This window comes from Trichomycterus rosablanca, chromosome 2 (genome assembly GCF_030014385.1).
Source record: "Trichomycterus rosablanca isolate fTriRos1 chromosome 2, fTriRos1.hap1, whole genome shotgun sequence".
Taxonomy (NCBI): Eukaryota; Metazoa; Chordata; class Actinopteri; order Siluriformes; family Trichomycteridae; genus Trichomycterus; species Trichomycterus rosablanca.
Window position 1 is genome coordinate 127,298 of NC_085989.1, and position 144,179 is coordinate 271,476.

Sequence of the window (144,179 nt, forward strand, 5' to 3'; positions counted from 1 at the left end):
AGTCGCTCTGATTTTACTTTCTGCTTCTTTGTTTTATACAACAATAAAAAATCTCAATGATTCAGATTCTTTTTCTTTATTTAAAATCATAAATAATTCACATTTCTGGGGATTTTGGGAACCTGAAGCTTTTTTCTCACTGCAGTGTTTATTTTGTTTTCATGATCAATCTGTTGTAGTAAATAAATTCACTATTTTTTATATACAGTGTATCACAAAAGTGAGTACACCCCTCACATTTCTGCAGATATTTAAGTATATCTTTTCATGGGACAACACTGACAAAATGACACTTTGACACAATGAAAAGTAGTCTGTGTGCAGCTTATATAACAGTGTAAATTTATTCTTCCCTCAAAATAACTCAATATACAGCCATTAATGTCTAAACCACCGGCAACAAAAGTGAGTACACCCCTAAGAGACTACACCCCTAAATGTCCAAATTGAGCACTGCTTGTCATTTTCCCTCCAAAATGTCATGTGATTTGTAAGTGTTACTAGGTCTCAGGTGTGCATAGGGAGCAGGTGTGTTCAATTTAGTAGTGAGAGCTTCACACTCTCTCATACTGGTCACTGAAAGTTCCAACATGGCAAAGAACTCTCTGAGGATCTTAAAAGACGAATTGTTGCGCTACATGAAGATGGCCAAGGCTACAAGAAGATTGCCAACACCCTGAAACTGAGCTGCAGCACAGTGGCCAAGATCATCCAGCGTTTTAAAAGAGCAGGGTCCACTCAGAACAGACCTCGCGTTGGTCGTCCAAAGAAGCTGAGTGCACGTGCTCAGCGTCACATCCAACTGCTGTCTTTGAAAGATAGGCGCAGGAGTGCTGTCAGCATTGCTGCAGAGATTGAAATGGTGGGGGGTCAGCCTGTCAGTGCTCAGACCATACGCCGCACACTACATCAAATTGGTCTGCATGGCTGTCACCCCAGAAGGAAGCCTCTTCTGAAGTCTCTACACAAGAAAGCCCGCAAACAGTTTGCTGAAGACATGTCAACAAAGGACATGGATTACTGGAACCATGTCCTATGGTCTGATGAGACCAAGATTAATTTGTTTGGTTCAGATGGTCTCAAGCATGTGTGGCGGCAATCAGGTGAGGAGTACAAAGATAAGTGTGTCATGCCTACAGTCAAGCATGGTGGTGGGAATGCCATGGTCTGGGGCTGCATGAGTGCAGCAGGTGTTGGGGAGTTACATTTCATTGAGGGACACATGAACTCCAATATGTACTGTGAAATACTGAAGCAGAGCATGATCCCCTCCGTCCGGAAACTGGGTCGCAGGGCAGTGTTCCAGCATGATAATGACCCCAAACACACCTCTAAGACGACCACTGCTTTATTGAAGAGGCTGAGGGTAAAGGTGATGGACTGGCCAAGCATGTCTCCAGACCTAAACCCAATAGAACATCTTTAGGGCATCCTCAAGCGGAAGGTGGAGGAGCGCAAAGTCTCGAATATCCACCAGCTCCGTGATGTCGTCATGGAGGAGTGGAAAAGCATTCCAGTGGCAACCTGTGAAGCTCTGGTAAACTCCATGCCCAGGAGAGTTAAGGCAGTTCTGGGAAATAATGGTGGCCACACAAAATATTGACACTTCAGGAACTTTCACTAAGGGGTGTACTCACTTTTGTTGCCAGTGGTTTAGACATTAATGGCTGTATATTGAGTTATTTTGAGGGAAGAATAAATTTACACTGTTATATAAGCTGCACACAGACTACTTTTCATTGTGTCAAAGTGTCATTTTGTCAGTGTTGTCCCATGAAAAGATATACTTAAATATCTGCAGAAATGTGAGGGGTGTACTCACTTTTGTGATACACTGTATATATAAATAAAATAAGTTTTATGATTTATACAATCAAAATGTTTTTAAATATTTTAAATATTCTGATGTTTTTTGCTTCCATAAGTCACAATTTGTACAAATTCTACAAATTAAATAATAAGCAATTAAAGTTTTAATTTAATCTGAACATTGTTCACAAATAAATAAAGTTAATTTATTGTGTAAAATATTTATCTGGACAATTTTTAATATCATCTTTATTCTAAAATATTACACTTTAAATTTTTTCATATTTTTATATTTTCTTCTAAATGAACATTTATTTAATGAAGCCAAATTTTAAATGAGAGAGAGCGGTTCAGGGTGTGTGGGTGCTGCACAGCTCTGGCAGTCCTGGGCACCAGCTTTTGTGAGGATTTTGTATCGGATTCAGAACTGCTGGGATATTTTGATGATGTGAAAGATGAACTGGTCAGTCTGGGAACTCTGGTCAGAGTGGTTTTGTACTGAATTATTTTTAAACGACTGGTTTTTCCTCTCTGCGGTGTTTCTCGGTTCTTCCACCAGAGGGCGACACACGACATTTAATATAATTAATATTATTTATAGTTCATAATAATTTTCTTGTTTTTATTATTATACATTTGATTGTTGTTAATAATAGAAACAGTGTATAGGACAGGAATAGTTTCTGGACGGGGTGCCAATCACACAGTCACTCACATCCACAGTCTCAGGTTTAAAACAGAGCAGCCTGAATTAGGAAGGAACCAGAAAAACTAAAACCGGGGGAGAACATGCTAAACCACTGGTACTACCGAGGACCTGCTGCGCCACATTATGTTGGCATGAAAATGATTACTGACTCCTCACACCCTGGTCATAACTTAACACCTTCCCCCCCCCCCCCCCCCCCGGCAGGTGCTACAGGTCAATCCACACCAACACTTCCAGATTCAAGAGCAGTTTATTCCCACAGGCCTCAAACCCCTCCTGAATAAATAAATAAATAAATAACTGACAACACAGACCTGAGCGTGACAATATTCACCTGCTGCAATTTACTGAATATTGTAGTACTCATCCTACATGCTGAGCACTTTACTGTTAACTGCTAACTTACATTATCTGTATATTACTATTGGTATGTTACCATATATTGTCTACCTCTGCTTATATGTACATACATAATATTGGTCATTAAATACTGTAATACATACATGCACACGTCCACTCCATACATTTTCTATATATTGCCTGTATATAGTCCTATAGTTTGTATATTTTTTGTGTTTAATGTTTAATGTATACATTGCTTGTAGAGAAACCATCAGCGGAACCAAATTCCTTCTGTGTATCCACATACTTGTACCTATAAATCTGATTCTGATGAATGTTGTGCTTTAGTTGCTGAGTTCAGTCTCAGACCAGCAGGTGGCGCTGTGAGCTCAGAGACCGAGCGGAACAGATGAGGCTGTGTTCCAATCCTCATTAGAACACTAACCCTTATTCACTTCCCCTCAGATTCATGCGGCCATTTTAGAGGAGGTTCCATTTTCCTTCAGGAGTGAAAAAGATCTGATAATAAAATTATTTCTGATAAATCACACAGACTGTAAGTGTTAAAGTTTATTCCTCCCGATTTATTTAATCTTGTGTTGATTTTCTGAGTAAAATAAGTTAAAACCTCACTGAGCTACACACACGCTCAACTACACACAGCTACAGACGGGTGGACAAAATATCGGAAACAGCTGAAGGTTTCTTTATATAAAGGATTTCAGGGCTTGTTTAAGAATATTGTCCAGTTCTGTAAGAAATAATGAAGCTGGAGTTCAACATCACAGTCTGCACTCCAATGCATCCTACACAGCTTTAATAATGCATCAATAATCATTTCAGCTGATTGGACAGATGAACAGTAATTTATTTTATTGTTGTTATGGTTAAAATTTTGAGGCTCTAATGAAGACGATGTGAAATCAGTCCTGTAGTTTCTCTCTCCAGTTTCTCCAAATGCTCACCAACATTCCCACGTTTATTTACCACCGGGGCAAAATGATCTTTCTTCCTTAAAGAAGATACTGGATTGTCTCGTGGAAATCAAATCTTGGGTGTCTGAGGTTAACAAAAGTAAAACTGAAATGATCATTTTTGGACCCATCTGTGCTGATGAAACTGCTCGGGCGGACGAGGGTCCTATTGAAAGATTTCACACCTCGACTGTTAGGAATTTGGGGGTTATAATGGATAAGGACTTCACATTTGATTACCAGATTAACTCGGTAGTTAAGGCTAGCTTCTTTCATTTGCGGCTCTTATCCAAGGTGAAGCCGTGTTTATCTAATAAGGATTTTGAGAGGGTTATTCATGTTTTTATTCCATCCAGACTTGATTTCTGTGATGACCTGTATGCTGATGTTAGTCAGGCCGGTCTTTCACGTCTTCAGTCAGTTCAGAACGCTGCTGCCCGTCTCCTGACCAGGACACGTAAGCGAGAACACATCTCTCCGGTTCCTGCATCTCTTCACTGGATCCCTGTGCATCTTAGAATGGATTTTAAGATTCTTTTGTTTACTTTTAAAGCGCTGAATGGATCTGCCCCATCATGCATTTCAGATCTCTTGCAACCATACATCCCATCTAGGTCACATCGATCAGCGGACCAGCTTCTGCTGATCGTACCAAAATCTAAGTTAAAGAACAGGGGCGATCACACTTTTTCTATTATTGACCCCAAACTCTGGTCTGAGCTCCCTGTGCATGTTAGGGCGGCTCCTACACTGACTGTTTTTAAGTCTCAGTTAAAAACATATTTTTATTCTTTGGCTTTTAACACAGTATGAGAGTGTAGTTCCTCGTGTTATGTGGGTTTTATTGTACACTGTTTATTGTTTTAATGTTCATATCTTTTGTAATGTTTGTTTTTATAGGTTTTATTGTAGATTGTGCAGCACTTTGTTCAACAGCTGTTGTTTTAAATGTGCTCTATAAATAAACTGACAGTGACGTCACACAATATTTACACATTTATTCTTTAATGAAACTCTAAACTACAGACAGGAATTATTTACACTTTCACTTCTGTAGGTGTTTTTCTCAGACTGAAATAAAAGCTCTAATTTACGATACGCTTAATTATTATGTTAATGAATCCACACACAAATACACTCGTATAACAATACACACACATGTCACACTAATACACCTGTTCTACCTGTTCAGACGTGTTTGGTTTCAGCACTGATGGTGTCACATGGTGGCCCCTCCCTAAACTAATCAACAAAACTAAACAGTAAACTACATATAAGGGTGTTCGGGTGGCGCAGCAGTAAAACATGCTAACCCACCACGACGTTTTAAATTATATAGATTGGTGCGTAACTCTCCGTGTGTGATACGGATCTCCAAATACATTTCTACATTTAAACTTCCTACTGGTTTAAAATTTCACTAAATTCAGTTTATCTTAAGATTAAAATTTTAAAATGATTGTTTCATAAACTAGAAAACAGCAGTAAATCAGACAAAAACATTTATTCTGCCTAAACTAAAGAAATGATATTATTATTATTTTATTGACCTGCAGAAAACAGCATCATTCTCTATAATATGAATATATTGGGGTTTTTTTATCTTATTTTACTTTAATTATTACTGGTGTCACTGAGAGCTACTAAACAAAGTTTTGTTGTATAAGTACAATGACCTGAGTAACTGCATTTCGTTCTAATCATGTACATGGTTTTGAATGACAATAAAGCTGAGTCTGAGTCAATGACAATAAAGTCTATGTTATATTAATTCTGTTTATTCTCTAATCATCATCAACTCTAATAAAAGGAATAATTATTTATTTTATATTTAAAAACCAGGATCTTTTTACATTGGTAGTTTGTTTCAAAGTCATTATTACAGAAATTGTTCATCACAGCTCTGAGACTCCACAGGTCCAAATTTGGACCCGATTTCTCATAACAAAGATGAATGATTGAAGATCGAGGATTCATGAGGCTTTAATGTCATTTCAGCTCCATACAGGTACTTATAGAAACTAAACAAGGCTCCTCCACTACCCGGACCAGGACCAGGGTGCAACACAGAACACAAGAGCAAAACACACAGTATACAAAATCTTTACTTTATCTACTGTTTGCAGAGAAGCAGCTCCATATCGTGATGCTCCCACCACCGTACTTCACTGTGGGTTTGGTGTTCTCTGGATTAAATGCTTACGCAACCGTTCTCAGAACTACATCTCACTCATGATCCTGTTGTTATTACTGACGGGTTTAACTGCTGATCTGTGATCTGTTTGTAAATCCTGCAGCTGTTTCATTAAGTTTGACACTTTGGAATTTTCATCCATTCATTGTGTCTGTTTGAATAGAAATACCAGTCATACTGGAACCCGCCCGAAACCAGTATGTAGCTCAAAACCTGCACACAGAACCAACGTTTCCATGACAAACACGAGTGATTTACTGCAGGGTTCACTGCAATTCTCCCACAATGCAACAGCGTTCAAACTCATAATGATTCAACAATAAATGTTCATCTGATATTTTTAACATTGAAAATTTCATGTGTGAATGTAAAAATTAAGACGTTTCACTTTTTATTTGACTGATTTAGTGAACGAGGAGTTACTTTTTATTTTTTGTATTTGTGAAAATTGTGTGAATTAAATATTTGGTGCAAAAGAATGAAAATAAAATAAAAGTCAAGTCACATTTATTTATATTGTGCTTTTTACATTAGACATCGTCTCACAACAACTTTACAGAATCCAGTAGCACTGCTGAGATTTGAACCCCAGATTGCAGCAGTAGTTGGCTAGTGTACTTTACCGCTGTGCCACCCAAACCCCCAGTAAATAATACCATTATTATATATTAAACACATACACCGATACCAACGTTAACGATGAAATATTCTTATCATCTGAAATATTATTATCATTACATATCTCTTATATTAAATCCTTTTTATTTTTTTTATTTTTTTATTAAAGCAACTGAATCCACCTGCTGGTTTGTTTTCCTCTTAAACATCCTCCAGTTAAGATTAAATTCTATAGAAGTAAAGATGTGTGAACACATGATGGAATAATGAAGATTCTTTATTTATTCTTTAATTCTGGACTCAGTTTGGTGATTTGTGCAGAACAGCGAGTTTATCAGAACTGGTTTCGTAACGATGTTCTCAAAGTTTATCAGAAATATGTGGACGGTACTAAAAAAAACAACAAATCTGGTGACAGATCGTGGGGAGCTGCAGACTGATCAGAAATATCAGAAATATCAGCTGCTGTTTATATATTTCAACTTAACAATAAACTTTTATTAATAATTCATTTATTTTTAAATCTTTCAGTAACAGAAAAACAGAACATTCCTGAGACTGCTATAATAAATGCTCAGAAGTATGCGGACACACCCTGTAATTACTGAGTTCAGGTCTTTCGGCCACACCCGCTGATACCTGCCGACCGCTCCACCGAGAGGTGACCACGTCTGTCTGGGCGTAAACTTTTGACCCGAGGACTCGAGAGCAGAACATGAGATGATGGTGAGGATGAGGACGGACCTCACTGCTTCAGGGTGTCAGCAGGATCTACAGGAGGATCTACAGGAGCTTTATGGTGACATTTCTGATGTTGTTGGGCGACATTTTTACTGCACACTGAACTTCCTGCTCGACCTTTAATGAGCGTCTTTAATCCCACAGAAGAAAGAAGCTGCTGACAGGAGAAGATCTGAAGCTCTCAATGATGGAGTGTGGAGAACGTTCTAAACTCAGCTTTTGTTTTTGAGCTAAACATGTTTTCAGGCTGCAGAGAGAATCAGACTCACGATGTCTCGACCCGGAGCTCCTGAGGAACCAACTCAGATCAGATCAGAAATTTTAATGAAACTTCTAATGAACAAATCAGATAATCAGATGTGTGAGAGTAAATCAATATTCTGTTAGAAAAGGAACCAAAAATATTCAGACGTCAGATCAGATGTTTAGTAAATAAATGAACTCTATTTATTCTGCACTGTAAGGTTAATGTTATAAGCAGAAGTATGTGGACAGCTCTTCTAAACTCATTCTCTGTATTTATCAGACAATTTTATCTGAAACACCGAACAGTTGTGAGTAAGTTTGTGACCCAGTAGTTTAAAGGAACTTCAGTGACCTGCACAGATCACAAATCCCAACAGACACACTCCAAACTCTTGTGGACAGAGACTGTTAGCGTGTAAGAGACTGTTATGGGTGCAAATCTATATGAATGTCAGTTTGGGGCTGCAGGTTGGTACCGGATTTTACAGTTTATTATTGTTTAACTGGTGTAATTATTAAAGGAAACCGCTCACTGTTATAATCACACACACACACACACACACACACACAGTCACACACACACACACACACTTAATCACTCATCACGTTCACTGAGTCACCTGCAGTGCTGTTACGCAACATTCATTCATTCATTCATTCATTCAGCTCCATTAAACGACCAGCAGCAGGCGGGTCAGTCAGAGGAGTTCGTAACATGACTGCACTATTCTGAACCTGGAGGACCCAAAGGAACCCACATGGACACACGGAGAAGATCATCACACACACAGTGGGTGAAGGTGTGGATCAAACTGAAGGTTGGAGCTGAGAGAAGTTTGGAGAAGATCCAAAATGTTGATGGAATAATTATGGTGTGTGAGGTGAGTGATGGAGATCAGAGAGAAAATAACGTGAGAAATTCAGACTGACGAACCTCCGACGAGCACCAACACCCCTCCAACCCCCACTCCCTCCCCCAGGCACAAAACTAAGAGTCACAAACATCTAAAAATCAGTTTCTACCTGCAAGAAGCTGCTAAGACCCCAGTCTGATTGTTCATGAACCCCACAAACTCCTGCACCCTCCACCATGAACCCCACAAACTCCTGCACCCTCCACCATGAACCCCTCATGAACCTTTGAAGGTTCTGATAGTACAAACACGCCCAGTAAAACCAGTTCTGGCCGGTTTGTAAGGTGGAGCCCTGAGAGGACTTTTCATAGCTCGCAGTGTTAAAGCCAAATAACTGTCAGACATGATAGATGAGAGTGACACACACACACACACACACACATTCACACACACACACACATCTGAACATCTGTGTGCATTAATCTGAAGTTGGGATTTACACCGGTGAGGCATAACATTATCACCACCTTCTTAATATTGTGTTGGTCCTCCTTTTGTTGCCCCGTACACGACAATCTGTGCTGCTCTGTGTATTCTGACACTTTCTATCAGAACCAGCATGAACGTCTTCAGCAGTTTGAGCTACAGGAGCTCGTCTGTTGGATTGGACCGCACGGCCATCGATGAGCCTTGGCCGCCCATGACCCTGTCGCTGGTTTACCACCGTTCCTTCCTTGGAGCACTTTTGATAGATACTGACCACTGCAGACCTGGACACACCCCACAAGAGCTGCAGATTTGGAGATGCTCTGACCCAGTCGTCTAGCCATCACAGTTTCCTCACGCTCGCCCATTTTTTCTGCTTCTAACATCAACTCTGAGGATAAAATGTTCACCTGCTGCCTGATATCCCCACTAACAGGTGCCGTGATGAAGAGATGATCAGTATTATTCACTTCACCTCTCAGTGGTCGTAATGTTATGCCTGCTCGGTGTATTTCCATTTAGCCAGAGACCATTACAGGGATCTTGCTCTAATCTAGGACAGTGAGGTTTGGGTCACAGTCAGTGTTCCAGTGCACTCCAGAGTTGGTGTTTGGGGTCTGAGCTCTGTGCAGCACTGTCAGACACACACACTTTCTTTATGGAGGACCCTCTGTGGGCCGGGCACTGCCATGCTGGGTCTGATCTCTGCAGGTTTGTACACAGTTGGTGTCCAGAGTGGTTACAGCTCCTGCACGAACCTCTGCTTCATTATTAAACCAAGTTCAGTGGTGACAGTGATTAACACTGCTCAGTATCGATCATGGTGAAACAGTTCAAACAGTTCTGCTGCTGCTGCAGAGGCAGTTTGGAACCTGGTAGTGAGTTCTGTACACAATGCATCCTGTTGTGTGTGTTTGTGTGGCTTCATGGCTGTACTGTTGTTACTCCTGGATGCAGCAGCAAACCATCACTCTTAGAATGAAATGCCTTTATTTGTCATTGGCACCCCTGGAGCCAAGAGGGTTAAGGGCCTTGCTCAAGGGCCCAACAGTGGCTGCATGACAGAGCTGAGATTCAAACCCTCAACCTTTTGACTGATAGTCTAAAGCTTCAACCAAACGTGCTAAATCAGCCTTAACCTGGACCACCGATCACAGCACGATGTTCTTTATAGTGACAGCAGGGGGGTGACTCCTCACATTCCAACACAGGTTGAATAGATGGGTATGAAGGATTTATTTCCTTAGATTTGTTTTTGTTTAAATGTAAATTTTAAATTAGAACCGATCACTTCTCGAGTATCTCAGACCCTCTCTGAAGACATTCTGAGCCCTGACGGTTCCTCTCAGCTGATGTTTCCACAATAACAGTGATGAGCAGGTTTATCCAAACTCCTTTATCTCTTCATCATGACCCGTTCTGTGTTTGTACAGAGATGTGAAGCGTGATGGTGGTTGTACGCACCAGTGAGCCGTGTGTGTGTGTGTGTGTTTGAGTACAGGAGGATCTAAAACACTCATCCCTAACCCCTGAACTGAATCCATGTTGATCCACATGAGCGTGTGGAGTGTAAATCTGGATTGGCTGAGATTTTGTGAGATTAGATCAGAACACCATCACTCCACAACGGGCTCCGTCCCAAATCCACCTTCTGCAGAGTGAGTGGAGCGTCTGTACTGGTCCCGCCCGGTGTTTACTCTCACCCTGTTTACACTGCAGTGTTTCTGCTGGAGGTGGTGAGGACCAGGCTGGATCTTCTACTCAACATCATTATTATTCATGATCCACAGTTTCTGCTGCGGCTAAAAACGTTTTGCATAAAACAAATGAGCAGAACTGTTAATCTGATGATGTGATTTACATGGAACGTGTGGAACGACAGTCTGATTCAAATCTGAAACCCCGGGGTTACGTTCTGATCCTGTCTTGTGTTTCTGGCTGGGCCTGGACCCACTGTGGCCCTGACCAGGATGACGAGGGTAGTTTTAAGTTTGAGTCACAGTTCTATGTGAGCAGAATCATCTTCAGGATGTGAAGCACCATGAACAATTTACTCTGTACAGCCGAAAGTATCTGGACGTCTGTGTGTAGGAATTTGTGCTCGTTCAGTCCAAAGATAACAGCATGTGTACGGCTGGGCGCTGATTGATCAGTCGGTGTTCTGGTTCATCCCAGAGCTGTTGAGTGGGGGTGAGGTCAGGGCTCTGTGCAGGACACTGGAGCTTCATGGTTTTAAACCAAGCTTTGAACAGGAGAGGTCCTTCCCTAAACTGTTGCTGCAAATCAAAAGCATGTATTTTAATATCATTGATTTATTACACCTGTTAGTGACTGTTGTGGCTTAAACACAATTCAGTCATTAGGAGGGGCGTCCCAAAACTTTTGTCTGTATAGAGTGTGTGTGTGTGTGTGTGTGTGTGTGTGTATACAATGTGTATTGTTTATCATGCACTAAAGCTACACCTTCGCCCCGGGGTAAACACACACACACACACACACACACACTGCAGGTCCACACCCAGTAACAGAAAAGCTTTATAGTTTCTCTGCTGATTTATAGTTTGTAAATGATCTTTATAAACTATATTTAATGATATTATTGTTTATAAACAATTTTAAGATGATATAATATTATATATAATAACGTGTAAAAGTTTTCACACCCCGCTGAGTCTCACAGTATCAGTCTTGAGTTTCTGTTCCGTCACTCTTCCACACTCAGAGCTTCTGGATCTGAGATTTACTCTGCACGTCCTGCATGCACAACATGTTTAATATTATATTAATAATAATATTAACAATAATAATAAATATCAGGTCTCAGGGCGGGGCTGTGGGGGTTTTGGAGTGGTGCATGGTGGATTTGTGCTGGTGTAGAAGCTGCAGATTCATTTCAGCTTCAGTTTCTCGTCTTACTGAGCTGTTTTGCTCCAGAATGTTCTGATGTTCAGTGGAATTCGTTCTTCTGTCCGTCTGAGACGTTTCCTCGCTTCATACGCTTCAGTCAGCTTCAGTTTTGGATCAGTCGGGTGTTTAGAGGAGCCCGTGGTTCTGAGTGTTAGGACAGAGTTAAGAGTGATGAGCAGATTATTCCTGATGGGTCACTAAACAGAAATCAGATCAGACTCAGTTACACACGATCATGTGACTGAAGGACCTGCAGGAGCGTTTGAGCGCCTCTGCACCGCCGTGATCTGATCCCTCGTATCAAAACCACCCATCTGATGAGCCGCAGAGTGTGAGGAGTTTTGTATGTTCTCATGTCCACCCTTGTTTCCCACCATTTCTTTTTTCCTGTGTGAAACTATCTGAGGGTGTGAAAACTTTCTCAAAGTGTGTGTGTGTTAATTATTCTGTTACTCTGTGTGTGTGTGTGTGTGTGTGTGAGAAACAGGTCCATGTTTTATAAGATCTGAACTATGCAGTAAAGTTTCAACACGTCCAACATCAACATGAACCGACACGAAGAACCGAAAACACGAAGAAAATAAAGTTCTATAGAGTCGGAATTTACCTTCAGGACCTCAGGACACTCTCACACGTACACAATGTTCCTGTGTGTGTGTGTGTGTGTGTGTGTGTGTACGTGTACATACCCTGAGGTGTGGGTGTAAACCTGGTGTGTGTGTGTGTGTGTGTGTGTGTGTGTGTGTGTGTGTGTGTGTGTGTTCTGCATGCCTAATAAATAAAAGTAAACCTGAATAATCAGATCAGATTAAACACGTCCGACTCTGATTTTTATTTGATAGATGATGTTTTATAGCTCTGTGTGTGTGTGTGTTACACAAACTACACACCTCATTTCCAGTAATAGTTGGGACGTTTAGTATAAAGAAGAATGTGTGATGTGTTTCATTCTTTTCAATCTTTATTTCACTAATAAAAGTAGAATAAAGGATTTATAATGTTTCACTGATCAACTTCATTCTAGTTTGTAAATAAAACACGTTTAGAATTTGATGCTGTAACAGTCTCTATAAAGTTGGGATGGGGGCAGAATGAGAGTGAAAAGTTGATGGAATGTTGAAGTTCCAGGTGAGGAATCATGATCAGGACTGATTAAAACTCGACCTGGAACTCAGAGAAAGTCAATAAATAAATTCTATACAGAAGCACCTGAGAGTTCTCTGGGCCCGAGGGCGGCACGGTGGGTAGCACTGTCGCCTCACAGCAAGAAGGTCCTGGGTTCGATCCCCAGGTGGGGCGGTCCGGGTCCTTTCTGTGTGGAGTTTGCATGTTCTCCCCGTGTCCGTGTGGGTTTCCTTCGGGTGGTCTGGTTTCCTCCCACAGTCCAAAGATGTGTAAGTAAGGTGAACTGGAGATACTAAATTGTCCAGGACTGTGTTTGATATAATCTTGTGAACGGATGAATCTTGTGTAATGAGTAACTACTGTTCCTGTCATGAATGTAACCAAAGTGTAAAACATCACATTACAATCCTAATAAACAAACAAACAAACTCTGGGCCTGAACTCATCTCAGATGGACTGACAGACAGTGGACGCACGCGTGTGCTGTGGTCAGATGAGTCCACGCTGTTCTTTTTCCTGCTTGCAGTCCAGATCTGGCGCATCATGAAGAGGAGAATGAGAAGACGGTGAGAACGGACTGTTGAGCAGCTGAAGTCTCACAAACCTGCAACTATTAGTGTCCTCAGTTCCTCACACATTAAACAATTAATAGGAACGCTGATGGAACACAGGGGGAACACAGGGGGGAACACAGGGGGGAACACAGGGGGGATGTGAATCAGCCATACCATTAAAACCACCTCCTTGTTTCTACACTCACTGTCCATTTGATCAGCTTCACTTACCATATAGAAGCACTTTGTAGTTCTACAATTACTGACTGTAGTCCATCTGTTTCACTACATGCTTTGTTAGCTCCTTTCATGCTGGATGAGACACAGCAGCGCTGCTGGAGTTTTTAAACACCTCACTGTCACTGCTGGACTGAGAATCGTCCACCAACCAAAAACATCCAGCCGACAGCGCCCCGTGGGCAGCGTCCTGTGACCACTGATGAAGCTCTAGAAGATGAGCGACTCAAACAGCAGCAATAGATGAGCGATCGTCTCTGACTTTACATCTACAAGGTGGACCGACTAGGTAGGAGTGTCTAATAGAGTGGACGGTGAGTGGACACAGTGTTTAAAAACTCCAGCAGCGCTGCTGTGTCTGATCCACTCATACCAGCACAGCACACACTAACACACCAGCACCATGTCAGTGTCACTGCAGTGCTGAGAATCATCCACCACCTAAATAATACCTGCTCTGTGGTGGTCCTGACCATTGAAGAACAGCATGAAAGGGGGTAACAAAGCATGTAGAGAAACAGATGGACTACAGTCAGTAATTGTAGAACTACAAAGTGCTTCTATATGGTAAGTGGAGCTGATAAAATGGACAGTGAGTGTAGAAACAAGGAGGGGGTTTTAATGTTATGGCTGATCACAAAGATGATTTACTGAAATGACAGTGTGTGTAGGATTGAGCAGTAAGAGTTTGGACTGGTACCACTGGTATCACTGCCACTCACCAGAGAGCTTTAAAAATCCTTCTGTTGAATTATTATTATTATTATTATTATTATTTATTACCATTACTAAACCTAGAGTATTAAGTGACTGATGTGAGGATCTGATGTTTGGGTCAGTGGTGTTTGGACGTTAGTTTGTGTTGATGGTCGCGAGTGTTGGTTTGTTTTCCTGTGTTGAACCCAAGCATTTCCATGGTAACAGGAGGTTACAGAACCTGTCTGACATTGTAAGGAAACACACACACTCGTGCGTGGTGCAGGTAACACGACTATCGGTCAGGACGCTGGTACAGAACTCCTGATTACACGTCCAGATATTTTACACGTCCCAGAACACGGAGGGTCAGAAGATCAGAAGCTCGCTCGCCTGAGATCAAACCCAGTCAATAAGAGACGTGAAAAAGGTCTGTAATGAGGTTTAACTTGTGAACAGTGGTCGCTTCACCAAGGGTTAGTGAGAAAACCAAACTGTCACCTTATACCAGGAAAACAGTTGTCCAAACGTTGCTGGAACACAAGCAACAGTGTCCACAGTCAAGCGAGCTTCACATCAGCATGGACAGAAGCAAAAAAAAAAAGCTTCTGCAGATTTTCCTTCATCTGTGTGATCAGAGACACTTCAGTGAAGCAGGAGCTTCATTCATGCACAGGATCCTCCTCACACTCAGTGATGTTAAGCCTGCTCGGCTGTGGACAGCGGTGATTCTGTTCCAGCAGCTTTTCATTTCACTTTGTGTTAATAAAAGAAATAAAAATACATCTATGTATGCTTTTAATAATACGCAGTAAAAGTGAGTTACTGCATTGTTCTGTTTTATTCCTGCGTGCGTGTGTGTGTGTGTGTGTGTGTGTGTGGGCGTGACCCTGCTGTTTGTTTGAAAGTGTGCATTAAATCACCTTCCATCAGGCCACCTGAGTGTCAGCTTAATAAAATCATGTCCTTATAAGGACACACACACACTAAAATCCACCCTGTACTGTACCTGTGTGTGTGTGTGTGTGTGTGTGTGCTTTTGTGTGAATATGCCTTGAGGAGTGGGAGTATGCCAAATCCACTTCACAATGTTACCTAATCCTGCCGTTCCCTCCCTCGCTTGGCCTCCTCCACTCCCCTCTCCATCCTAAATAAAAAGCTCCGGCTCCTGCTCCTCTCACTCACCTCCTCACTCGTTCTCTCTCTCTCTCTCTCTCGAGTTTTGCTCCTCTCGATCTTTACCATGACCTCCATGTCTATGCGCAGCAGCTACGGCTCGGGCGGCTCCATGATGGGCGGCCGTATGGGCGGTGGAAGAGCCGCCAGCGTGTACGGTGGAGCCGGCAGCCACAGCGTGCGTATCTCCAGTGCCTCGTCTCTGGGCTCAGGATTCGGAGGTGGTGCCGGCGGCGGCTACGGTGGAGGATTTGGAGGAGGCGCTGGATTCGGAGGGGGCGCTGGATTCGGAGGGGGCGCTGGATTCGGAGGGGGCGCTGGAGGTGGCTTTGGCGATTCCATGGATGTCTCTGCCAACGACAAGCAGACCATGCAGAACCTGAACGAGCGTCTGGCCTCCTACCTGGAGAAGGTACGCTCACTGGAGAAGGCCAACGCTGACCTGGAGCTGAAGATCCGCCAGTTCCTGGAGAAGAAGACCTCACCTGCAGCCCGGGACTACGAGCACTACTACGTCACCATCGCTGAACTTCAGGGCAAGGTAAGAACCTCACTATCTTCTGTACTGTTACAACCATAAATACAGTCTTCAGCAGGGAACCAAACCTGCTCACCACCCTCTACCCAACCAGGTCAGGGGCGTCACCATCTCACCACCACGTGTCCTGACCAGGGTAGCGTCCTGTTCATTTCATTACTGTGTTAGGTCTCTCACCATCTCATCATTAAGTCAGAAACCCTGATCAAAACCCTCGTTCCCCCATTTGTTCACTCCACTCTTTGTAATTAAGGTGGCAGCCTTTGGTTTACTGTACCCTTCCTCACAGGGTCGTACCCACGTCATCATCTTCACTGAGACCCCCCACAACCTAACTTTACCAACCAGTGTTAAAAGTTAAATCTAGAGGGGATAGAAATCAGGAAGCAGAATTTGTTAAACATTTTGACCCTCCAGTGTTTACAGGTGCCACACCCGCCATCACACAACAGCCTCAGACTCGAGCTCCTGCAGCAGTGAGGCGTCTCTCCCCCGCTCACGAAACCAGGGCTCAGATTAACACGACATCAGACACGCCAGCGCTTCGTCTCAGCATCAACATCATCAAATTATTTATTCACTTCATTATTTATTCATCTCTGTGCTGCAGATCCAGGAAGCCACACGCGTCAACGGAGGGATTTACCTCTGCATCGACAACGCCAAGCTCGCCGCCGACGACTTCAGAGTCAAGTACGTTACCGTCAGTTATTTACATCACTTCTGATTAATCAGTGTGAATTGTGTTCATGATCCATCTGATCAGATACAATCAGTAATTCATCTGTTTATCTAATCAAATACTGAATCAAACTGCTCAGAACTTAAATCAACAGTTAAATTCATATTTATTTATAGTTTATTAATCTAACTTCAGATTAAATGAATGTTGTAGCACCACTATTATACATTTTATTACTGTTATTATAAATGAAAGCAGCACTATAGTACTGAACTGTTATAGTGATGTGATGCAGGACGAGCTAACGTCCCTACTGCAGCAGATATCCTGCACAACACTTTAAGATCCTCTCTGATCATCTCGTACGTCCAGCCTCATTAAGATCTACACACAGATCTGTAATCATGTTCTAATCATGTGACTGTGAGGTTCTTCCTTCTCTGCATGTTTCTGGTGCCGCTGGCTGCCACACAACCCCAGAGCACAGATCCACGCCCGTACATGCCCTCCCGTCCAAACCTCAGTGACTGAGGCTACAGAATTTCATCTTTACTTCATTAGTCTGAAGCTCTTCTATTCAAATCACCTCTGAATCAGATAATATCAGATAATATCAGAAAGAATCAGATCATTTTCATTTATTTCTCTGGCCTGAAGGTGTGGCGTACCTCCAGTAATACCAGTGATGCTGATGTGCAGGGTTAGAGAAGCTCAGCTTCACATCTCCATGTTGTTTGTGACCTGAGCAGGTATGAGAACGAGTTGGCCATGCGCCAGTCGGTGGAGGCGGACATCGCCGGGCTCAGACGAGTCCTGGACGAGCTGACGCTGGCCAGATCTGATCTGGAGATGCAGATCGAGAGCCTGAAAGAGGAGCTGGTCTTCCTCAAGAAGAACCACGAGGAGGTGAGTGTGAGATCTAGTGATGTCATAATTATGTCATAGTGATGTCATAATGTCACCATGGTAACTGTGATCACCGTGGTTCATCATCGTATCGTTGGTGTGTCTCCCTGCAGGACCTCATGGCTGCCCGGACCCAGATGAGCGGACAGGTCCACGTAGAAGTCGACGCCAAACCTCAGGAGGATCTGAACAAGATCATGGAGGAGATCCGTGAGCAGTATGAGGGCGTAGCAGCTAAAAACCGTAAGGAACTGGAGGCCTGGTTCCAGAACAAGGTAACTCCGCGCTGCCGCCACGCCTCAGAATAACGTTGATGATGCGTTAGTGCTGCTGGAGCTTCATCATAAACCTGCTGCTCATGTTTTTCAGTCTGAAGCTCTTAATAAAGAAGTCGCCGCCAGCTCAGAGACGCTGCATACCAGCAAATCAGAAATAACAGAGCTGAAGCGCACGCTGCAGGGGCTGGAGATCGAACTGCAGTCGCAACTCAGCATGGTAAAGATCTATACATAATCATTATAATCAATATCTATACATAATCATTATAATCAATAATAATCTATACATAATCATTATAATCAATATCTATACATAATCATTATAATCAATAATAATCTATACATAATCATTATAATCAATAATAATCTATACATAATCATTATAATCAATATCTATACATAATCATTATAATCAATAATAATCTATACATAATCATTATCAATATACATAATTATTATAATCATTATCATCAATAATAATCTATACATAATTATTATAATCATTATCAATAATCTATACATAATCATTATAATCAATATCTATACATAATCATTATAATCAATAATAATCTATACATAATCATTATAATCAATAATAATCTATACATAATCATTATAATCAATAATAATCTATACATAATCATTATAATCAATATCTATACATAATCATTATAATCAATAATAATCTATACATAATCATTATAATCAATAATAATCTATACATGATCATTATAATCAATAATAATCTATACATAATCATTATCAATATACATAATTATTATAATCATTATCAATAATCTATACATAATCATTATAATCAATAATAATCTATACATAATCATTATAATCAAAAATAATCTATACATAATCATTATAATCAATAATAATCTATACATAATCATTATCATCAATAATAATCTATACATGATCATTATCATCAATAATAATCTATACATGATCATTATAATCAATAATAATCTATACATGATCATTATAATCAATAATAATCTATACATGATCATTATAATCAATAATAATCTATACATAATCATTATAATCAATAATAATCTATACATAATCATTATAATCAATAATAATCTATACATTATCATTATAATCAATAATAATCTATACATAATCATTATCATCAATAATAATCTATACATGATCATTATAATCAATAATAATCTATACATGATCATTATAATCCAGTGATAGCTCAGTGGTTAAGGTACTGGACTAGTAAACAGAAGGTTGCCGGTTCAAGCCCCGCCACCACCAAGTTGCCACTGTTGGGTCCCTGAGCAAGGCCCTTAACTCTCAATTGCTCATTGTGTAAGTCGCTTTGGATAAAAGCGTCTGCTAAATGCTGAAAATGTAAATGTAAATAATCAATAATAATCTATAAATAATCATCATCATCATCAATAATCTATAAATTAATAATAATGAATAATTAATAATAAAGATGAATAATCATAATGATAATAAAGGGAAAAACCAATAATTAATAAATAATTATTGTTGCAGATTGAAACATTTAACAAAAATGGGTAACAGGACGCTAGCATTGTTTAATGAAACCTGCTAGTATAAGCTAGTATTGCTAATTAATCAGTATAAGACTTAAACAAAAGATAAACAAAGCTAGCACTACTGTAATGAGAAACAATTACAGTACTAAACTACACGCTACTGCTAGTCCTGCTAAATAAAGCAAGATATTGTTTATAATGCTAACATCGCTACTATAGCATTGTTAAAATGAACAGATTAGTAATGCTACTATCATTACGCCTGTAGCAATGCTAACCATGGACTGGAATGTTATGATTACAAAACAAGTAACGTTACTAGCTATACTAAATAAATTACTTATTACACTAACAAATTACTTTTATGACCAAATTAGCTTACATTAGCTTTAGCAATTACAGATAAGCTACATTATTACTGTAGCGTGAAGCTAGCATTACCTACACAGTAAAACAAACTTGCTACCTTTTAAAACAAAGCTAGTTAGCATGTCAGCGTTGTGCTGTGCATGGTTACCGACCGCGTTCTGCTTCTTTTTACACAGAAAGCGTCGCTTGAAAACCAGCTCGCCGACACACAGAACCGCTACGCCATGAAGCTACAGGGATTCCAGAGTCAGGTGGTGAGCATGGAGGAGCAGCTGGTGCAGCTCCGCGCCGACATGGAGCGCCAGTCTCAGGAGTATCAGATGCTGCTGGACATCAAGACCAGGCTGGAGATGGAGATCGCCGAGTACAGGAGGCTGCTGGACGGAGAGGCTGGCGGCAGGTTAGCCAAACAGCGCTAATGCATTTATTTAGTTATTATTTTTAATGTTTCAGCTACTGAATGAATTAGCAACTGCAGTAAACTAGCAGCTACATAAAGTTTATACACTTAAAAATATACAAAATATGGCCAAAAGTATTTGGACGCCTCGTGTTGAAGCTGAAGCTCATGATTGTTTGTGTTTGTTCTTGTTAGCGGCTCATCGAGCTCCAGCAGCAGCTCCACCACGCGTAAGGTCGTGATCGTGACCGAGGAGGTCGTGGATGGGAAGGTGGTGAGCTCCTCCTCCTCCTCCACCTCCAAAACCAGCACCAAGTAAACACGTCCTGAACCTTCACGCCGTGATGAGAACACGAGCAGAAGCTCCTGAGGTGAAGCAGCGCTGAGAAAAGAGAAATCAATCAATCAGTAATGAATAATCAATAAATAAAGCATCACGCATCAAATCTACTCACTCGTGTCTGTCTGGTATTTTAGTGGCTCAGTACTCTCAGTACTCTCAGTACAGTCAGCACAGTCAGTACTCTCGCTGCCAAACTTATCAACTAATATTACAAATAAAATAGAAATAATTCTACACAGAGTATTAAATTATTCATCTTCAGGTCTGAGGTGATTATCAGCAGTTCTGCACTCATGTGTTTGGGTTTGAATCTCTGAGGAACCAAAATGTGTCAAACATTCATGAATATTATAGATTAATATTAAAGATACGTGAGAGTTTTATCCTCTGATGAGGCTCTGTACTGAACACTGATGTTACTGAACGTGTTTCAGTTCTGAAGCTTTAAACAGAAAAGTGTTCAGAGTTTAAACTTTTCACGCTGGCTCGGTGGGTAGCACTGTCGCCTCACAGCAGGAAGGGCCTGGGTTTCATTCCTTTCAGTGTGGAGTTTGCATGTTCTCCCTGTGTCCAGTACAAAGACAAGCAGTCAGGCGTGTGTGTGAGGGACTGGTGACCTGTCTGGGGTGTTTCACCCACTGTGACCCTGACCAGGATGAAGCACTGGTGAAACAGATAGTGAATGAATGAGCTGAGATGAAACAGTTCTGACTGATTCTGACGTCACAGATTCAGCTCTTCCTAAAACTCTAAAATAATTATAAACTAAATAGATAATAAATGAATATAAATGTGCTAATAAAAGCCTCAGTGTGCTCAGTGTTTAAATAAAACTAAATATTAATATTTAATCAACTTTATTGATTTACATGTGCTTCTAACCTAAATCTGCACTTCACTCACTCACATTCGGCAGAATCTTCTCCTCTAGGTGGCGATACTGTTCTTCCATACCAGGACTGTGGGGATTCAACAGCGTAACGTTAGCATTAGAAGAATGCAGAACACACACACACACACACACTGTTCAGGGTTTGATTATGGTATAAATGAGGTGATGACTGATGGTGGAACTGAAGCTGAAAAACTGATTTTTATATTTTACTGAGAGAAAAAACTCAAGTGTAAAAAAATCATTTTATATTTTGTAGAGATTATAAATGTAATAAAACATTTAATATGAACTCTCAGCTCACACTGTAAACACTGATACACCGTGATTATAATAAATCATACTGATATTTATTAGGGTTTATAAAATAATGAAGTAAATAAAGTGACTTCATAAACGTGGGATGCAGAAATGTTTGTGATGGAACATCTTTGTCCTCATCTTCATCCTCATCTTATGGCTCTCATCATCCTGTTTTTATTCATTCATGTTAAGTTATTAAATATTAAACTAAATGACTGAAGCACCTCCAGCTCTCTGTGAATAGAAACAGAATATATTTGATGATGAAAGTTGAGCTGCAGGTTCAGACTACAATAAATACTGTTACTGATTTTACACTATGTGATCACGTGACTCAGTCAAACCTGTATAAATATTTACAGAAATAATTCAATATTAAATATATTAATGTGATGTAAGAATGAGCTGCTTTTGTATGAGTGTGAGTACAGAGCTGTGAAAGTAATTAATGTAGTAAAAAACCCTTAAGTACAAATATATACAGAGAAATAATAAAGGGGGAACAGGACACAGGTAATACAGCAAAACACTGATTCTGAATACATAGAACATAAGATATTAAAGAGAATCATCGCTCATCTATTGCTGCTGTTTGAGTCGGTCATCTTCTAGACCTTCATCAGTGGTCACAGGACGCTGCCCACGGGGCGCTGTTGGCTGGATGTTTTTGGTTGGTGGACGATTCTCAGTCCAGCAGTGACAGTGAGGTGTTTAAAAACTCCAGCAGCGCTGCTGTGTCTGATCCACTCATACCAGCACAACACACACTAAAACACCACCACCATGTCAGTGTCACTGCAGTGCTGAGAATCATCCACCACCTAAATAATACCTGCTCTGTGGGGGTCCTGTGGGGGTCCTGACCACAAGTCAGTACTACAGTCTACAGTACAGACTACAGTGCTGATAAAGTGCTTCTACTGTATATGGTAAGTGGAGCTGATAAAATGGACAGTGAGTGTAGAAACAAGGTGGTTTTAATGTTATGGCTGATCTGTGTATACATACAGGGGTTGGACAAAATAACTGAAACACCTGTCATTTTAGTGTGGGAGGTTTCATGGCTAAATTGGACCAGTCTGGTGGCCAATCTTCATTAATTGCACATTGCACCAGTAAGAGCAGCGTGTGAAGGTTCAATTAGCAGGGTAAGAGCACAGTTTTGCTCAAAATATTGCAATGCACACAACATTATGGGTGACATACCAGAGTTCAAAAGAGGACAAATTGTTGGTGCACGTCTTGCTGGCGCATCTGTGACCAAGACAGCAAGTCTTTGTGATGTATCAAGAGCCACGGTATCCAGGGTAATGTCAGCATACCACCAAGAAGGACAAACCACATCCAACAGGATTAACTGTGGACGCAAGAGGAAGCTGTCTGAAAGGGATGTTCGGGTGCTAACCCGGATTGTATCCAAAAAACATAAAACCACGGCTGCCCAAATCACGGCAGAATTAAATGTGCACCTCAACTCTCCTGTTTCCACCAGAACTGTCCGTCGGGAGCTCCACAGGGTCGATATACACGGCCGGGCTGCTATAGCCAAACCTTTGGTCACTCGTGCCGATGCCAAACGTCGGTTTCAATGGTGCAAGGAGCGCAAATCTTGGGCTGTGGACAATGTGAAACATGTATTGTTCTCTGATGAGTCCACCTTTACTGTTTTCCCCACATCCGGGAGAGTTACGGTGTGGAGAAGCCCCAAAGAAGCGTACCACCCAGACTGTTGCATGCCCAGAGTGAAGCATGGGGGTGGATCAGTGATGGTTTGGGCTGCCATATCATGGCATTCCCTTGGCCCAATACTTGTGCTAGATGGGCGCGTCACTGCCAAGTACTACCGAACCATTCTGGAGGACCATGTGCATCCAATGGCGGTGCCGTGTATCAGGATGACAATGCACCAATACACACAGCAAGACTGGTGAAAGATTGGTTTGATGAACATGAAAGTGAAGTTGAACATCTCCCATGGCCTGCACAGTCACCAGATCTAAATATTATTGAGCCACTTTGGGGTGTTTTGGAGAATCGAGTCAGGAAACGTTTTCCTCCACCAGCATCACGTAGTGACCTGGCCACTATCCTGCAAGAAGAATGGATTAAAATGTACAGGCCCGTCTGAAGTTTGCCAATGAACACCTGAATGATTCAGAGAAAGCTTGGGAGAATGTGATATGGTCAGATGAGACCAAAATTGAGCTCTTTGGCATCAACTCCACTCGCCGTGTTTGGAGGCAGAGAAATGCCCGGTGGGGATGGTGTTCTTGGGGTCATATCCAGCATTTCTCTGCTCCCAGCTCCCTTGAGATCATTGACAAGCTCCTCCCGTGTAATTCTGGACTGTCCTCACCTTTCTCAGAATCATTCTTACCCCACCAGGTGAGATCTTGCATGGAGCTCCAGAGCGAGGGCGATTGACTGTGATCTTGTATTTCTTCCATTTTCGAATTATCGCACCAAGAGTGGTCTCTTTCTCACCAAGCTTCTTGCTGATGGTCTTGTAGCCCATTCCAGCCTTGTGCAGGTCTACAATCTTGTCCCTGACGTCCTTTGATAGCTCTTTGGTCTTGCCCATGGTGGTCGAGAGATTTGAATGGAAGAAACTGATTCTGTGACAGGAGTCTTTTATACAGGGACAGGACTAATTTGTAGCCTCATGGGCACATAACCGGTCTGTGGGGGTCAGAATTCTTGCTGGTTGGTAGGGGATCAAATACTTATTTCCCTTAATGAAATACAAATTAATTTATAACTTTTATTTAATGTTTTTTTCTGGATTTTTTGTTGATATTCTGTCTTTCTCTGTTAAAATAAACCTTCCATAAAAATTATAGACTGTTCAAGTCTTTGTAAGGGGGTAAACTTACAAAATCAGCAGGGGATCAAATACTTATTTCCCCCACTGTGTATTAAATCTCAAAACAATACAACAAACATGCATATTGAAGTGTACAAAACTACAAAACTGAGCAATTAAAAACAGTACCCCAAAAAAGTAATAATAATAAATGGTGAATAAAAGGTGAAGTGGGCGGGGCAGCCACACCTAATGTAACACAGCATGAAGCCCAACGCAAACTTTATAGTCAATCCAGATAATTACACAGAGCAATTAATCAACTCAGCCCATCAAGGGTGATCTAGAGTAGATCATTTCCTAACATGTTCTAAGAAAGAGTCCCAAACTTTGTTAAATCTTCTTGCAGAGCCATTTCTAATCTGTCTCATCTTTTCCAATTTAATCACATTAATCTATAGAGTCTGGGTTAGGGTTAGGGTTAGGGTGAGGGGTTAGGGTGAGGGGTTAGGGTGAGGGTGAGGGTTAGGGTGAGGGTTAGGGTTAGGGTGAGGGGTTAGGGTTAGGGTGAGGGTTAGGGTGAGGGTTAGGGTTAGGTGATTTCCATTTAAAAAGTAAAAGTGGTCTGGCTGGAATGTTGAGCAGAATTTGGACCTCGTTGATGGAGGATCAGTTTCACCTGGACTGAGATGTGAGGTGACATTTAACTCTGCTCTTAGCATTAGCTTAAACATTTATAACAGTGTAAGAGCCACTTTATTACACTAACTAATGTACAGTACAAATGAAGTCTAGCGGTGTTGGCTGCTCACTCCGCCCTTTAACCTTTACACATGTTGGAACAGTAACTGAAGTTCCAGTCATTCCAGACTTTGAATGGTGGAGATTAGTGACCCACCCTCAGGTTTCTCTCTTTCTATTGGCTCAGGCGTTACGGTTAGCTGAAACTTTTTAGCATTTTCTTTTTCTCCCTCATTCGAGTAAAATGATTTTATTACATTAAATCTCATCAGCACTCGTCGTGTTGGTGTATGTTGTAATGTGGTAAACCGATAGTAAACCACACTGCTGCGTATAGTTTCAGTGTTCAGTAGAATTTGGATCTTGTTTATGGAAATTCAGTTTCAGCTGGACTGAAGTGTGAGGTGATTTTGGGAAGGGGCGGGCGGGGCGGGGCGGGGGTGAGTCTGTACCTGTCGCTCAGGTACACCAGGAATTTCTGTAGAAACTCAGAAAGTCACCCTGTGCTTTATTCATCTTATCTCTCCATCTCACACACACACACACACACTCTCTCACACACACACACACACACACTCACACCCCTTTCAACAGCACATTTACTCACCCATTCATTCATTCATTCATTCATTCAGTGGTTAAATCTTCAGTTTCACCTCTTTCTTTTATTTACTTTATTTTTTAATTCACAGATACATAAAACACACACACACACACACACACGCATGAACTTTATTTTTATTCTCACATGTGAAGTAAATGTTGAGATTTTTTACACTTCATGTTCACATAAAATTCAGATACTGATACTGGCTTTCTCTCAAAGTTTCATTTAAGTTCAGAACAAATAAATGTAATAAAATAATGACATTATTATAATGTCATTATTTTATTACAGGTCCCCCCCGAGGCGACCTGAAGAGTTTTAAATGTTTTGTAGCTGCATGAGCATCAGTGTCAGAGTAAAATATTTCAATAAATAATAGTTACTGACTCCTCTTCCTCATATCGTGCATTCTTTACATTCTTTAACATTTTGATGTAATAAAATAACTGCAGTTTGTTGGGTTGTGGCTGCAGTTCTCAGATCCTGCACCAAAATGTTTAATTTAAAATATAACATTTATTTATTAACTGTGTTTGCACAAGAATTCTGTTTAAAATGCATTTAAGTAAACAGCTTTAGATGATTTACTTTTTAGAGGAGTTTTGGTTGTATTTTCTTGTATTTTGTTTGCACAGGTAAGTTTAGTTACATTAGTTACATCTATTAACTGCAAACTTCACAAAAAAGTAAGTTCTGTATCTCGTGTTTGGATCAATTTAATTAAAGTTCTAATATTTATGTGCAGATTTATTATTAAAACAACTTTTTATGTATTTTGTGATAAATGCTGAACTACAGAGGAGAACATGTGAAACTCCTCACAATAAATTACATCACAATAAATTACAGTTTACATTTACAGCATTTAGCTTTTATTTAATTCAGCTCAAACTTCTGACTCAATACAATGCAGTCAGGGTTAAGGGCCTTGCTCAGGGGCCCAACAATGGCAACTTACTGGTAGTGGGGCTTAAACCAGCAACCTTTAGATTACCTGCCCAGTACTTTAATCTCTGAGCTACCGCTGCCTGTTAAATTATTACATTTTTGCCATTTAGCAGACGCCTTTATCCAAAGCGACTTACAGTACTGTGACAGTATACAGTCTGAGCAATTGAGGGTTAAGGGCCTTGCTCAAGGGCCCAACAGCAGCAACCTGGCAGTGGTGGTTAGATTCAAATAAAATGTAAATTACAATTAAGACGCCAATTCTGAACAAATAATTAGACAAATGAAGCAGGTCGTGTAGGTGCTGCACAACTCCAGTTCTGTGAACCTGATTTTAACCAGGAACAAGGGTGTGTTCATGAGACGCACTGACCCACTGCAACCCTGACCAGGAAAAAAGCATTTAGTGATAAGAAATTATCTTTAAATCCTCTATAAAAAAATATAAATATAAAATAAAGTAAAAGATTTAATCATTGTTCTGATGATTCATCTCTACAGTAAAAGTGATTTATTTTTAAATCTTATACTTTATTTGTATTTTATTAAAACCCTTTATTTTTGTTAGTCAGAATTTAGTTTAAGTTTGTTTATTTACTGTAAGTAAACCGGAGTCGTACCAGCATTTAAAGGGTCACGGTCACAAAGGTGATGTTTCTCTAACAAACAAACAGATTTAGATTAATGGAGCTTTTAAATGTCATGATTTTAATATAATTATTATTTTAATTATAAAGTATTTTAAGTATTTTACCCCACCGTGCCTCATGCACTGATTCTCTTGTCCACCTTTAGTGCATAAGGCATAGCTATCTCCCAGGTAAAATTCCACTGGTGGTTCCTTTTGTATTTACTAGACTACTTTCACTGTTACCGGTTTGTCAGGTTTGTCATTTTTGCCTCGAGGGAGGCATGTTCTGGAAAGTTTGCCCCCAAACCCCCACCCCCTTTCCCCCCGTGGGGCATAAAAGCTGCACTGGCTCAGCTCTCGAACCATTCTCCTCCAGCTTCAGAGATCATCATGTCCACCAGCTTCTCCAGCCACAGCTTCATCTCCTCCTCCAGCAGCCGTGCCTCGGTCGGTTCCATGAGGAGCGGGTCCGCCATGCTCCTGGGCAGCGCCCGGTCCACCGGCAGCGTCTACGGAGGAGCCGGAGGATCTGGGGTGCGCATATCCACCTCCAGGGCCTCCAATGTTGGAGCTGGCTTTGATCTCGCTGATGCCGTCGATGTCTCTGCCAACGACAAGCAGACCATGCAGAACCTGAACGAGCGTCTGGCCTCCTACCTGGAGAAGGTGCGCCAGCTGGAAAAGGCCAACGCTGACCTGGAGCTGAAGATCCGCCAGTTCCTTGAAAGCAAGGTCTCACCCTCAGCCCGTGACTACAGCCCCTACTACGTCACCATTAGTGACCTCCAGGCCAAGGTACGACCACCAATTATAATCCTTACTGCACCCACTCTTACCATCTTTTACCTTCACTACTCTCATCTTAAAAGTAGGGCCTTCACTCCCTCTCTTTATCTCGGCACAGTTTATTCTTTCTTTATACATGTCCCGAGCCCTGGCTAGCTCAGGATACTCTTAACCAACATAGAACCCTAATCCATCAAAGTAGAACCCTAACTTGCTTAGTATTTTTATTAAAGGTGACGCCATTACTTCCTCATTAAGGTAAGGCCCTACATGCTCAGTATCGTATTTCTCATAATGAGGTCTTTCTATTGCTCAATATTTTCTCATTTTAAAGGTATATACATTAATTCCTCTCTTGTACACCCTTCCTAACTAAAGCAGGCCCTCATTTCCTCATAGAGGCCTTCAAACGTTCCCTGCAGGTTCTAGAGTTGTACAAAGTCAGGCGGTTATTAAATTTGTAATTACTTTTAGTCTCACCTCCATTTAACTCTGCTCTTAGCATTAGCTTTAACATTTATAACTTTGCAAAAGCCACTTTATTCTTAAAACGAATGTAAAAATGAAGTCTAGCGGTGTTGGCTGCTCACTCCGCCCTTTAACCTTTACACATGTTGGAACAGTGACTGACGTTCCAGTCATTCCAGACTTTTACAATTCCATCTAACACTGACAGGGATTGTTGACCCACCCTCAGGTTTCTCTCTCTCTATTGGCTCAGGTGTTACGGTGAGCTGAACCTCTTTAGAATTTTCTTTTTCTCTTCCATTCGAGTAAAATGCTTTTTTGGACCAGGTTCATTGAAATTCGTCATGTTGGTGCATGTTGTAATATGATAAACCAACAATAAATGAGAGGAATAATTGGCGGGTGGTTCAGGTTTCACCGCTTCACTTTAGCCCTCATGTCTGTCACGGTTCTGCCCGGGGCGGTGGAGCTGCATTTTCTCTCCGCCACACCCTTCTGTGCTGACTTTGTTTTACCTGATACCCTTTCCTTTATAGGACAAAGATGACACCTGAACAGAGGAACACAGGGCAGGGCCACACCCTGGAATCAAAGGCTTAAACTTTAGCATGAACTTTTAGCATTTAAAGCGCTATAGATTATATTTCTACATTCCAGCTACTGTTTATAGAATGAGCTCTAGATTTACACCTTACACCAGTATAACGATGTAGTTACTGAATTATTTAGTTAATCCTATTTTTCCCATCTGTTTAACCTTAAGTGCAGATTTTATCTCTTTATAGAGATCAGAGTTCCTATCATGTAAAAACTTTATTACAGTTTTGACCAGAACCACTAAACTTCTGATTTTATTTAGCTTTTGGATCATACATAAGGATTATGTAGGGTAGAACAGTAGGGTATGGCGCTAGCATTATTTAAGCACATTAATACACACAAAATATAACTTATAAATGTCAGAAAATCTACGATTGAGAGCACACAGAACTCCAGTCTGCTGTGCTAACACTGATGTTCATGCTAATGCTGTTTATAACGCGGCTGTTTTAAGTTTGTAAGAGTTGAAATTCACCTTGAACACCAGATGGCGCCACACACATCAGTGCTAATTACAGCGTTTAAAACATGTTCAAAAAAACATTAAAATAAAAGTGATTTTATAAAAAAAAAAAAAATACAATTATTATTGTATTATTATTGTTTTATTATTATTATTAAGCCCTTTATGTGCACATGTAGTTTATACTTTGCTTTGCAGTTTTTAGTGTAGAAGATTATTTCACTGACTGAGGAACTTTTAGACTAAAAAGGACTGATTATTATTATTATTATCATCATTATTCATGTTAATTGTTATTATTTTGCAGATCCAGGGAGCCATCGCTGTGAATGGAGGACTTTACCTCAGCATCGATAACGCCAAACTCGCAGCTGACGACTTTAAAGTGAAGTAAGTGTCCATATATTTAAAGAAAACATCATTACGATAATCAGTTTAATTAATAATGAGTATAAATGGAGCTGAACATCAGAACCGTGTCAGTAATATAATTGTTTAAAATGACTGTCTGGCGCCCTCTAGTGTTACAGGTTCAAATTGTATTAAAAGAGTCACGTGGTTCAGACGAGCCATGAAATACGTGTATATAATACTAAATTAACATTATACATCAGAAATATTTATTCCAAGTAGTTACAGGTTAAGGGCCTTGCTCAAGGGTCCAACAGTGGCAACTGTTAGGATGAATCTTTTGGTTCAAAAAGGTCCTGAAGAAAGCAGTCGGGAAGTCCAGAAAGTACTCTTTAAAACACTTTATTAAGTGTAAAAATAATCTGTGAATATATATCAGAGCTAAGCCGACCGACGCTCCTTACTCCTGCAGTCTAGAAAAACCACGTAAGAAAGAGGCAGACCTGAGCCCGCCATCCTTTTTTAAACTAGTCTAGGCTCCTCCTCCGCCGCTGCTGTTGGAGCCAATGAAATGTGCTAAAAAGCCCCGGGCTCCGCCTCCCCCCTTCGGTATGAGTCAGGGGGGGGGGATCCGGGTCACGGCGTCATTTTGAACAATAGACCATGTGGCCTGGATGTAATTTATGTTTAATAATGATGTTATGTTAAAAACCTAACACAACTTTTCATGCAGTTACTCAGTGTAGTTCTTAATGAAATGAATGATGAATGAGAATCCCGACTGAACTGCACTAATATTTACATTTACATTTTCAGCATTTAGCAGATGCTTTTATCCAAAGCGACTTACACAATGAGCTGAACACGATGAGCAATTGAGGGTTAAGGGCCTTGCTCAGGGACCCAACAGTGGCAACTTGGTGGTGGCGGGGCTTGAACCGGCAACCTTCTGTTTACTAGTCTAGTACCTTAACCACTGAGCTATCACTGGCCCCTAATAATAATAAACTAATAAACTGAATCTTGTTGGTTGCAGGTACGAGAACGAGCTGACCATGAGACAGTCGGTGGAGGCCGACATCTCCGGCCTGAGGAAGGTCCTGGACGATCTGACGCTGGCCAGATCCGACCTGGAGATGCAGATCGAGGGTCTGAGGGACGAACTGATCTACCTGAAGAAGAACCACGAGGAGGTACGACGTGTCCTCCACCGACCAATCAGAGCTCGAGTTTAATTCTGAGTGTTGAGCTCATTCTGATACATGTTTCTACAGGAGCTCCTGTTAGTGCGCTCTCAGATGAGCGGAAACGTGAACGTCGAGGTGGACGCCGCACCCCAGCAGGACCTGAACGCCGTAATGGCCGGAATCCGCGAGCACTACGAAGCCGTGGCCGCTAAGAACCGCAAAGACATCGAGGCCTGGTTCACTAGCAAGGTCCGTCCAGAACGAGCTCATGTTTAACCGAGCTAGCACCCAGTTAGCACCCAGTTAGCACCCAGTTTGATTCTTATGTGTGTTTGTTTTGTCCCTACAGAGCGAGGAGCTGAACAAGGAGAAGGCGATCATGACAGAAACGCTGAACACCTCCAAATCAGAAATAACAGAAGTGAAGCGAACGCTGCAGAGTCTGGAGATCGAGCTGCAGTCACAGCTTAGCATGGTACGATATGCTAGATACGTTAGCGCTCCAGGCTAAAGCATATTGTGTTGTGTTATTGTTTTTCTTGATTCCTGCATTATCTTCATGCTAATCTTTATGTTTTCTGCTAATTCTTACCATAACTTCTGATTATCATGTCAGGCTAATGAATAATGTTTAGCTAACCCTTGCTTTATGATTATCTAATTCACAGGTAATCATTATGTTTCTTATTTATTGTTAATTGATTAATCATCCCTTGATTCTTGGAAAACGATTTCTTGCTAATCTTAAAGAACATCTCTGGCTAATCTAACATCCTAAAGATTTTCACCTCATCCTGACTGAAACTTTTTGCTAATGCTAATGCTAACAATGTCATCTGTTTTATTTCTAATCACTTTTTCATTTTGTTTCTGTAGAAATTGTCGCTGGAAAACACGCTAGCCGAGACACAGAACCGCTATGCTAGAATGTTAGCAGGCTTCCAGGGTCAGGTGGTGAGTCTGGAGGAACAGCTAGTGCAGCTCCGCGCTGATCTTGAGCGCCAGTCTCAGGAGTATCAGATGCTGCTGGACATCAAGACCAGGCTGGAGTTGGAGATCGCCGAGTACAGGAGGCTGCTGGACGGAGAAACCACCGTCAGGTTAGCATCACAGCGCTAATAAATCAGATTAAAGCTAACAGTAAAAGGCTAATCTAAACCGTGGTGGTTTTTTATGGCTCATGGTTGTTTTGGTTTCCTTCTGCAGCACGACGAGCTCCAGCAGCTCCACCACGCGTAAGGTCGTGATCGTGACGGAGGAGGTCGTGGACGGGAAGGTGGTGAGCTCCTCCTCCTCCTCCTCCAGTAAAACCAGAACGCTGTAAACACGCTAACCCTTCATGGCGTCATCAGAACACTGCAAACCCTGTGAAGTGAAGCTAATGCTAACGCTAACAGAGATAAATAAAAGAAACGTTCAGCATTAAATCCACGTGGTGTCTGTCCTTCATTTCAAATAACCATAAACGCTAACCAGTCAGCTACGTCATGCTAATAAAAGCTAAACGTTCTCTTTAAATACAAACGTGAATAAAATGTTAAAATCTTTCACATCTCACAAAAACTCAGAACTTATTTATTTACCTCATAAACACATGAAGTTACATTTATAGCATTTAGCGGACGCTTTTATCCAAAGTGACTTACAGTACTGTGACAGTCTATTATCTATGCATTTGAGGGTTGAGGGCCTCGCTCAAGGGCCCAACAGTGAAAACCTGGCAGTGGTGGGGCTTGAACCAGCAACTTTCTGATTACTAGTCCAGCACCTTAACCACTAGGTTACACCTGCCCAAGTTACCCTTGATTATTAGTTTTAACCGCTTACATTATGCTGTTGATTATGCTGTTGATCGGCTACAGGTTTCAGTTCCACGTGTATGTAGCTCTTTAGCCATCATGCTAGATAGCAAGGCTAGTTAGCTTAGCATTAGCTAGTGGTTTTAAATAAAGAATAAAACTGTATAATGGTAACATGGCTATAATGGTAAATGTTTTGGGGTCTTTTGTTTTTTCCACCCTTTTTGCATTGTGCTACTGTGGATATACTCAATTCCCTCGTGCACTCTGCTGCCCTCTACATGTCACGATTGGCATCAAAACAAATAAAATTATTTAAGAGATAAAAACGATCTTCAGATCTCAGTTCACTGCTTCATACTGGTGCTTCTCACCATGTGATGGTTTCTCACAACATTCAGGATCCTGCAGCAGCAAAACCAAACAACAACAAACGAGCAAACTGACGAGACTCTGGATGATAGAATTGTATAGAATTGTACAGATGTGCACTGTAGGGTCACGTGTATGTAGAAACCGAATCATGATCTAACGGGACGTTCCGGTCCAAAATCCTAACCGTTATTCCAGCATCTCCAGACATGATAGAAGAGAAGAGAAATTAAAACAGTTATTTTAAATGTTATTGATGTAAATGATGTAAAATAATCGAGTATAAACATTTCTTACATTTAATTAAAGTTTAAACCTGAACCCAGACTTCAGATGAACGGAGTTCTGGAGCTGTACGATGGTTTGTGTTTGTGTTAGCGCTGTTAGCGGCCGCGCCCAGAGCCTGGAGATGAGTTACACAAACACAGCATGCAAATCTCACAGAAACAAACCAGCCGAGCATCAACCGTCACCGTCACATCAAATATTCAAATCAAACTTAATAAAACTTAATCAAACTTAATAAAATATAATAAATATAATAAATATAATAAAATATAATAAATAATGTAAGAACAGAAGTACAAAACATAATAAACAGGTAAAGAGTGTAAATAATAATGTAAATAAAGATTTTAATATTTATATACAATAATAAAGGTGTTAAAACCATCACAGAGCAGCGCTCACTAGCTACTGGTCTAAACTGGTTTCTGCTCCCAAACACTGAACTACTGCTGCTCTAAACCAATAAAACCACCATCAACACCCTCCAGTCTGAATAGTTTAAACCAGTAACACAGCAGTACTGATCAGTTTAAACCGGTTATACACCAGTACTGCCCAGTTTAAACCGGTAATACACCAGTACTGCCCAGTTTAAACCTGTAATACACCAGTACTGCCCAGTTTAAACCGGTAATACACCAGTACTGCCCAGTTTAAACCTGTAACACACCAAAGCTGCCCAGTTTAAACCTGTAATACACCAGTACTGCCCAGTTTAAACCGGTAATACACCAGTACTGTCCAGTTTAAACCAGTAACACACCAGCACTGCCCCGTTTAAACCAGTAACACACCAAAGCTGCCCAGTTTAAACCTGTAATACACCAGTACTGCCCAGTTTAAACCAGTAACACACCAACGCTGCCCAGTTTAAATCAGTAACACACCAAAGCTGCCCAGTTTAAACCAGTAATACATCAGCACTGCCCCATTTAAACCAGTAACACACCAACGCTGCCCAGTTTAAACCAGTAACACACCAAAGCTGCCCAGTTTAAACCAGTAATACACCAGCACTGCTTAGTTTAAACCAGTAATACACCAGCACTGCTTAGTTTAAACCAGTAACACACCAACGCTGCCCAGTTTAAATCAGTAACACACCAAAGCTGCCCCGTTTAAACCAGTAACACACCAAAGCTGCCCCGTTTAAACCAGTAATACATCAGCACTGCCCCATTTAAACCAGTAACACACCAACGCTGCCCAGTTTAAACCAGTAACACACCAAAGCTGCCCAGTTTAAACCAGTAATACACCAGCACTGCTTAGTTTAAACCAGTAATACACCAGCACTGCTTAGTTTAAACCAGTAACACACCAACGCTGCCCAGTTTAAATCAGTAACACACCAAAGCTGCCCCGTTTAAACCAGTAACACACCAAAGCTGCCCCGTTTAAACCAGTAATACATCAGCACTGCCCCATTTAAACCAGTAACACACCAACGCTGCCCAGTTTAAACCAGTAACACACCAAAGCTGCCCAGTTTAAACCAGTAATACACCAGCACTGCTTAGTTTAAACCAGTAATACACCAGCACTGCTTAGTTTAAACCAGTAACACACCAACGCTGCCCAGTTTAAATCAGTAACACACCAAAGCTGCCCCGTTTAAACCAGTAACACACCAAAGCTGCCCCGTTTAAACCAGTAATACATCAGCACTGCCCCATTTAAACCAGTAACACACCAACGCTGCCCAGTTTAAACCAGTAACACACCAAAGCTGCCCAGTTTAAACCAGTAATACACCAGCACTGCTTAGTTTAAACCAGTAATACACCAGCACTGCTTAGTTTAAACCAGTAACACACCAACGCTGCCCAGTTTAAATCAGTAACACACCAAAGCTGCCCCGTTTAAACCAGTAACACACCAAAGCTGCCCAGTTTAAACCAGTAATACACCAAAGCTGCCCAGTTTAAACCAGTAATACACCAGCACTGCTTAGTTTAAACCTGTAATACACCAGTACTGTCCAGTTTAAACCAGTAACACACCAACGCTGCCCAGTTTAAACCGGTAATACACCAGTACTGTCCAATTTAAACCAGTAACACACCAACGCTGCCCAGTTTAAATCAGTAATACATCAGCACTGCCCCATTTAAACCAGTAACACACCAATGCTGCCCAGTTTAAACCAGTAACACACCAAAGCTGCCCAGTTTAAACCAGTAATACACCAGCACTGCTTAGTTTAAACCTGTAATACACCAGTACTGTCCAGTTTAAACCAGTAACACACCAACGCTGCCCAGTTTAAACCGGTAATACACCAGTACTGTCCAATTTAAACCAGTAACACACCAACGCTGCCCAGTTTAAATCAGTAACACACCAAAGCGGCCCAGTTTAAACCAGTAATACACCAAAGCTGCCCCGTTTAAACCAGTAACACACCAAAGCTGCCCAGTTTAAATCAGTAACACACCAAAGCTGCCCAGTTTAAACCAGTAACACACCAATGCGGCCCAGTTTAAATCAGTAACACACCAATGCTGCCCAGTTTAAACCAGTAACACACCAATGCGGCCCAGTTTAAACCAGTAACACACCAATGCTGCCCAGTTTAAACCAGTAACACACCAATGCTGCCCAGTTTAAACCAGTAACACACCAATGCTGCCCAGTTTAAACCAGTAACACACCAAAGCTGCCCAGTTTAAACCAGTAACACACCAATGCTGCCCAGTTTAAACCAGTAACACACCAAAGCTGCCCAGTTTTAACCAGTAACACACCAATGCTGCCCAGTTTAAACCAGTAACACACCAAAGCTGCCCAGTTTTAACCAGTAACACACCAGTGACAGGTGTATTTGAAGGTGAATTGCTGCCCCGTCCATCAGGACAGTGAGGGCGTGTCTCGCCCCGTTAAATAAAATGTTATTATTTTACGTCTGAGAACTTTTCTAAGCAGCTCGTTAAATCATGTGAAGCGTCTGAAGATAAAAGCGTCGCTGCTCAGTTCAAAAAGATGCAAAATGGAATCAAAATATTTGCATCCTGAACTTTAGAAATTCTGCCAGAGAAGTTTTTTCTCCAAAGAAGATGAAACGAGTCTGTAACCAAATCTGAAGCTAACGCTAACCTCTGAACGCTGAGAGCTGTCCGTGAGGGATCTGAAGGTGAAGCAGGGAACCCTGGGGCGTGGCAGCTCACATCTACTCCATCTAATAACCTCACAATCATTAAATCTACCTTTTAGGCACAAACAGATGAAAACTCATTACAGCAACTTCATTTTACAGCTAGCATAGCGTGAAACGGCAGCGCAGTCGTGGGAATATCAACCGTCCTGACGCCCTGAAGCCCTTCTGACGGTATAAAAGTCCCACAGTCGTCTCATCCTCACTCAGACGCAGAAGATCGACAGAAGAGCCTCCATCACCATGGCCACCGCCTACTCCATGCGCAGCTATTCTTCACATGGTTCCTCCATGGGGGCACCCATGAGGTCCTCACACATGTCCGCCTCCAGTGGATCAGCTGGGCGTGCCATGGCCGTCCGGTCCGGAAGCGCTTTTGGTGGAGCAAGCAGCTCTGGGATTCGCATCTCCAAAGCATCTCGGTCGATGGCTGTAGGCTCATCCGGAGCAAGCTTTGGCTCGAGTGTGGCCATGGGTGCAGGTTTTGGAGGAGGTTATGGAGCAGGTGTGGGTGGAGGTGTTGGTTCAGGTGTTGGTTCAGGTGTTGGTTCAGGTTTTGGCAGAGGTTTTGGCGGAAGTTTGGGCTCAGGTTTTGGCTCAGGTTTTGGCGCAGGTTTAGGTTTTGCTGCCGCTGTAGCTGAGGGTGGAATCCTCGGCAATGAAAAGTTCACCCTGCAGAACCTGAACGAACGTCTGGCCGCCTACCTGGTGAAGGTCAGCACGCTGCAGAAGGCTAACTCCGAGCTGGAGATGAGGATCCGCCAGTTTGTGGAGAGTAAGACCTCACCGATCACCAGAGACAACACCGCCTTCCTGGTGACCATCAATGACCTTCATACTAAGGTAAATCTTTCAAAGTGCAAATGTTCTTCTGTGATTAGCGGAAGTCTGGAGAAGGTTTGGAGACTAGTGTACGTTCCACACCTTCTCATTTTATTTATCTCTGAATGAACACTTTCAGATACTGGACGCAATCACTCTGAACGGGAGGATCCACCTGAACATCGACAACGCTACACTGGCAGCGGACGACTTCAGACTCAAGTGAGTAGGACAGCATGAAGGTTCAGGATCATGATGCAGGAGGTTTTGAGACAGTCTGAGTAGAGGGAGCATTAGAGAAGCAGGACATTCTGAATGAGACTGACTGAAATGTTTCTCTGCAGGTATGAGAACGAGCTGAACATGAGACTGTCGGTGGAGGCCGATATCGCCAATCTGAAGAGGGTTCGTGAAGATCTGATCCAGGCCCATAAAGAACTGACCACAGAGATCGCTTCTCTGAACGAGGATCTCGTCTTCCTCAAGAAGAACCATGATGAGGTACGATACGAGGAGAGCTTCAGACATTCTTAGGTCAGGTCTCTGTTATAGATCCACTAGAATCAATCAGATCTGCTGAGAAGAAAGAGGAGAAATAATCTAATCATCTCAAACGCAATCCCATTCCTCCTGTCTCCTCAGATTGAGGTTCATCTAACGTTACTTTATTGTTCTGCCAGGAAATGGTGTCCACACGTGCCCAGATGAGCGGACAGATCCACGTAACAGTCGACGCAGCACCTCAGCAGGAACTCACCACAGCCCTGGAAGAAATCCGTGAATACTACGAGACCGTCACCGCAAAGAGCCGGAGAGAGCTGGAAAGCTGGTTCAAATCCAAGGTGAGATTCTCCAGAATCACCAAAACATTAGTGCTGGTTAAAAACATCCACTGGCTTTTTTCAAACCAAAATCCATTCAGATGTTGGAAATCTGGTAAAAGTTGACTTATCATTACTCAGGGGTCCAGGTTTGGTGCCTTTTACACCAATTTTGGTGTCTTGTCATGCTTTGATTTAGTTTCTTCTGATCAAAGAAACTAAACTCCCGACCTAATCTAATCTCTGTACCACCTCCACCAGAACCAATCTGATCTAATCTCTGTACCACCTCCACCAGAACCGACCTAATCTAATCTCTGTCCCACCTCCACCAGAACCGACCTGATCTAATCTCTGTCCCACCTCCACCAGAACCAACCTAATCTAATCTCTGTCCCACCTCCACCAGAACCGACCTGATCTAATCTCTGTACCACCTCCACCAGAACCAATCTGATCTAATCTCTGTACCACCTCCACCAGAACCGACCTAATCTAATCTCTGTCCCACCTCCACCAGAACCGACCTGATCTAATCTCTGTACCACCTCCACCAGAACCAACCTAATCTAATCTCTGTCCCACCTCCACCAGAACCGACCTGATCTAATCTCTGTACCACCTCCACCAGAACCGACCTGATCTAATCTCTGTACCACGTCCACCAGAACCGACCTGATCTAATCTCTGTCCCACCTCCACCAGAACCGACCTGATCTAATCTCTGTACCACCTCCACCAGAACCGACCTGATCTAATCTCTGTCCCACCTCCACCAGAACCGACCTGATCTAATCTCTGTCCCACCTCCACCAGAACCGACCTGATCTAATCTCTGTACCACCTCCACCAGAACCGACCTAATCTAATCTCTGTACCACCTCCACCAGAACCGACCTGATCTAATCTCTGTCCCACCTCCACCAGAACCGACCTGATCTAATCTCTGTACCACCTCCACCAGAACCGACCTGATCTAATCTCTGTCCCACCTCCACCAGAACCGACCTGATCTAATCTCTGTCCCACCTCCACCAGAACCGACCTGATCTAATCTCTGTACCACCTCCACCAGAACCGACCTAATCTAATCTCTGTACCACGTCCACCAGAACCGACCTGATCTAATCTCTGTCCCACCTCCACCAGAACCGACCTGATCTAATCTCTGTACCACCTCCACCAGAACCGACCTGATCTAATCTCTGTCCCACCTCCACCAGAACCGACCTGATCTAATCTCTGTCCCACCTCCACCAGAACCGACCTGATCTAATCTCTGTACCACCTCCACCAGAACCAACCTAATCTAATCTCTGTACCTTCTCTCTGACAGACGGAGGCTCTGAAACTGGAGTTCGCTACCACCACACAGTCCCTGAGCACCTCCACAGCTGAAATCCACACAGAGAAGAGCTCCTTACAGTCGATGGAGATCGAGTTTCAGTCTGCAATGACCATGGTGAGATAAAACTAATATTTCATTTATTTCATGGGAACTGTGGAGAAGCCGCCTTTGATCTGTTGTAATGGTTCTTAACTGATGGTGTCTTAGACCCCACATTCATCCTTCATCATGAAGTCACACAAAAATCTAGTGTGTGGAACTGAGCATCTCCAAATTAGGGCAATTAAAAAAAAAAATGTACCCTAGATTTTAGAAATGTTACAAGAATAAGAAATTTTCAATTTTTTATTTTTAAATTTTTTATAAGTAATTCTCAGATCTCAGATCTTCATGAAGTGAAAAGACATTAAACAAAGTTTCTGATATATAATATAAATAAAGTTTTCATTTTTTTTATTAGGAAATAAGAACACCAGTAAGGGAATCTCTGTCCTGTGCTGCATTTGTTTGTTATGAATGTAAATGAATCAGTTTTCCTCTGGTTTTGTTGCAGAAATCGTCGCTGGAGTTGGTCCTGGCAGAGACGCAGAATCGTTACGCCTCCAGATTAACACGCTATCAAACAGAGGTGAGAGTTTATTTATGAATCAGTTTTTAGAAGAACAGATGAGCTGTTACAGCTGAGATGAAATTAGTAAAGTGTGACGGGGTGAGCGGCTGTGGGAATTAGAAATTAGAAGTTGTGAAAAACCACATTTCCCATGAAACACTGCGCTCATCTGTGAATATTAGCAACACCGCAGTGCTACAATAGCGCAAGCTCACAACAACGCAGTGTTAAATCTCTCAATCTCACCAAGTGATCCGGTGTGCTGTCGGGTTGTCTAGAAATATTTGACAAAAAGAGAGAAGAAAACGTTATAAAACTTTCTGTATTAAACTAAAAGTGTCTCAAATTTAATTTGAGACGTGAGCAGTGATCCTGGCGTGATTCAGTAGCTGCTCACGTTCACTTCAAGGAGTTCAGTATCAGAGAACTCAGTAGTAAATCTGAGCGTTTTTAATCGTACAGAACTACAGTGTGTTTGTACAGGAACTTGAGAAGGACATTTCAAGAGCTTTTAAGTTCATATGTTGGCTCAGTGGGTAGAACAAATTCCTAAAGGACTTCTCTGTCCTGGGTTTGAATCCTGCTCAGAACAGTTAACACACTGACTCAAGCATTCGCTCACTAGATGGAGCTCATTTAAATAAAATAAGAAGTTACTGAAACATTGGTGACACTGTCCACAGTCAAGTGAGCTTTACACCTGCGCAGGATTGAAGCTTCTGCTGCTGCTTTTTCTTTGTTTAAGTGATCAGCAATGAACTTCAATCAAGTTTGAAGGTGCTGGTTTTGGCACAAGAGCTTTTTTCTAGCTTATACTTGACCGTGGACAGGGATTATCGTGATTCAACAGCTTCTAAATCATTGCAAATCTACTTTTTGAAGGTTCTTGGGTTCCACCTGATAGTCTTGATGTATCAGTAGGCTGGTTTATATTGCTGAGTTGACTCTTGTATGTCACACAGTGATGTTACTGGTCTAGACTCTTATCTTACACATCAGTGATGCTTAAAAGAACCTTTTATCTCAAAATTAAACTTTTTTTATTTTGAATTTGTAGAAGTTAAAAGTTCTGACACACTGCTGCACATTAGTTCTCCTCTGTGGTAACAGAAAAGAAATACAAATAGATATATGTATTGATTTTATTTTTATAATGTATTATTTGTAAAAATGACTGAATCTTATTTTGGTGAATGTAGCCGACTTAGTTTCTTTAATATGGCAGAGTATGGCGGGCTTGGAATTAAGTTTGTGCCCCCTTGCTTTAGACCATGCCCAGTGGTCCTCGTTCTGTTTGTTAATTGGGCGGTTATGAGCTGCTCACATTCATTCATTCATTTATAGCGGCTTCATCCTGGTGGCACCAATTCATGCAGAGCATTACACACTCACACGTGCTTACACACAGAGGTCATTTACAGCAGCCAATCAGAGAAGAAAACATGTAATAAACATGACGGACTGATGAATCAAACCCACATCTTCAGGACCCATGTTTCTGTGCTGTGTCACCGTGCTGCTCTGTATAATAATACTAGGCCTGTAGTAGAAGAGAGTGGGTCATGGGCAGCAAACGACCTGCAGGACACGGGTTCCAGTAATAATGTAGTGTTGCTCTAGTCACTAATATAAATGAAATGAACTGTTAACAGGTAATGACTCTGGAGGAACAGTTGGTGCACCTACGTGCTGATCTGGAGCGCAAGAGTCACGATTATGAGCTTCTGCTGAACATCAAGACCAGACTGGAGAAGGAGATTGCTGAGTACAGGAGGCTGCTGGACATCAGCGCGAGCAGCAGGTACCATTCTCTCACTTACTGGTTTTGTTTAATCGCTGCTGTAATTATGACCTCTGCTGGCTGGTTGATGTGACCTGTACAAAGATGGTGAATAATGGAGATCAGTGCGTGATTCTCATATGTGCGTGACTCCATTTTAACCCACCTAGTGCAGGTGAAAAGAAGCGGTCAATACTGCACACGTGTCGGAGGGGTTAGTTACGACCCTTCACGGTCAGGAGTGGAGATCTGCAGCAGTAGAGAGGGAAAACAATCTGGAAATTCAATACAACTACATTGGGAGGAAAACTGGGAGAAAATCCATAAATAAATCTAACAGTAGCATCGTCTCTCTTTATCTCCACAGTTTGGCGATGGCAGCTGCTGGTTCCCTAGCCAGTGCATCAATGGCTGCCTCTGCCATGCAGGCTTCCAGTGCATCAATGGCTGCCTCTGCCATGCAGGCTTCCAGTGCATCAATGGCTGCCTCTGCCATGCAGGCTTCCGGTTCATCCATGGCTGCCCAATCTGCGTCCTCAGCCAGTCAATCGATGGCTGCCTCTGCCATGCAGGCTTCCGGTTCATCCATGGCTGCCCAATCTGCGTCCTCAGCCAGTCAATCGATGGCTGCCTCTGCCATGCAGGCTTCCGGTTCATCCATGGCTGCCCAATCTGCGTCCTCAGCCAGTCAATCGATGGCTGCCTCTGCCATGCAGGCTTCCGGTTCATCCATGGCTGCCCAATCTGCGTCCTCAGCCAGTCAATCGATGGCTGCCTCTGCCATGCAGGCTTCCGGTTCATCAATGGCTGCCCAATCTGCGTCCTCAGCCAGTCAATCGATGGCTGCCTCTGCCATGCAGGCTTCCAGTTCATCCATGGCTGCCCAATCTGCGTCCTCAGCCAGTCAATCGATGGCTGCCTCTGCCATGCAGGCTTCCAGTTCATCCATGGCTGCCCAATCTGCGTCCTCAGCCAGTCAATCGATGGCTGCCTCTTCCATGGCTTCTGGTGGTGGTATGCAAATGGGCTGTGCTGGTGGTATGCAAATGGCCTCTGGTGGAGAGAGCATGAGTGCTGGTGGTATGCAAATGGCCTCTGGTGGTGGGCTCATGGCCTCTGGTGGTGGTATGCAAATGGCCTCTGGTGGTGGGCTCATGGCCTCTGGTGGTGGTATGCAAATGGCCTCTGGTGGTGGGCAAATGGTCTCTGGTGGTGGGCAAATGGTCTCTGGTGGTGGGCTCATGGCCTCTGGTGGTGGGCAAATGGTCTCTGGTGGTGGTATGCAAATGGGCTCTGCTGGTGGTATGCAAATGGTCTCTGGTGGAGAGGGCATGACCTCTGGTGGTATGCAAATGGTCTCTGGTGGTGGTATGCAAATGGGCTCTGCTGGTGGTATGCAAATGCTCTGATCATCTGGAACTGTTATTCAGCAATAAATGCCAAAATCTGCATTTCCTTCAAACTTCTATAAAAAAAGAAATGAAATTTAATTCATGATTTCAGTCGAACAATAAAGAAAATATTTCAGCTGGATTCTGTGTCTGCTTTTTTTTTTTTAAAGAAGTCAGACTTTTGAAGATTCAATGGTGTCTGGATGAAAACACAAAAAAACAATTTGAATCTTTTATTTATTTATTAATTTCATACGTTGTAAAAGGTGAACGCTTGTATTTTAAAAACCTGAAGCTCATTTGGGATCATCTGCATGAATATCATAATTATATTGTGCCACAAGATCTTAACCAGGTCAGGTTCTACTTCTACTGTTCCATATCTACTGCACTTTCTAAAAATTCTACTGTCAAAATTTTACATACACGTTGAATTTCATTGTTTCTTAAACAGTTGTAAGCTGTCCAGGAGCTGATGTGTCCAGAAACCACAAAGCACCTTCCAACATGCTTTCTTCCAATCAACCCACATACTGGCCTACAAATGGGGCAAATTCAGTTAGTCCATTGCTGATACTCTATAGGAATGGCTAGATAGATAAAAAGAGATAAATAAGAGAACTAAGCTGCAGAACTTAGATCTCTATAACTTCTAAAGTCTCTGGTCATGTGTCAGACTGTAAAATGTTCATGGGAGAAAACCCATAAAGAAACCACTGCTCCTCAAAAACATCTCAACTGTGTAAAACACCGGGTAATGTTCCACACAAATCCACACTCCCATCCTTATCCCAGCTGTGTAGAGAACATCATAGTTTGGATCAATATTTAGGTCACAGTTAAAGATCAGAGATCAGGTCTGTAGGTAGGGTGTCCATACGTCCAGTTTCAGGATGCACGGATTAGATTTTAATCTGCCTGTCTTACAAACACAACAAAAGAAACCACTGGTATTTGATTGGTTTAAAGCTCCACTCTCTGTGATCATGTCCACCACGTTACTGAGGAACGTCCGGCCCTGAAATGCTGCTTAATTATTGAGTTTTAATAACCGTCACGCTGTCAACACACCAAAACCAAAACCAGAGTGTCACTCAGGATGAGTTTATGATCAGGACTTAGATCAGACAGGATGGGTTAATGATCAGGACTTAGATCAGACAGGATGAGTTTATGATCAGGACTAAGATCAGACAGGATGGGTTTATGATCAGGACTTAGATCAGACAAGATAAGTTTATGATCAGGACTAAGATCAGACAGGATGAGTTTATGATCAGGACTTAGATCAGACAGGATGTGTTTATGATCAGGACTTAGATCAGACAGGATGTGTTTATGATCAGGACTTAGATCAGACAGGATGAGTTTATGATCAGGACTTAGATCAGACAGGATGTGTTTATGATCAGGACTTAGATCAGACAGGATGTGTTTATTATCATATTAGATCAGACAGGATGTGTTTATGATCAGGACTTAGATCAGACAGGATGAGTTTATGATCAGATTAGATCAGACAGGATGGGTTTATTATCATATTAGATCAGACAGGATGAGTTTATGATCAGGACTTAGATCAGACAGGATGTGTTTATGATCAGGACTTAGATGAGACAGGATGTGTTTATTATCATATTAGATCAGACAGGATGTGTTTATGATCAGGACTTAGATCAGACAGGATGAGTTTATGATCAGATTAGATCAGACAGGATGTGTTTATGATCAGGACTTAGATCAGACGATCAGGACTTAGATCAGACAGGATGGGTTTATGATCAGGACTTAGATCAGACAGGATGAGTTTATGATCAGGACTAAGATCAGACAGGATGAGTTTATGATCAGATTAGATCAGACAGGATGTGTTTATGATCAGGACTAAGATCAGACAGGATGAGTTTATGATCAGGACTTAGATCAGACAGGATGAGTTTATGATCAGGACTAAGATCAGACAGGATGTGTTTATGATCAGGACTTAGATCAGACATGATGGGTTTATGATCCGGACTAAGATCAGACAGGATGAGTTTATGATCAGGACTTAGATCAGACAGGATGAGTTTATGATCAGGACTAAGATCAGACAGGATGAGTTTATGATCAGATTAGATCAGACAGGATGTGTTTATGATCAGGACTTAGATCAGACGATCAGGACTTAGATCAGACAGGATGGGTTTATGATCAGGACTTAGATCAGACAGGATGAGTTTATGATCAGGACTAAGATCAGACAGGATGAGTTTATGATCAGATTAGATCAGACAGGATGTGTTTATGATCAGGACTAAGATCAGACAGGATGAGTTTATGATCAGGACTTAGATCAGACAGGGTGAGTTTATGATCAGGACTTAGATCAGACAGGATGTGTTTATGATCAGGACTAAGATCAGACAGAATGAGTTTATGATCAGGACTTAGATCAGACAGGATGAGTTTATGATCAGGACTTAGATCAGACGGGATGGGTTTATGATCAGGACTTAGATCAGACAGGATGTGTTTATGATCAGGACTAAGATCAGACAGGATGTGTTTATGATCAGGACTTAGATCAGACATGATGGGTTTATGATCAGGACTAAGATCAGACAGGATGAGTTTATGATCAGGACTTAGATCAGACAGGATGAGTTTATGATCAGGACTAAGATCAGACAGGATGAGTTTATGATCAGATTAGATCAGACAGGATGTGTTTATGATCAGGACTTAGATCAGACGGGATGGGTTTATGATCAGATCTATTATGGGATGTAAAGCGGATTTTTCTGTTCTTTGTTTTTGCCGCTGTATTTACAGGTGAAGATCAGAGGTAAGGGAGAGGAGCGGTGGCTGAATGAGCACGTAAATCCGCCAATCAGACTCGCCGTTTCCTCAGGTGGGGCGGGTCTTAGCGAATAAAGCATGCCACGTCACCGCTGTACTAGAGAGTAGTGATGGGAATTTCGGCTCCTTTTAGAGAGCCGGCTCTTTCGGCTCCCAAGTGGCTCCATAGATTTTTTTGTTGCTTAAATTAATTTATTCCCAAATTACATGTAAAATGAATTACTAATGTAAAAAAAACATTGTATTAAATGTTTATTATTTAAATTGCTTTATTTATATACTCAACATGGAACAGAGTGCTCCAACAATAAATTATAAAATACAAAAACAAAGACCCATCTCAATTAGACAAAAAGATCTGATTGTGTATATTATTTGTAAATTTGCATCTAAAGTGGGACAGCATGGTGGCTAAGTGGTTGGCACTGTCGCCTCACGGCAAGAAGGTCCTGGGTTCGAGCCCCAGGTGAAGAGCCCGAGTCCTTTCTGTGTGGAGTTTGCATGTCTTTCCCGTGTCCGCGTGGGTTTCCTCCGGGTGCTCCGGTTTCCTCCCACAGTCCAAAGACATGCAAGTGAGGTGAATTTTCCTGTCATGAATGTAACCAAAGTGTAAAACGAGACGTTAAAATCCTAATAAACAAAACAAAATAAACAAGCATCTAGAGTGAAACAACACAACATCAACGAAGCATCACTCAACAAAATATAAATGAAAATGTGCAAAACAAAAAGAAGATAGTTTAGTGAAGATTAGCATTCAGAAAAACCAAGGAGCTCATCTTTGATGGGTTGATCCTGTTTCTCCTTTCTGTTATGATCTGCCCTGTTAAAATACAAAGCGGATTCCAAAAAAGTTGGGACACTAAACAAATTGTGAATAAAAACTGAATGCAATGATGAGGAGATGGCAAATGTCAATATTTTATTCGTAATAGAACATAGATGACAGATCAAAAGTTTAATCTGAGTAAATGTAACATTTGAAAGGAAAAATATGTTGATTCAAAATTTCACAGTGTCAACGAATCCCAAAACAGTTGGGACAAGTAGCAATAAGTGGCTGGAAAAAGGAAATTGAGCATATAACGAACAGCTGGAAGACCAATTAACACTAATTAGGTCAATTGACAACATGATTGGGTATAAAAAGAGCTTCTCAGAGTGTCAGTGTCTCTCAGAAGCCAAGATGGTAAGAGGATCACCAATTCCACCATTGTTGCGCAAAAAGATAGTGCAGCAATACCAGAATGGTGTTACCCAGCGTAAAATAGCAAAGACTTTTAAGTTATCATCATCAACCGTGCATAACATCATCAAAAGATTCAGAGAATCTGGAACAATCGCTGTGCGTAAGGGTCAAGGCCGTAAAACTCTACTGGATGCTCGTGATCTCCGGGCCCTTAAACGTCACTGCACCTCAAACAGGAATGCCACTGTCAAGAAAATAACAGAATGGGCTCAGGAATACTTCCAGAAAGCATTGTCAGTGAACACAATCCACCGTGCCATCCACCGTTGCCAGCTGAAACTCTACAGTGCAAAGAGGAAGCGATTTCTAAGCAAGCTCCACAAGCTCAGACGTTTGCACTGGGCCAGGGGTTATTTAAAATGGAGTGTGGCAAAATGGAAGACTGTTCTGTGGTCAGATGAGTCACGATTTGAAGTTCTTTATGGAACACTGGGACGCCATGTCATCCGGACCAGAGAGGACAAGGATAACCCAAGTTGTTATCAACGCTCCGTTCAGAAGCCTGCATCACTGATGGTATGGGGTTGCATGAGTGCTTGTGGCATGGGCAGCTTGCATGTCTGGAAAGGCACCATTAATGCAGAGAACTATGTTCAGGTTCTAGAACAACATATGCTCCCATCTAGACGTCATCTCTTTCAGGGAAGACCCTGCATTTTTCAACAAGATAATGCCAAACCACATTCTGCAGCAATCACAACATCATGGCTACGTAGGAGAAGGATCCGGGTACTGAAATGGCCAGCCTGCAGTCCAGATCTTTCACCTATAGAGAACATTTGGCGCATCATAAAGAGGAAGGTGCGACAAAGAAGGCCCAAGACGATTGAACAGTTAGAGGCCTGTATTAGACATGAATGGGAGAGCATTCCTATTTCTAAACTTGAGAAACTGGTCTCCTCTATCCCCAGACGTCTGTTGAGTGTTGTAAGAAGAAGGGGGGATGCCACACAGTGGTAAAAATGGCCTTGTCCCAACTTTTTTGGGATTTGTTGATGCCATGAAATTTTGAAACAACATATTTTTCCCTTAAAATGATACATTCTCTCAGTTTAAACTTTTGATCTGTGATTTGTGTTCTATTCTGAATAAATATTAGATGTTGGCACCTCAACATCATTGCATTCAGTTTTTATTCACAATTTGTTTAGTGTCCCAACTTTTTTGGAATCCGGTTTGTAGATTCTCTCTGAGGGGACAGATACACAGTCTATGTGCCATCACATGTATAAGATGTGGGTAGACTGAACACTTGGTCTCCCACCAGTGGATCTGTACTTCTCTGTAAAAGGGGCTTCTCGAGTCCAAACTTTACTATGTTTCCTCTCACTCATTTTCCTCACCTTTCCAGCGTGTAATGTCTGGCTGTGTAAGTTAATGTGTATATTTTTTGTAATTAATGTGTATTGGAACTGTGAGGGACTGAGCACCTAAGCATTTCACTCACCTTTCACACCTGTGTTAATGTGACGTGACAATAAAGTGATTTGATTTTACTTGTGTAAAGCGCTGAGTTCTCTCTCCCTCCTGTTCGTGTGCACGCTGTGTGTGTGTGTGTGTGTGTGTGTGTGTGTAACCACCACGTATCTTGACCAATCACGTGCGGCTTTGACAGAAAAAAAAAAACGGGGAAAAAACGAATCGGCTCCCAATCAGGAGCCGGATCCCGTCGTTCACTTTGAAGAGCCGACTCTTAGAGCCGGATCGTTCGCGAACGACCCATCACTACTAGAGAGTGTGTGAGTGATTTACCTCAGAAAAAGCGCGGGACGGTTTGTGTGTTCGTGTGTGTGTGTGTGTGTGAGGTGTGTGTGTGTGTGAGGTGTGTGTGTGTGTGTGTTAGCGCCACTCAGGATTTCTGTTACAGTATTTAACCCACATTAGGGATTAGTTCATTCGTACCTGAGCACTAACACAACTCTGCTCTGCCATTCCACCCCCCAACCACCACCATTACCACCACCCATTACCACCACCATTACCACCACCATTACCATTTCAGTGTGGATAGGAACATCTAATCACGTTATTATCCACCATTTTGATGAGTTGTGCTTCTCTGTGTGTGTTTGTGTATAAAAACCAGCTTTTAGTTTCAGCCCTGTATACTGATGTCTGATACACCTGCTGCTATAGAGTAAATACAGCGGCTACTTTCATTACCCCGAACAGGAGGGCATGATGGTGGTTAGGCAGGATCGGGTGGGTAGCACTGTCGCCTCACAGACGGGGTAGTCTGGGTCCTTTCTGCGTGGAGTTTGCATGTTCTCCCAGTGTCTGTGTGGTTTCCTCCGGGTGCTCCGGTTTCCTCCCACAGTATAAAGGCGTGTGAGGTGAACTGGAGATACTGTATCATCCATGACTGTGTTTGATATTAAACCTGAACTGATGAATCTTGTGTGAGCAGTAACGACCTGTTCTGTCATGATGGAACCAAAGTGTAAAACATCATTCCTGATAAATCAATAAATTAATTGATGTAATTGTGATGAAACTAAACTCAGTATAAATCAGCACAGTAATGAAGCTTCTCACCACATTTAGACTCGACTTGTGATACTTTAGTCCAAAAATCCTGAAATTCATCGAGTCGGTGCTGAGGGACACTCGGAGCTGGACGCTGGTTTTGGTTTTGGTGTGTCGACAGCGTGACGGTTATTAAAACTCAGTAATTAAGCAGCATTTCAGGGCCGGACGCTCCACAATAAAGCGGTGGACATGATCACAGAGAGTGGAGCTTTAAACCAATGAAATACCAGTGGTTTGTTTTGACGTGTTCGTTTTAAGTGTCTGGTTCACTTCCAAAAGAGGACAAATACGTGTTCCTCCAGGCATTGTACCAGACGGGCAGATGAAAACCGGACGTATAGACACACTGTGTAACATAACGGCATGATGTATAGTGAATTCCCTACCCTCACATCATCACATCTACACCTCATGTTACCTCCTGGGGGGTTCATAACAACATCTTAATCTTAGTAATGCTTCAGAAAACCAGCTCATTGTTCCTTAACTTTTCTAGCAACTGTATAAAAATCTGAAGACGCTTGGACGGAGTTTGTGTGCACTGAGGTTTAAACTCCAGATGATGACCCACCCTCCAAAACAATGCTGATGTGTGTGTTCTGACAGCAAGGCTGTTCCACATGAGCACTTCTCTAGAGCTAGGTGTGGAAATGCTTTCATCGTCTGTCATCTATTCAACATGTCATTAAATAGTGACTTTCAACCACCGTGCCAACAGTGCAAAAACTTTATTTTAAGTAAATATTGTTGATAAATAAGTGCAAAGTTGGACGTCACATTCCAAAAACCATGGCCATTAATATAGAGTCCACATTATAACAGATGCTTTTCACAAGATTTTGGAGAGTGGCTGTGTATATTTTGCCAGTTCAGTCAACCCTGACCCACAGTGGACGTTCCAGTTCATTTCAAAGGTGTTAGCAGGGTTGGGGTCAGGGCTCTGTGCAGGCCACTGGTGTTTTTTCACCACATGGTGGCCACAAGCTTTTAATTAATTATTGTATGAAGAAACATGAAGCATAGTTCTTATAAAACAGAGACAATGACTGGTTAGGTGTGGGTGCTGGTGTGGTGTGGGCCAGTGATAGCTCAGTGGTTAAGGTACTGGACTAGTAAACAGAAGGTTGCCGGTTCAAGCCCCGCCACCACCAAGTTGCCACTGTTGGGTCCCTGAGCAAGGCCCTTAACTCTCAATTGCTCATCGTGTTCCGCTCACTGTGTAAGTCGCTTTGGATAAAAGCGTCTGCTAAATGCTGAAAATGTAAATGTAAATGTGTGGGTGCTGGTGTGGGTGCTGGTGAAAGCTGATGGACCTGTATGTGGTGTTTGATGCCCTCAGGAGCTTCAGCAAAAGTGAGAGGTGTCACGCTGGCGTTCTCTCACCAGAATGTTTATTATTCTTTATTATGCAAGTACGGCCGTGCTGCCACACCACAGTTCTATTGAATTCATGCTGAAAATCTGGAGCAGCAGGTTTTGGTGTCACATGTATAAAACACTGTGGGAAAAAGTTTGTGCACCCTTTCAATAAAATACATTTCTGCATAAAGTGTTTCTCATAAAGTGTTTATAAAAGGTTTTCATAAAGTGCTCTGATTTCACTACTTACATTTACACACATCACTTTTCACTTTGAACCCGGGCTTCGGCCACGCCTCATTCCCATACACAGCCAATAATGTCTGTGTAGACGTTCGACCAGCCGATAGTACAACTGCGACCATCATCCACCAGTGGAACCTTCATGGTACCACAAATGCAAGCGCTGCTGGAGCGTTACACGGCATCAAATGAAGCATGAATGGAGCAAAAGTATCAGGACACATTTTGTAATCTTAATAAACAAGAAACTCGGCCATTGTGGTGGTGGTGGTGCAAGTAGCGGAGGAATGTCATCTATTTCATTACATTCTCATGTTTCACCACCGCTTTATCACCCCGTAACACCCCGGACAGGACTCCAATCCATCATGGGGCCTGAGCAAGCCCTTACCCACCACAGACATAGCCAATTGTGTCTGTACACAGACGTTCGACTGGCTGGTAGGACCACTGGGGATTCGAACCCTGGATCATGCGGTAGTGAGCGAGCACTTATGGGGCAAAAATTACATTTTAATAGTGATATTGAAATGTATTTATACTGATGCAGGAGAGCCTATTATGCCACATCTTGAGCATTAGCATTTAGCATTTTGTAGGGAGTGGAAGTTCATATCAACATTCCAGTAATAGTAAGTACAGCTTCGTGAAGCTTTGTTTCGTTTACTTTAGGTTCTTTTGTGAGGACGTGCTTTACATTGTTTTATTTGGGCAGTACGGGGTGTGGACCTAAAAAAGTTTTGCCATTTTATACTATTTAATGTTTGATGTTTGTTGAATATTTAGGTGTGAACGTCTGACTGGATTTACCGGTGTCTCTACAATAAAAGTTACGTGTGGAATTTCAGACGTTTGGGCAGAAATATAAAAAGGAAACACCAGCGTTTAGCTCCTCACTCTCCATTAGAGTCTGATCATCTTCAGGTGACCGATCTCCAGCGGACAAACTTCAACATGTCTTTCTCCTCACACAGCCTACTGTCGTCCAGCGGCTCCATGACTCGAAAATCTTCCTCGAGGTCGTATAGTGAGCGCTCGATAGTGAGCTCTCGTCGTGCCATGAGCGTCTACGGAGGAGCAGGTAGCTCCGGGGTTCGCATCTCCACTGCATCCTCCGGCTTCTCACACGCTGGTTATGGAGGCGCTGGCTCGGCTGAGTCAGCAATCTTTGGTAATGAGAAGATGACCATGCAGAATCTGAACGACCGTCTTGCTGCCTACCTGCAAAAGGTGCACTCGCTGGAGAAGGCCAACGCTGAGCTGGAGCTGAAAATCCGCCAGTTCTTTGACAGCAGGTCCTCATTCAAGTCCCAAGATTATTCGCGCCACTACGCCACCATCAGTGACCTGCAGAACAAGGTACCAACTCTATATTCTGTAGAGGGCACCACTTAGAGAAGTTCTGCACCAGATTGTTTTTTACAAACCTGATTGTTGGTAGAACACCACTGGTGTAACCTAGTTCTGATCATTCCTTACACATCCATGACATTAGAGTTAATCCAACCAGACATTATAAAGAAACATCTATTCCAGGGGAACACATCGACTTACTTACTTTCATTATTTTATTTTAACAAAAAATGTTTACCTACTGCAGCTTTAAATAACCAGGGCGAAGGTTCTCAAGGGTTCTAACAGGACTGAGGTTCTTAAAGGGTAAAACATCTTCACACTTCAAATCAGCTCTGAAACATAGAACATGCAACGATGCGAATCAATCACTAAGATGATAAAGACCAGCTCCTTGTTCGGTGTATTTCAGATCCTGGTCGCGATCCAGCAGAAGAGAGGAGTTCAACTAAGCATCGAGAACACTCACCTGGCCATGGAGGACTTCAGAGCCAAGTGAGTTCTTAAAACATCAGTGCTTCAGAAGCTGAAGATAAAATGTTCCTCACTTCCATCGTCGCTTTATACTAACGTTCTGATTGTACTAAGGTACGAGAGCGAGCTGTACATGCGTCAGTCTGTGGAGTCCGACATTGGCGGGTTGAGGAGGATTCTGGATGAGCTGCGCATTACCAAGCAAGACCTGGAGATGCAGCTGGAGGGTCTGATGGAAGAACTGGCCTTCCTGAAGAAGAACCATGAGGAGGTAAGATCTGTGACTGATAACCCAAAGAAATGATAAGCTACGAATGTTAAAGCTAATATAAGCTACTAAAATGTTAAACACGATGAACAGATGAGAGTGTTTGGGCTTTAGTGTGGGCTTAGTGATGAGAAAATGACGAAGGTGAAGCCTGATGGAGCCTCGTCTAAAGATGTTCAGTTCTGATTGTGTAATGTGCTGTAGGAGATGCTGATGGCACGGCAGCAGATGGGCGGGCAGGTAAACGTGGAGGTTGATGCCCCACCACAGGAAGATCTCAATCAAACTCTGGCTCAGATGCGTGAACATTACGAATATCTTGTCACTAAATACAGCAAAGAATGGGAGAGCTGGTTCACTTCCAAGGTACATTAACCCATCATATATTATTATATTATATTATTATATTTATCATTTTATTTATTTCATTTTTATTTCTATTATTATAATGTATTTATTCATTATAATGTTTTTGCAGTCAGAGGCTCTGAAACACGAGGTTTTGACGCAGACTGAAACTTTGGGAACGTCCAAAACAGAAATCAAATCCGTCAAATCAAATCTTCAGGCTCTGGAGATCGAACTGCAGTCACAGCTCTCACTGGTGCGGCACATCAACACAGTTTAAATATATAAAAAATAATTGTAACATTTAAAAATGTTTTAAATGTTTTAACAAAGTCCTGAAAAAATATTTGAATATTTTACTGATTTAATGCAGCAAAAAGAAACAGTGAATGTTTTAATTCAGTTTTATTTGTGATGAGGAACTAAATGTTTATTAAAGTTAGAATTAAAATGAGTTCGTTAACGTCACAGTTGAAGTTCTGAGTCGGATCTGTTTTGTTTCTTGGTGACAGAAAGCATCGTTGGAAGCCTCGGTAGAGGAGATTCAGACTCGTTACTCCACCCGGCTCTCCAGTTACCAGATGCGGGTTTGATTTTTGCTTTTTTACTTCCTGTTGGTTGTTCAGCGTTAGCATTTCTGTTCAACAGGATTTGATTTCAACTTTTCGTTTATTTCCAGGTGGTGAGTTTGGAGGAACATCTTATCCAGCTCCTAGCTGATCTCACTCGCCAGTCTCAGGAGTATCAGATGCTTCTGGACATCAAGACCAGGCTGGAGATGGAGATCGCCGAGTACAGGAGGCTGCTGGACGGAGAGGCCTCATCGTAAGAAAAGATTTTAAATCATTTTAATTTGATTTGTGACAAAACGTGTCAGTAAAAAAGGCTAAATGCTAAAGCTAATGTTGTAAATACATTTAGAGCTGCAGATCTGTTTAGTGAAACGTTATCTCACATGGAACTTAAAGTTTAGAAAGTTTTGACACAAATAAGCAGTAAAACCTCAGATTTCATCTGCAGCAGTTTGTTTGCTGAAGTTCTGAGTGTTGATTTGTTGTATTTTGTTGATGGATTTGTCATTTCTGACCCCCTGCAGAACACAGACGACGACAAGCAGTAAGAAGGCCAAGGTGATCACGGTGGTGGAGGAGGTGGTGGATGGAAAAATGACCTCCTTCGCCTCCTCCTCCTCCTCCTTCGCCTCCTCCTCCCTAGCATATAGAATGTAACCAGCACTGAATCCACACCTGCTTCACAGCGCCACCGTGTGGACAAACACACAAACACCACACAGTTTTACAAACACTAAGAAATAAATACTGTGTAGCATCTCAAACATCTGGAATCTGTTTTATTTACACCTCACTTATTTACTCAATCCTAGATTTCCTTTAGAGCACCCAATCCACCCTCTGCACGTTTTTGAGAGGTGGGAGGAAACCAAAGTGCCTCAAAAATGTACAATAACGTGAGAAAATTCAGCGAGCAGAGAGGTGAGGATGGAACCCACTTCCACACCCACACTACCAGCTGCACCACAGTGCCACCATGTTCGAGCATAAACTAGATGGTGGTTCAGTCATCTGTGGACACTGATATTGTATGCAGAAGGTGGATTAGCTGGTAAATGTGCTTATAGGAGTGAATTATAAACTATGAATACACTATTTATTACCACAAGATTATTTGCATATTTTACTATAAGATCATAATAACATAATTATTTATATTTAACAGTAGTTGCAGTTTAGGTGCACATGAGGATTTCTGGTGAGGGAAACTGATCACAGAACCTAAACTTGTGTAACAGAAATAATCATGAACAAAATGTAAACTAATGAGGCTTATTATAAATGTATGGACCATTTATTACTGAGTAAAACTGAAGCTCAGAGATTAAAACTAAAGTTTGCTAAAGTTAAAGATTTTTGTAATAAAATAATCAAAAAATACAAAACATCATTATAATTTATAATATAATATAATCAGAGGTGGAGCATATATAATATAAAAGTATTATAGGATGTGGCATAAATACTGTGTAACTGCAGTGCTAGGTGGCGCTATAACATACAAGACACACAAAGAACAATTGTCTGATTGACATGGGATTCAGCCCAGTGCTTTTTGAGTTTTCCTTCAGAACTGGTTCCACACTAACGAACTGGGATAATTTGTACTTGGAACCTGGAAATCACAACCTGCTGATTTACTGTTTTATTATTGTTGTTCCGTGATGAAGATTAATAACTGCAATAGTAATAAACTGCCACTAGATGGCGACAGAACCTGTAGATTAAAATGTACGCGCCACCTAGTGGCTGTTTGGTACCATTACAGAAATGGAAATAACGAAGATCCTACAGAAACAATAAAACACTTTATAACTTTACATTATTATAAACTGTTAAGATAATTAGCTTATTAAAAAACAAAACTTCAATTAAAATTTATCTTTAATGCAGATTTACATGAAAAGTGGTAAAACATGTAAGTTTACTTTTATATTTTTTAATTTAAAAACCAGGAACACCTGAATTTTAGCTGTTTTATATCCAAGCAACTTTAAATCAATAAATACAATAACATTTAATACAATTAATTAAACTATTATTATTAATATTATATTTTAAAATCTAAGCAAATAAAGATTAATAAAAAAGAAGAATTTTTAAAATCTTCTAACCTAAAAAATCAGTTAGAAATATAAAAAAATAACTAAGTGATAAAGAAAACAAACTATACAGACACTTTAATTAAATGTATAAATGTAATAAAACAAATACATGACAAATAAAAGGTTCTAGAGTTTAATGTTGCGAATAATAATAAAGTTTGGTGTAAAACTGAGACATGAACGGAACTGAATCTTCGCGTTTAAAGTTTAAATCTGTGTTTGTGATCCGTGAGGTCATGTTACAGAATCCCAATTCCAACCAGAAACAGACGTGATGTTTTTAAATTTGTTTCTTTAATAACTCCAGTACAGGATTTTAAGAATTACATGATTTTCTTGATAAAACGTGTACACGGTGAGTATGAAAAGAAAACTTCACTAAAACGCAGATATAAACAGATACGACGGATACGAAACGCTTCTACAAGACCCCCCACCCACCCAAAACCCCCCCGACAAAACAGAACAAAAGTAATACACATAATTTGCATAAAAGCAAACTGGTCACAAACAGGTATGAAACGTATAATATTTATATAGAAGGATTTTATTTTATTTAAAAAAGAAAGAAAAAGATAAAGAGTAATAATACTTTGCGAGGTGAGTGCTACTTTTCCACTGACTCGGTACCGGTGAGGGTTCTGAGAACCCGGAGAACTTTAGTAAGGAACCGCTCGAGCTGCTTAACGTTTACTTTTATTTTCAAAATCACTGGAATGTTTTTCAGCTCCGGGAATCAAAACGTAAATCAGACGTCGTGAACGGAATCTCAGCTTTCATCTCACTAACGACGTGTTTCTGTTAGAACGTTTTCATTTCATGATGGTTGAAGATCTTTTATCGAGCTCTACTCAGAAAAACTCTGGAAACCTCGGAGGCACGAAACGTGCATCACTCACTACCAGAATCTAAATGAAGCAGGAGTTTGTTTACGCTCCTCAGTTTAGCACAAACCGTTTAATCTGAGACGCTGAGACGTTTCTGCACCACACCTCCGTACATTTATTGCTTTCACACGTTTATGTAAAATGTTTTTGTTCTGTGTAGCTTCTATATTTAGTTACATTTGTTGGAATATTTACGCTCTTCCATTGCTTACGTCGTACTTTAGCGTTGTTTACAGTAGACGGCGTGTTTAGGTTTTTATCTTGTGTATTCGTGTCGTGCTGGTTTTGGTGTGTCAGAAACTACAATTTGTTAAAATTCGTACAAAACTAAATGAAATTTTAAAGCTGTGCAGGAAGTTTAAGTCGAGGATAAACGTTACTGTCGTTTCATTAACACTGATGTTTGGTGTTTATGTTTTGTACGAGTGAGCTGACGATCTCACCGCCGCTGATGTTTCTAAACTTTGTTTGATAATAAAAGTGCGTTTTATCGACGCCCTCGAGCTCCGCGGTTTAAACACAAACCTGCAGCATTTCAGTGCTGGATGTTTTGCTGGTGAAGAACTGGCACTACTGCAGTGGAAATGTGGACGGTTCCCAGTTTGGGAACCAGTTCCAGACGCAGAACCGGCCCCGCGTCAGTGGAAACAGAGAGTAGGGTGTGGTTCTTCGTTATTGCGCTTTCTCTCGTTTGTGTATCTGCTCGTGTGCTTTGAGGTGACCTGACTGGCTGAAGCTCTTGCTGCACTGGGAGCACTGGTACGGCTTCTCGCCCGTGTGGATCTGCTGGTGCGCCTTTAAGTGTCCCAGCCGGCCGAAGCTCTTGCCGCACTGCGTGCACTGGAACGGTTTCTCTCCGCTGTGGATCTTCTCGTGGGTCTTCAGCACGCCCAGGTTACCGAAGCTCTTGCCGCAGTTGTTGCAGTGGTGCATCTTGTCACTGGTGTGGCTCTGCTGGTGGTTGCGGAAGCTGGTCTCCTTGGTGAAGGCCTTGCCGCACTGCGGGCAGGAGAACGGTCTCTCGCCCGTGTGTGCCAGCCGGTGCGCCTTGAGTTCCTTGGCGTGAGAGAAGGCCTTGCCGCACTCGTCGCAGGAGAAGGGCTTCTCGCCCGTGTGAATGCGCTGGTGCGAGCGCAGGTCGTCGGCCTTGGTGAAGCCTTTGGGGCAGAAGCTGCAGTTGTAGGGTTTCTGCCCGGTGTGGATCAGCTGGTGCCGCTTCAGGTTGCCGGCCTGTCCGAAGCTCTTGCCGCACTGCGAGCAGGAGTACGGACGCTCGCCTGTGTGAATGCGCTGGTGTGTCTTCAGGTTTCCCAGAGTGCTGAAGTTTTTGCCGCACTGCGTGCAGGAAAACGGTTTGTCGCCCGACCCGCTGCGCGGTTTGCGGTGCATGCTTTTTGTCTTGCCGTCGCCCGGGCTGGTCGTGTTGGCGTTCTCGTTGGCGTTCCCCGAATGCATGTCGTACATGTGAGCCGAGGAAAACTCGATGGCGTCCGGCCGGAGTTTATTCAGCTCGGTTCTGAGTTCGGCCATGCGTATGGACTCCAGGATGTTCGACTCAATCGTTTCCGAACCCTCGGACGCCAGCGTGGAGTCGTATTCGTAGCGGCTGGCCTCCAGCTCCATGGCGTAGTAGCGCTGCAGGTCGGAGTTATGATCGGACTTGATGTAGTCCAGACTGTCGGACACGTGCGAGACGTAGGCGTCGAACACGTCGTGGTAGCCGGACTTGTACGCCTCCAGCTCGGCGTGGAACGAGTGCAGGTCGGACTTGATGTAATCCAGACCGCTGATCTCCATGCGCACGTGTTCCGAGCCCAGGTCGGCCGTGCTCAGGGACTGGATCTGGGTCACGTCCACCGTCTGGATGGGCACCAGGTCCAGGTCCGATTCGCTCTTGATGCAGGGCAGCATGGCCGTGGGCTCCACGATCTCGGTGTTCAGCGTGTTGAGCATGGCCAGCGTGGGCGTCACGCACTCGGCCCGTAGCGGCTCCAGAGCCGGCGACACACACTCCGAGGCTAGAGCGTTCAATCCTAACGAGATACACTCCGTCTCCAACTCCGCCATCATGGCCCAGATTCGTCCGATTACGCTCCGATTAGTGCCGGGTCCGTCCTGATTCTGGATCCTGCACACACACACAACACACACACACAGAGTCACTCAACTACACAAGACTGATCAAACACACCGGGGGGGCGTGCAAAGACTCTATAGTTCAATGTAAAGGGGGCCACGTCTGTCAGGGGCCACAGTCTCAGAGTATAACGGGTACAAGCTTCAACCGGCCATCAGACTCCTGATCATATATTACACATATATAGAAGAACCAGATTCTGATCATTATGTATAATCATTATGTGCAACTTTTTCAGCATGTGAATATTAATGTATGTAATTACTGATGTACCTACTTCAGTCCTACACATTTATATATGTGTTATTACTATTTTATATTCGCTCTCTATTTTAAATCTGCCGTGTTTTAGGATGAACCCAGCGCACGAAACTGATCAATCAAATGACAATGAAGTTAATCTTTAAACCGAGTGCTTTATAGTATATACAGCGTCCTGTTTATATTTGCAATAGGTGCAGTCGTACTAGTCTTACTTATATGGGCACAGAGACGTGTAGTGGATTATTATAAGTAATCGGGATTTAAGAATGAATCATTGTAGTTGCTGTCTGTATATTTTTGTACATTTCTGACACAATAAACCTACAAAAGAACTGGAGGAAAGAATCGTGTCCTTAATATTCAGTCACAGAGACAGAAAAGCTGCAGAAATCTGAATGTTTTAACACCAGGCATAAAAACCTGCTTATTAAATGTGAGATTTAAACTGTACAGATGAGTTATACTGCTTTATGATCAATTTTTATTTAATAAATCGGTGTGAAATCTGCTGTTTATTTGTACAAGTGCAGCTGTAGCCTAATGGTTAAGGTTCTGGACTAATAATCAAAAGGTTGCTGGTTCAAGCCCCACCACTGCCAGGTTGCTGCTGTTGAGGCCCTTAACCCTCAATTGCTCAGATTGTATACTGTAACTGTACTGTAAGTCACTTTGGATAAAGGCGTCTGCTAAATGCTGAAAATGTAAATGTAATGGACTAGTAATCGAAAGGTTGATGGTTCAAGTACTGCCACTGTTGGGCCCCTGAGCAAGGCCCTTAGCCTTCAATTGCTTATTAGATAATATACTGTCTCAGTACTGTAGGTCAGTTTGGATAAAATGCTGCTGAATGCTGTGAAAGTAAATGTTGAATCCAGATGCTCCATATGTTCCAAGTCTCATTTGCATATTAATTGATGTACACATTAATGAACAGGGGTGTGGGGGGGGGGGGGGGGTCTGAATGCAGGGGTGTCAGACTTTAAAGCTCCTAAAATCTCTCAGATTGAACCAGAACCAGAACCTGAGAATCTGAACCATGCTAACGCGTTAGCATCCAATGCTAAAGTCCCGAATTCGGGAGATGAAAGGTTTGCATGGTGGAATCTCATGCATTTCGGTTCCTTTGATGTTTTGGGGGGGTGGGTGTGTGTGTAGTGCATTGGGGTGCACTGGTGTACCGGTGTGATTCTGGAGTATTACTGTGTTTGTGTGTGTTTATGTGTGTGTGTTTCTCAGACAATAAGTCTTTTTCTCATCCAGCGGCGCTATAAACTCGGATCTTTCTGCACTTTCCTGAGTGGTGGGTGTAAATCAGGAGGTGCAGGGGGTTAAACATGTGCTCTAGGTGTGATTTTTGCAGGAAAGAGGAGCAGAAGAGAAGCGGAGCTGCAGAAAACCAAGCAAGGCCCGAACCGCTCCAGGAGAGGCCATCTTGTTTATGGCTAAAGCTAACAGCTAACAGCACTTTAGCTCCTCCGGTACCAGAACTTCTGCTCCCCGGTACCGGAGCCCAACTCTGAGTGTTCGCCCCCGCGCGCGGACTCCTCACCCCCCCCCGGTAACGGCTCATCCCGCGGTACAGAGGGAGCAGAGACCCTGACCAGCCCGGGAGCCGCGCTGTGTTACACATTCTTCTGCAGCTTTTATACCGTGCAGCGATCAGAGCAAAGATCAAACAGAACCGCCGAAAAACCCGGAGAAGATCAAAGGAAAAGATCAAGCGCGCGCGGCGTCTCGTGCAACGTTTTGGGTTTTTATTTTACCTGCAGTTTATCCGGTAACATCTCCTCTCCTCTCGCGCTCAGCCCCGGAGCCGCCACGTCCTCTCACACACACACACACACACACACACACACACACACACACACACACTTTCTCTCGGTGCGCGCGCAGCAACAACATCAGCCGCAGCTGGATCACCGAACTCGCTCCTCACAGCTCCAGAACCTTCAGAGCTCTGAGTTGGGTCCCTGAGTAAGGCCCCTGGAGCAGGTGGGCAGGAGATGCATGGGGACTCTGACTGGTACAGGAGGGTTTGATGCTCTGATCATCTGCGGTAGATCTTACATTCTCAGCATTTTATCCAAAGTGACTTACAGTACTGAGACAGTATACAGTCTGAGCAATTGAGGGTTAAGGGCCTCGCTCAAGGGCCCAACAGTGGCAACCTGGCAGTGGTGGGGCTTGAACCAGCAACCTTCTGATTACTAGTCCAGTACCTTAACCACTAACCTCTGTTGGTACCAGACACCACAGACTTCACATCCTCTGTGGGTGAGGACTCACTACGCCCTCCTGTGACCCCCTCACTAACAACCTGGTCCTGATCAAAGTTCCTCAGGTCTTTATGCTGATCAGAAGAACCTCCATCAGATCAACATCTAATAGATCCGTCGATCAGAGCAGCTCCATTAGAACCCCCCGGGTCTGTGTGCTGGTGCCACTGTGGAACCTGAATGCTTTCTGAATCACCCCCTCTACCCAATCCCACTCACACACACACACACACACACACACACACACACACACACACACACACACACAAAAGCACCCAGAGGACCAGTTTGTGGTTTTAAATTTGAGATTTATTCTGCTGCCTGTCCGGCGCGTCTCCGAATATTACAACAATAAAATAAACCACGATATAAAAACATGATGAGCAAACACGTCGCTTCATTCCACGTTATAACAGCTTCAGAATTATTCATCAGAAACACACCAGGTTTAATACAAGGATCAAATAATAATAAAATAATAATGTAATAATAATAATAATAATAATAAAGTTCATCCTGCAGCCCTGAACACTCTGTTAATGTTTTCATATTTATTTTATTTTCCCTTTTAATTCGTTTGAGCCACGTACGACTGGGAGCCGGTACAATGTGAGTAATTCAGGGTTAAGGGCCTCGCTCAGGGGTCCAACAGTGGCAGGGTGGTGGTGCGACTCAAACCAGAGTAAAACTCTCCAGGACCTCTGCCCTGGACGTTTCTCATCTAATCAACTCGAATGATTTAATGATCAGATTATTATTATTTATCAGGGTTAAAATATTGTGGATGATTTTATTATACTGGTTACACTGGAACTCTGTTCCTCAAATCTTCTTATAAAACTTAAAAAAAGATTAATCAATAATAAAAATAATAAGTGTACACAAAAAAGCACAGGTTTGATTTTATTCTGATTTGTGACTTTTGCTGGTCTGTGCTGCAGATCCGTCGTTTCAGCACAAAGATTTTATTTATTTATTTATTTACGTTTTTTTAACATGAAATTTCATGGTAATAATTTTTTTTCTAAACAATTTGTGCAGCTTTAATCAAAACCTTAATAATTAAATAATTACAATAAATCCAATCCATAATTTCTGTTTTATTTGTTGAATTTAATTTATTTTAAATAAATGACATTAAATTATCTGTTAATTTGTGCAGTAAAATGAGCAGAAATTTTTACTGTAAAGAATTTTTACTTTTTTGCTTAAATAAAAAAACAATCTAAAATAAAAACGACTTTATAATAAATGTAAAACATTCATAATAAATTTGGCAGCAGTACTGAAGGCTGAAGCTTCTGATCTAATAAATCAGTTTTGTGGATCAGAAACTCCTGGAGCTGAAACGACGGATCGTAACTGTGGGATTTGTGACCTGCTGAATCGTTTCCTGAAACTTCAAACGGATCACACGGATAACGAGGTGCAGGTGATTAAATGTAATAACGCTGTGCCTGAGGTAATGAGTATCACAATAACGAGGTAACGGCTGTGTGGGGAACAAACCAACTGGGACAGTGCGAATGGTTCTGACACACACCAGTAACCCAGAGCTGGAATCATACCATATATGGTAAAGAGACTTGCTGACACTTCCGCCGCTGTACTGGTACAGAACGATATATCGCTCCAGCCCTTCTGCTCACGGTTTACTAGAAAACTCGAACATGAGCGTCGTTATGATATTTAACATGAACTCTGAGTGGAAGCTTCGTTTCATTATAATTAACACAACAGTTAACAGTCAGTTAATGATTCACATCTGAGAGCTGCTTCATTTACAGGTGAACAGACACAAATCCCCACGGTTCGTTCCAGATTCCTCATCAGCCCGGCCAATCAGTTCTCAGGATATAAACACACACACACACACACACAGAGCTAACATGTAAAACCTGTGGTCAGGTGTCCACATGGTGCAGGTCACATGACTATTCGATCCCAACGGCAGGGCCAATGGACCAGGAGGGACAGTGAAACAGGGACCTGGACCTGGTTGGACATGTACCTGGTGGAACCTGGACCTGATTGGAGGGTAATGGACCCAGTGGGAGAGACCTGGACCCAGTGGGACCTGGACCTGGTTGGCGTGTCCTGTAGTAATAACTAAAGTGGAGTAATAAATGCTGAATAAACTTTTTAGTTGCAAAAGTCGTTTTTTTTCCAGTGTGGTGAATACTCAGTGATTAAACAGTTTAGGGAAGCACCTGATGTAATGAAGCAGCTCTGAGTATTAGATTAGCTTCTGTTATCCAATCAGAACAGACGTACCGATGATCAGATCTCCGATACATCGATCGATATTGCTCTCATACAGGTATCACCGTCTCTCAGGAAGAGGAAGCCTGTGCTCGCCACACCGGGACTCCAGAGACCGAACCTTCACCCGCCAAACGAACCTGCACCGCCGACCAATAGCACGACAGATTTGAGGGGTGGAGGGGCGGAGCTACGCGCTGGAGATGTGATGATCAGACGGCGTATCGATGATCCTGATCACGTTCTTCAGGTTCTAGAAGCTCAGACTACAGGAACGTGGTGGACATGCTACGGCGAGAACATGCAAAACTACGAGCGGTGCAGCAGGAGGACGAGGGAACCGACCGGGGGGGGGGGAGGTTACAGAAGCTCCATCAGAAACGTCTCGTCATATCAATAATAAACATGGTCACATGACAGGAAGACGCTACGCTAGTGCAAAACGTTTCCAAAAGAACGTGGAGATCCACACCGATACCAGGAGACGGTTCCTCATGAAGCTCCAAGGAGACTCCTCCTAAAAAAAGCTGCATCAGAATCCTGACAGTGCAGAAGAAGTTCCAGTTTCAGTCTGAACTGCGCGGGTTTGATCTCTGATCCATCTCAGCAGAACCGAATCAGCTCGTACTGATCCGACAGAACCTTCAGGTGGAACCGGCCCGGTTCTGATGGCGCGGTTCTGATGGCGCGGTTCCGATGGTGCGGTTCTGATGGCGCGGTTCCGATGGTGCGGTTCCGATGGTGCGGTTCTGATGACGCGGTTCCGATGGTGCGGTTCCGATGGTGCAGTTCCGATGGTGCGGTTCCGATGGTGCGGTTCTGATGACGCGGTTCTGTACCAGCTGCTTTATTTACAAGTAAAGAGTTAAGAGGTTCCATCAGAACAGATCAGAACTCATCAGAACTCATCAGATCAGAACTAATCAGATCAGAACAGAACAGTCGTGGTTCGATGTCGCCCCACAGTCGATCTGCACCCCCCCTTCCCCCCCCCCAGGCCCCGTACCGAGGGTTCCAGCCCCTGTCATGTACCCGCACTGTGTGGTGACTGAACAGAACATCCGAGTTCTCGAACCGTGGGGTACAAAAGCTGTTTTTTAAAGAAGGGGCTGTGTCCCAATTCACCCTCCACACACACACACACACACACACACACAGACTAGTTAGAAGTGCACTGATGGTATTTATTAGTGCAAAATGTGATTTAGGATACAGCACCTGGAAATATAAGTGCTACTGATGTTAATGCTCACAATCACGTGGTTCTAAAGTTCTGAGAACAGAAATCACGTGTCCTGATTTTACTGTGCAACTATAAACTACTACTAATAATAATAGTTATAATAATAAATAATAATAATATTAGAGAGGGCTTATGTCTGCCCTTTTTTAAATCTGAATGATTAAAGCTTTAAAGCAAATATTTCCATGATAAAGCGTCTGTACTTGTCTTGGGGTCGAGGATGTGAGACGAGTGATCAGGGAGAATGAGAATTTGTCTCTATGTTATACAGGGTAGCAGATACAAACCCTGCTTCGCTATAGCGCCACCATGAGGCCAGTTGGACCGAGTGCCCGAGTGGTGAGGAAAACTTCTACCTGCTGAGTGAGTCTGGTGTTTGTATGAGCTACGGTTTGTTCTGTGCTTCGTTTTATTAAAGTCCTAACTGTCTGTGTTTGGACCCTAAATATTGTTTGAATGGAATCAAAGCTTTAATCCACCGACGTCGTCTTCAGATTAAACCTGATTATTTTTGTTTTAATGAAACTGTTGACAGGATTTTAGAAGATTTAATAAGATCTGGTTTCGGTCCCCGGCGCCGCACGGTTCTGATCCGTTCTGATGCTGATCTGATTATTTCTGTTAAACGTTTATTTGAAAGCTGACGTGGTTTTATGATCCTAAACCAGGAGATTCAGGAGAGTTTATTGTTTTGGGGTGAGTTTGGGGTCAGTGGTGAGTGAGGGGTGCGTGACGAGCGCCTCTTGGTCCCGTAAGTCATTCAATCTTAAAATGTCGTTTTTGCAGTTTTGGTTTCTGTTCAGTACAAAAGATGGACGATGAAATGATGAACTCCCGCACGGGCGCCGAGCACTTCACTGACCATCCGCCGGACGTGTGAATCCGTGTACGTGATGGGCGTGGCACAGAGAAGCGAACGCAGAAGCTCCGGCGCTCATCGGGATCCGTGTGATGTTACGGAACAGACGACAAATCGTGATGTTCGATGTTCTAGTACCTTTGGGCTCGTCCACTTCAGACCCGCCGAAAACCTCGACATCAAAGAGCTTCAGTCACCGTCACCGTCCTCGCGGTCCTGAGGGAGGGACGGCCAAATAACATCACCACGTCATCGTCTCTCCTCAGCCTCACCGTCCCTCCGTCCCTCCAGCTCACGTGGCGCTCCCCGAGCCGGTCCGGACGCGGGCGTGGACCTTCTCGTACGAGCGCCCCGCCTCTTTGTGCGTCTGCCGGTGAGTTTTGAGCTGATGGGCGCGGCCGAATTTCTCGCCGCAGGTTTTACAGGCGTGAACTTTCTTCCCGCTTTTGTGCGACTTCGGTTTGACCGTCTCCTCCGCGTCCGGCTCCTCCGCGTCTCGGCCCTCGCCGTCCTCCGCCCCCTCGCGCCGCGCGGTCTGAGCCACGTGGCTGGAGATCACGGCGTTGATCAGACTGTCCTCAGACTCCATGGAGTCGTCGTCACCGTCCAGCAGCCGAGTCGGGAGCGTGAGGAGGCGGTGGAGCATGGACGGAGATTTCAGCTGCCCGTCCTCACCTGCACCCAAAAACATCAAAACATCAAACCATCACACTCACACGCCTGTCCGGGCACACCACCGAGCGGCAGCACAGCCCTGCACTCAGGTGACCTCTTATCATATACGTTACTGTTCCGCTCACCTGTCGTGCTGCTGACGGGCGTCGGCGGGGGGTCGAAGTTCCCGGCCATTTCGGTGTCGCCGAGCCACTGCGGCTGATCCGATTGGTCGTCGTGGTTCCTCTGTGGAGTTGTTTCCTCCAGGATGGAACCCTCAGAGGAGAGTCGCACGCGCTCAGTTTTAATCTCCACTGCTTCTCTAAGGGGCCAAACGTCTCCGCACCAGGACTGTCCAAATACTTTATTCAACACCGGGACCCAGTCCTGAGATACACTCATCACTGCTGAGGGGGCCGAGTCTGCACACACACACACACACACACACATGTTTATATGTACATACACACACACAAACAAATTTATATACACCGATCAGCCATAACATTAAAACCCCCTCCTTGTTTCTACACTCACTGTCCATTTTATCAGCTCCACTTACCATATAGAAGCACTTTGTAGTTCTACAATTACTGACTGTAGTCCATCTGTTTCTCTACATGCTTTGTTACCACATGGTGGTGGTGTGTTAGTGTGTGTTGTGCTGGTATGAGTGGATCAGACACAGCAGCGCTGCTGGAGTGTTTAAACACCGTGTCCACTCACTGTCCACTCTATTAGACGCTCCTACCTAGTCGGTCCACCTTGTAGATGTAAAGTCAGAGACGATCGCTTCATCGGTGGTCACAGGACGCTGCCCACGGGCCGCTGTCGGCTGGATATTTTTGGTTGGTGGACGATTCTCGGTCCAGCAGTGACAGTGAGGTGTTTAAAAACTCCAGCAGCGCTGCTGTGTCTGATCCACTCATACCAGCACAACACACACTAACACACCACCACCATGTCAGTGTCACTGCAGTGCTGAGAATCATCCACCACCTAAATAATACCTGCTCTGTGGTGGTCCTGACCATTGAAGAACAGGGTGAAAGGGGGTAACAAAGCATGTAGAAAAACAGATGGACTACAGTCAGTAATTGTAGAACTACAAAGTGCTTCTATATGGTAAGTGGAGCTGATAAAATGGACAGTGAGTGTAGAAACAAGGAGGTGGTTTTAATGGTATGGCTGATCGGTGTATATAAACAGTATATACACACACACACACACACACACATGTACACACAAGCACACACAGGTGAGCAGGTGAGTGTGAGTGAGTGAGTGAGTGAGTGAGTGAGTGAGTGTGTGTGTGTGTGTGTGTGTGTGTGTGTGTGTGTGTGTGTGTGTACAAAAGAACATTCTGGAGTTGTGCTGAATAAAGTTCAAGTCCTTACAGATGCAACTGATTCACAGTTTTACAAACACACACAAACACACACACACACACACACTTATGCACACACACACACACACACACACACATTAGAACATTGTTATTCCACAGCACTAAGTGTGGTTTACAGACTGAAACCATCTGATGATCAGAGTCGTACCCTCAGTGTTCTGCTCCGCTCCTCGGTCCTCCTCCCTCACACCATCAGTGCTGCTCCTGGGAGAACCCACCCCGTTCCCCTTCGCCCGGCTCTTCCTCGTCTTCACCTCGGCGTCGCTCGCGCCGTTCTCCTCGCCGGCGCTGTGGAGCTTCAGCTTCAGCTCCTCGTGCTCACGCTCGGTCTTCCTGAGCTCCAGCAGAACGTCGTCGAGGCTGTACTCCACGATCTTACTGAGCTCACACACGGCGAACTCCAGCACTCGCTCCATCACCAGCTTCAGCTGACCTGCACCGCAACACACAACACCGATATACAGCATTACACACCGACACACAGCACCATAATACACACCAATACAGCAATACACACAAGAACACACAGCACCGATACACAACATTACACACCAGTGAACTACAGCTGGGCGGTAGGACCTAGGGCTGGGCGATTTTGCAAAAAAAAAATCTCGATTAATTTAATATTATTACCGACTGTCGATTACAATTTCACATTTTTTGTTCTTGTAAAATGCAATTGAAACGCAATTTTTTTTTTTTTTTGCATTTTAATTTAAAAGACTGCAGAAGTGAAAAATAGTAACAGCACCACCTATAATTATCATTTCAAGAGACTCAAACTTTATAACGATAACAATATAACAATAATTAAAACAAAATAGAAATCTTAATTAGCTCTATCCTTTATAAGAATAGCTCATAAACAACTCACTTTAAATATTGTGCAGCAGAACCTCCTCACATTAGGAAAAGTGCAAAACTACAAAAAGTTCTTTACAGGTTTCTCAAAAGGAACACGAGCGTGTGAAGTGAAGTGAGTCTGTATCAGTATCTACACGGGGGGGGGGGGGCATCAAGTAATCACTCTGCTCAGCTTTGATTTTGTCCTCTTGTGATTGGGGGGTGGATGGAGGTCTTAAGATCTGCTTCTAACAATATAGACTACAATTCCCATGCTCCCACGGACCGTCACGTGATTATCACATGATCGTGTTTGCGCTCCTTATTACTGAATCTAACCGTTAGCGTGTATGATCCTTGTTTTCTTCCGTTTACTGTTTTAGTTTATCCTCTGGTTTTGGACTTTACCTGATTTTATAAACTGTTTTTGCCCTTTTGATATGAAACTTTCCCTGATTTATATTCCGCGAGCGTCTGCTCAGTTTCTGCCTCGTGACATGTTGGTATTTTAATTAAAAGATAAATTATGTAAACAATCGCGATTGTCACATTTCTAACATCGGGTGAAAACGTTCATGCGAATTAACCGAATTAATCGTGAAAATCGCCCAGCACTATTATGACCAAATATTTGTATCAGGGTATAATTTCTCTGACGGTGATTCTGACGGTGTATCACGGTGTGTTTTATTCTGTATGACTGGGACGTTTTATATCTGTGGCTGATTTTACTGTTATAAGTACACACAATATAAAGGTTATAATGTCAGCGTGTATATAATAAAGGTTTTGATGCTATAAGCTGCTCGGCCCCACAAAATAACTCAATCTATGATGGAATCAGTAACGCGTGAATCAGGTGCAATAAATATAATTTGTATTGTTTATTTAATATTATATAAGTATTATGCAGTTACCCTTAACTCTCACCTTAATAAATAAAACCACGTTTATCTTGATCACTGGTCTGTTGTAGAAAAGTGTAACGGTTCAAATAAACTGTGATGGTACAGTACTCCATACCGCAGGAGGAATCATAGACGGTATACCCAATGTACCATCATACCACCCAGCACTAACCATAACACACCATAACACACCATTACACACCATTACACACCAACACACAGTAATACACACCATAACACACCAACACACACCAACACACACCATTACACACCAACACACACCATTACACACCATTACACACCAACACACACCATTACACACCAACACACACCAACACACAGTAATACACACCATTACACACCAACACACACCAACACACACCATTACACACCAACACACACCATTACACACCAACACACACCAACACACAGTAATACACACCATTACACACCAACACACACCAACACACACCATTACACACCAACACACACCATTACACACCAACACACACCAACACACAGTAATACACACCATTACACACCAACACACACCAACACACACCAACACACACCATTACACACCAACACACACCAACACACACCAACACACACCATTACACACCATTACACACCAACACACACCATTACACACCAACACACACCATAACACACCACACAACACACCATTACACACCAACACACAGTAATACACACCATTACACACCAGTACAGAAGTTTCTACAGCAGCACATTAAGCATCTGAGGGGGTGTCTACATATTTTTTGATCCAGCAGATTCTCAGAAAATTTACAATAAACTTAAAATTCAACTCAAACTCATGAAAGTGGACAAACGAATTCTGAGCAGAAAAATCATGATGTATAAAGTTAGTTAGAGATGTGTGTGTTAGTCTGAGCTGGTGATGATGTTTACATTAATAAACAATAAATGACAGTAAATAAGGAACCAGAGTGTTTATGCATGAATGATCGAGCTGTTGGTGCAGGGGTGTGTGGGGTATTTAGGAGTAAATTCTGGACCCCCCCCCTGCAGGGGTGTGTGGGGTATTTAGGAGTAAATTCTGGACCCCCCCTGCAGGGGTGTGTGGGGTATTTAGGAGTAAATTCTGGACCCCCCCCCTGCAGGGGTGTGTGGGGTATTTAGGAGTAAATTCTGGACCCCCCCCCCCCCCCCTCCCCCCCTCCCCCCCCTGCAGTGTGCTGGATTGCGGTGCATCTTTTTGGGCGCTCCCCTCCTCCTTCCCCCTCCTTCCCCCTCCTTCCGTCTCCTTCCGTTTCCAAAATGCTCTTATTTATTGTTCCTCCCTGAATCAGAACCTGTCACTCAGACGCGCTCCGCCACCCCCGCGGTCTGGATCCTCACATCCACACGGGGAACGGCGGCTGCGACCCCGGGTTCTTACCCACGGCTCTGCGCTTGTGTTCCAGGCGGAGCGAGTCCGCGAGGGACCCGGGCTGAGAGGCGCTGTGTCCGGCGCGCTGCTCCCCGCGCTCCCGCTGCCCGTCCTCCGCCTCCACTCCTCCGTTCTCTCCCCGCTGCGCGTCGGCGCCTCTGCGGGACTGGATGGAGGCTCTGAGCCGCTGGTTCTCCTGCTCTATCCGCGCGGTCTCCAGCAGCATGGAGCTCAGACTGGCGCCCACCGTCCCCGTGATCTCCCGCACGGCCAGCTGCACCACCTGCTCCAGCGCCGACTCCAGCTGGCCCTGGAAGAAGGAGATGTAGAGGGAAGCGTTCATGGTTCAGTAGCCGCGCCGCTCCGCTCATTCTAACAGGAAACCGCGGTGAAGAGGCAGCAGAGCTCCGGGAGAGAGAACAACAACAACCGCGCAGCTTCCTCCATTCAGTAGCACCACCACCACCACCACCACCACTACACACCCCTCTGTAGGGTGATACCGTAATACACCTGCACACCGCGCAGCACTAAACACACACCACACCATCACGTCATACTACATACTGTTATAGTCTTATATATATTATACATTATATATTATATATTATATTATAGTTATAGTCTGTCCCAAATCACATCCACTACACTACACTCAACACTCTGTAGTGGACATGTCCCAATCCAAGTGTTCCATTTTAATCCCCTAGCCTTCTGAAAATCAGACAATAACGATCAGATAACATCAGATATACACAGATCAGTACACAGTAGACAGAATGTTCTAGATAAACACCAGAAATATTGTTGGTTTTTTTTACTGTTGGAATTCACTAGACTGCAATTAATGATATTTATTTATTTATTTATTTTTACACTTTGGTTCCATTCATGACAGAATCAGTAGTTACTCATTACACAAGTTTAATATCAAACACAGTCATGAACTATTCCGTGTCTCCAGTTCACCTCACTTACACGCCTCTGTACTGTGGGAGGAAACCGGAGCACCCGGAGGAAACCCACACAGAAAGGACCCGGACCGCCCCACCTAGGAATCGAACCCAGGACCCTCTTGCTAAGAGGCGACAGTGCTACCCACCGACCCACCGTGCCGCCCCATTTAATGATAGCATTAAAACAGTAAAATTATGATTAATCTGTAATAATTAATTTACTGATTCCATGTTGATCTTATTCTGATCTGCCATTAATCCTTGTGATTTAGTGATAATATATTAAAGCTTTTTCCACATTTCCTCCAATGCCCTATTTGTTACCCATTTCATTACCAATTTTAGAGTATTCTATAAACATTGTATTGAATATTCTATTTAATCTATAAAGTATTCTATAGTATTCTATATTCTATAGTAACTAAGAGAAATAATTCTGAAAATGTTACTGTTTGATTGCACAAGGCACAATTGTTCACCACACTGTTTTAAACTGCACCTTGTAGTCTTACTCCATTAGTTTTATTATATTTTGTATGTAATTATAAGTATATATTAGATCTTATTTTTACATTACATTGCATTTTTTATGTCCTTTTGCACTACATGGAAGTGTTACAAGGAGAGCAAATACTATCACACGTCCTCTCTGACATTAGTGCAGTCTCACGGAGAGCCGTACCGCGCACAGAGAGCCATGCTAAGCACTCCACAGGATCAGCGCATGACCAGACAGGGAGCAAATTGTCCAGTACAAATGAAACCATTTCACTTTCCTCACTGTTGGACACCCAGCATGGTCGATAACATCCTGAGTTCTCGAGTTCGACTAGCACATCTGACTTGTTGCACTTTACCATAACCAATATATTAGAACACAGATCCTGAGTCAATCTGATAATAATCTCTACAGGCTTTATTTATAAAATATAATCAAGTTTTCAAGTTTTGGTTGTTTATTTAAATGCATCATTTGTTAAGGGGAATCCTTTTAGTGTAAATAACTACAGAATATTTGTGCAATTTTGCTTAGCAGCTTCTTTTTTTCAAAGTTTTTCTGTTTTTACCACCTTTCTTTGATACTGCTGTAACAAGTTAATTTCCCCAAGGGGATCAATAAAGTCTTTTCTTATCTTAGAACGATTTATTTACTTTAATCAGGATCACAGGTTGAATAAACCGTGTTTAGGATTGTTAGCATAGTTGATGAACTACAAATCCCTTCAGCCAAAGCGGCTGTCAGAACCAATCAGGATTCTTAATGATATCCGGGTATTTTGTCTGTAAACCGTAGGTAGCTTGTTAGCAGTGTTTTGTATGAAACATCTTTATATTTCTACATACTTTCTTTAATAAAACAACAAGGAATGATATAAAACGTTGAATAAACTTATTTAATGAAGTGATGTGCGGTTTAAGACGCAGGCTAAGTGAAGATCAGGCCGATGCTGGAGCTACGCTTATTGTACTGATAACGCAAAAAAAGTGACTGCGCATTTCTACTGTAATTACGATAAATGAACCGGAAGTGCTTTGTTGAAAAAACATGGCAGATGTTAGCCGCTGTACAGGAGAAACAGAGCTGCTGTTGTTCGATCAGCTTAAACATCAATAAATCAAAACATACAAATAAAACGCTGCGTTTACCTTTATTTATTAAAAACTCTCATGTAGATTCATTATAGCTTTAATTCTGTGTAAAATTGTGATGCAGTTTTTTGTAATATCATGTTTATCACCACAAGGTGACTTTCCTCAGTGCCAAACAATAATAATAATATATTTTACACTTTTATTACAAAATATAAACTTTAACTATGTACAGTCTTCACTAAAGCATTCTGTAATTAGATTATAGTGAAATATTTCATAATTTCAGAAATAAATAACATGATTAGTGATTAATGATTAATTACAAACATTATAGATGGATTAATTGTCCGTCTGTGTAAAAATAAATAAATAAAATTATGCTGCTGCTTTAAATATCTTTCTAATTTTATTTTTAATTGGTTTATAAATGAATAATATCACCCCCAAACACCAACAACTGAAATTAATCTTCATTAATAATTAAAATTGCGTCACAAACTCTGTTCCAAATCACATCAATTCTACTAACTAGTATTTAATTAATTACAGCACTGAGTAATAACTGTTACTATTAAGTTCAGTATGATTTAGGTGGGGAAGCAGAATCTTTACACCCATTCACACATCTGTACTAATGAATGAATTAATTGCTCCTTCTCTCTTCAATTCAATCAAATCCAGAACGATCTGTACTGCATGTGATGTTCTTTTGTCCGTTTTTTAATTGCACAAGAGAACCTCTGACAGGAACCTTTATTTTACACAAGAAAGAACATGATTGTAGCTTAAACTCATGTAAGATTATAATGTAAATGTTAAAAAGTACAGAGGATGAACTCTTAATGGTACCACCCCAACAATAAACTGTATATATAATCAAACTTACAATCAAGTGTTTTGAATTAAACAAACAGCCTTTTACAAACTAAACAAAAATGAAATGAATTAATGCAGATTAGAAAATCAAATGAAGCTTCTAAAGCATTCTTGATTTTTCAGAATCACTTCTGTATTACAGCTGACTGGATTGTTTTATTTGAATATCCTGCACATCCACTGTAATTCCACTGTACATAATCTATACATTATTTAAAGCATAAAAAGCTGAGGTGTGAGGGATCCTGCTGAAGACAAGATATGAGGATTATAAATATAAAGCAGGTAAGAGGAGTCCACATTATTATATTCCCAAAAAATTTGATTACTGATTTAAACACATGTGTTAGGTTTTTAACATATCATTATTAAACATAAATTACATCCAGACCACATGGTCTATTGTTCAAAATGGCGGCTGCCATAATCTCTTGGCAGAGGGCGGAGCCTGGGCCTCTTTAGCACATTTCATTGGCTCCACCAGCAGTAAAGGAGGAGGAGCCTAGCTGAGTTTAAAAACTGGCGCAGAGAAAGATTCGGCCTCTTTCTTACGTGGTGTGTCTAGACTGCAGGAGAAAAGGAGCGCCGGCCGGCTTAGCTCTGATATATATTCACAGATTATTTTTACACTTAATAAAGTGTTTTAAAGAGTACTTTCTGGACTTCCTTCGACTGCTTTCTTCAGGACCTTTTGAACAAAAGATCTATCCTAACAAATGGTAGCCGAGGATGGTTCAAGAGGTCTGAGGATTGCATCAGAATTAATTCAGCTGACTGAGGTAAGACCAGGAATTCTGAAAATATCTTTTGTACTCAGTACAGGCGCGCGCCTGCTTAAAGTAAACAGACGTTCTCTGTATATATATTAGATGCATTTATTATTTAGTGTACTGAGTGTGAAAGTGAATCACAGATTCCGTAAGTGTCTGATTAAATTACTAAAGTATCATTAGATAGTTTAAAACTGTGAATATATGTTGGAGCTAAAAAATGTGTGTTTCCTGATATCTGAATTTGAACCAAACCGGTTAAAATAAATGTTAAGGGCGCCATTGTGTATGGAACACTATTGGAGGGAAAGGGGAGTCTGTCGGCTATGGGAGCGAGACTCGTCTAATTCGAATTGTTCTACATTTTAATTAGCCTGACTGTTATGGGAGCGGGGTTTAATTAATTTGATAGTTCTAAATTATAACGAATTTGTCGGTTATGGGAGCGGAATTCGTAAATTCGTGTGGGAAATCTTGAAAGAATCTGCCGGTGCTGGAAACGGGATTCGATCTATAAGATTGTCCTATATACGGGCTTGTCTGTTACGGTAACGGAGCGCCGTTTAATCTTGAAAGAATCTTTTGGTGCTGGAAACTAGATTTGATCATTAAGATTATTCTAAATTCGGACTTGACTGTTTCGGGAACGGAGTTCGGTTAATTAGACTACTTTAAATTCTAAATCAGGTTCGAAAAACAGTACATCAGGAGTTTTGTTCGTCAGTAAGTCTCTGTGTATGTTTGTCTGTGAAACCGTGTGCTGGATGTGCAACGTGGTTTCTTTTGTTGTCGGCGCCATTTTGTCTTGGGAATGCAACGTGGTCTCCCGTCTGTCCGCCATTTTGTTTCTTGAGAACGCAGCGTGGCTTTCTGTCTATCCGCCATTTTGTTTCTTGGAGAACGCAGCGTGGCTTTGTCTGTCCGCCATTTTGGCTCTGGGTTGCGCAGCGTGGTTTCTTTTGTTCGGCGGCCATTTTGGACCAGAGAGCTGAGCGTGGTTTTCTGTCTGTCCACCATTTTGGCGAGTAACACAGCGCTTGTTAGTCGTGATAGGAGATTTGCTGGGTGTATTGGTGCATGTATTATTGAGAGATTGTTATATAGTTTTTTTTTTGTTTTAATGTGTGGGGTAATGCTGGGCAATAATTCGACATCAATATGTCGCAAGTGGGGAATGTTTCATTAGCGGTGATATGATTTTTGGGCAAATTCGATCGGTGCGCATGCGTCGGTGAATGATGACGTACGCCGCATGCACGAAACCAGTGCTCAGTGTTAAGGCTTTGTTTACACTGGTTACTGTAACTAAGTAGTTTTTAAAGCACATTTCACGGACTGTAATTTTGCTTTTGCTTAAGTATGTTTTGTAATAGTTTGAATAGCATCTGTTACCGAGCAAAATAAATAAAAAATTGTGAGTCGAGTCTTTTGTCTCGGTTCCTTTTGAAGAGCCGCGTGTTTACATGGCGACTGCCGGAAGAGTCGGTTCCTTTGTTTCGGTTAGAAGAGCCGATTCATAGATTCGAATCATCTTGCGACACATCGCTAGTGTTTATACAGTTTGAATGTCTTTTGAAATGACACATTACACATCCCTAACTGTTTTAAATGTTGCATCAACATGTTTCTTCTATTGCATTTGAATTAAAGACTACGGCTGTGAGTAAGTAGTGATTTGGAGGAATCCCACCAGGAAGCCCTGGACGACCCTCAAGAGGCAGAGCTAAAGTGACGTCACCAGTGACTAACATCATCGGCGACTCCCCACCTCTGAGTAAGACCAATTCCTCCTCAGGTGAATAACTTGGTGTGTATTGCCTTTTATCTTGACACTTTATTCAGTCCATCACACTTGTGTTTTACTTTAACTGTTCTGATAGCAAAATATAACAGTAGTGTAACCTAAAATGGGAGATCTAACAGCAGGACAATTGCAGCAGGTAGTTATTAATAGGATTAAAGACACCACTCCAGTAAAAGGTAGAGACAAGGAAGGGGAGAAATATAAAAAATTATTTCGTAGTTGGGTAACTAGGGGATTGTATCCAATTTCAAGTGAGTCTGTTCCTCCAGCTGCACAAAGATTAAAAATTTTGGAATACCAGCAGGGAGAAGTTGGGGTAAAACAGGAGAAATTGGATCAAGGAGGGCTACTGAAGTCATTAGCATACAGGCGACAGTTGATAAAACTGCAAGACCAATTAGCTAGAACTAAGGTATGTTTGCAACATATGAAAATTGTAATAAGCAAAGCAGATAGAGAAATGAACAAAGGACTTGAGACTTCAGACGTTGACGCACCTCAACCTAAGTTACCAGTCCCTGATCCATCAGTTTTGAATTCTGGTGCAGTGCCCCTACCTAAGGCCCCTCCTCCATATGAATATGCAAATAATATGTTGAAAGCTCTCCAGCAGATGTCGCTAAGGAATGGGGAGCATTCGGACCCTACCAAGCAGGATGTTGCTTCACCCTCACATTACCGTCCGGAAGCCCAAGAGACTACGATGGTAGTGACCGGAGGGCAGTTAAGTGTACACTTGGCCATGTTGGACGACTTAAACGCCGAGATGGCTAACCTAAGACAGGAACACAAACAAGCCATAGATAAACAGACTGATCTACAACAGTCACCAACTGGCACAAAACGACAGAGACCTGAAAAGAACACGGTAAGATTCCCCGAACAGGTACCTACACACTCACCTCAAGGCAATCGTAGTGATTGTGGTGAGTCGGAACAAGATAGTGTAGGCTCTGACCAGACCAGATCCTCTTTTCAAGCTCTCCCAACCATATCTCCCACATCCAAGCCACCTGGTCCCCCTGAACAGATAACAGTGACTGGTTATCATTTGACATCAACTGACCCCCACCCAATGACATACCCCCAGGTAAACCAGCAGGACTGTCACCCCACCACATTGACCGTCACACGGACTCACCCTGTAGCCATACCCACTGCAACACGTAAATCCCCTAGTACAGACTATAGGGCGCTTCCCATGACCGTTACTCCACCACCTGTGAACCCCATTGATTCGGCAATCTCGGAACACCTAGAGGACGATTATATGTTAGACAAAATGCACCGACAGCCCATCAATCACCCTGACGACGGACTCAGACTAAGAAATGGGAAACACCTGCAACTCCCACTGATCGAAACTGCCTCCGGAGCTCAGATTTTTGTCCCATGGTCTCACCGCGATATGCAATCGTTAGTGAATAGCTTACCTCCCCTAATTAAAGGAGCCCAACCTTGGATAGAGGAGTTTGAACAGGTAACCGCAGCTGACAATTTATGTATGGGCGACCTTAGAGCCATAATGCTGAGGATGGATTACAAAGAACCCTTTGGGCGAATAGAAACACAGCTAGGAACTACCGCACTATCCTCTCGTACCCCTTTTTCACGCCATAGAGGAGATGTCTGGGACGCATTACGCAGCATGTACCCCACACAAAAGAACCTCCAGGCGTTAGAAGGCATGATCATGAATAAGGGTGAAGAGGGAGGAGAATTCTTGAGGCGAGCTCAGAAAACCTGGAGACAGTGCACGGGAGAGCGACATGACCACAATTCAGTAAACACATTGTTATTTAAGACGCAAGTTGTCAAAGCACTCCCAACTGCTATACAGGACAAACTAGACGATGTAATAGGACTGTTAAACAAACCAGAGGACGAGTGGACAGCCATTGTGGTGCATTGCATCACCAAACATAATAAAAAGGAGTCAGAGCAGGTGGACGGGCTACAACATATGCAACAACGCCTGATTAAGTTAGAACTGGCAGAAATGGATAACAAGAGTAAAAAAAAACAATTGGTGATAAGTGAGACGTTTACTAACAATAATGTACAGCAGGCCCAAACCGCAACTCCCGCCCAACCGTTAAAATCACAGAGGCCACAGCAGTACATACAGCAATCTGCCCCTGTCCAATACCAGCACCAGTACCAGCCACAATATTGTCCCAACCCTCCGGTACAGCAATGGGCAGCCCCACATAAAAGGCGAAATGAAGGTCCACGTAGGCCACACTCTCAGTTTAGACGAGCAGATAGGACTGGATGTTTTAACTGTGGCGAACCAAACCACCAGGCAAGATATTGTCCCTACCCCAGCCAGCCTGCGGGGACACCGCAGTCACGGTTTACACAGGGACATACACCACAAACATATCCCGAAATTCCAAATCAACCCTTAGTACCTGCCTACCAGCCCCAGGGCCCTAGACACTCTGGAGACCCTTACTGATGCTGCCCAGTGTCCACCACAGGTCGTGACATATTCCCAGAACCAATTGTCACCTGTGGTGTAGGTGGTGAGCATTTTGACTTTTTGATTGACACTGGAGCTACAGCTTCGGTCATCACTGGTAAGCCCAATTGGATTCCTCCACTTACGTCAAACACAATCACCACCGTTGGATACTCGGGAACAACGCAGACCCAATACTTCACCACCCCAATGGTTCTGGAAATTGGACAGCTAAAATTAACCCATTCTTTCTTATACTCACCAAATTGTCCTATTTGTCTGTTGGGCAGAGATGTATTGTGCAAATTATCGGCCACTGTATATTGTACCCCACAAGGTACAAAGTTAGTTTTACCAGGCCAGGAGCTTCCTCCAGAGGCCAGAATTTGTATAATGCAGCCTGTTTCTGAGCCAAAGCCTCAGTCCTGCGACATCTACTGGGCCAGATTGACCGCACCCGACAAACAAGGTACCACATCCAATTTAATGTATGTATTTAACTTGTGGAAACTCTGGTTGATGGCACAAGCCTGCTTGGTTCCCCCACAAGACCCGTACCATTGTACCTTGTACTACACCAGAGACCCTGACGACCTTTATGATGACTTATGGAAACAAAACATGGAAGGATTAAATAACCAATTGTGTAGTGTAGCCATTTTCTTAGGACCAGAGGGAGTAGCAGCAGCGGTGCAGCTAAACCAGGAACAGAAAGAATACTTCCGAATGGATCCGGACATCTCGCAGGCACCACATGTCTCCTTGATGTTGGCTAAAGGTTCTGAAGCTAGATCGCTTGGTCCTATGGTATGTCTTGCACAGACCCTGACATATGCACCGACGGACGTTCCATATCTGTCACGAACTCAGGACAGTAAGTATTGGAAAATTGACTGTAAGTGTGTGGACAATGTACATTATGAACAGGTTTCCCTCCCACGCCACCATGGACGAGAACACACAGATCACCACCTGACTGATCAGATGCTAAAGACTGTCCCTACTTCTTTATGGACCACCTCCAAAATAGACGTAGGGCATGTAAAACATCATGTCGCCCCTATTTCTATGAAACCTGAGGCGGAGGTCGTGTATAAAAGGCAATACCCACTCTCTGCTGAGGCAGAGACTGGCATTGCCCCCACTATACAGGGCCTATTGGATACTGGGGTCTTAGTCCCAACCCGATCAAAATGGAACACACCCATACTTCCAGTTAAAAAACCGGACAAGGACGAATACAGGATGGTACATGACTTGAGACTGATCAATCAGGTGACTGTCACTGAAAGCATACCTGTCCCAGACCCTTACAGATCACTACAGAACTTGACCCCTGAACACAAGTTCTTCACAGTCATTGACTTAGCCAACGCTTTCTTCTGCATACCAGTACCATCACATTTAGCAAACATTTTTGCTTTCACATATCGGGGACAACAATACACTTACACTAGATTACCACAAGGTTACAAGGACAGTCCCGGTATTTTTAACAAGTGTCTGAAACAAGATCTTTCCCAGCTGCTGACTGACCAATTGCTGGACACGAACACAGCACTAATTCAGTATGTAGACGACCTACTTATTGCCTGCACTGACTCACGCACCTGCCTGACAGACACCCAGACGGTCCTTTGTAGGCTAGCACAAGCAGGATATAAAGTCAACAAATCCAAATTACAAGTTTGTCGACCCGTTGTCACCTTCTTAGGTCGTTGCATTTCTCCAAAGGGACACACATTGACTATGAAAGCTGTACAAACGATCCGAGCCTTCCCTAAACCTAAAACAGTCAGCCAGATGCTATCTTTTTTAGGTCTGACAGGCTATAGTAGAAATTACATCCCAAATTACACAGGCTTAACCTCACCACTGAGGGCTGAAGTGACCAGATTGGGTCAACGTAACCTCACTGCTCTAATTGAGTGGAGTACCAGCCTGGAAGCCAGTTTTGTAGAAGTAAAACAAGCACTCGCACTTGCAGAGCATCTGCAGTCCCCTGACTACACTAAACCTTTTTATCTGGATGTCTCTGAAAAAGAGGGCATTGTAAATGCTGTTCTTTTTCAGAGAGGGGGGAGCAATGGGGAAAGACAAATTCTCCAATACCATAGCTCAAAATTGGATCCCGTAGTACAGGGACAACCACAATGTACTAAACATTTGGCAGCATTAACCACAGCAGTGGATAAAACAGCCCACATTGTAATGTGTCATCCTTTGGTAATCAACACATCGCATGGGGTGGTAGCATTCTTGACCTCAGCTGCGTTTACACTATCTAATGCTAGGCGTTCAAAGATTAGTGACACCCTTCTTCAGCCAAGTATCACCTTTGCACCTGCAAAAACTGTTAATATGACTAGCACACTTCCTGGTAGAGTAGACGAAGATGAGTTACACATCTGTGAATTAGTAGCTAGTAAAGCGCTAAGGGTTAGAGAGGAATTGAGCACCGAACCCCTAGGAGAAAGGGACATGGACCTGTACTGCGACGGATGCTGCTACAAGAGCAACGAGGGGTTGGTAGCCTCATATGCGGTGGTAAGTGAAAAACAGGGACAGTTTGAGACCTTAGAGGATGGAATCATACCACAACCTGCTTCCGCCCAACTGGCAGAAATCACTGCTGTAACTAAGGCACTGAAGCTGTCAGCTGGTAAAAGAGTTAACATCTACACTGATTCAGCATATGCACACTCAGCCATACATGTAGATGGACCTCAGTGGCTCCGACGTGGCCTAGTCACCTCACAGGGCACCCCTATTAAACACATGACTGAGTTACAGGAACTGTTAACAGCAGTACACCTACCAAAGCATGTAGCCATAATAAAGTGTAAGGGACATTCCAATTTGAAAACCAAGGTAGCCCAGGGAAACAATGCAGCCGACTTAGCGGCTAAAGCAGCTGGGGGTTATGTAAGACAGCTGGTAGCACTGACGACACTGAGTCTGCCGGAACTTACAGACACTCATCTTAGACAGATGCAAGAGAGGGCAGGAGCGTATGAAAAGAATAGTTGGTTACAGAAAGGGGCGAAAGAGGTGGACGGAATCTGGAGAAATCACGAAGGTAAGATAGTGGCACCAGGAGCGGTACTAAAGCTACTCTTAATCGAAGCCCATGGTCCCACCCATGTAGGGACAAAAACCATGCTGCACCACCTTAGGGCCAATTGGTGGCATCCAAAGCTAGCAGACATGGTTCAGTTGCATGTGAGGGAATGCGGGGCGTGTCAGGAAAATAATCCGAAACCGACCTACAGAATACCTATCGGAACCTTTCCAGTACCAGACGCACCTTTTAAGGAAATTTGTATTGATTACACTGACATGGGTCCAGACAGAGTGGTGAAGGGTTATCGTTACCTACTGGTAATGATCGACAGATACACAAGGTGGGTGGAAGCCATACCTGCCAGGCGTGAAGATGCCAAAACTGTAGTGAAATGGCTTAAGACCGAATTGATTCCGAGGTATGGTGTACCTACCACAATCAGGTCGGATAATGGGACCCACTTCAGCAACAGGCAACTACAAGAAGTGGAAAAAGCCCTGGGAATAACCCATAAATTTGGCTCAGTGTATCATCCGAGTTCGCAGGGTATTGTAGAAAGAGCCAATCAAACAATCAAGACCAAATTGGCCAAAGCCTGCTATAAATCCAAGATGACTTGGGTTGAAGCATTGCCATTAGTGCTCATGTCCATGAGGAGCTCCCCTAGGGGGGACTCTCATTACTCACCTCACCAGCTGCTGACTGGTCGACCCATGTCAGGTCCGCCACGAGATAGAACAGTAGGCAAAATGTTAGATCTGTGGGACGAAGAGTTGGACAATTACATGGAAGCCTTAACTAAGTTTGTTGTCAGTATCTCTCCCCAGAAACCGAAAGAAGGAGAGGAACGAGTACCATTGCTATCTGAGGTGGAACCAGGACAGTGGGTCAGGATCAAGGTGCACAAAAGGAAGTGGGATCAGCCGAGGTGGACCGGACCTTGGGAAGTGACTGAAGCCACTTCACATGCAGTCAGAGTGAGAGGGAAGAAAGGTAACACCTGGTATCATCTGAGCCACTGCGTCCGTGCTGAACCTCCGACCAGAACCCTTGCCGGGACTGGACAGGATCTGCAGGCACCCATCCTTGAGAGTGATTCCTGATTCTGCTTAAGGTGGGACAGACTGGTAAGGAGAAGGGGAAAAGAGGTAGGCAAACCAAGGTGGGGAGTATAACACAAATTAAGATTTGACCTTAGATACGGGAGTAGCCCAATAATAACCATGAGGTGTTTAATTTTCAGAGGACTGTGTCACCTGCTGGGACTTTTTGAATTGTGCGACTTTGCGAGTATAACTGCTCCGGGGTCGAGACCAAAAAGATCCCTTGAGCAAAACCATAGAATCCCCACCAAGTGCTTCGAGATTGAGATAGATTACAACCGACCCACCAATGTGGTGTTTGATGTGTGCAGAGTAGTGGATTGTGGTGAAGAAAATAGGTGGAGGGGTCATCATATTTATGGCTGCGCCTCCTATCCCTCACTAGAACCCTACTGTCCCACTTGGGGATCAGTGTTCACTCATTCGAACCAAAATTATAAAATTCATTATGACCCAACGGTCCGTTTATCAAGGGGGCATGCATTAGATTTGGACAACAAGCCCCGAGCCTATCTCGGCACAAAACTTCAGTTGCGAGGAAAGACAGTTCTCCTAACCCTACCCAAGCTATCTAGCTTTGGGTGGGGTCCCCAACTTAATTACTATTTTACCTTAGGAGTAGATGCACAAGGCGAGGACCCATTGGGCATAGTGTGTGTAAAACCGAAGACAACCATAGTTTCGAACAATATAACTGACAAGATAGAGGAACTAAGGGAAGGTAGTCAGGGGCCACAACCGGTTGCCATAGCGCCAACAGGAACAATGACCTGGCGCGATCAGTTGGCGGTGGAAACTGGAGATGAGGAGCCTAACATGTGGTTAGAATGGGTCAGATTTACAGTAAAGAGCATAGATGTTAAAGATTGTTTTGTATGTGCAGCTGCAAAACCTAATTTAGCCACTCATCCAGTAATTTCAGGTAATTGGACATGCCTAATCTCATTGTTCAATGAAATTGCGCCAGTAGGGTGTGGGGACTTATCCATGACCCACCCAGTAACTCAGGAACCAACCCCAACTAACATCAAAGCCTATAAAGGCAATTACACCTGTTTCAGGAGCAACAAACCAGGACCGATAAACAGGGGACATTTTTCAGAAGGTTGGTGTAAGGAAACCATTATCCTGGATATTGATGGGAATTATACAGGCAGCCAGCTGAATGCACAAAGATTCAGTAGGGCGGATTTAGTATGGTTGTGTGGAGATTTGAGAATCAGGCGAAGATTGCATGGGAATTGGTCTGGGGAGTGTGCGTTGGTCTTTCTGATTATGCCTTTCAGAATTTACAAGCAGCACGGAGTGGAGGATGCCGGGGACGTCCTGACCAATCACCACAGCCATCGAAGAGACACCCGAGAGGTCAAACCTGGCGGATCCTTTGACAAGACCGTGTGGATTGATGGTATAGGGGTCCCAAGGGGGGTCCCAGATGAATTTAAGGCTAGGAACCAGATTGTTGCAGGGTTTGAAAGTGCACTCTTTTGGTGGGTGACTATCAATAAGAATGTAGACTGGATAAACTATCTCTATTACAATCAGCAGAGATTTGTTAATTTCAGTGTTCAGGCCATTGAGGGACTGAGAGACCAGCTAGACCAGACTTCACTTATGACCTTACAGAATAGAATGGCATTAGACATGTTGTTAGCAGAAAAAGGTGGAGTTTGCCAGATTGTGGGGTCATCGTGTTGCACCTTCATCCCTAATAATACTGCACCCGATGGTAGTGTGACACGAGCTTTGGAAGGATTGAAGGCTTTGTCACGAGAATGGAAGGAAAATTCAGGGATAAACAATGAATGGATTAAGTGGCTAGAAGGGATATTTGGACCATGGGAGGGAGTTATTGCAAATTTGGTGATGTCAGCATGCGTGGGAACGGCAATTTTAGTGGTATGTGGTTGTTGTGTCCCATGTATCAGGGTGTTAATGGGAAGATTTGTAATAGATATAGTGAGTAGAGGAAGCAGAGGGGGGCAGGATCCACCAGTTATCCAGATGGTGTTGGCTGATTTGTCGAGATATCAGGTAGATGATGATGAGGAGGATACCCTTGAAGGTGGGCTGGAAGACCCACTTCGAGCGGCATAAGTGCTACTAACTCTGCTTAATTAAAGGTAAAACCGACCAGACAAGACGAGGAGAGAGGACCAGCACTACTAATCACACACCGTGATGAAGGAAGGAGACTCGGAAGGACTGGCAGAGGCAGACACTGAGGGGACTGGAAGACCCACTCCAAGGGACAGAAGTGGCACTAACTGGACCTGCCTACAGGGAACAACCCACAGCAGAAAAGCCCGACAAAACCGACTATGTGGAAGAAGAGTCCAGCGGAATCAACGGAGCGGAACAAGACGAGGGGGGAGAATTTAGTTAGACTAGGAGAAAAAAAAAAAACATAAACATATAGTTCGCAGACACATAGACCATCTTTGAAAACACTAGTTAAGTGCAACACACATAGTTTAGCTACAAAACGCAAGGGGTTAGTTCAGGATTGTTTACAATGTATATATGTTTGGTACTCTGCTATTTTTAGGAAATGTTTGTGCTGCTGTGGAAACAGGTAAGACCGACAGGGGAGAATCCATAAGACATTAGGAGTCATGCAGAGACACAGGAGCTATGGGCCCCTTCTGAATATCTGCAGCTCCGTCTGGTGGAGGACAACCTGAACGGACTTCCTGTGGAAGCTACGCACCCATTGTGTTTATTTTATTTTTCTTCTCTTTTTGATTTCCTATTTTTTAAATTACTTTATTTTTGATTTCCTGTTTTTATTATTTTTTGTTTGTTTGTTTCAGGGTTAGGAGCTGTTGCGATAGGTACGGTTCCTTTAGTTTAATTGGTAGCCTTTTTATTTTTAGAAACGTTTTATTGTATAAAATTCAGCCCAGTGGCCATGTAGTCAGAAGGGGTTAAATTGGGGGGTTGCTGACAGCTATCCTTGTCTCCTGGGATCTAGAAACACCTAACCTATAGTTAAAAGTTATTGTGAAAGCATTAAGATGCTTCCAAGGGGGGATTGTTAGGTTTTTAACATATCATTATTAAACATAAATTACATCCAGACCACATGGTCTATTGTTCAAAATGGCGGCTGCCATAATCTCTTGGCAGAGGGCGGAGCCTGGGCCTCTTTAGCACATTTCATTGGCTCCACCAGCAGTAAAGGAGGAGGAGCCTAGCTGAGTTTAAAAACTGGCGCAGAGAAAGATTCGGCCTCTTTCTTACGTGGTGTGTCTAGACTGCAGGAGAAAAGGAGCGCCGGCCGGCTTAGCTCTGATATATATTCACAGATTATTTTTACACTTAATAAAGTGTTTTAAAGAGTACTTTCTGGACTTCCTTCGACTGCTTTCTTCAGGACCTTTTGAACAAAAGATCTATCCTAACAACATGCTCACCAGATTGTCACTGTATTACATTTTTAAATGACTTTTTAATGAAATTTGCTAAAATTACTGCATCAGTAAATAAACGTAAAGCTCTCTGTACAGCTTGAAATGTCCGGTGTAAACAAGACGAATCATACTGCGGACACAATGGATTCATTATACACGACATCGTCCTCGTGACCTCAATTTCCAAACCCTGATTATCTCTGCCAACTTCAGATCAGATCGTTAGAAACAGATCTAATAACCAGGCGTGAACAGGGCTCAACATGCTGACTAAACCAAGTGAAGATTCAAGGTCATAAAAAGGTCATTTAAAATGAGACATAAACATAAACAGACAAGTTGCTCCAGTAGTTAAAGGCACTGAGTTAACGTGACGTGTTTAATGAGCGTACATTGGAGAAATCTGGAGAGTAAACACATGATATGATGTTCAGATCAGACAGATCAGATCAGATCTGCTTTTGTAAAGCTGTTTTCTGTTGGGTGAAAAGTGTTAGTGTGAATTTTACATTCAAATGTTCAGATGGTTTAGAGAATTTAGTGGTTTAGTTTCACATTCTGCTGTGTAAAATCAGAGCTCTCTCTGGTAGCAGAAGTTTCAGGTGAGTCGTGTTGCCACTCCTGAAAATCAGCAATTTTATGGTTTACAGTCATAAATAAGGAATGATAAAGCGTACTACAACTAAATAATAACCTTTGGTTGTCGCTGGCCATTTCTACACCTACCGTCTATTTACTTCTTTATTACCTACATTTTCTTGGACGCGAGAACATGGCGTCACGTCTGTTATCATCCAAGCATTTTACTTCTGTTTTTTTGGTAATTGTTGTGATAGATTGCAAGATGCCATTCACAATACACTGAACAACAGAAACAGCAGCAGTCAGAAACAATAAACGCTGTCGCCAGACCGTCGGAGTCCGATAGTGATAGTGAATCAGATTAGACAGGACACTCTCTGGGTTTTAAAGACATTTATCATTTTTATCAGTTTATTAATACTGATTATGATCACGTTTTTTCTTTGTCAGTTAACTCAGGATGTTTGTTTTTGTGAGTAACTGTGAAAATATGTTACATATACGTATACATCTTCACAATTTTGTTGTTTTCAGTTACTTGGGATTTTTAGTACAATCTTGGATAGAATGGAGAGTGGCCTCACTGCTCGGTGTGAATGTGACAGAGCAAATAGAAACTGTAAATGACTTCAGACGTTCCTCAATATTTCTCTTGTAATTTTATGAGTTTTGAGTGAGATTTCATTATGAGTTCCTGTGTTATTTATAGATTCAGGATTGTATTGTTGTAATCCAGCTCAGGTTACAGTAGATGAAGTGAAATAAACACAGTAATGATCAGAATCAGCTCTGGATGTTTTTCTGAGCTCCATGATGGAGGATGATGAAGCTTCTCGGCCCTGCAGCATCAGCGCGATCAGTGATAAAAGAAGATCATTATTTCTATACAGAATGTTTATAATGTTGAGATAATAAAGAACACGCGGTGTTATTGAGGCTGATGGTGTATAAATGTTGTATAAACGTTCTATTAATGTTCGGTGTGTTTGCACAGTGACTCGGTCAGACCACAGCTGCAGACCGTCCTGTTTTAAACACCCGTATTCGGGCAAATCCCGCCTTCTGAAAGCGGATTGGCTGCTAGATACAGAATCTAGAATTCTGATTGACGGATAGTTTGCGAGACTGAAGGATCAACCAATCAGAGCGCAGCTGAGAAACCGCTGTATTCTCTACTGTATTCACGCTCATGAAAAACTTCACACTCGGTTATTAAAATTAAATTATTTAAAATGTGTCGTTTGTTGTGGTCATTATTTCATTATCTATGAATATTATTATAATAATCTGAGAGGAAAAATATTTAGACACGATCATAAAGTTTAAATGTGAAGATTCTATAAAATAAAGTTGTAGATATTAAAGCTGCAAATCTAAAAGAATCTTCAGTTATTCTGGTTTTTAATTTAAAAGCTGCTGTGATCGGGTGGACGGTCTCACACAGAGAGTCTCTGCACGCTGAAGCTGAAATCCTCATGGAACCACAGATCGTCCCCGGACAGGAGCAGCACACAAGATCTCACAACCTGCTCTCACACTCGTGATCAGAAAGCTCAGAGAGAAACCAGCAGGATGATCAGAAAGCAGCAGGAACAGACAGAGCCGATACATGTCAGCTGATAGCACCGCTGAGATTTAAACCTGGATCTTAGAGTTGGTGGGCCAGTGTAAAAAACTGCTGTAGCACCTCCTAGTAAATTATATATAAACTCAAATATTATAGAAAATACATAACAAAAGCAGTTTTTGTTCAATGTTTCACTTTGTTGTTTGAAGAATTGTGAAGAGAAATTTAATAGTAAAAATGATCTTTAATGATTTAATGCAAGAACAATAATAATAATAAAAACAACAACAATGATAATATAATAATAATAATAATAATCTTCTTCTTGTTCCTCAGCCTTTGTCCCGTTTTTTTCGGTTATGGGGTCGGCATTTCCGGCTTCTTCCTGTTAGGGGTCGCCGGCGGGATTTGGCACAGTTTTACGCCGGATGCCCTTCCTGACACGACCCTCCCTATTCATCCGGGCTTGGGACCGGCACTACTACTGGTCTGTGCACCCCAGCGGCTAGGTAACTATGTCTCCAATTAGCCTAGCGGCATGTCTTTGGACTGTGGGAGAAAACCGGAGCACCCAGAGGAAACCCACACGGACACGGGGAGAACATGCAAACTCCACACAGAAAGGACCCAGACCGCCCCACCCGGGGATCGAACCCAGGACCTTCTTGCTGTGAGGCGACAGTGCTACCCGAGCCACCGTGCCGCCCAATTATAATATAATAACAATAATATTAATAATAAGCAAAATAGTAATAATAATATTATAATAATAATAATAATAACAATAATAATAATATTACCAGTAATAATAATAACAGTAATTATAATATAATATTAATAATATAATAACATAAATATAAACACCAACAATAATAATGATAATATATTAATAATGATAATAATATAATAATAATATAATAACAATAATAATATAATAACATAAATATAAACACAGACAATAATAATGATAATATATTAATAATGATAATAATATAATAATATTATAATAACAATAATAATAATAATAATAATAATAATATAATAATAATATAATAACAATAATAATATAATAACATAAATATAAACACCGACAATAATAATGATAATATATTAATAATGATAATAATATAATAACAATAATAATATAATAACATAAATATAAACACCGACAATAATAATGATAATAATATAATAATAATATAATAACAATAATAATATAATAACATAAATATAAACACCGACAATAATAATGATAATATATTAATAATGATAATAATATAATAATAATAATATAATAACAATAATAATAATAATAATAATAATATAATAATATAATAATAAAATAACGCATTGAACCAATCAGAGTGGGGGGCGGGACATGGCGGAATGCGGGTGTGTTTTGTAGGCGCTTCGGGGGAGAAACGGCGGCGCTTCTGCAGGAAACCTGATGATGTTGATGATGGAGAGAAAATAAAGAGAAATAAAGTCAGTGAGAATCTGATAGCAGTGAGTCTTGATCTGTTTCACTGCAGTCGGTGAGTAAACGCTTTTATTACTCAGTAAAAGACCGTGATGATGATCGGGAATGTGATCGCTTATTCCGCCGCGCCGCCACACAAGCTTTGTGTGACTAATGCTAATGCTAACAGCGGCTAGTGCAATAGCACTGACACTGCACAGTCAATTTAGCGTCTCATTCTCTACAGGAATGTTCCGTAGATTCTTTTAATTTTATTTTAATTCGTTTTAGGTTCGTATTAGAAATGAAATGCGTTTTTAGGTGTAATTATTTGTTTACCTCAGTGCGGGGGTGTGTGCTAGCGATGCTATCGGTTAGCATTCGCGCTACACCCACAAAGCCAACAGGGTGCGGTATAAAAAAATCACATTCAGGACGTGTTATAGGAGTTCATAAGTTTTTAATAATAAACACTGACTGTATTTATAATAAGTGATTTAATTTATACGTATATATATAGCTGTGTTCTGTATAAATGGATCCAGGCTAAACTGAGTTAGCATCTAATGTGTTTTTTTCCCCTGAGAAAACAATCCGGCGGCGGGAAAATGAATTTGCTCTTTTATAATATTTATAATGAATGTTAATAAGCTATTGAGAAATAAAAACTGATGAATTATGAATGAATTGAGGGTAGTTTGAGCTGAACGGTTCCGTTCGGTTCGACGCATTTCGGCCTGCAGACGGAGAAAAATAACCCGGACTCGGTCCCAAACCCAGACTAGCTCACTACATAGGCGCCCTAGGTAGTGCACATCCTGTAGTCTGGTCACCATGGCTACCACAGGTAGTGCACTATTCCTAGTACAGGTGAGTGAGATTTGGGATGAAACTCCTGACCGCAGCTCTGGTAACCATTCGTACATATCAAATGTGTTCGGTCTGAAATATTATAATATATTATTTATTATCTTCTTATCTTTAGATTTAAACTCTTTAAAACTCAGAAGTTTGTTTTGCTTTATGAATGAGTGATTACACACACACAGATAGTCATGAGAAAAAGTAAGTGCACCCTCCCTCAGATCTGTGAATAAATCAGTAATTTCAGGCAATAATTAAACACCCCAGATTTAATATATTAAAACATTTAGGAATGATGTGAGGGGAAATAAGTGCACCTGTCCTACCACTACAGTTAGGAGAGTATTTATCAGTCAGGTTGTTACTAATGAAATAGACACGATTGGTTTATCAGGTGTTCTGGAGCACTCAGGTGTGTGTCTACATCATGTCAGGAAGAAAGGACGTCAGCCACGACCTCAGAGAAGCGATCGTTAATCTACGAAGGTTTGAAGTAATCAGACAGTCAGAAATTCTAGATCCTACCATTAGAGTATGTTTACAAAAAAAAAAACCTTGAAGATGTTGCTGATCTCCCCAGGAGTGACGGTCCCGGCAAATTCAGTTCAAGTTCAGACTGAACGAATGAAATGAATCTTATTTAGCTGGTTGGATGTATTTATGTACCTGAGATAAGACTGTTCCTAGCCGAACAGTCATTTCATCAGCATTTAACGTTTATACATTTTGTAAATAATCTAAATATAACTCTATATATATATAATAAATTATTATGCATTTAAATTAATTGACAATCAATGTAAACAATACATTTTGTAAGCATCTTATCAAAACCCAGAAGTCCTCATTTAAAACTACAACCCAGATGATTAGAACAGGGCTGAATTCTGGTTCTGGAGTTTTGACGAGGTTGCCAGATTTCAGCTGTGATCAGGGTTGTTGGGCTGCAGAAATTAATTCCTTTTTTACTGATTAATTGTATGTATAGTATTGTAATGCCCTCTTAAAAACACACTTCATATAATAAGGTGTAACTACAATACAAAAAACAACATAAAAAAAAAATGATGAAGCACAGGTGGTAGATATTAAGGACGCAGTTCAGCACAGAAACCAGGAGATAATTCATTATTTATACTTATAGTCTGAAATGTATATAAATGTATATTAACCTCGGTGCCTCCTGAATAAAATCTACAGAACTGGAGTAAAATCAGGAGTGGAACAGGTTCAGTGTGATGAGGTGAGTTCAGTTCAGTTCAGCAGGTAGAGTCGTGGTTCCTCTGAGCTCCTGATCTGATCATTTAGTTTGTTCGTGTGTGAACAGGTTTCATAAACCACGACTGTGTGGAGTCACAATTAAATCATCAGAATGTTTATTAAGAGCAGAAAGTCTCTCCTCATTCTCTCGCTGATATCCACTTAAATTTGAATATTTTTCTGAGAGCAGCAGAGTGTTCGGGGGAGAATAACGAATCGGACGAGTAACAGTAAAACACATGAATTCCATGTGACGTGTTTATTTATTTACTTGTGTTCAGCTGAAGACGGTTCAGCTCACATGTGATTTAAATCGGAACCATCTCAGGTTCTGCTGCTCAGAGATGATCAGGACCGGGTTCTGTAAGTTCTGTAAAGTTCATCCACAGCAGGAAGGAGACAGAAATCCGCGTTTCAAAAAACAGCGTTTCTACTCGATCAGAATGGTGGATGGAGAAGCTCGGTCAGACCTGAACCTGATCTGAATGTGTGGATGCTGACCTAAAAATCAGCACTGATCAGTGTTTGATTCCTAATGCGCCGCTCATCCGTGTGATGATGAGAAGGTTCAGTTCATTTCTCTGGATTAGTGAGCACCAGCGCATCAGAGCAGCGAGTCCGGTGTAGAAACAGCGTCCCAAAACTTTCACATTAGATTTTATTTCTATAAAGGTTTATTAAAGTCGTTCTGTAGATTGTAGGTGGACGTTCAGAATGTAAACGAGCTCCTCTAACCCCTCACCCACCTTTATTTACTCTCTGATCCTCCAGGGGAATGAACCAGTGTGTGTTAGATCCAATCCCACTGCTTTAATCATGACATCTTTATATCATCATTTCTTGATAAACTTTTTTTCCCAAGTCCCAGAACAACAGGAAGCATAAATACACCTAATGGTAGGTCAGTCTCTTCAAAACACCACAGAATTTTAGGTCTGCTCTGGGTTTCCCCCCTTTATCTCCTTAATCATGTCCAGTTCCCGATTGTGAATCCACTGCGACTTGCAAGGAGAGCTGGATCATCAAATCTGTGGCCACTTCTTCTCACCTGTTAGTGTTGGGTTCCAACATGGAGCCGGATCACCATGCTAAGCTCCATGTGACTTGTGCAGGGACCTGGACCAGTCCCAGAGATCTCATATCACAGTGGAAGAGACGACCAGTTCACAACACTCCACAGTTATGGTGTAGCGTGTTACACCGCTGTGCTACCCGAGCATCCTGATTAAGACCCCGTTAGTGTTTTTGATTTTGATGTATCACAATATATTTGTGTATATTAAAAGTATTTAATGAAGTCTGGTGTAGCAGAATGAACTCACACACTGCTGATTATCTACAGTAAAGCGTTCAGTGACCTTCCACCCAGTGCACCAATAATCATCTCATTTATTACAGCAACTCTGAACCCATCTGGAGTTTCACTACAACCGTTAACAAACTCACTGAAGCAGAAGATCTGAACGTTCATGCAGAACTCACCAAGTGTGACGTGATACTGTACCTACTGAACCATCTACAGTCCGTTACTGCAGCTCCTCTTCTGTCTGATATTGAACTCTAATGATGGGATGGAACTTCTGCTGTGGGGTTTTCTTCAGTAAATCAGTGGTTGGATGTCGGGACGGTGATGTGGACGGGAAATGACGTGCACTTTCTGAAGGAAATACTCTGCTGGGAATAAGGAGCTGAAGGTTGAGGGTCTGAAATCAATTTCATTTAGGATTGAATGAACACCAGATTCTGCCTCTTGGATTCTGGTGGTGTTCCTCAGGATTTTTTTTGTATTGTATATTTGTATTGGGGAGTTCTTTGCCCCCTCTTTCAATCTGGTTCTATTTAATTTGCTAATTGCCGCTGAAGACTCCAACCCTAAACTAGGAGAGCTGTGGACCATCAGGCTCCCACGTTGAAACAAGAGCTCCAGATCTTAGTGGTGGAAGGATTCCATTATCCAACCAGTATTGTGTGGACTGATCAAGACCAGACTGAAAAACATCCATCTCCATTAAAAGAATATAAATTGCTGATTGATCTACCTTCAGGTCGTTTTACCATGCCAGAGGTCATCTGAAGAGTCATGAACAATGCTGAAGTAAAAAACAGCCACGTCTGCAGGACGACCATCATTTAATCCTTAATGTTCCTGCTACCAATGTCAAGTGTTTATCAAGCTCAGTTTGACATGAAACACCAGTTCTAAATGTTTCTGGTGAGATTGATTTGGAATGTGTCCTCCTAAACTCCTAATCTCTTAATTTCTGAAGTGGATGATATCTGAATACTGAGGTTCAGGTGTGAGTGTACAGAAGTATTAAGTTGGTACAGGTTCTCAGAGCCTCCTAGACTGAACCTGGAAACCCTGTCCTGTATTCCACCCACCTTACTGCTCAGATTCCACCGTTCCAGTTCCACCGTGAGTGAAGCTCAGATGTTTTAATTCCTCTTCCATTGTGCCTAACGATGTGAGATTGGATTGTGGAATCTGATCTGGTCTGATGTTCACCACAGTCACTTGTGGTTGATGAACTCTAGTGAGTATCAGGTTTCTCATTCTACCTCCTACACGCCTGCAGATCTTCACATGGGCAGAAGAACCAGACAAAAGACTTCTGTTCAATACGTCCACGTCTGCTCTACACCAATCACGTGCCTCAAAGAGTCTCCACAGATCATCACACACCAATCAACACTGCCACAAGGAACCGGACGTTATCGGTTTCAGTTTGGATTCTACAGCTAAAGACGTTTTGATTGTAGTGAAGCTAATGAGCGAGTATGTTTTAGGTTTCATCTCTAATAAAGCAGCAGATCAGATCATCAGTGTTTGAATTTTACCTGGAGTGTGTGTTTGTGTCTTTGTTTTATAAAGCAGCACGATGTAAACAATAATGCAAAACGTCTGTAAATAAGAGTTTAACATGTTCCTTCATGTGGACTCCTGGCGACCACATGAACAGTCTTTCTCCAGAGTATCTTGTTTCCTGTTTGCTTTTCAGGCTTCTCAATGGCTCGTTCATCGTTCCTTCAGCAGCTCTGCTGCAGTTTAGCGATTAGGTAACACCAGAGAAAATGGGTACACAGTCAAGACAAGTCAGACTTACTAGTATAGTGCTTTACAGAATCCAGGACCGACAGACCAAAAACCAGTGGCAGGAAAAAAAAACTTAAAATTACAGGAAGGAACCTCGACAGGATCCAGACTCAGCAGGGACCTCCATCCGCCTAGGGTGGCCTGGAGGATCATTTGAATAGATATACATAGATGTGTACAGGAGCTGATTTGGACTGAAACTTAATAAACCAGAATCGTTTGCCAAATCACAGATGTACAGTTGTAGTGGAACCACAAGAGCAGATCATTCTCAGTCTCAGTCCGGTAACTAACCGTTCGTACAGCGACTCGATGTCCTGGTCATTGAAACTTCAAGATTAAGATTAATTTGGTGTAATTTTTCATAACAGAAGTAGTATTTGATGTAAAAAGCGCTTAACGGGGCAAATCCCTTAAAAAATGTAATCATGCTCAGAGTTTTACACCCAAAAACCGCTGACCGCTGCTGTAGGTCAGGTATTTAGCACTTGAAATGGAATTGTCTGTGAATCAGTTTGATTATACCGAGTCCTCTTTGAGATTCCTACGTCTCTGGCAAGTTTGATGTCTCTTTTTACCCTCTGTGTCTCCTCAGTCCCACCCTGGCGCCCCGAATCCGCCCAGACGCTCTCTGAACCGCCGGGATCCGCGTGGATTTGAAAGGCTGATTGGAGCGAAAAATCCGCCTCCCAGGTAAAATGGCTGATACCACAGAAGCAGAGGGCTGAGCCTCACACATTGCCCCCCCCCTTTCTTCTATGTTCGAGGACCATTTTATGTGGACATTCCCCCCTTCCATTTCAATTTTATCACCATGGCTATGCATGATATGAATCGTGCCAAGGGTTTTCCTTGCAAAGAATGCGACACGATATGCCCGAGTACACCTAGCCTTCTGGAGCATATGAAAGCCCACTATCACCAAGAAGCGATTGGCAGATTTGAATGTGAACAGTGTGGACGTTTTTTCAAGCATGCCAGTAGTTTGGCGTCGCACAAAAAGTCCCACGAGCTTGGCTCTTACCAGTGCCCAGTGTGTACCAGAACACTACCAAATGCTTTAGCTTTGAAGAACCACCTCCGAATTCATACTCTGTCTCCTAGTGCGCACGCTGAAGAGGAGAATGAGGATGGTGTTGAAGATAGGGATTATGGCTTAGCACAAGATCTTTCTGACGCAGGTTACCGAGGCCACCTGAGCAGCGGCAGCGGCATGATGACGGGCCATGACCACGACAAGCAGAAATCGCCAGGGTCCGACGATGCTTGGGACAGACCGTTCAAGTGTGACCAGTGTGACAGGACCTACCGGCACCACGGCAGCTTGGTCAACCACAAGAAGTCGCATCAAGAAGGCACTTACAAGTGTACCCTCTGTTACAAGCAGTTCAACAACCTGGCAGCGCTAGGTGCCCACGAGCGCACCCATTCCAAGTTCAAACCTCCCGGCATGTCCATGGGAAGCCTCGTTCCAGAGGCGTCCTCCCAACCTCGCCCCCCTGCCCTTCAGACGGACGACATGGCGGCTTGTTATTGCCACCTGTGCCAAGTTTCCTTGCCCAGTAAGACTGACTTTCAGGAGCACATTCTGTTACATAACGCTGCGTCGTCGTCGTTGGGGTTGACCCGTAGTTTCCCGGGGATAGTGCCACACAATCTCGGCACTGTCCGTACGCCCACGATCAATCCCTACACCCCTACTCTAGGCGACCCCCTTCCCCTTCCTTTACCTGACAAACGTTACGACCAGATGCTAGGTCCTCCCCTAAACACTCCCATTTATACCTGCGCGTACTGCGGGTCTGGACACACTGACGTGGAGAGTCTCAAACTTCACTATTTGACCCATGAAACTCAGCCCTCGACACACTCTCAAGAAGGCCCGTCTATTCTAAACTCAGAGGGTTTAGGTTCCAATCCCCAGCCGTCTGTATCCTCGCCCGGTGGGGAGTCCCGTGGCCAGCAGCAGTCTTCATCCATCGATGATGCTGATGCTGACCGCAGGTTCAAGTGTCAAGAATGCGGTAAAAGTTATCGGCATGCCGGTAGTCTGGTCAATCACAAGCGCTGCCACCAGACAGGCCAGTACCAGTGCACTATTTGTTGTAAAGAGTACCCGCACCTTGCAGCACTCCAGAGTCACCTACGCAGTCACAAAACCCGCCCAAATTCTCAAGGTATGAACTCGGAAGGTGATTGGCTCTCATCCGAGCCCATGACAGGTCTAGAATCCCAACAAAGCTTTGTGCATTCCCAAGATCAAGAGAACGGCACGTCGACGCCCATCTCCCTCACTGGTAACCTCGGCGACGCCGGCCACTTCGTTTCGGACGGCGGTCACAGCGGCGGTCTCGATTCGCTAGAGTTCCACGACCGGTTTGACACCTCGCTGGCGCAGGGGAACTCCGGCCATTCCCCTCTTCCGCAGAACAGTCGGCAGACGGACAGACACATGTGCGCTCAACAGGGCAGCATGTCCAACGGCTACATGGCTAACATGGGATTTCAGAGCTCGAGCGGTGCGTCTTTACCAGCCAGCAGCGCCAGCCACAAAGAGAGCAACAGGCAGCGGCGAGGGCAAGACCAGTACGGAGGGAACCAGGGAGGCCAGGCTAAGAGAATGGACAACAAAGATGAAGACGAAGTCTACCAGTGCACGGTCTGCGGGAACCATTACGCGAGTCTCCGAGCTCTTCGTAGCCACTTGCGCAGCCACGAGTCCAACCAAAGCGCCGGGCCCTCCGGATCTTCCCTCACGCCCTTAGGTGAGCAAGAGTGGAGGAGGAGGCAAGAAGGTAGTCAAGCCAACCTGCTGGTTTGTAGTGTGTGTGGCCAGACTTTCAGTAGAAAGCAGGACCTTCTTAACCACCAGCTGGTCCACGGACCTCCTCGACCGGGTGGCTCTGGTCAGGGCTTGGGGGGCGGCAGCTCTAGTGCTAATGGCAAAGTGGATGGAAGGAACCACATTTGCGTTGACTGTGGCATGTTCTTTGCAGATCGCCATCACCTGATCACTCACCTGTGCCCAGGCAAGGCGAGAGGCAGCAAAGACTTGAACGGAGCTAAAGGGATGAGCGGCGGCGCCGGGACCAGTGGCGGCGCCGCGGGTCATCGGCAAATGGCCGGCTCCGAAGAACGGCCGCACAAGTGCGACCAGTGCGGGAGAGGTTACAGGCACCCGTGCTCCCTCCTGAACCACAAGAAATCACACAAGACCGGGGTCTTCCGCTGCCTGGTGTGCCAAAAACGCTACTACAACCTGCTGGCCCTCAAGAACCACCAGAGGACTCATTTTGACTTAAAGAGGTTAGCCAGCATTGCATGTGCCCTATTATACTATTAACTGTGTAATTCTCTTTGCATACTTTGGTGTGTATGTACTGAGCTCCCCCGCTGTGCTTTCCCAGGGCGTCACTAAAACCAGAACTAAGATTCAGATACAGTTTTGTTAGGAGATGTGTTCAGTTTATCGCCAGTAAAACCAAACTGAGGGCAACACACACTTTCGTGCACACACACACACACACACACACACAACCTCACAGTGTGAAGTCGTGTAGTCAGCTCGGTGTGTAAGCTATCCACCCTGCGTACGGCGGTGTTCGTAATCTCAGACGCTGTTCTGACCAGTTGTGGCTCTGTGTGTGTCCGTGTTTTACAGGCACAAGTGCGAGGAGTGCGGCAAAGCCTTCAAGATCCAGAAGCAGCTGATCAATCACCTCCGTCTGCACGAAGAGCACCGGGCCAAGACCGGGATCCGCGGCCCAGACCAGCACCAGCGAATCCAAAACATGAACCAGCACAACGGCGCCCGTTATGAAGGAGGACCCTCCCAGATGCAGCAGATGCGCATGGGAGACCCGAAAATGCAAAACCCTCCCCAGATGATGGCCAACTACGGCCAGCCTCAAGGGTACAAGAAGCCGTACGCGGACGCCAGGTCCCAGCAGGTGGACGACGGGAGCGGGCGCCGGCCTTTCGCCTGCGACCAGTGCGGGCGCACCTACCGCCACGCCGGCAGTCTGGCCAATCACAAGAATCTGCACAAGATCGGCGAGTACCACTGCAACGTCTGCAACTCCACCTACCCCAACCGCCTGGCCATGAAGAACCACCTGCGGATGCATTTCGCCCTCAAGAAGTACTCCTGCCAGGAATGCGGCCGAGGCTTCAGGAACCCGAGGCAGCTCGAGACTCACACCGCCAACCAGCTCTGCAAGGACATGCCGGGTCCCAGCGTGCCGCCTCAGATGCAGCCTCCTCCTCCTCTGGGGTACGAGTGCAACGGATGCTCGGAAGGTTTCCGAACCGCGTCCGAACTGGCCTCCCACAGCTGCGGCGCCCAGATCCCGTCCTCCTCCGGCTCCCTGAGCAGCTCCGGTCTGAACCTGGACTCCAGCGATCTGGGCTCCCCCGAGCGTGAGGAGCGACCCTTCGCCTGCGACCTGTGCGGCTGCTCGTACAAGCACGCCAGCAGCCTGCTGAACCACAAGAACACGCACAAGACCGGCAACTTCAGCTGCTCCTACTGCGACAAGCCCTACACCAACTACATGGCCCTGCGCAACCACATGCGCATCCACACGCAGAAGAAGCGGCACATCTGCACCACCTGCGGGAAGGCCTTCCGACTGGCCCGCTTCCTGCGCAATCACCAGAGGGTCCACGAGGAGGGGCACGCCCGCTTCGCCTGCCCCACCTGCGGGAAGAGCTTCCAGGGCCGCTCCGGACTGGCCAGGCACCGCTGCGGGGACAACCAGGTAGGCAACGAGTACGGGAGGAAGGCCGTTTCCAGCACCTCGGCGGAGGGGGCGGAGGAGTGCCGGTTCACGTGAGTTTTTACGTCTAGTTGTTCCATGATTTTTGAAGTGAACTTAGTAAAGATCACACGGGTTTTTACGTGTCTATTACAGGTATATGATCTCCAATCCGGCTTCCTCGGGACCATTCGTGTGCCGGAATTCGGATTTTTCTGAAGTTTGGACAGTTTGATTAGTGGAGACCAGATAAGTTACCCTCCCACCCCTTTACTTTCAGTTAGCACTAAGCTCCAGAGTTTTGAACTTCAAAGTGTTTTTGTGTTTATTTGATTAATAATAAATTTATTTGATTGATTTCTGATCTTGATACAATTGTAGAAATGTTTACAGCTGTTAGCTTTATTATTGTTGTTATTTACCTGGGTTTTAAGGGTTCACAAACTTATGATGAACTAAAAGCTAGATTTAAAATGCACATAAACTAACGTACACTATACGGCCAAAAGTATTCGGACACCCGACTGAGCTTGTTCTACGTCACATTTCAAAACTCTTTTCAGCTAGAACGACAGTCGCTCTTTTGAGCAGGATGTGGGAATTTGTGCCCACTCAGTGGTACGAAGCAGCGTTTTGTATTTGTATGGCCGGGCACTGATCGATCAGTCAGTGTTCCGGTTCATCCCAGAGCTGTTTACATTTTCATTCACATTCTCAGCATTTAGCCGATGCTTTTATCCAAAGTGACTTTCAGTACTGTGACAGTATTTTGTCTAAGCAACTGAGGGTTAAGGGCCTTACTTAAGGGCCCAACAGTTTACAACCTGGCAGTGGTGGGCCTTGAACCAGCGACCCTTTGATTACTAGTCCAGTACCTTAACCTGTTGGTAACTTCTGTTGCTGGAACACATGAATTCAGTCATTAGAAGGGGGCGTCCACATACTTTTGACCATGTGGTGTATACACCCAGATCCTGGCACATTCTGCTCTAAAGGCTGCTATTAGGGTTTAAAATCCTGGCACTGAGCTAAATGAATGACTATTTAGATGTAGCCAGTGCCCGCTTTGGCTCATTCTGGTGTCCAGATTGGTACGTTTGGCTACTTTACATTATTTGGCGGCTGGATGAAAGATCATATACCTGTACGTACCTCCATATTACCCCCCCTGTACTGTACAGCTGTGCACTGATAGGTCCACATTCACTCTAGTGTAGCTCACTAATAGATCCAACAGCCAATCGGAGCGCAGGATTTACGTTCCTCTCGTCCTCCTTTACAGATGTGAGCAGTGTGGGCGCTCCTACCGCCACGCCAGCTCCCTCCTGAACCACAAGAACACCCACACCGTCGGCATCTACCACTGCGCCGTGTGCCTCAAGACCTACTCCAACCTGCTCGCTCTGAAAAACCACCGTCGCATTCACTCGGAGACGCGCCGCCACCGCTGCCCCGAGTGCGGCAAGGCCTTCCGCGTCTCCTCCCAGCTCCAGAACCATCGCCGGATCCACCAGGACGGCCGGGAGTTCTCCTGCACCCAGTGCCAGCGCAGCTTCCCCAGCCAGACCAGCTTCCGCCTGCACCTTCAGATGCAACACGGCCGCTCGCACAAACCGGCGCATTACCAGCATCGGAACCCCGACGGCTCGTCCGGGGCGTCCGACCTGGGCTGGAACTCCGGCCTGGACCTCACCCTCATGCAGGCGTGCCACCAGAACCCCCCGCCGAGGGAGCGCGGCCCTTCGTCCAAATCTCACGTCTGCGATCAGTGCGGCCGAGGGTACCGGCACGCCAGCTCGCTGCTGAACCACAAGAACAGCCACAAATCCGGCGCCTACTACTGCGCCCCCTGCCAGAAGGAGTTCACCAACCTGATGGCCTACAAGAATCACCGGCGCATTCACACCGAGCCCAAGCGCTACCAGTGCCCCGACTGCGGCAAATCCTTCCGCGTGTCCACGCAGCTGGTGTGCCACCGGCGCATTCACACCAAGGAGAAACCCTTCTCCTGCCAGCAGTGCGACAAACGCTTCTCCAGCAAATCCAACCTCAGACATCACCAAAAAGTCCACTGGTCCCAGAACAGCAGCAGCAGCGCCCCCATGGGTACCTCCAGTTTCCTATCCATGCCCTCTGGATCTTTTATATAGAACTACTGACTCGGGGGGGCAGAAGGACTCTGAGGGTTCTGGAGGTGCCAAAAGTGGGGATGATTTTTACTGGTATTTATTTTGACAGCAGAGCAGGTTGTAGTTTAGGTTTTAGGACGGAACCGTTACTCGTTACCCCCCTCAAACACCCCAAAAATGTTCCACCAAACTGATGCATCACACAAACACTCACGGGGGCGTTCGTACCTCTAATGAAGTGTTGATCCAGGAACCGTGCGTGTCGGTTCAGGAACTGTATTTACGCCCACCCCGACCACACACACACACACACACACACACACACACACACACACACACCTCCAGCGTTCAGCACCAGTGTTTCTCTGTACCAGGATTCACTCAGTAAGGAATCGGACCCCCCGTGTATAAAGCCGTTGTAGGATGGATGTTTGTGTAGGATTTAGATCGGACTGTATTATAGATCAGACTCGTTCTTCTTTTACTCCTCCGTCTGATCTTCACGTCTTTCTAACGTGTGTGTGTGACCAGATTCAAACCGTATTATTAATAATCTTAATTATTACGATGATGATGATGATGATGGACTCGCGGTTTCTGTTCTGTTTCATTGTAATAAAAAAAAAAAGTTTGTTTTTTATGGAAAAAAAAAAGAGGGAACAGCGAGAGAGAACAGCGGCACGCACGTCTGATGAGCTGCTGATCAGAACCCCAGAGGAAGAAGGAAAAGGGAACTGTGCATGACTGAGCGTGTTCTGGAGCGTGTTCTGGAGCGTGTTCTGGAGCGTGTTCTGGAGCGTGTTCTGGATGGTTTTGGTTGAACCGTGTTTTGGTCTCGTAGTTCTGACTGTATTATTTACAGAAACAGCTTTTTTATACCAACCTCACTGTAGTACGCTTTTTTTATTTATATTAACCCGCTAGTTTTAGGGACCCCCCCGCTCCACACGCCTCCTTTTATCCTTCTGTTATTTCTTTGTATTTTATCCCCGTGCGGACGGAGCGGAGGAGGTCGGGACTCCTAAAGAGCCGAGTCCGGCTCGCTGTAGTGACTGTACCTGCAGTTCTGTTTGGGTTTTATGTCTTTAATAATGCGTGTCTCGAATCGATTCCCCCTCGTTCCCTTGTACCATAGATGGGGGGGGGGGGGGTGTATAGACCTCACTGTATTGTTACTCCGTCCTCGTGACAGTCGTCTCCCAAAAAAAAAAAAAAAAAGATCTCTGTGCCTATTTCACTTTTAAGGGACAATTTTTGTAAACAATCACTTCAACAATCTTTTATTTCTTTATTTTTTGATTCCCTTGTATTTATTAGTGGGATTATTTTTATTTAAAGACATTTCATCCTTTATGAGCAGTACGTGCTGAGTTACTCAGTCCTGATATCAAATAACAGAGCACAGTTACTGTGTGTGTATAGAAATATATGTTCTATAACCTGAAATATAACACATCTAGGTGCAGTTGATTCCTTCATTGACTGACTGATTGGTTCACTGATTGGTTGGGATGAGATTCGCCCTGAGCGAGCGTTAGATTTACGTTTCTGTGTTTAACCGTGAGCGTTTTCATTTCTGTTGGTGCGTTTCTCTCTGTACTGCTGAATATAAACCTTTTTTTAATCTACATTTTTGATAATTCATTTCCTAACAGAAACTGGTTTGGATTATAACCGTAACGCTCTGAAGTAATAAAGATAACTAGCTGACACGAACCCCCCCGAGCGCAGGATCTGCTGCGTATCTGTGTGTGTGTGATCAGAACCACCTCTAATATAGATCACAGATTAAAGGTGCTCAATTTTAGCTGCATGTTTGTCTTCTTTTACTGTGTTTTTAATTCTCAGTGCTCTGGACCAGTGTGACCAATAATTCTGCACCAGTAACAGTAGGCGTCCAGGACTCGGCGGGTCAGGAGTCTGGCGTATGATGTTATGATATGATGAGGAGGAGGAGCGTCAGGTGTAGATACACCAGCACTACCTGGATCAGCCTGATGGTGGTGCTATAGAGCAGCATTTTCAGATTCTGATCTTATATCATGTTAATAATTGAGGTAAATAATTACTGACAGATCAGTGTTGGGTGCTCAGGCTCACAAGTGTTGGTTAGATTGTCAGATCTTTTGTGTTTCTAGATCTCTAGTTCTCTGTTTATAGATCTGTAGTCTCGGCGGGTTTGAGGAACAGTGGTGTACCTCAGTTGTCCAGGTCAGTCAGGTAGGTGGCGCTCTTTCATTTTTCTTCTTAGGCAGGTAGCAAGACTTTATAAGGATGTCAACAAGAGTGAGAGTCATGATGGACTGGCCTTCAGCAGTAGTCCTGACTAACAGGGGTAGCTCAGCAGTTTAGAGGTCACTGGTTCAAGCCCCACCGTTGCCACTTGTGGGCCCCTGAGCAAGACCCTTAAGCCTCAATTGCTTAAACTGTATTCAGTCATAATTGTGAGTCACTTTGAATAAAAACGTCTGCTAAAAACCAGAGAAACCACTACAGCCTGGTCAGGTCAGTCGCTGAACATCCATCACTAAGCATATCTGAGAGATCTTGAAGAAGATGGAGATCAGAGTTGGTATGGATTCACAGGTACATACAACAGATCAGTCCTGCTGGTGTTCAGCTTTAGATGTTGAGCTTCGATCCGTAAGATGAGTTAGGGTGTGTGGACCAAGTACTGAGCCTTGTGGAACTTCCAGTGGACAGATTGCATGAGCATATATGGATTCTTTAGGTATCAGGACTCTTCCAGCTAAGCTGTGACCTCCTGCCCTGCTGAGCCACTGGGTTTAGGGTGTAAATCATGGTAACCTGCTGAAGGCTGCAGAAACATCCAGGAGGAACCGAACTAATGTGAGTCTGAACGATCTGAACTGCTATAGAGCAAACTGATCGAGATCAACTGGAGAATGAACTGTAGATGAAGAGCTTTACAGAAGAACTGATGGTGTCTGGTGTTCTACAGGCTTTTCAAAAACATCTACAGCCATGTTCAGCTTGGTGTGTAGATGACTTTATCAATCTTACACCATCGTTTGTGATTTATTATGAACAGGATCATCATAAGTCGTCAATTTAAATCATTAGAACCAACTGAAGTATTTGACAGCAGTCCGGTCACTGCCTGTTTCATGTTTGTAATAAACTTTACATCATTATTATAAAAAGTAATCCAACACCCAGATCACCCTGAGAGAAAGTAAACACACCCCGGGTTACTGAAACCAAAATCTCACTTCTCCTAAACCTTTACAAACAAAGATCTCATTATATATTACATATTTAGTGGACGCTTTTATCCAGAGTGACTTACAGTACACAGTCCAAGCAATTAAGGGTTAAGGGCCTTGCTCGGGGTGCCCAACAGTGGCAACCTGGCAGTGGTGGGGTTTGAACCAGTGACCACCTACTTACTAGTCCGGTGCCCTAACCTCTAAGCTACAACGGCCACATTTTACAAAGATTCTAGGGCCTCACTGAACCACAGTAAGAGCCAGTACCTTCAACTGGAGTAAACATGGGAACGTTTTAAATCTACTATTAATGTCTGGCCTGATGAGTTTTTTTCTCCCAAATGTTTAACCAACAATTCATTCAACAAATTACCAAAGAGACGTGAAGAAGAAAACCACTGGTGCTCATAAATAAAATTAATAAATATTACCATGTTTATCCCAAAGCCTTTTGATATGACACCCTATATGTGTTATAGAGGAAATAATAAACGTAGATAAAAAGGTTTATCAAAAATTCCCAGAGGAGAATTAAAGATCATTATGAGCTGAAGCTGAGAAGTTCAGCACAGGAACGGCAGAAAAGAAGCTGAATGAAGCTGCTGGAGCTGATCTGAACCCAGCGTAGATGCTGTGACCTGGTGAGACCGAGTGAGAGGAGCTCTGATCCTTCAACACGTTAACATGTCGACTCTGTTCCAAAAATAAATATATGAGTTCAGTGGAGAGTCGTGTCTTCTTTGTGTCACATCATAATTTATTTCCCAGTAAGTCCCAGTTATGCAGCAATGGGTCATTAAAACGAAGAGCAACTACTGTGGAAATAAAACCTATAAACATAAATCATAACTGCATAAACTTTCTCTTGTTCAACTTTCTGTTTTTGTGGTTTCGTTTCTGTAGTTTGATTTTTTTCTTTATTTGCTTGTTCTGGTCTCGGTGCTTCTTGTTTTTTTTATTGCATCCAATTTTCTACCCAATCGCGTTACGCTTCCTCTGTACTGGTGCTGATCCTGCCCTGATTGAGGAGAGCGAGACTGACACGCCCCCTCCGACACGTGTTTAGTACCCGACTGCATCTTTTCACCTGCACGAGGTGAGTTCTTATGTGGATCAGCCTTGTGCACGGAGAGCCACACCCTGATCAACACCTTATACCTCTAATTGCAATTGCATCAGTTATGAGGTCCCGGCTCCAGCTCCCTACCTGGATGAACAACAGCCAATCGTTCGTGTAGCCGCCCAGACCAGCCGGATGGCAGAGCTGAGATTCAGTATGATGTATTTGAAATCCCAGCTCTGTTGTGCTAGTGTATTTTATCGCTGTGACACCTGAGTGGCTGCTTCGGTGTTCTATGTTCTATATCAAGCTTTTTATATTTCATATTATTTGATCCACCCGTTACCCCCCTCATGAGTCCCAGATTCAGAAAGAATAAAGACAGAAGGCGGGAGCTACACTGAACAATGCTTTTCTTTATTTCATTTTCATTTCATAATGTCTGGACGGGGTTTTTCTCTTTTTTCATATTTTTTTTCAAACGTAAAACTTTGTTGACACACTTATAAAAGACAGCATCTGCATAGAGTCGTCGTCTTAAAGATCCATGGAGAGATGGGGGAGAGGATCTGGGGTGGGGTAGAAGAGTGCGGGTACAGGGGTTAAAGTTTGGGGGGGGGTATACTGGCACGTCACATTAACTAAACAGAACAGCAAACAGCAGTACGAGAGAGAGAGAGGGCGAGAGAGGGAGAGTTAGCATGGTTCTGTCTTTTCTTTTTTTTACATTACAGTTACACACACACATACACACACGAAAATAAAAGACGCCGCCGCGCCAATCCCATCAAAGTTGAATCTCGTTACGTACGAATCGGAGCTTAATAGATTTAGCTTTTGATTTCCGGCCCTGTTATCGTCCGTCTCGTCCGGTCCGGGTGGAACAAAACTGCAGACGGGGGGTCGCAGGTTCACTCGCTAACGGACTCCTTATTTTTTATTTTATTTTTTTTGGCGCCTTTGCTGCTCTGCGTGTTTAGAAGCCCTTTACTGAGTATTGCACAAAGTGACACAGCTAACCAACCGACCCCACCGATCACCTCCATTTGGTCTCCAAATTCCACCCACCAGCCTTTAACCTTTAACCAGCCCAAACGCCCAAAATACTGCAGGACTGAACTGCACGTGCGCCATAAGGTGCGCTTTAAATCCTGCTGACGGGGTGAACGCTTTACTGCTGCACCACAAATCAAAATCTGCTAAGATTTCAGAGTAATCACTAATCTAACGTGTGCGCCGCAGGGTGCGCTTTACATCCTTTAAAAAGCTAAACCAGTTTAACGCTGCAGTTTTATTCCACCTGTGGTGAGGAAACTTGAGGGAAGCACGATTTCTCTCGGAGTCTCTGAGAACTCTGAGCGTATTGGTTCAAACTTACTGCCTGATATTTATTTATTGTTTCTAATTGTGTTCAGAATGGAACTAATTGCGTTTCTAATCTAAAACAAAAAGCTGCAGGCAGTCGGAGAGACGGAGCGACGGGTGGAAAAGTGCAACAACTTTGACAGAAAGCGCCGGAATTGATTTATACATAGACATGCAGGTCATTTTTTTATCTCTTGAAATTATTTACAATAATTACAGACACAAAGATCCAGTTCAATTTCACTAAAGCATGAAAGAATCAATAATCATCAGCTCTCGCGTTCTAAACATCACACGATCATTTCCTCTCCGCTCTCCTCACCGACTGATTATCAATTGTCATCATCGTTTCTCAGAACGTGACTGGATTTTCTTCTTTTCTGATGATGATATTATAAATATCTGACGATGTTGATGTGTCGCACTCCTTCAGCGCAGAAACTCTCTCCCCGACGCCGAGCGGGGAAACAAACTCACGCTAAACTACCGGCCAAAATAAAGAGAGATAAAAACCTCGAGCTCGCCGAGAATCACGACACACCCGAGGAGTCCGAGACCGAAAAAAACCTCCGTCAGGTACAAAACTCCTCAGAAATCAATAAAATATCGAAATAAATATGAACACAGAGAGAAATCTTCCATCCAGGTCAGCGCCCATCTCACCACACACACAGGAACTATTAGAACTTTTCCATCAGAGATAAATAATAAAATAAACTTTATATTGTCAGGAAGAATTGATAGGATCACACCATGTGCACATAAAGCTCAAGTCTGAACCGCTAACCTGGGACGCTTGCGGGCTCGGCTAGTCCTGAAATTAGCATCCAGAATTTGGAGTAAGATTTTATTACTCAAACACACACACATACACACACACACACACACGTATATATATATATAGAAATAAATAAGACTTGATTCTGGGATTTTTAGTTCCTTTACTATGTCAATTGTGGTTCTGATAGAATCCTCGGTTCTTGTAACCTCTTTTATAGGTCACCAGACTTTTTGGTTTTAATTTCCTGGCCTTTTGGTCACTTTAGTTCCAATGTTCTACCATTTTTGGGTCTCAAGTTGTCAGGTTTGGTTCCACCAGGAAACACTGGGCACAAGGCAGGATTAACCAGGACTGAGAGCCAATTCCTCACAGGGCTTTGGTGATCCAAGACATCCAGGCTGGCCGATAGCAGCACTGAGATTCAAACCTGGATCCCAGCGGTTGTGGGCTAGCGTAAATAACTGCTGCACCACCCGAGTGCATACTAGATCTTTTGAGTCCTCGTTTTTAGTTCCTTCATTTCCACTGTAGCCTTGTTTAATCCCTTAATCTAATCTGGTCCTGGTTTTAGTCTCTCAGTTTTCCTCCGGTTCCCTCGTGTCCTTGGTTTGAGTTCTTTATTTACTTGTTTGTATTTTTGCTAGATGAAGTCGATACACCTGCATCACCTCATATTCATACACCCTTACTGTACAGAACCACAGAAACACAAGTGTGTGTGTGTGTGTGTGTTTGAGTAATAATTCTACCCCGAGCCCCTCCGCCCCCCCGCCCCCGTTCACCACTACACGCTGAATCTGATCTGATGTTTCTTCTCTGACTGTAAAGTGCACACTTGATCAATAATCATCATGCAAAACCGACCAATCAGACGCTGCATGCCTTTGACAACGACAACTCGCATATTGAACCCCGTCAGTTGGACGAGATCGGACACTCAGAACACACACGAAAAGAAAACATGCTGCAGGTAAATATAATACACCGTACACTAACGTCACGTCCTCCCATCATGTACACACGCTAACGACCCAACGCTTCGTACCGAGGGACTCGAGCGCTCAGCGGCGGCCTCAGGTCACAAATCCAACCTCACAGGGTCTGATAATCTGATCCGACGTTAAAGGACGAATCGGACACGAGGTTCCGTCCAGGTTTTCTGCTCCGTTTCTATTTCTAACTTTTTTTCTTGTTTAGTTTTTAGGATGAAGCTCAGAGGTTCTTTCATTCCAACCGTCCAGAAAAACTGAACTCGACAGAAACATAAAAACTAGATTTATTTTCCTAAAGCAGTTATTAAACATTAATTATTTTAATAATCTGTTCACTACACTATAAAATTCACTTTGGTTTATAGAAACGAGGGCGTCGCCTTTATAATGACATCATCATGCAGAATTGTGACATCATTTTGAATCAGGAACTTTTCCAACTCCTTTTATGAGCTTCGTAAACGGAATAAAATCTCCAGGAATCAGCGGCTCATCGTCTGAGCTTCACAGATCCACAGACATGAGAACCGCAGTCAGATGACGAGTCGATAAATTTAGAGAATTAATTTGATTCTGTGGTTTTAAGGCGGCGCAGTCGGGAAGAAGAAGCATTAAAATAAACACACGAAGTTAAACATAAAGTGTTTCAGCTGCAGAAATTCAAAAAAATATAAATAAATCTATATTAATAATCCTCTTTTATTTACACGTCATTTATATATTTGTGTGGATATTTATATATAAATCTGCTCTGATTATAAACATCATAATAATAAAAAATTTGAAAATCAGCACAAATTTCCACTTTAGATTGTGTTCATTTATTCCTCACTTACTAATTCACAGCAAATTCATTTATAAAGATTTAATTTAAATATTTAGCTAAAATTTTAATACATTTGTTAGATTTTCTGTTTCTAAAAGCTGGAATTTTTCTGCATAGTTTCAATATTTTTAAATAATAATTTTTAAATTCTTAAATATAAATTTAGAATTTTATTTCACTTTATTAATAAATCTGTTGATGTGGAAGGTCCTGATAGCTGGATCGATTTACTTTTATTTTTAACGTAAACGATGAACACATTGTAAATAAAACCCTAAACACGTGACCCTGCGCTCGTATCAGATCATTAAATCATTTCTGTCGTTCTGCTTTTTTTTAGCTTTTAATTTTTGGACGGTTTGTGAGTGTCGACCTGTAGGAACGTCTCCGAACCCCCCCGAGTCCCTCCTGATGAAACGAATCCTGGACGGGAAGTGCACACACTCCAATAGAACACAGCCGATGGTGCTGTCCTGGAAAACGCGCCCCGGAAATAATAAATAAACACGATAAAAATAAAAAACTGTGGAACTGATGAGACAGAATAAAGAATAAAGTTCTGTTTGTACAGGTGCTGGAACCCATGTGCTGTTTCTCCTGTTCAATACACTTACATGTACAGAGTGTAAATAGAAGCTTTATTGATGGATTTGAACCCTTCACGTCTCCTAGATGCTTTAATCCACTAGTTTTACTTTTTTCCTTTGATTTTTTTTGGCGTATTTTGTTGGTTTTTTTGTTATATGTGACCCTATTGAACCCCTTTAAAGAGGAGTCGATGTTGTGGATAAATATTTTTTAAGGTCGCTCCTCTCCCTCGACGGTCTAGAAGCCCAAAGTTCCTCCGATAGTGGAGGCCAGGACCACGCCCAGGATCACGCAGCAGATGATGATCATGATCTTCTTCTGCAGAGACACAGAAACACACGAGAGCAGAACTTACATTCACGTTCACCACACTAAGCCACTTACAGTTGTGATAATCAGAAGGTCCTTGGTTCAAGCCTCATTACTGTCAGGTTGGACTGTTGGACCCCTGAGCGAGGCTGTTAGTCCTCAGTTGTTTGGACTGCACATGGTCACATTTGTAAGTCACTTTGGATAAAAGTGAACGTTAATTGCCATAAATGGAATGTACTGTAATACGATTCGAGGGCCATGCTTAGGGGCCCAACAGTGGGAATCCACCAGCAGTGAATGTGCTAGCCTGTCCACCGTACGGTCGCTCTCAGTCTCTGGTTAAGAACCGCGGCACTGATCGACGCCGGGACGTGACGGCGTGACTTACCTTGCGTGCCTGACTCTGGTACTTGACGGCCTTCTTGGTGTCGGAGACGGCTCGTTCTACGTAATCCACCGAATGTTCCACGTTGTACTCGATTCTGTCGATCATCTCGCCCTGTGAACCACGTGAACATGAACATTATTAATCATTAATAATTACGGTCGTGTATTTCGGAGCCGCGCCGGGCTGATATTTAACGGTGGATGTTTTTGGTACCTGGCTCTCCACCAGCATGGCCATGTCCACAAACATGTCGTGAAGCTCACGGATGCTGTTCTCCAGTTTGATGATCTCCGTGTGACGGGTCTCGATCTCGTTCAGGGCCTGCTTGGTCATCTGGGAGTCCATCTTAATCTGTAAATAATCAGAACAACATTTGTTTACATACGTTTGGCCGTTCGGAGCGTTTCGATTTTGTCGTGACGTCAAGCTGAACGCGGCGCTTACATCATCGGTGAAGACGGCGAGTTTCCCGCTCTCCAGCATGTCCTCCAGCTCCTCGTTGGTGGTCGTTCTTCCAGCTGATGGAGGGATGAAGGATAGAATTAATGATCTGTGAAGGTTTGAAGGACACGTGAGGGTTTGGATGAAGCTCATGATGTTACTCACTGATCTCCAGCTGCCTCTGGATACGATCTTTACAGCGATCTCTGTATTTGGACTGCGTCGTGTTGTACTCGGTCATCACCTCCACGAACTTACGCGAGAGAGTGGAGTGCTGGAGACACAAACAGCATGCTAACATCGTTACAGACTAATCACACGCGTTACACACAGGCTAACACTGTTAAACACGGGCGTGATTTCACATTACACAGAGGAAAACGCACAGAGTAGAAATGATTTCACCTTTAAAAACTAAACTTTATCTGATTAAAATAATAATAATTATATAATAATATTATTATTTACACAATAATTCCTTTATTATATATTTTTATATCACTTATTTATTATAAATACTGTATATAACTGCGACCCTGACAAGGTTGAAGCTGAATGACCGCTGGTGACGGTTCCTGTAATTCCGCTTCAGGCCGCCAGAGGGAACCAAAGAGTCGGAAAAATTATGGCTGTGTCCTAAATCACTCACTATAAAGTTGTGATGAATAACTATTATTTAATAATTATGAATTAATTAATCATTAAATTTAAAATAAATCTTATTTACAGGTTTATTTTGTCCACTTTTATCATAAACATCCTAAAGGAAAGAGAAAAAATATAGAACCTTTAATAATGATGTTAATGCCAGAACTTGTGTTAAAACAATCTATAAATATAAAAGTTTATTTTACACTATATGTTCAAAAGTATGTGGCCCTGAGCTTGCTGTTTATCAGTACTACGGTAAAACTTTTTTGATTAGTTTTGATTAAACTGTTTCATCACGTCATTTATAATAGTGAGAAAAATTAAAAATAAATTATAATAATAAACCTTCTCACCTGTGTTTTGCGGATTCGCAGGTCTGCTGATGATCTGTTCATCACCTCCTCCTGTTCGATACTCTGCTCGATCGCTGAGAAATAAATAAACAACAATCTTCATTATTTACTCAGTAGGAGTCGCTGTTGCAGCAGTGAGGAGTCCCGATTCAGCCCTCCCTCCCTCAGACACGAACGACTGCGTGTCTCCAGCACCCGGGGGGTCGTGAGTTTAATCCTCACACACATTTATTAACATTTAAAAATTAATAATAAAGTGTCACACCGTTTCAGAATAACACAATTCTTTTACTTTAATTCTATTTCCCGGGCGTGGCTGCATGGCGGCGTGTTACTGTAATACAGTAATAAAATAATAAAGAATGAATTACCCTTTAATTTTAAGCGCACTTTATTAGCTGTCTTCTTGATGTCAGCTGTGAGATCCTCCAACTCCTGCTTAGTTTCTAAAGAAGCGCAGAAAGAAAAACTCTCAGTCACACATATTCAGACAGCTGGTGACTTCTCTGTGCCCATATAAATAGAGATTTAGTGCATTAATTTAGATTTGTTGACTTGGAAGGCTATTAAAGAGAAGGACTGGTGTCCACATACTTATGGCTCTGTATTATAGGGTAGTTAACAGCGTGTGTATTATCATGTTAATATAAATAAACATTCTGAGTCAGACTTTACAGTTTGCTGAACATTAAATAACACATGAACTACATCATCAAGCACCGGCGCATTTAACTGTTTTATTATAAATAAAATGTGGTTTGGAACTCAGGATCACGTTTCTGCTCCTTTCAACCATAAAAACTCCCAAATTAATATTTACCAGTAAAGCGACTCGTCCTTCATGCAGCACGCAACAAAGAAAAGGAGGAAAAAAGGAAAAAGAAATAAAAATAAAGACACAGAAGCATGCAGCAGGTCAGGGCAGCAGGTCAGGGCAGCAGGTCAGGGCAGCAGGTCAGGGCAGCAGGTCAGGGCCGTAACCAGAGACTCTCAGAGCCAGATTACAAAATTAAACGTAAAATTTATGAGATTTTAATTTACGTTTAAAATGATTTCCTGGTTACAGCTCTGCAGGAGGAAAATAAAATCATGCAGCACAAAATAAAATACAAAACATTTAAGATTAAAATCCAGACAGTAAAAACTGAAGGATTAAGAAATAAAATAATAAGTAATGATACAACTCAACATGAATAAATAATTAAAAGTTTTAATGATGAATAAGAGTGAGATCAGACACGCCCGGTCCTCTGATCCTCATCTAATCAGATAAACGTCACCTTCAGATCCGCTGCATTAAACCCACGCGGTTCCGGGGCTGATGGGGGGCGCAGGGGGGCGCAGGGGGGCGAGATGAACTCACCTGATTTGCACATAAATCTGTTCAGCATCGTTTACATTATTTCGACCTCTTTATCCTGGTCAGGGTCTAGGTGGAACACTGGGTGTGAGGCAGAAACACCCTGGACAGGGTGCCGATCCGTCACAGGGCTTCATGTCAATCATGACCATGCAGACGCCCTGGCGACCGATAGCACTGCTAGGATTCGAACCCCAATCATATTTCCTCTGTACTGCTGCAGACCTCCACTACTGACCGAGGAGGGTCGTGACTAACACACGCCCCCTCCGACACGTGTGAAGCACCGACCGCATCTTTTCACCTGCACCTGATGGGTTCATACAGAGATCCGTATCATGCATGGAGAGACACGCACTGATCTCCGTTATCCCCCGTCTCTGTGCAGCATCATCGATCAGCCAGCAGAGGGCGTGACTGCAGCAGAAAGAGGTGTTCTAACGGTCCGTCCGGCACGCCTTTAGCATGAACTATGTAAAGCATGAGGATTTTAGAGGACTCACTTTCGTCAGGATTGGGCGCCGCCAAGATGGCACTGTGCTGTTTCTTCACCTGCTCCACGTCCTCCGAGAGCTTCTCGATGCAGCCGCGGATCTCCTCCACCTACACCGACACAAACCCAAAACACAGAACGTCAGAAGAAAAGACTCGACTGGTTTAAAGCTCCACTCTCCGTGAGAACGTCCACCACGTTATTGAGGAACGTCCGGCCCTGAAATGCTGGTTAATCACTAAGTTTTAATAACTGATAAACATCGTCCAGCTCTGGGTGTCGCTCAGCACCGACTCATTCAGAAGATTCAGGAAAGATGAACTTCAGGATTTTTGTACTAAAGTATCACAAGTCGAGTCTAAATGTGGTGAGAAGAAGCTTCATTACTGTTCTGATTTATACTGAGTTTAGTTTCATCACAATTACATCAATTAAGGTTTTTATTTTGTGTGCTGCAGACACGATCCTGACTAACCACTGACACGCCCACATTTTTGGGGTCTGATGTTACTTATGGGAACCAAACACAAAAACTGAACCTGACCAAACTTAATACTTAATTATTTATTTAATAAATTTCATATCGATCGTTTACCTGCTCGAAGAATTCATCCATGAAGTTTCCTCGGTCGATGTGGACGACTTCCTCATCATCGTCACTGTCCTTAGCCTGAAAACACACACACACACACACACACACACACACACAGCGTTAAATATCCATCAGAGCTTCTGATCCCACCAGCACTGAGAATGAAACAGAACTGATTCGGAGGGATTCCTCATCACTGCTGCAGTTGGTGCTGCACAGAGACGGGGGATAATAGAGATCAGTGCTTGACTCTCCGTGCACGATACGGATCTCCATATGAATCCTGGTGCAGGTGAAAAGAAGTGGCCGGTGCTGCACACGTGTCGGAGGGGGTGTGTGTTAGTCACGACCCTCCTCAGTCAGGAGTGGAGGTCTGCAGCAGTAGAGGGGAAATACTATCGGGGAATCAGATACGACTAAATTGCTTCTCAAACACAAACTGTCTGTGTTCAGTATCTCTGTGTAGAGTAGGTGTGTGTGTGTGTGTGTGTGTGTGTGTTAGGTTCTCGTGGGTTCTGTTCTAATCCCTGACAGGCGCTCATGTTGAGTTGTGTTTTCAGTGTCTCAGTTTTCTGGGCTGTGTTCCAAATACCATCCTGACTCCTACATGGGGGACGTACAGGAACCCACGGGCTGTAACCTCATACACACACGGAGACGTAACTGAACACTGAGGGCTAATAAACACCACCAACACTCGATATACTCTACACACTGTACACACTGCCCTGGACCCAGTACAGGAGGGTGTGTGTTTGTAACCCACTAGCTGAATGAACAGCTGAATCGTTCACGCTGATCTTCACATGTTAAGCAGAAAATGGGCCACTGGTACACGGATCACATGTCTGATATAAATAACCTCACTCAGTGTGTGTGTGTGTGTGTGTGTGTGTGAGCTCACAGATGGGCATTTGGTGGGTAGTGAACAGATGCCAGACTGCAATAATAATCCTCTATAGGATTCTGCCATTTATACTCCACACACACACACACACACACACACGCACACACACACTCAGCCAATCTCATTATCTGACCTTTTAATGTCCTCAACCATCAACACGTATCCCGACATCATCCTCATCACACCCTCATCACACCCCGCCACGTCTGAAGACCCTCGGAGCACCAGTGACGCGTCCCACAGTTCATACCCTACACACTGTCCTGAAACGACCAGGTGCATTATGGGTATTCTGGGTTACAGGGGTTTAAATTTGGACCCTTGAACACGGTCTAATCATGTGACCGAACATCTCATCTCAAGATTTTGGAGTGTGTACACTGTCTGTGGGACTTTGTGCCCATTTAATCAGAAGAGAAACAGTCAGGGACAGGCACTAATGTTGGATGAGAAGGCCTGGCTCACAGTCAGCATCCCAATTCATCCCAATGTGCTCTCTGGGGTTAAAGAGTTCATTGTGAAAGATTGTGAATCCTGGTCTCAGTGTGTTGATGATTTTAGTTTCCATCAATTGTCATTAAATATCAGTAAAAATTTTAACTGGAACATTTAGTTCTGACGTGTGATTTATTTTCCTTCATTATGAGCGGTGAATATTTATCCATATTTCTTGTGTTTACGCATTCGACGTGCTGCTTATATAATAATAATAATAATAATAATAATAATATAATAATAATATAATAATAATATAATAATACAATAATATAATAATAATATAATAATAATAATAATAATATATTCATATAATAATAATAGAACAATGTATTATTAATAATAATAGTAATAATAATAATAATATAATAATAATAACAACAATAATATAATATTAATAATAATAATATTATTAATAATAATAATAATAATAAAGCAGAATAATTAATAAATAAAGGTTTAATAACAAATTAATAATAATAAACTATAGAGACGCTGTTTTTAACGTTCAAACCAAATGCTGGTGATCAAAGGACATGACTTTGCCCACACACACACTATGCCATGCCTTCGGGTGTGTGTGTGTGTGTGTGTGTGTGTGTGTGTGTGTGTGCCCACATGTAAACAAGGTCATTGTGAGCTGCAGTGACACGTGAATCTGGAGTTAAAATCACGTCAGATCAGCAGTTTTATCTGATTCTGATTCATCACGGCGAGACTTTCAGTTCATCAGCGTCTCATTAAACTCAATAAAATAAAATCATTAATTCTGTTGATTCTAAAGTTTTGAGACGCAGCATCAGAACCTCCGAGTGGATTCTGTAGAACACACCGAGCTGCTGCAGCATAAACCGGCGTCTATAATAAAATCATCTTTTATTACCGATATTAACATGTTAGCAATCTAAATAGAACCCGCACCAACCCGCACCAACCCTCACCAACCCCTCACCAACCACCACCAACCCGCACCAACCCGCACCAACCCTCACCAACCCGCACCAACCCTCACCAACCCTCACCAACCCGCACCAACCCTCACCAACCCCTCACCAACCACCACCAACCCGCACGAACCACCACCAACCCGCACCAACCCTCACCAACCCTCACCAACCCTCACCAAACCCTCACCAACCACCACCAACCCTCACCAACCCTCACCAACCACCACCAACCCTCACCAACCACCACCAACCCTCAACAACCACCACCAACCCTCAACAACTACCACCAACCACCACCAACCCTCACCAACCCGCACCAACCCTCACCAACCACCACCAACCCTCACCAACCACCACCAACCCTCACCAACCACCACCAACCCGCACCAACCACCACCAAGCCTCACCAACCACCACCAACCCTCACCAACCCGCACCAACCCTCACCAAACCCTCACCAACCCGCACCAACCACCACCAACCACCACCAACCCTCACCAACCACCACCAACCCTCACCAACCCGCACCAACCCTCACCAAACCCTCACCAACCCGCACCAACCACCACCAACCACCACCAACCCTCACCAACCACCACCAAGCCTCACCAACCACCACCAACCCTCACCAACCCGCACCAACCCTCACCAAACCCTCACCAACCACCACCAACCCTCACCAACCCGCACCAACCCTCACCAACCACCACCAACCCTCACCAACCCTCACCAACCACCACCAACCCGCACCAACCCTCACCAAACCCTCACCAACCGCCACCAACCCTCACCAACCCTCACCAACCACCACCAACCACCACCAACCCTCACCAACCCTCACCAACCACCACCAACCACCACCAACCCTCACCAACCCTCACCAAACCCTCACCAACCACCACCAACCCTCACCAACCACCACCAACCCGCACCAACCCTCACCAAACCCTCACCAACCACCCCCAACCCTCACCAACCCTCACCAACCACCACCAACCCGCACCAACCACCACCAACCCTCACCAACCCTCACCAAACCCTCACCAACCACCACCAACCCTCACCAACCCGCACCAACCACCACCAACCTTCACCAACCCTCACCAACCCGCACCAATCCTCACCAACCACCACCAACCCTCACTAAACCCTCACCAACTACGGGCCTCTCCAAGCAACCGCCTGAGCATCAAAAATACACTTCACTGACGCCCACAAGACAGAAGCACCTGTAAGAGATATCAAAGTGCCTCCAGCTCACAGTACCTCATCACAACACCGTCTCTACTACCTCATCACAACACCGTACAGACTACCTCATCACAACACCGTCTCTACTACCTCATCACAACACCGTCTCTACTACCTCATCACAACACCGTACAGACTGCCTCATCACAACACCGTCTCTACTACCTCATCACAACACCGTCTCTACTACCTCATCACATCACCGTCTCTACTACCTCATCACAAAACCGTCCTACTACCTCATCACAACACCGTCTCTACTACCTCATCACAACACCGTCTCTACTACCTCATCACATCACCGTCCTACTACCTCATCACAACACCGTACAGACTACCTCATCACAACACCGTCTCTACTACCTCATCACAACACCGTCTCTACTACCTCATCACAACACCGTACAGACTACCTCATCACAACACCGTACAGACTACCTCATCACAACACCATCTCTACTACCTCATCACAACACCGTCTCTACTACCTCATCACAACACCGTACAGACTGCCTCATCACAACACCGTCTCTACTACCTCATCACATCACCGTCTCTACTACCTCATCACAAAACCGTCCTACTACCTCATCACAACACCGTCTCTACTACCTCATCACAACACCGTACAGACTACCTCATCACAACACCGTACAGACTACCTCATCACAACACCGTCTCTACTACCTCATCACAACACCGTCTCTACTACCTCATCACAACACCGTCTCTACTACCTCATCACAACACCGTACAGACTACCTCATCACAACACCGTACAAACTACCTCATCACAACACCGTCTCTACTACCTCATCACAACACCGTCTCTACTACCTCATCACAACACCGTACAGACTACCTCATCACAACACCGTACAGACTACCTCATCACAACACCGTACAGACTACCTCATCACAACACCGTCTCTACTACCTCATCACAACACCGTCTCTACTACCTCATCACAACACCGTCTCTACTACCTCATCATAAAACCGTCCTACTACCTCATCACAACACCGTCTCTACAGCCTCATCACAACACCGTCTCTACTACCTCATCACATCACCGTCTCTACTACCTCATCACAACACCGTCTCTACTACCTCTTCACAACACCGTCTCTACTACCTCATCACAACACCGTACAGACTACCTCATCACATCACCGTACAGACTACCTCATCACAACACCGTCTCTACTACCTCATCACAACACCGTCTCTACTACCTCATCACAACACCGTCTCTACTACCTCATCACAACACCGTCTCTACTACCTCATCACAACACCGTCTGTACTACCTCATCACAACACCGTCTGTACTACCTCATCATAAAACCGTCCTATTACCTCATCACAACACCGTCTCTACAGCCTCATCACAACACCGTCTCTACTACCTCATCAAATCACCGTCTCTACTACCTCATCACAACACCGTACAGACTACCTCATCACATCACCGTACAGACTACCTCATCACAACACTGTACAGACTACCTCATCACAACACTGTACAGACTACCTCATCACATCACCATACAGACTACCTCATCACAACACCGTACAGACTACCTCATCACAACACCGTACAGACTACCTCATCACAACACCGTCTCTACTACCTCATCACGTCACCATCTCTACTACCTCATCACAACACCGTCTCTACTACCTCATCACAACACCGTACAGACTACCTCATCACAACACCTTCCTACTACCTCATCACATCACCTCTACTACCTCATCACAAAACCGTCTCTACTACCTCATCACAACACCGTACAGACTACCTCATCACAAAACCACCTCTACTACCTCATCACAAAACCGTCTCTACTACCTCATCACAACACCGTCTCTACTACCTCATCACAACACCATCCTACTACCTCATCACGTCACCATCTTTACTACCTCATCACAACACCGTCTCTACTACCTCATCACAACACCGTCTCTACTACCTCATCACAACACCATCCTACTACCTCATCACAACACCATCCTACTACCTCATCACAACACCGTCTCTACTACCTCATCACAACACCGTACAGACTACCTCATCACAACACCTTCCTACTACCTCATCACATCACCTCTACTACCTCATCACAAAACCGTCTCTACTACCTCATCACAAAACCGTCTCTACTACCTCATCACAACACCGTCTCTACTACCTCATCACAACACCGTCTCTACTACCTCATCATAAAACCGTCCTACTACCTCATCACAACACCGTCTCTACAGCCTCATCACAACACCGTCTCTACTACCTCATCACATCACCATCTCTACTACCTCATCACAACACCGTCTCTACTACCTCTTCACAACACCGTCTCTACTACCTCATCATAAAACCGTCCTACTACCTCATCACAACACCGTCTCTACAGCCTCATCACAACACCGTCTCTACTACCTCATCAAATCACCGTCTCTACTACCTCATCACAACACCGTACAGACTACGTCATCACATCACCGTACAGACTACCTCATCACAACACTGTACAGACTACCTCATCACAACACTGTACAGACTACCTCATCACATCACCATACAGACTACCTCATCACAACACCGTACAGACTACCTCATCACAACACCGTACAGACTACCTCATCACAACACCGTCTCTACTACCTCATCACGTCACCATCTCTACCTCATCACAACACCGTCTCTACTACCTCATCACAACACCGTACAGACTACCTCATCACAACACCTTCCTACTACCTCATCACATCACCTCTACTACCTCATCACAAAACCGTCTCTACTACCTCATCACAACACCGTACAGACTACCTCATCACATCACCTCTACTACCTCATCACAAAACCGTCTCTACTACCTCATCACAACACCGTCTCTACTACCTCATCACAACACCATCCTACTACCTCATCACGTCACCATCTTTACTACCTCATCACAACACCGTCTCTACTACCTCATCACAACACCGTCTCTACTACCTCATCACAACACCATCCTACTACCTCATCACAACACCATCCTACTACCTCATCACAACACCGTCTCTACTACCTCATCACAACACCGTACAGACTACCTCATCACAACACCTTCCTACTACCTCATCACATCACCTCTACTACCTCATCACAAAACCGTCTCTACTACCTCATCACAACACCGTCTCTACTACCTCATCACATCACCTCTACTACCTCATCACAAAACCGTCTCTACTACCTCATCACACCGTCTCTACTACCTCATCACAACACCATCCTACTACCTCATCACGTCACCATCTCTACTACCTCATCACAACACCGTCTCTACTACCTCATCACAACACCGTCTCTACTACCTCATCACAACACCGTCTCTACTACCTCATCACAACACTGTCTCTACTACCTCATCACAACACCGTCTCTACTACCTCATCATAAAACCGTCCTACTACCTCATCACAACACCGTCTCTACAGCCTCATCACAACATCGTCTCTACTACCTCATCACATCACCATCTCTACTACCTCATCACAACACCGTCTCTACTACCTCTTCACAACACCGTCTCTACTACCTCATCACAACACCGTACAGACTACCTCATCACATCACCGTACAGACTACCTCATCACAACACCGTCTCTACTACCTCATCACAACACCGTCTCTACTACCTCATCACAACACCGTCTCTACTACCTCATCACAACACCGTCTGTACTACCTCATCATAAAACCGTCCTACTACCTCATCACAACACCGTCTCTACAGCCTCATCACAACACCGTCTCTACTACCTCATCAAATCACCGTCTCTACTACCTCATCACAACACCATACAGACTACCTCATCACAACACCGTACAGACTACCTCATCACAACACCGTCTCTACTACCTCATCACGTCACCATCTCTACTACCTCATCACAACACCATCTCTACTACCTCATCACAACACCGTACAGACTACCTCATCACAACACCTTCCTACTACCTCATCACATCACCTCTACTACCTCATCACAAAACCGTCTCTACTACCTCATCACAACACCGTACAGACTACCTCATCACATCACCTCTACTACCTCATCACAAAACCGTCTCTACTACCTCATCACAACACCGTCTCTACTACCTCATCACAACACCATCCTACTACCTCATCACGTCACCATCTTTACTACCTCATCACAACACCGTCTCTACTACCTCATCACAACACCGTCTCTACTACCTCATCACAACACCATCCTACTACCTCATCACAACACCATCCTACTACCTCATCACAACACCGTCTCTACTACCTCATCACAACACCGTACAGACTACCTCATCACAACACCTTCCTACTACCTCATCACATCACCTCTACTACCTCATCACAAAACCGTCTCTACTACCTCATCACAACACCGTCTCTACTACCTCATCACATCACCTCTACTACCTCATCACAAAACCGTCTCTACTACCTCATCACACCGTCTCTACTACCTCATCACAACACCATCCTACTACCTCATCACGTCACCATCTCTACTACCTCATCACAACACCGTCTCTACTACCTCATCACAACACCATCTCTACTACCTCATCACAACACCAACTCTACTACCTCATCACAACACTGTCTCTACTACCTCATCACAACACCATCTCTACTACCTCATCACAACACCTTCCTACTACCTCATCACAACACCGTCCTACTACCTCATCACAACACCGTCTCTACTACATCACAACACCGTACAGACTACCTCATCACAACACCGTCTCTACTACCTCATCACAACACCGTCTCTACTACCTCTACTACCTCATCACAACACCGTCTCTACTACCTCATCACAACACCGTCCTACTACCTCATCACATCACCGTCTCTACTACCTCATCACAACACCGTCTCTACTACCTCATCACAACACCGTCTCTACTACATCACAACACCGTACAGACTACCTCATCACAACACCACCCTACTACGTCATCACAACACTGTCCTACTACCTCTACTACCTCATCACAACATTGTACAGACTACCTCATCACACCGTCTCTACTACCTCATCACAACACCGCCCTACTACCTCATCACAACACCGTCTCTACTACCTCTACTACCTCATCACAACACCGTCTCTACTACCTCTACTACCTCATCACAACACCGTCTCCACTACCTCATCACAACACCATCTCTACTACCTCATCACAACACCGTCTCTACTACCTCATCACAACACCGTCCTACTACCTCATCACATCACCGTCTCTACTACCTCATCACAACACCGTCTCTACTACCTCTACTACCTCATCACAACACCGCCTCTACTACCTCATCACATCACCGTCTCTACTACCTGATCACAACACCATCTCTACTACCTCATCACAACACCGCCCTACTACGTCATCATAACACTGTCCTACTACCTCTACTACCTCATTACAACACTGTACAGACTACCTCATCACAACACCGTACAGACTACCTCATCACAACACCGTCTCTACTACCTCATCACAACACCGTCTCTACTACCTCATCACAACACCGTCCTCCTACCTCATCACAACACCGTCCTACTACCTCATCACAACACCGTCTCTACTACCTCATCACAACACCGTCCTACTACCTCATCACATCACCGTCTCTACTACGTCATCACAACACCATCTCTACTACCTCATCACAACACCGTCCAACTACCACATCACATCACCTCTACTACCTCATCACAACACCGTCTCTACTACCTCATCACAACACCATCTCTACTACCTCATCACAACACCGTACAGACTACCTCATCACAACACTGTACAGACTACCTCATCACAACACCGTCTCTACTACCTCATCACAACACCGTCTCTACTACCTCATCACAACACCACCCTACTACGTCATCACAACACTGTCCTACTACCTATACTACCTCATCACAACACTGTACAGACTACCTCATCACAACACCTCTCTACTACCTCATCACAACACCTCTCTACTACCTCATCACAACACCATCTCTACTACCTCATCACAACACCGTACAGACTACCTCATCACAACACTGTACAGACTACCTCATCACAACACCGTCTCTACTACCTCATCACAACACCGTCTCTACTACCTCATCACAACACCGTCCTACTACCTCATCACAACACTGTACAGACTACCTCATCACAACACCTCTCTACTACCTCATCACAACACCTCTCTACTACCTCATCACAACACCGTCTCTACTACCTCATCACAACACCGTACAGACTACCTCATCACAACACTGTACAGACTACCTCATCACAACACCGTCTCTACTACCTCATCACAACACCGTCTCTACTACCTCATCACAACACCACCCTACTACGTCATCACAACACTGTCCTACTACCTCTACTACCTCATCACAACACTGTACAGACTACCTCATCACAACACCTCTCTACTACCTCATCACAACACCGTCTCTACTACCTCATCACAACACCGCCCTACTACGTCATCACAACACTGTCCTACTACCTCTACTACCTCATCACAACACCGTACAGACTACCTCATCACAACACCGTCTCTACTACCTCATCACAACACCGCCCTACTACGTCATCACAACATTGTCCTACTACCTCTACTACCTCATCACAACACCGTCTCTACTACCTCTACTACCTCATCACAACACCGTCTCTACTACCTCATCACATCACCGTCTCTACTACCTCATCACAACACCGTCTCTACTACCTCATCACATCACCGTTTCTACTACCTCATCACAACACCGTCTCTACTACCTCATCACAACACCGTCTCTACTACCTCATCACAACACCGTCTCTACTACCTCATCACATCACTGTCTCTACTACATCACAACACCGTCTCTACTACCTCATCACAACACCGCCTCTACTACCTCATCACATCACCGTCTCTACTACCTCATCACAACACCGCCTCTACTACCTCATCACAACACCGTCTCTACTACTACCTCATCACAACACCGTCTCTACTACCTCATCACAACACCGTCTCTACTACCTCATCACAACACCGCCTCTACTACCTCATCACAACACCGTCTCTACTACCTCATCACAACACCACCTCTACTACCTCATCACAACACCGCCTCTACTACCTCATCACATCACCGTCCTACTACCTCATCACAACACCAACTCTACTACCTCATCACATCACTGTCTCTACTACCTCATCACAACACCGTCTCTACTACCTCATCACATCACCGTCTCTACTACCTCATCACAACACCGTCTCTACTACCTCATCACAAACGTCAATGTCTGAAGTGTGCACAACAACATGTGGGTGAGGCTACCATTATGGGGGGGGATTATGCTTTGAGGTTGTGTGGCAGCCATTGGCACTGGAAACAGTAGATAGAAGAACGGGTTCCATTGAACATCAGCACTTTCTGTGAGACGAGAAATACTACACCGTCTCTACTACCTCATCACAACACCGCCTCTACTACCTCATCACATCACCGTCTCTACTACCTCATCACAACACCGTCTCTACTACTACCTCATCACAACACCGTCTCTACTACCTCATCACAACACCGTCTCTACTACCTCATCACAACACCGCCTCTACTACCTCATCACATCACCGTTTCTACTACCTCATCACAACACCGTCTCTACTACCTCATCACAACACCGTCTCTACTACCTCATCACAACACTGTCTCTACTACCTCATCACAACACCGCCTCTACTACCTCATCACATCACCGTCCTACTACCTCATCACAACACCAACTCTACTACCTCATCACATCACTGTCTCTACTACCTCATCACAACACCGTCTCTACTACCTCATCACATCACCGTCTCTACTACCTCATCACAACACCGTCTCTACTACCTCATCACAAACGTCAATGTCTGAAGTGTGCACAACAACATGTGGGTGAGGCTACCATTATGGGGGGGGATTATGCTTTGAGGTTGTGTGGCAGCCATTGGCACTGGAAACAGTAGATAGAAGAACGGGTTCCATTGAACATCAGCACTTTCTGTGAGACGAGAAACTGAAACGAAGCTGCAGCTTCCACACCAGCACAAATCCACCATGCACCACTCCAAAACCCCACAGCCCCGCCCTGACAGAGACCTCAGGGTTATTATTATTATTATTATATTAAACATGTTGTGCGTGCAAGACGTCCCCCAAAAAATCTCAAAACTAGAAGCGTTCAGCATGGGTGTAAACAAACAAGCTGCTCCAGCAGTTACAGGCACTACAATGAAGGTTCTAATCATATTCAGAAAAACACACACAGCATTTTTCAATAGCTAGATCACTTCTGATTCCTCATGATGATGTAATGATGACTTGATGATGATGTAATAGTGATGTGATGATGATGTAATAGTGATGTAATGATGATGTAATAGTGATGTAATGATGATGTAATAGTGATGTGATGATGATGTAATAGTGATGTGATGATGATGTAATAGTGATGTGATGATGATGTAATAGTGATGTAATGATGATGTAGGTTTGGTTATCTGAGACGTTATCAGAAGGGTTTTTAGGTGGTGATGGTGTGTGTGTGTGTGTGTGGGGGGGGGGGGTTATATGGTATTGTGTAGTAAATCCCAGGATTCTTTGTGTTTCCTCCCCCGTGTGTGTGAGCAGCTGATGGTGATGGAACAGTGGACGACGTGACCCTGTCACTGTGATGTTTGTGTAATGTGATCCACAGAGTAAATAATCCAGAACCATCCGCCTCGTCCTCTCATCACACACATCACACACATCCGATATATACACGCTGCTGCATTATAATATAGATCTATACATCAAAATATTTATTATTAATGATCAGTAACATCAGACGAGCCATCAGAATCAATCCTGGATTTTTACAATGTACCAACGTTACAGTACATAATAATAATAATAATAATAATAAATAAATAATAATAATAATATTAAATAAAATAATAATAATAATAATAATAAATAAAATAATAATAATAAAAAATAAAATAATAATAATAATAATAATAATAATAGTAATAATAATAATAATAATATAATAATAAAAATAAATATAATAATAATATAATAATAATAATATAATAATAATAATAATAAAAATAATAATATTAACAACAATAATAATAATAATAATGAAGGATTTCTCATGTGATGATTGTTTGATGTATTTCGGTGTTTCCCATTCCCCACTGACCTCCCTCAGTCTCTCTTCCACCCCCCGCGGCCCTGTATCACCTTCCCCCTCTCTGTACTGTACTGAGGTGGGGCTTCTATACCGGGGTAATGATGGACGGCTGCGTCTCAAACACCAGTGACTCAAACACTGTACAGTGGAGGTGCTGAACACACACAGTCCTTCATTACTGACACATTATTAATCATCAGAAGCTCAGACTGGTGCAGTGAGACGGTTAGAGGAGCTTCAGACCTGCAGCACCGTTCCACCATCAGGAATCAGACTGATCCTCACACACCATGTGCTCAGAAGTATTGGGACATCACTTCTAATTCTACACTTCTATTATAGTCACAACAGTCACTAACAGGTGTAATAAATCCATACACAGTAACAGTTTAGGGAAGGTCCTCTCCTGTTCCAGCTCTATACAGACATGAAGAAGCTCCAGCGTCCTGCACAGAGCCCAGAGCTCAGCCTTACTCACCAGCTCTGGGATAAACCGGAACACCCACTGATCAATCAGCCATCGTCAGACACACTGCTCAGGAGAGTGGCTGTTGTTCTAGCTGATAAGGTCACACAGAGGTCACTCAGTTTTACTAGTGTTCAGTGCTCATGATCAGGCGTCCACACACACACACACACACACTGTAACACTAACACACACACTCTAACACATGTACACTGTAACACTAACACACACTGTAACACTAACACACACACTCTGTAACACACACTGTAACACTGTAACACACACACTGTAACACATGTACACTGTAACACTAACACACACTGTAACACTGAAACACACACACTGTAACACACACACTGTAACACACACACACACTCTGTAACACACACTGTAACACACACACACTCTGTAACACACACACTGTAACACACACACACTGTAACACACACTCTCTGTAACACTGTAACACACACTGTAACACTAACACACACACTCTGTAACACACACTGTAACACATGTACACTGTAACACTAACACACACTGTAACACTGTAACACACACACTGTAACACACACACACACACACTCTGTAACACACACTGTAACACACACACACTCTGTAACACACACACTGTAACACACACACACTGTAACACACACTCTGTAACACTGTAACACACACTGTAACACTAACAAACACACACTCTGTAACACACTGTAACACATGTACACTGTAACACTAACACACACTGTAACACTGAAACACACACACTGTAACACACACACACACTCTGTAACACACACTGTAACACATGTACACTGTAACACTAACACACACTGTAACACTGAAACACACACACTGTAACACACACACTGTAACACACACACACACACTGTAACACACACACACTCTGTAACACACACACTGTAACACACACACTGTAACACACACACACTCTGTAACACACACTGTAACACACACACACTGTAACACACACACTGTAACACACGCACACTGTAACACACACACTGTAACACACACTGTAACACACACACACTCTGTAACACACACACTGTAACACATGCACACTGTAACACACACACTGTAACACTGTAACACACACTGTAACACTAACACACACACTCTGTAACACACACTGTAACACATGTACACTGTAACACTAACACACACTGTAACACTGAAACACACACACTGTAACACACACACTGTAACACACACACACACTCTGTAACACACACTGTAACACACACACACTCTGTAACACACACACTCTGTAACACACACTGTAACACACACACTGTAACACACACACACTGTAACACTGTAACACACTGTAACACACACACACTTTGTAACACACACTGTAACACACACACTGTAACACACACACACTGTAACACACACTCTGTAACACTGTAACACACACTGTAACACACACACTCTGTAACACACACTGTAACACACACTGTAACACACACACACTGTAACACACACACTCTGTAACACTGTAACACACACTGTAACACACACACACTGTAACACACACTGTAACACACACACTGTAACACACACACACTGTAACACACACACACTGTAACACTAACACACACACACACTCTGTAACACTGTAACATTCTATTTTTACTCTCCCTGTCTGAGCCTGACCACGCCCACCTCACATGTTGTGGTGTTGTCACCATGGTTATTATAAACAATCCTGCAGCCGCCAAGCTTCATCCTACATCACCATTAATCAGCCAATCACAGCTCACAAGGGCAGAAACCCAGGTACCAGCGTCTGTGTTCCAAATCACTCAGAACTGCACTGTAGGGGGTTCAGTTCCACGCTATTTAGCACACAGGAAGTGGTCTGGGACACACAGGAAGTGGTCTGGGACACACAGGCTGATCCAAACACAGAACTGAAGCAAACGGTAAGTCTGTATTTCTGAAAGCTTCACATCAACACTTAGCCTGATTCTGAACGTTTAAGATGTGTGTGTGTTGTGGATTAAACTCCTCTGGTGCTGAGGTGAGTTTTAGAGAAAGCACGGGCGTGGCTCCCTCCACACACTCATCCATCCATCCATTCATTAGAATAATCGGAGTGCTGGAGGTGTGGTGTAGCTCTCCTCACTCAGGGACACAGGAGGAACACAGGAGGAACACAGGAGGAACCACCCCGCCGATAACTATCCTCCACCCACCCACCACACACCTCCAATAAACACACACCAGAACACGAAGCTCCATCTCTGTTGCACACACACACACACACACACACACACACACCTGTACTCATCTGTACGCACACACGCCTGTACACACACACACACCTGTACACACACACACACACACCTGCAGCAGGATGCTCCTCCAGAATGGGTGGAGAACCTCTATGAGCACTGTTTATATGGGGGGGATTAAAGCCTCATTTATTCTACTATTAAACACACACATCAATTTCTCCACCTAACTGTCCATCCATTATTCAACACTCCATCCAGCCATCCATCTATTCTCTTTACCATTTTAACACAATTTCTCCATCCACCCATTAATTCATCCATTCACTCATCTATCCATCCTCCATCCATCCATCCATTCTTCAGTTGACCTCTATCTACCTACGTATCGTTCTCACCTCTCCTTCATCCATTCATCAGTACAGCAAGTTCAATATTTCTCCACACATCTAGTAATTACTCCAGTCATCCACCCTTCTTCTATCATCCAACAGTCTACTTATTATTCTCTCATTCATTCCTCCACCCTTCCAAAAATCTGTATCCATGTATTCATTCATTCATCCAGACTCATAGCTGGTTGGGTGTGAGCGAGGCCCTCCAACACTGCTGCAGTGACAAGAAATGGTGCAGCCTCCATCCATCTATTCATCCATTCATCCAGTTATCCATTTATAGTTTAAATTATTTTACCATCTTTTTATCCATCCATTATTCAACACTCATTCATTCATCAGTACATCGAGCCAAATATCTCTCCACACATCCACACATCTAGTAATTCTTCATTTATTCTTTTTATTATATTTCCATCCACCCATCTGTCTCCATCTCTTAATCCATCCTAAATGCACAGTGGAGCAGCTGAGAGTTTCTGGCATCGGTGCTAATGATGAAGCTTCAGGGGATTTGAACCCACCAACCCAGACTCAATCTGATCAGGTTTCATGATGCCGCCCCGTAACAGTGATGGTGTTCCTATAGAACATTTCATCAATCATTCATGATAATGGACGGGGGGCAGATATGAGATTCTTCTCTCTAAACTCTCCTGGTTTACAGGTCTCACTGAACTTCTGTGCACATCTGTGGGTTTGAGACCCTTTTTGTGGAGCTGCAGGTTTTGGGCTGATCTTCAGTGCGGTTGGTGCTGCAGTGCCCACACCGTTCTTCAGTCCGTTCAGGTCAGCGAGTTTACGCTTATACAGATTGCAGCAGTGCCCATGCTAAAAACCTTGACGACGGGGCGGGGCGGGCGGAGGACACGCCCCCCTCTGTCTGACAGCAAGTAAAACTATGAGGGGTCGTAATTATCAGGACTCCACCGACCAGGGGAGCTGGTGTGGATCGTTATGTAATATTTACCTAATAAAGCTAAAGTTTAATAAAATACAAATAAAATTTCTGCCAAAATACAGAAAAATCTAAAAGAGCAAAATAAGGTCGTCGTGATATTTTATTAATATAATTGTAATAATTTTTAGAGTAAAGAATCTTTTCATGAACTGTTTTAACTGATATAAACATGTAAAGTGGTGAATAATGTGTGAGTTTAATATTTATAAACTATTTAAAAATCTGTTCTCACACCTTCATTTTGAGGAGCGTAAACAAACCATGTAATCTACAATATATAGACAAAAGTATATGGACACCCATCACAATGAGTTAGTTCAGGTGTTTCAGCCACACCCACTGCTGACAGGTGCATCAAACCCATGATATAAAAAATATAATATATAAAATATATATATATATATATATGAAAAAAGGGAAAGATGTAGCTTGGTGCTGGATTAGTAATCATAAGGTGCATAAGCCCCACCATCACCAAGTTGCCACTGTTGGTCCCCTGAGCAAGGCCCTTAACCCTCAATTGCTCGAATTGTATAAGTCATAACTATAAGTTGCTTTGGATAAAAGTGTCCGCTAAATTATATAAAAGAAGGTTATATGATTCCAATTTTATGCCAACAGTTTAGGGAAGGCCAATTTCTGTTCCAGAATGACTGTGCAAGTTTTGGTGTGGAGGAACTCAAGTGGATCACACACAGCCCTCGTTTTAACCCTGCTGAACAGCAGTGGGATGAACTGGAACGCTGATGGTGAGCTGATGGTGAGCCAGGCCTTTCTGTCCATCATCAGCACCTGGTTTTATAAAAAAAAAGCCAAAGCTTTCTGGCTGACTGGGCACAAATTCCTAAAGATGCACTTTAAAATGGTAAGACTCCTCATAAAGCAGTGGTAGCTCTGTGGTACTCAGGTACAGGAGTAGTAGCAGTTCAAGCCCCGCTGCTACCAGTGTGCCACTGTTGGGCCCCTGAGCAAGGCCCTTAACCATTAATTGCTTGGATTGTATTCGGTCACAGTTGTAGGTCATTTTGGATGAAAGTTTCAGTTGAATAACTGTGAACAGATTTGGAATGAACACGTCACCCAGTGCACGGTTAGGTGTCCAGATACTTTTGATCATGCAGCGTTTGTAGGATGTAGCGTGTGTGTATTATAGCAGAATATAAATGATATATGACGGGACGTGTGTCGGACGTTCTCACGCGCTGCTGCATGCAGCATTTAAAGGACATCAAGTCACGATGCTCCTGCAAAACGACCCAAAAATGCTTTTATACAGCAGAATAAAACAATAAATTAATAAATAATCAAATAAATAATAAATGAATAAAGCGAGCAGGCATTGTGTGGCGTGTGTGGACGCAGGATGATCTAATGATCTGATGCTGAGGAGTCCATGGTGCATTTGGAGAGGAACCCTGCATGGTGTGAGTGTGTGTGCCAGTGAGGTACAGCAGTGCGGTAGCCATATGTATATGGACTAAAACACCAGGGAACGAACACACACACACACACACACACACACACACACACACACACACAGTGCACCAGGTTCAGGCGTTTTGGCTCACCCCCCCCCCCTCACCCCCCCACTAATGGTGCAGAAGGCCTGCAGGCCCGCCTTAACACACACACTGATAATAAACGGCCCTGCCATAAAAAGCCCCGGGCAGCCATGTTTGCTCAGGCCTGTTCAGGTGATCCGTGTGTATGTGTGTGTGTGTGTGTGTGTGTGTGTGTGTGTGTGTAAATGGAAAATGCAGGAGGGAGAAAATCAGGGCGTGAATTTTTGGCGGAACGCAGACAGCAGCAGCAGGAACGCGTTCCGCCTCCTAATATCAAACCATGAGCCCGAAAATACGAACCGGATTCAATCTGGGCCTGTACAACCACCCCCCCCACCTCCACCACCATCACTACCACCATCCCAACCCCCCACCCTGTCTGAAATAAATACAGTCTGATCAATTGAGGTGGAGGAACCAGTCGGACAGGAGAGAGTCGCGTTTAATGCGGCGATCATGGACGCGTAATAACGCAGCGCGCATCCTGCACACAGTCAATCCAGCTCACAGAGCTCATCTGCACCCACACAGCATATTCATAAATCAAGCCTTTACCACCTAGACTACACCTACACCTACACACACACACACACACACACACACACACACAGCGCGCATAGTATATCCTATACACCCACAGCGCGCACTCGCGGTCCTAAAATGGCCGTGTTAGGCTTTCTAAATAAATAAATAACGAATAATAAATAAATAAATATCTCAGACAGACAAAATGAAGGCTTACACTCCGCAGTTCCTGTGTGCGATCCTTCATCGTTCCCCCGCCGTGCTGCTGGCTAGAGAAAAAGAAAAGCCAAAATAAAGCCGCTTTCCGCGCGTCGTCACCTCCGAACCGGTCCTCCTGCTGCTGCGGTCCTGTCTGACTCAGGTGTTTTGGGTGTGAGGGGGGCTCAGAAGGCTCGGATGTTCCCCCTTTTGTCCGTTTTTTGGCCGCTTTCCGTCTCTATCACACAGTCTCGGTGCGCCTCGGTACTGATGCTGCAGAAAAGAGAAAAAAACGAGCGATGCGGAGGGATGGAGACGCAACGCGCATGCGCGGACATCCCTCCCTTTTTCCTCCCTCCCTCTCTTTACCTCCATTCTGGCTCCCATCCTCCTCCCGTCCTCCTCCACCCTACAACACCGCATCACTGCCTCACCGAGCGGCCCAAACAGTTAGGGAAGGGCCTCACAGGGGAGGAGAAATCAGCTGTCCATACAGTCATTCTCCACTACCCATTTTCCTATAGGTATTTAAATTTGCCTAATAATAATAATAATAATAACAACAACAACAACAACAACAACAACAACAACAACAACAATAACAACAAAACAACAATAATAATAATAATAATAACAATAATAATAACAACAAAACAACAACAATAATAATAATAATAATAATAACAAAACAATAATAATAATAATAATAATAATAACAATAATAACAACAAAACAACAACAATAATAATAATAATAACAATAATAATAACAATAACTATAATAATAACAACAATAATAATAACAACAATAATAATAAAAATAATCATAATAATAACAGTAATAATGACAAATAAGCAATACATTATTATTAATAAATTACTATTTATTAATAATAAATAATAAAGTAGTAGAGTCATCCTACACCTCCATTGTCTTATGTACCTCAATTTGTCTGATAATAATATTAATAATTATAATAACAACAACAATAATAACAATAATAATTATAGTAAAAATAATAATAATTCTCTGGTTATATTTATAAATGTCTGTTATATTTCTTACAAATGCTATCTGAAAGGCTAACATGAGCTAAGCTGACAGGATATTTTGAATGCTTGTATTGTTTATGCTAATGCTAGCGGCACAGTTAACATTATCATCTCTAGGTAAAGTGACTGGTTAACTAGCCAATCCAGCTAATTAGCATAAGCTAACCTAGCTGCACTTAGCAGCTGCTTATTAGAAACATCAGCACATATGTATAATATTTAATGCTAACGCTAGCTAAATTTCTAACATGAGCTAACTGACCTGAACATGCTATTGTAGCAGCTGGAGACGAACTGCTTCTGTTCTTCATTAAAATGAGTTTGAAACAAACTGAATAAAAACGTTTCCAAATGTATTATTTATTCCATTATGGTTTAAGTGAATTCAGGAAATAAATAAAGAAATTGTGCTGCTAAGATTTTAATAAATGAATTTTTATAATGTTTGTGTTAGCGCTAGCTAGGTGGCTAACATCAGGGTTTGTGTGAGGATTTTAGATTGTAGTTATAATTATATAAACTTTATGTGAAAGATTAAACTGCAGATTCATTTTTGTTAAATAAAAGTATATTTTTATTGATTTTTAAAGCATAATAAGAATACAGGCAACACAAACACTTCAGATAAAACAGTAAATAAACATTTTTATTAACAGAATTATAAAATTAGAATAAAATAAAAATAAGATCATCTGGGTTAGAAAAGAAAAAAGAATTATATTAAAATTATATTAAAAATATTGTTATAAGCTTAGAAAAAATATAACCTGAAATGAAAATAGAATAAAATGAATGCATTATTTTTATTACACTTTATTCAGGACTCCAGTACATTGCAGGGCTAATTTAGAACAGTCCACCTTCTGCATGGTTTTGGGAGGTAATGGGACCCATGCGGGCGTGTCACCCCAAATTTACTTCATGCAAATAAAGCAGAATTTTATTTCTGAGATTAAAATCTATATAAAAATATAAAATTAGCTGAGAATTTTCTCTGAAACATAAGAACTATAGACAGTGGTAATGCTGGTGGTTAAGATACTTGACTAATGATCAGAAGGTTGCTCGTTTAAGTGCCACCAGTGCCAATTTGCCACTGTTGGGCCCCTGAGCGAGGCCCTTAACACCTCATTGCTCAAATTGTAGTTAGTCGTAACTGTAAGCTGCTCTGGATAAAAGCCTCGGCTAAATGCTGCACATAAACATGAATATAAACATTAGGATCTGTAACGAGGGATTTATAAAGATAAAAGACATTATAGAACGTTCTACACCGTCACATTTATCATCCAGTTTTCATAAAACTTATAAAAACATACATTTAAAAACTGTTTTAATATTCAGCTACAAAGAAACAGTCGTAAAAATGATTAAAATCCCAAAACTGCTGTTAAATACATGTTACTTATGAGTGTATGTAAACTTTGGACCTCAATTCTACCTTAAAATAAAATTCTCTGATAATAAAGGAACTTCAGGTTCTTCAGAGCTTCTGTGTACAGGAACACACTGAACATCACTGACAATAATGATAATAATAATAATAAACCAGATAAATTTAGGAACATCGTGTTTCGGGCCCTTGATTCTGCGTTGGGACACTGTGGGGCCCTACAGGACCCCGTGGCCCCGAGCACCGGCGTTCTTCTCCTGCAGAAAGGTGTACGGCGGGTTCCTCAGCTCCTCGGCGTAGGTGAGACGGCCGCTGGATTCGGGTGAGGCTGAGTAGCTCTGACAGAACTCTCCCTCCAGATGTGGAGCACAGCTGGCGTTGATGGAGAAGAAGAGCATGCCGTGTTTCAGACGGATCTGGTGCTTCTTGTTCTTCTCATTTTTGGGAATCAGGGTTCCTGAGCCCAGACGATCGTCGTCCCATCGGTTGTCTCGATCCCAAACCTCCAACTTCAGGCTCCTGTCAGGGTGAGAGAATACAGATCTGTGAAGCTACGTGATCGTCAGGGCTCGTCTCCAAACACCTGAATACATTTATACTGACGTTATTGTTTATTACCTGCAGAATTCTTACAGAATATTAATAAATAATAAATAAACTTTATAAAAAACTAATAGTGTGAGTGGTTAGAGCCGGAGGCGTGTCGGGTACAAACGCACTGACAGAAGTTTTCAACCCCCAAAATTCTATTCAGACACAAATTTGTACTCTCTAAAAAACTATTAAGTAATAAACATTTACCTCGTCATTTATACTAGATTAAGCTAAACTACATGGACAAAAGTATTGGGACGCCCCTTCTAACTACTGAATTTATGTGTTTCTGCTACAACAGTCACTAACAGCTGTAATAATTCAGTCACATAAAGGAACTGACAAGCTTCTGACTTTGCAGCAACAGTTTAGGGAAGGCCCTTTCCTGTTCCTGCTCTATAAAGACATGAAGAAATGCTCCAGTGTCCTGCACAGAGCCCTGACTCAACAGCTCTGAGATGAACCGGAACTCCGACTGATCACTCAGCGCCCAGCCATACTACTGAATGGGCACATGGGCGTCTTGCGAGATGCTTCTCAGATGAGTGACTGTTGTTCCAGCTGAAAAGGTCACACAGTGTGTTTTAATACTTAAAACGTGTTTTAATGTGTTTTTTAAACGAGACTTTCGATAAGCTCACAGTCAGGCGTCTACATACTTTGGGCCATATAGTGTAGGTTGTGTTAATGGTTAGGATGAGTTCTAATTAATTTGGCAAATCTGGTGGAGTAATTCTGGTCACACTGCTTTTAAAATCAGTGGTGGTGTCAACAATTTAACTAAACTAACTCACCAATTAAATGAGGTAACCTGGTTAATTATGTAACGAAGGGGGCAATTACTTTTTCACACGGGTGATACGTGTATTAAATGTTAAAACTGAGTTTGTTTTTATTCATGGGGGGTGAATATTTCTACTCACACTCTCTTGGTCAGGTCCACGGTTCCGAACCGAACCACGTGGTTCCACTGGGGGAAGTTATTGTTCCAGATGACGGGGGTCATGTCGGATTTTTTATCGTAGAACACTTTGACGTAGCCGTCGGTTTTGCTAAAGTAATCCCCCCAAAGTCCACTGGCACGCAGGACCGTGACGGTCAGCTCTGCCACCCCGGGTTCGGTCGGGCAGCAGTCGGAGCTGATTTTGCCGTGCCCGCCGCACTTGCAGGAGCACTGGGGGCTGCGGTGGCCGGTTTTACACTTGGAGGAACAGGACTGGACCATACGGTTACTGACGATGTAATCGGTGATGGCCTGCCCCAGCGCGGCTCTTCTGACCCCGTCGTTCTTCACCAGCATGTGCAGGGACAACAGGCGGTACGATACCACGCCGGGACTGGTCTTCAGCTCCTTCAGCCATGCAGCGTAGCCGTTCTGTTTACCGGGGGAGAACAGGAGGTCGGCATTCCCTCCGGCACCTCCCAAAACCTTCGTCACACGGTCCATGAAGGAGCCGCTGAAGTTCTTCCCGCGCTCCAGTTTCTTGCTCCTTTGGTGGCAGAAGCTGGCCTGACCTTTAACCTCGACGCCCTCGATATTGGCCGACGCCTCTCTGGAGAGACAGATCCCGATATCGTGGACGGAGAGACCTTTCATGGAGACCTCGCAGGTACGAACGGCGGTGGTGGAATGCACGAGGCCGCCCAGATTCACCTGCCTCAGGAAGTGAGTGCCGTAGACGGAGATGAAGTGCTGGAACGCAGGTTTGGACTGGTTGTTGAAGGCTTGAGGAAGAGCCTGGATGGAACCCAGGAACTCTTTGGTCAGAGGTGGATTAGTACGAACCCGGAGACTGAAAGAAAGAGGCAGAGAGGTTTCAGTGATGAGCCGTAATAAACCAGGATCTAAACGGCTGAGGGACTGTTGGAATCGATCGAGAAAAAGGAGCATTTGTTGAGGGACTAAACTAGTCAATCAGAAGGTTGTTGGTTCAGGCCCTACCACTGGCAGGTTGTCTATTTTGGGTTCATGAACGAGATCCTAAATCCCTTACACGGCCTGAACTGGTTTCACTCCCCTTAAGGATTTATGGGGCGCTAGGGTGGTGCAGCAATAAAACAAAGATCTGGACTTTGTGAACTACTGGCCAGGATTCCTCATGGCTGCCTCTGGCGGCCTCTGCAGGCTGGTGGAGGCGCTGCACAGAGATGATGAATAATGGAGAGCAGTGCGTGATCAGGACTGGGGGCTGCAGCACGTAAGAAGGATACAGCTGGGGAGTTGGATACAAAATTAAGAGAAAGGCCGAGCGTCAGCGCTTCAGACGGCTGTGAAAGGTTAAACAGTTTATCTGAGAGCTGCTGAGTGGACGGTTAAACGTGTTAAACCACCCGCCTGCAGCGCCAGCAAGTTTGAATAAACATGTTACTGAACTCTTAACGTTCTGCTCGCACCTCCAACCACAACCAGAAGAAACAGAGTCCCGCCAAAACCCAAAACCTCTCAACGACGACTGAGAAACAGAATCAACTGCACACAGCTGGAGACGCTGAGATACAAACTCTGTTTCCAGAAAAGATGGGACGCTTTATAAAATGTAATCGAATAAGAATCTCTCAGAATGTTGGAGTTCCAGAAACCCCTCAGACAACACTGTCATGAACCTGTCATGCTACTGTGATAAATATAACCACATGAGCTCAGAAGTTCTTCAGAAAACCGTTGTTACGTAACACAGGCCGCCGCTGCATCAAGAAACTCAACCTGCACCTCTGTTACACACAGAGAGAATCGTACATGAGTTCTATACAGAAACAGCTCAGATTACTAAACATCCCAACTTTTCTGGAAATGGAGAATAAAAATTGATTTACAGATTTATAGACATGGGTGGTTTAATGGGTGGGTGGATGTAACCCAGTCCTATTTCTACATGACTTACGAGTAGTAGCTGCAGGAGAATTTGTGGCTGGTGTAGAAATATTTGTCCTTGGTGGAATGCTCTTGTGCGAACTTGGAGGATTTGGAGAGGGTGCCACCGACAGCCACGCCCGCCACCAGGGGTATCCCGAGCCCCACCTTCCACCCCAGCGAGGTTGTACTGGTGCTCTCCTGCACCACACTGATGCTGGACTCGAAGACTTTAGCCTGAATGCTGCGTTTGCAGTTCACCTTCACGCGCCAGTCGGTGACGGCGGCCGGGATCTTCTGCTCCTTCTGCCCGAGCAGCGAGTTGGTACAGACGGTGCAGTTCCCGTGGGCGCCGCCGCTCACGTACGTCTGCATGTCCACCACGAACGCCCCCGTGGTCTTCATGTGTACGATGTCGAAACCCTCGCCCACCAGGTTGTGACCCGGGACGAACGGAGGACTCCCACACTCCGTGCTCGCGGCCTGGCGGCAGCACGAGGAGACGGAGACCAGCGCCAGGAGCAACACGGGGGGCCACAGCGCCACCTACACACGGAGATAAACACCTCAAACCATACAGGTACAATCATCACAGCACAGACACAACGGCAAGAAAAACTTTGTGAACCCCAGCGCTCAAAAACACTTCCAAACATGTAAAGATCACACCGAGAGCACAATGTACAGTACTGCCCGAGGTAAATATTTATTTACAATATTTATTTATTTAAACAATGTAAATACTAATTTCTCATATTTCTTGTAATTGTAGCTAATTTTGTGCTGCACCGAGTTTTTTTATATCTTCTTTTGTACCTTTTTAATATATTTTAAAAGTCTCGCTGTATAACTACAATGACAATAAAGTCTATCTATCTATAAAAATATATATACAGGTCCTTCTCAAAAAATTAGCATATTGTGATAAAGTTCATTATTTTCCATAATGTAATGATAAAAATTAAACTTTCATATATTTTAGATTCATTGCACACCAACTGAAATATTTCAGGTCTTTTATTGTTTTAATACTGATGATTTTGGCATACAGCTCATGAAAACCCAAAATTCCTATCTCAAAAAAATAGCATATTTCATCCGACCAATAAAAGAAAAGTGTTTTTAATACAAAAAAAGTCAACCTTCAAATAATTATGTTCAGTTATGCACTCAATACTTGGTCGGGAATCCTTTTGCAGAAATGACTGCTTCAATGCGGCGTGGCATGGAGGCAATCAGCCTGTGGCACTGCTGAGGTGTTATGGAGGCCCAGGATGCTTCGATAGCGGCCTTAAGCTCATCCAGAGTGTTGGGTCTTGTGTCTCTCAACTTTCTCTTCACAATATCCCACAGATTCTCTATGGGGTTCAGGTCAGGAGAGTTGGCAGGCCAATTGAGCACAGTAATACCATGGTCAGTAAACCATTCACCAGTGGTTTTGGCACT

At 43.3% G+C, this 144,179-nt stretch overlaps 10 protein-coding genes across 13 annotated transcripts in view; 6 read left to right on the forward strand and 4 right to left on the reverse strand.

Annotated features, from left to right (window-relative positions):
• Positions 1 to 66, forward strand: part of eif1 (eukaryotic translation initiation factor 1) — a 3,145-nt gene extending 3,079 nt beyond the window's left edge. For both annotated transcript variants that reach the window (XM_063009222.1, XM_063009223.1), the window contains exon 4: positions 1 to 66. This exon is cut by the window's left edge and continues 212 nt beyond it. The gene's annotated coding sequence lies outside the window, so the exon portion shown is untranslated.
• Positions 67 to 15,671: 15,605 nt separating this feature from the next.
• Positions 15,672 to 20,826, forward strand: LOC134327455 (keratin, type I cytoskeletal 13-like). Its single transcript, XM_063009224.1, has 7 exons — positions 15,672 to 16,209; positions 16,817 to 16,899; positions 17,638 to 17,794; positions 17,908 to 18,069; positions 18,164 to 18,289; positions 20,153 to 20,376; positions 20,572 to 20,826. The coding sequence occupies exons 1-7, from the start codon at positions 15,736 to 15,738 to the stop codon at positions 20,693 to 20,695; spliced, it is 1,350 nt and encodes a 449-aa protein (XP_062865294.1). The 5' UTR covers positions 15,672 to 15,735; the 3' UTR covers positions 20,696 to 20,826.
• Positions 20,827 to 28,034: 7,208 nt separating this feature from the next.
• LOC134303557 (keratin, type I cytoskeletal 13-like) lies at positions 28,035 to 32,908 on the forward strand. Its single transcript, XM_062988998.1, has 7 exons — positions 28,035 to 28,439; positions 30,269 to 30,351; positions 31,349 to 31,505; positions 31,587 to 31,748; positions 31,849 to 31,974; positions 32,376 to 32,599; positions 32,706 to 32,908. Exons 1-7 carry the CDS (start codon positions 28,035 to 28,037, stop codon positions 32,821 to 32,823), a joined length of 1,275 nt encoding a protein of 424 aa, XP_062845068.1. The 3' UTR covers positions 32,824 to 32,908.
• Positions 32,909 to 37,330: 4,422 nt separating this feature from the next.
• Positions 37,331 to 44,026, forward strand: LOC134327471 (keratin, type I cytoskeletal 13-like). The gene is made up of 8 exons (XM_063009225.1): positions 37,331 to 37,955; positions 38,074 to 38,156; positions 38,279 to 38,435; positions 38,615 to 38,776; positions 40,092 to 40,217; positions 40,657 to 40,731; positions 42,366 to 42,514; positions 42,861 to 44,026. The coding sequence occupies exons 1-8, from the start codon at positions 37,356 to 37,358 to the stop codon at positions 43,900 to 43,902; spliced, it is 2,394 nt and encodes a 797-aa protein (XP_062865295.1). The 5' UTR covers positions 37,331 to 37,355; the 3' UTR covers positions 43,903 to 44,026.
• Positions 44,027 to 53,019: 8,993 nt separating this feature from the next.
• On the forward strand, positions 53,020 to 55,879 carry LOC134327503 (keratin, type I cytoskeletal 50 kDa-like). Its single transcript, XM_063009227.1, has 8 exons — positions 53,020 to 53,464; positions 53,871 to 53,953; positions 54,047 to 54,203; positions 54,405 to 54,566; positions 54,679 to 54,804; positions 55,061 to 55,135; positions 55,228 to 55,373; positions 55,645 to 55,879. The coding sequence occupies exons 1-8, from the start codon at positions 53,060 to 53,062 to the stop codon at positions 55,775 to 55,777; spliced, it is 1,287 nt and encodes a 428-aa protein (XP_062865297.1). The 5' UTR covers positions 53,020 to 53,059; the 3' UTR covers positions 55,778 to 55,879.
• A 1,621-nt stretch (positions 55,880 to 57,500) lies between these two features.
• Positions 57,501 to 62,342, reverse strand: si:dkeyp-113d7.1 (uncharacterized protein LOC407709 homolog). Its single transcript, XM_063009226.1, has 2 exons — positions 62,277 to 62,342; positions 57,501 to 60,240 (listed from the first exon to the last, which is right to left on the reverse strand). The coding sequence occupies exon 2, from the start codon at positions 60,180 to 60,182 to the stop codon at positions 58,785 to 58,787; it is 1,398 nt and encodes a 465-aa protein (XP_062865296.1). The 5' UTR covers positions 60,183 to 60,240; positions 62,277 to 62,342; the 3' UTR covers positions 57,501 to 58,784.
• A 3,761-nt stretch (positions 62,343 to 66,103) lies between these two features.
• Positions 66,104 to 72,828, reverse strand: si:dkeyp-113d7.10 (uncharacterized). The gene is made up of 4 exons (XM_062989010.1): positions 72,390 to 72,828; positions 69,364 to 69,648; positions 67,954 to 68,229; positions 66,104 to 67,828 (listed from the first exon to the last, which is right to left on the reverse strand). The coding sequence occupies exons 1-4, from the start codon at positions 72,721 to 72,723 to the stop codon at positions 67,446 to 67,448; spliced, it is 1,278 nt and encodes a 425-aa protein (XP_062845080.1). The 5' UTR covers positions 72,724 to 72,828; the 3' UTR covers positions 66,104 to 67,445.
• A 25,235-nt stretch (positions 72,829 to 98,063) lies between these two features.
• si:dkey-89b17.4 (zinc finger protein 646) lies at positions 98,064 to 105,942 on the forward strand. 2 transcript variants are annotated; one of them, XM_063009228.1, is made up of 4 exons: positions 98,064 to 100,555; positions 100,911 to 102,080; positions 102,163 to 102,255; positions 103,287 to 103,377. In XM_063009228.1, exons 1-3 carry the CDS (start codon positions 98,064 to 98,066, stop codon positions 102,239 to 102,241), a joined length of 3,741 nt encoding a protein of 1,246 aa, XP_062865298.1. In that variant the 3' UTR covers positions 102,242 to 102,255; positions 103,287 to 103,377. The 2 variants fall into 2 exon arrangements, with proteins under 2 accessions (XP_062865298.1, XP_062865299.1); XM_063009229.1 differs by lacking the exon at positions 102,163 to 102,255 and having other exon boundaries at positions 103,289 to 105,942.
• Positions 105,943 to 113,006: 7,064 nt separating this feature from the next.
• On the reverse strand, positions 113,007 to 138,212 carry stx1b (syntaxin 1B). 2 transcript variants are annotated; one of them, XM_062989022.1, is made up of 11 exons: positions 138,158 to 138,212; positions 136,863 to 137,116; positions 117,571 to 117,645; positions 116,986 to 117,085; positions 115,494 to 115,568; positions 115,123 to 115,196; positions 114,284 to 114,392; positions 114,122 to 114,195; positions 113,891 to 114,028; positions 113,678 to 113,788; positions 113,007 to 113,295 (listed from the first exon to the last, which is right to left on the reverse strand). In XM_062989022.1, the coding sequence occupies exons 2-11, from the start codon at positions 136,890 to 136,892 to the stop codon at positions 113,215 to 113,217; spliced, it is 867 nt and encodes a 288-aa protein (XP_062845092.1). In that variant the 5' UTR covers positions 136,893 to 137,116; positions 138,158 to 138,212; the 3' UTR covers positions 113,007 to 113,214. The 2 variants fall into 2 exon arrangements, with proteins under 2 accessions (XP_062845092.1, XP_062845101.1); XM_062989031.1 differs by lacking the exon at positions 138,158 to 138,212 and adding an exon at positions 137,213 to 137,357.
• A 1,294-nt stretch (positions 138,213 to 139,506) lies between these two features.
• prf1.3 (perforin 1.3) overlaps positions 139,507 to 144,179 on the reverse strand; it is a 6,250-nt gene continuing 1,577 nt past the window's right edge. The window contains exons 2-4 of the mRNA XM_062985137.1: positions 142,765 to 143,279; positions 140,806 to 141,675; positions 139,507 to 139,807 (exon numbers count right to left, since the gene is read on the reverse strand). Of these exons, the coding sequence (XP_062841207.1) occupies positions 139,507 to 139,807; positions 140,806 to 141,675; positions 142,765 to 143,279 (1,686 nt within the window). The remainder of the gene's footprint in view (positions 139,808 to 140,805; positions 141,676 to 142,764; positions 143,280 to 144,179) is intronic.

Excerpts from the sequence above, each read along its gene's own strand:
- si:dkeyp-113d7.10 (XM_062989010.1), bottom strand. The coding sequence starts at position 72,723 with ATGAACGCTTCCCTCTACATCTCCTTCTTCCAGGGCCAGCTGGAGTCG. Across the intron at positions 69,649-72,389 it reads ACACAAGCGCAGAGCCGTGG|GTCAGCTGAAGCTGGTGATG; the intron begins GTAAGAACCCGG and ends GTTGCGGTGCAG. Across the intron at positions 67,829-67,953 it reads GCCCGTCAGCAGCACGACAG|GTGAGGACGGGCAGCTGAAA; the intron begins GTGAGCGGAACA and ends TTTTGGGTGCAG.
- LOC134327503 (XM_063009227.1), top strand. The coding sequence starts at position 53,060 with ATGTCTTTCTCCTCACACAGCCTACTGTCGTCCAGCGGCTCCATGACT. Across the intron at positions 53,954-54,046 it reads ATGGAGGACTTCAGAGCCAA|GTACGAGAGCGAGCTGTACA; the intron begins GTGAGTTCTTAA and ends GATTGTACTAAG. Across the intron at positions 54,204-54,404 it reads TGAAGAAGAACCATGAGGAG|GAGATGCTGATGGCACGGCA; the intron begins GTAAGATCTGTG and ends AATGTGCTGTAG.
- LOC134327455 (XM_063009224.1), top strand. The coding sequence starts at position 15,736 with ATGACCTCCATGTCTATGCGCAGCAGCTACGGCTCGGGCGGCTCCATG. Across the intron at positions 16,210-16,816 it reads TCGCTGAACTTCAGGGCAAG|ATCCAGGAAGCCACACGCGT; the intron begins GTAAGAACCTCA and ends TCTGTGCTGCAG. Across the intron at positions 18,290-20,152 it reads TGCAGTCGCAACTCAGCATG|AAAGCGTCGCTTGAAAACCA; the intron begins GTAAAGATCTAT and ends CTTTTTACACAG.
- LOC134327471 (XM_063009225.1), top strand. The coding sequence starts at position 37,356 with ATGGCCACCGCCTACTCCATGCGCAGCTATTCTTCACATGGTTCCTCC. Across the intron at positions 38,157-38,278 it reads GCGGACGACTTCAGACTCAA|GTATGAGAACGAGCTGAACA; the intron begins GTGAGTAGGACA and ends GTTTCTCTGCAG. Across the intron at positions 38,777-40,091 it reads AAAGCTGGTTCAAATCCAAG|ACGGAGGCTCTGAAACTGGA; the intron begins GTGAGATTCTCC and ends TCTCTCTGACAG.
- stx1b (XM_062989022.1), bottom strand. The coding sequence starts at position 136,892 with ATGAAGGATCGCACACAGGAACTGCGGAGT. Across the intron at positions 115,569-116,985 it reads GGCGCCCAATCCTGACGAAA|AAACTAAGCAGGAGTTGGAG; the intron begins GTGAGTCCTCTA and ends GCGCTTCTTTAG. Across the intron at positions 114,196-114,283 it reads CCAGAGGCAGCTGGAGATCA|CTGGAAGAACGACCACCAAC; the intron begins GTGAGTAACATC and ends TCCCTCCATCAG.
- si:dkeyp-113d7.1 (XM_063009226.1), bottom strand. The coding sequence starts at position 60,182 with ATGATGGCGGAGTTGGAGACGGAGTGTATCTCGTTAGGATTGAACGCT.
- LOC134303557 (XM_062988998.1), top strand. The coding sequence starts at position 28,035 with ATGTCCACCAGCTTCTCCAGCCACAGCTTCATCTCCTCCTCCAGCAGC. Across the intron at positions 28,440-30,268 it reads TTAGTGACCTCCAGGCCAAG|ATCCAGGGAGCCATCGCTGT; the intron begins GTACGACCACCA and ends ATTATTTTGCAG. Across the intron at positions 30,352-31,348 it reads GCTGACGACTTTAAAGTGAA|GTACGAGAACGAGCTGACCA; the intron begins GTAAGTGTCCAT and ends TGTTGGTTGCAG.
- si:dkey-89b17.4 (XM_063009229.1), top strand. The coding sequence starts at position 98,064 with ATGGCTATGCATGATATGAATCGTGCCAAGGGTTTTCCTTGCAAAGAA. Across the intron at positions 100,556-100,910 it reads ACTCATTTTGACTTAAAGAG|GCACAAGTGCGAGGAGTGCG; the intron begins GTTAGCCAGCAT and ends CGTGTTTTACAG. Across the intron at positions 102,081-103,288 it reads GCGGAGGAGTGCCGGTTCAC|ATGTGAGCAGTGTGGGCGCT; the intron begins GTGAGTTTTTAC and ends CCTCCTTTACAG.